General features: G+C 42.9%; 2 protein-coding genes across 2 annotated transcripts; both read left to right on the top strand.

Moving 5' to 3' along the window:
* The first annotated feature begins 22,367 nt into the window (after positions 1-22,367).
* On the top strand, positions 22,368-81,444 carry LOC139532072 (WW domain-containing adapter protein with coiled-coil-like). The gene is made up of 13 exons (XM_071329202.1): positions 22,368-22,589; positions 22,779-22,812; positions 23,665-23,857; positions 32,620-32,714; positions 41,380-41,495; positions 46,737-46,858; positions 52,380-52,622; positions 65,958-66,080; positions 66,238-66,386; positions 73,518-73,645; positions 78,731-78,926; positions 79,139-79,266; positions 79,381-81,444. Exons 1-13 carry the CDS (start codon positions 22,549-22,551, stop codon positions 79,448-79,450), a joined length of 1,638 nt encoding a protein of 545 aa, XP_071185303.1. The 5' UTR covers positions 22,368-22,548; the 3' UTR covers positions 79,451-81,444.
* Positions 81,445-98,533: 17,089 nt separating this feature from the next.
* Positions 98,534-107,027, top strand: LOC139532081 (BMP and activin membrane-bound inhibitor homolog). Its single transcript, XM_071329215.1, has 3 exons — positions 98,534-99,074; positions 100,783-101,061; positions 101,674-107,027. Exons 1-3 carry the CDS (start codon positions 98,999-99,001, stop codon positions 102,090-102,092), a joined length of 774 nt encoding a protein of 257 aa, XP_071185316.1. The 5' UTR covers positions 98,534-98,998; the 3' UTR covers positions 102,093-107,027.
* The last annotated feature ends 37,152 nt before the right edge of the window (positions 107,028-144,179 follow it).

Consider the following 144,179-nt stretch of genomic DNA (forward strand, 5'->3'; position numbering starts at 1 on the left):
GGTGCAGCTCTAGCAGAGTAGAAATTTGATGAACTGACTTGATGGAAAGGTGGCTTCCTATGACGGTGCCACGTTGAAAGTCAATGAGCTCTTCAGTACGGGTCATTCTACTGCCAATGTTTGTCTATGGAGATTGCATTGCTCTGTGCTCGATTTCATACACCTGTCAACAACGAAATAAATAGCCGAAACAGCCGAATCCACTAATTTGAAGGGGTTTCCACAAACTTATGGCCATGTAATGTATATTTAAGCAATAAGACACAAAATAAATGCTTTGTCATACCCGTAGTATGCAGTCTGTTATATCACGGCTGTCAGCCAATCAGCATTCAGGACTCGAACCACGCATTTTAAAATGTACATATAAACTCAGCAAAAAAAGAAACACCCCTTTTTCAGGACCCTGTCTTTCAAAGATAATTCGTAAAAATCCAAATACCTTCACAGATCTTCATTGTAAAGAGTTTTAACACTGTTTCCCATGCTTGTTCAATTAACCATAAACAATGAATGAACATGCACCTGTGGAACGGTCGTTAAGACACTAACAGCTTACAGACGGTAGGCAATTAAGGTCACAGTTATGAAAACTTTTGACACTAAAGAGGCCTTTCTACTGACTGAAAAACACCAAAAGAAATATGCCCAGGGTCCCTGTTCATCTGTGTGAACGTGCCTTGGGCGGCATGAGGACTGCAGATGAGGCCAGGGCAATAAATTGCAATGTCCGTACTGTGAGACGCCTAAGACAGCGCTACAGGGAGACAGGACGGACAGCTGATCGTCCTTGCAGTGGCAGACCACGTGTAACAACACCTGCACAGGATCGGTACATCCGAACATCACACCTGCGGGACAGGTACAGGATGGCAACAACTGCCCGAGTTACACCAGGAAGGCACAATCCCTCCATCAGTGCTCATACTGTCCGCAATAGGCTGAGAAAGGGCTGAGGGGTTGTAAGCCTGTTGTAAGGCAGGTCCTCACCAGACATCACCGGCAACAACGTCGCCTATGGGCACAAACCCACCATCGCTGGACCAGACAGGACTGGCAAAAAGTGCTCTTCACTGACGAGTCACCGTTTTGTCTCACCAGGGGTGATGGTCGGATTCGCGTTTATTGTTGAAGGAATGAGCGTTACACCGAGGCCTGTACTCTGGAGCGGGATCGATTTGGAGGGTCCATCATGGTCTGGGGCGGTGTGTCACAGCATCATCGGACAGAGCTTGTTGTCATTGCAGGCAATCTCAACGCTCTGCGTTACAGGGAAGACATCCTCCTCCCTCATGTGGTACCCTTCCTGCAGGCTCATCCTGACATGACATGGCATGACAATGCCACCAGCCATACTGCTCGTTCTGTGCGTGATTTCCTGCAAGACAGGAATGTCATTGTTCAATCAATGGGATTGAGCATGTCTGGAACCTGTTGGATCGGAGGGTGAGGGCTAGGGCCATTCCCCACAGAAATGTCCTAGAACTTGCAGGTGCCTTGGTGGAAGAGTAGGGTAACATGGGGCGGTAGGCAGCCTAGTGGTTAGATCGTTGGACTTGTAACCGAAAGGTTGCAAGATTGAATCCCTGAGTAGGAGCTGACAAGGTAAAAATCTGTCGTTCTGTCCCTGAACAAGGCAGTTAACCCACTGTTCCTAGGCCGTCATTGAAAATAAGAATTTGTTCTTAACTGACTTGTCTAGTTAAATAAAGATAAAATAAAATAAATAAAAAACATTTCACAGCAAGAACTAGTAAATCTGGTGCAGTCCATGAGGAGGAGATGCACTGCAGTACTTAATGCAGCTGGTGGTCACACCAGATACTGACTGTTACTTTTGATTTTGACACCCCTTTGTTCAGGGACACATTATTCCATTTCTGTTAGTCACATGTCTGTGGAACTTGTTCAGTTTATGTCTCAGTTGTTGAATATTGTTATGTTCATACAAATATTTACACATGTTAAGTTTGCTGAAAATAAACTCAGTTGACAGTGAGACGACGTTTCTTTTTTTGCTGAGTTTATATACGCTACTGTTCAAAAGTTTGGGGTCACATAGAGATGTCCATGTTTTAGAAAGAAAAGCATTTTTTGGTCCATTAAAATAACTTCAAATTGATCAGAAATATAGTGTAGACATTGTTAATGTTGTAAATGACTATTGTAGCTGGAAACGGCAGATTTTTTATGGAATATCTACATAGGCATACAGAGGCCCATTATCAGCAACCATCACCCCTGTGTTCCAATTGTCACGGTTCATGAATCCACTGCCTCCCTCTCTCTTTCTCTTTCTCTTTTTCTCTCTCTCTCTCTCTCTCTCTCTCTCTCTCTCTCCCGTGTTTGTGTGGGCGTGGTTCCCAATCTCGGCCTGATTGTCTGCGCCAGCTGGAATCACTTATCTTCCCTTTATATGTTCTGTAACCAGTGTTTCTTGTTGTCAGATCGTTGTTACTTCCCTGAGGTTGTGTCGTGTGTCAGTGCTCATTCTCTCGCCGCCCTTGTGTGGATTATCTTCTGTGCTCCTTCCTACCCATCCGGACACACTCCCCTGGATTTCTCAGCACGCTATCATCGGAAGATGCGCCCTAGTCCCTGGGTCGGATTCCGTCTGAGTACAGTCTGTCTGTCCTGTTGCTGCTGTAAACTGTATTCATTAAACCATCGTTGCTTGCATCTTGCATCCGCCTCTGTATTGTCACAGAACGATCTGACCAGACCATGGATGCAGCGAGTTCAACGAGTCTGACCGAATTCATTTCCCGCAGTATCACGAGAATGGATCAACAAGAGGAGAACATCTCCAGCACAGGTCGGGCAGTACAAGCCCTTGCGACGCAGGTATCCCAGCTGACCCAACAATTACAACATCTGAGGGGTCTCGCTGCGCCACCTACACCGGCAGTTCAACCCGCCCCGCCAGAGCCGGATTCCCAGCTAGAGCCACGGCTACCGACACCAGAGGGTTATTCAGGTGATCCTGACTATTGCAGAGCTTTTCTTACGAGATGTTCCATGCATTTCTCGTTGCAGCCACGGACCTTCAACCGTGAACAGTCTAAGGTAGCATTCGTACTCACACTGCTATCAGGCAAAGCGGCTCTTTGGGGAACGGCGGTGTGGGCGAACCAGGACCCATGCTGCACCTCTTTCCAGACACTCTCCGAGGAGATGAGAAGGGTCTTCGATCGGGCCGTGGCGGGTAGGGAGGCGGCCAGACTACTCGCTGACCTTCGCCAAGGAGACCGTTCAGTATCGGAATACTCCATCCAATTCTGCACTCTGGCCGCAGAGTGTCAGTGGAACGAGGAGGCGCAGTGGGACATGTTCCTGCATGGGCTGGAGGACCGGATCCAGAAGGAGATTTATGTTCTGGACCTTCCCAGGAGTTTAAATGGACTAGTGGAACTAGCCTTGAGGGTCGACGCTCGTCTGAGTCGTATTGGCCGCCGAGCATGCCCTAACAGACCGTATAACGACCCGGAGGGCTGGCATGCCAGCGGCGGGAACACGGCCAGGTCAGCCTCCGCTCACGAACCCATGCAGCTGGGGAGAGCTCGCCTCTCCCGGGAGGAGAGGGAGAGGCGGAGATCCCAAGGACTCTGTCTCTACTGTGGTAGAGCGGGCCACTTTATCCACTCCTGCCCGGTAAAAGATCAGGCCCGGTAGTAAGTATGAGGCTACTATCGGGTGGTGTCACCACAGAGAAGACCTCATCATCTACTCTCCTCCCGGTAAGACTAAGATGGGCCACCCACACGCACGACACCCAAGCCTTACTGGACTCAGGAGCAGAGGGTAATTTCATGGACTTCAAGCTCGCTCACAAACTCCAGATTCCTATCACCTCACTCACGCACAAGATATCCGTCAACGCTCTCAATGGTCAAGAACTCCCCAACATTTCTCACACCACTGAACCTATCACACTCATCACTTCTGGCAATCACACTGAGACACTATCATTTCTACTCATGGACTCACCCCTTGCACCATTAGTTCTCGGCCACCCTTGGCTCACCCAACACAACCCCAGAGTTGACTGGGGTCATAACTCTATATCCATGTGGAGTAACAAGTGTCTTGAGTCCTGTTTAGTGTCTGCTTGTTCATCTGTGTCTGATTCTGTGTTTCTAGAGGAGGCAGTGGATTTGTCTAACGTGCCCGTTGAATACCTCGACCTGAAGGAGGTGTTCAGTAAGTCCCGTGCTGCTTCTCTTCCTCCGCATCGTCCCTATGACTGTGCAATAGAATTATTGCCAGGTGAGTCTCCGACTAAAGGCAAGTTATATTCACTCTCTGTTCCTGAGAGGGAGGCTATGGAGAGATACATCTCTGATTCTCTGGCATCTGGATTCATTCGTCCTTCCTCTTCTCCAGCGGGGGCGGGGTTCTTCTTTGTGGGGAAGAAGGACGGATCTCTGCGTCCTTGCATTGATTATCGTGGGTTGAATAACATCACAGTGAAGAATACCTATCCCTTACCGTTGATGTCCTCAGCCTTTGAAAGGTTACAGGGAGCATCCGTGTTCACTAAGTTGGATTTACGTAATGCATATCATTTGGTTCGCATAAGGAGGGGGGACGAATGGAAGACCGCGTTTAACACCCCCAGAGGGCACTTCGAATATTTGGTCATGCCTTTTGGGCTATCCAACTCCCCAGCGGTTTTCCAGGCACTCGTCAATGACGTGCTGAGAGATATGATTGATCAGTTCATATATGTTTACCTGGATGACATACTGATTTTTTCTTCGTCTCTCCAGGAACACGTTCAGCACGTCAGACGAGTGCTTCAGAGGTTGTTGGAGAATGGACTTTTTGTCAAGGCGGAGAAATGCATTTTTCATGCACAATCCGTTCCATTCCTAGGTTACATCGTCTCGACTGAAGGTATTCGCATGGATCCTGACAAGGTTAAGGCTGTGGTGGATTGGCCAAGCCCAGATTCCCGTAAGGCCCTACAGAGGTTTCTGGGATTCGCCAATTTCTACCGGCGTTTTGTTCGCAACTTTAGCCAGATAGTCGCTTCTCTTACCGCCTTAACCTCCCCCAGAGTGACGTTCAGGTGGTCCGATACAGCCGAGGCTGCATTCGCCAAACTCAAGAGCCGCTTTGTTTCGGCCCCCATCCTCATAGCTCCCGATCCCTCGCGTCAGTTCGTGGTAGAGGTGGACGCTTCAGAGGTGGGGGTAGGTGCGGTACTTTCCCAACGTTCCTCTTCTGACGACAAGATGCACCCTTGCGCGTTCCTGTCCCATCGGTTATCACCTGCGGAACGCAACTACGACATTGGCAACAGAGAGTTGTTGGCAGTGAAGTTAGCACTGGAGGAGTGGCGCCATTGGTTAGAATGTTCGGGGGTACCTTTTATAGTTTGGACCGATCACAAAAATTTGGAATATATCAGAACCGCCAAGCGACTCAACTCCAGGCAGGCGCGGTGGGCACTCTTTTTCGGACGTTTTGACTTCTCTCTCTCGTATCGCCCGGGTTCCAAGAATGTCAAACCCGATTCCCTTTCTCGCATTTTTGACCATTCCGAACGCCCATCCACTCCCGAGTGCATCCTACCCGGGACCCTAGTGGTCTCCACACTCACATGGGAGGTTGAATCGAGGGTCAAAACGGCCTTAGAAGGGGTAAAGCCTCCGCCCGGTTGCCCGCATAATCGGTTGTTTGTGCCGGAGGGGTGTCGGTCCGATGTTATTCGGTGGGGGCATTGCTCCAACGTAGCGTGTCATCCAGGAGTCAGCCGCACTAGCTTTTTGGTTAAGCAACGCTTTTGGTGGCCACTGATGGCTCGTGACATTCACAGTTTTGTCTTGGCTTGCTCGGTTTGTGCCACTGGGAAGACTTCTAATCGACCCCCAGATGGGTTACTCCAACCGCTGTCGGTCCCTTCGAGACCCTGGTCCCACATCGCGCTAGATTTTGTTACCGCCCTCCCGCCCTCCCAGGGCAAGACGGTTGTTTTGACCGTGGTGGACCGGTTCTCGAAGGCGGCTCATTTTATTCCCTTGCCTAAATTACCATCTGCCAAGGAGACAGCGGTAACTGTCGTGGATCACGTCTTTCGCTTACATGGCCTGCCGATGGACGTAGTTTCTGACAGGGGGCCCCAATTTGTGTCCAAGTTTTGGCAAGAGTTTTGTAGGTTACTGGGAGCGAGTGTCAGTCTGTCTTCAGGGTTTCATCCCCAGAGCAACGGTCAAACGGAGAGGGCCAACCAAGATTTGGAGAGAGTGTTGCGATGTTTGGTTTCTAAGAATCCCTCTTCCTGGAGTCAACAACTCTCTATGGTTGAGTACGCTCACAATTCGTTGCCAGTGGCAGCCACGGGTCTCTCTCCGTTTGAGTGTAGTTTAGGTTACCAGCCACCTATCTTTCCCAGTACGGAGTCCGAGGTCACTGTTCCCTCCGCTCACGCTTTCATCCAGAGGTGCCGTCACGCATGGAGCAGAGCCCGTGAGACTCTTCTCCGGGTGGGGGCGCGCACCAAGGCTAAGGCCGATCGCCGCCGGTCGAAGCCTCCGGTATACGTCGTTGGCCAAAGAGTGTGGCTTTCTACTAAGAACATTCCACTCCGATCCGTTTCGAACAAGCTTGCCCCCAAATTTATCGGCCCGTTCAAAGTCACCAGGATCATTAGTCCGGTGGCGGTCCGGCTCAAGCTTCCTCCGGCGTATAGGAGAATTCATCCTACCTTTCATGTGTCTAAAATAAAACCTGTGTTTCAGGCACGCATTAACCCGCCGGTCCCGGTTCCCCCGCCGCCACGACTTGTTGATGGGGAACCCACCTTTTCTGTCAATCGTATTTTGGACTCTAGAAGGAGGGGACGCGGATTCCAGTACCTGGTGGACTGGGAGGGTTACGGTCCGGAGGAGAGAAGTTGGGTACCTGCTAGGGACATTCTGGATCACTCCCTTATCGATGATTTCAATCGACAGGTAAATTCGCCTGGGAACGCCAAGAGGCGTTCCTAGGGGGGGGGGGGTATTGTCACGGTTCATGAATCCACTGCCTCCCTCTCTCTTTCTCTTTCTCTTTTTCTCTCTCTCTCTCTCTCTCTCTCTCTCTCTCCCGTGTTTGTGTGGGCGTGGTTCCCAATCTCGGCCTGATTGTCTGCGCCAGCTGGAATCACTTATCTTCCCTTTATATGTTCTGTAACCAGTGTTTCTTGTTGTCAGATCGTTGTTACTTCCCTGAGGTTGTGTCGTGTGTCAGTGCTCATTCTCTCGCCGCCCTTGTGTGGATTATCTTCTGTGCTCCTTCCTACCCATCCGGACACACTCCCCTGGATTTCTCAGCACGCTATCATCGGAAGATGCGCCCTAGTCCCTGGGTCGGATTCCGTCTGAGTACAGTCTGTCTGTCCTGTTGCTGCTGTAAACTGTATTCATTAAACCATCGTTGCTTGCATCTTGCATCCGCCTCTGTATTGTCACACCAATGGCATGTTGTGTTAGGTAATCCAAATCATTTTAAAAGTGTAATTGATCATTAGAAAACCCTTTTGCAATTATGTTAGCACAGCTGAAAACTGTTGTTCTGGTTAAAGAAGCAATAAAACTGGCCTTCTTTAGACTAGTTGAGTATCCGTAGCATCAACATTTGTGGGTTCGATTACAGGCTCAAAATGGCCAGAAACAAAGAACTTTCTTCTGAAACTTGTCAGTCTATTCTTGTTCTGAGAAATGAAGGCTATTGCGAGAAATTGCCAAGAAACTGAAGATCTTGTACAACGCTGTGTACTACTCCCCTTCACAGAACAGCGCAAACTGGCACTAACCAGAATAGAAAGAGGAGTGGGAGGCCCCGGTGCACAACTGAGCAAGAGGACGGGTACATTAGTGTCTAGTTTGAGAAACAGGCTCCTCACAAGTTCTCAACTGGCAGCTTCGTTAAATAGTTCCCGCAAAACACCAGTCTTAACGTCAACAGTGAAGAGAAATATATTAAACATAGTGGCTGTTTATTGTTCGGCAGTCTTATGGCTTGGGGGTAGAAGCTTTAAGGAGCCTTTTGATCCTAGAGAGAGAACAGTCTATGACTTAGGTGACTGGAGTTGACAATTTTTGGGCCTTCCTCTGACACCGCCTAGTATATAGGTCCTGGATGTCAGGAAGCTTTGCCCCAGTGATGTACTGGGGCGTAGGCAATACCCTCTGTCGCACCTTATGCCGAGCAGTTGCTATACCAGGTGGTGATTGAACCGGTCAGGATGCTCTTGATGGTGCAGCTTTAGAATTTTAGAGTGTCTAGTTTGAGAAGCAGACACCTCACAAGTCCTCAACTGGCAGCTTCATTAAATAGTACACACAAAACACCAGTCTCAACGTCAACAGTGAAGAGGCGACTCCGGGATGCTGGCCTTCTAGGCAGTTGCAAAGAAAAAGGCATATCTCAGACTGGCCAATAAAAATAAAAGATTAAGATGTGCAAAAGAACACAGACACTGTGTATATCCACAGCCTATTATGGTTACACACATCTTATGTATGGTAAAATCAGCATCCAAAGAAGAGTTTCCCTTTTCTTATTACACATTAACAAGAGCATTTAAAAGCTCACATCTGCGTTTCTTGTACACTTCCAAAGTTACACCACCACATCAATGCCTTTCTTAAAATCAATACACAAGTATATATTTTTAAACCTGCATATTTAGCTAAAAGAAATCCAGGTTAGCAGGCAATATTAACCAGGTGAAATTGTGTCATTTCTCTTGCGTTCATTGCACGCAGAGTCAGGGTATATGCAACAGTTTGGGCCGCCTGGCTCTTTGCGAACTAATTTGCCAGAACTTTACATAATTATGACAACATTGAAGGTTGTGCAATGTAACAGGAATATTTAGACTCATGGATGCCACCCGTTAGATAAAATACGGAACGGAATAAACGTTTTGTTTTCGAGGTGATAGTTTCCTGATTAGTCAAAGGTATATGGTTTAGAGAGAAATAGTCGACGCGTTATAATTCCTGTAATAACTTGCGGCTGAATTTGAAAGGGGTTCCTTCGTTATTTTACCGTTCATGTCTTCCATAGAGAATGTCTTGATCTACTTCAAATAAGGTCTGTGTTTCGTGCAGGCTTAAACCGCCTCGATGTTTTGATACCCGTGTAAATCTCACTAGGATAAGGTAACGTTGTCAACATATTTTCATAAATCCACTCTACAATTTTTTTTATCTTCGCTTATATTTAGCCAATATTGATCAGTTACCTTGTCCTATGGATATCTACACAGTTATAAAATTGGCACGTTGATGTAAGCCTACACGAAACACAGACCTTATTTTAAGTGAATCTAAAAATATCCTATGGAATAAATGAAGGAACCGCTTTTCAGATTTTGCTAGGTGTCATGGGAATTATGACTCGCACTTTGGTTGTCAATTCTTACCATGCCCATTATTAAAATAGGATTTCCTGCATATAGAAATTAAAGTTTTTGTTTTCAACATTCATCACAGGTCACTTAAACTCTATTTTTATTCAAACAGTTGAGAGTATTTGTCTCCTAAGCAGACTCTTCAGTATCATTGTCACTTCAGAGCTGTGTGTGTATTTATGTATTATATTAAGTTAAAATAAAAGTGTTCATTGTTCATTCAGTATTGTTGCAATTGTCATTATTACAAAAATGTGTGTGTGTGTATGATATATATATATATATTTAAAAAAACATTTAAAAAAATAAATAAATCGGCCGATTAATCGGTATCGGCTTTTTTTGTCCTCCAATAATCGGTATCGGTATCGGCATTGAAAAATCATAATCGGTCGACCTCTAGTTCAAAGCCAGCGATAGATAGTTTAGGTTGAGAAAAAAAAATCTATAAGCCTATCTCAAACCTTAACCCTTATCTTAACCATTCAGTGTTAATGCCTAACCTTAAGATTGCGGAGTTAATGCTAAAACTTAACCCTAACCTTAATGCACTACCTTCGACCTCTTCACGCTCTCAATACTAGAAGCGCCGATGCTATCACTAGCGCTTATAGCAGGACCATTATTTTTATTTTTCCTTTTACCTTTCACCACAGATCATCCAGGTCCTTGAGTCTCATCATCCCCACCCATACCATCAGAACTATCATCTATGTATACCACATTCCAGCATTTCCACCTGGCTACCCCTACCCCGGTCAACTGCCCGGCACCCTCCACAGCAACCCACCAAAGCCCCCCCATTTCTCCTTCACCCAAATCCAGATAGCTGATGTTCTGAAAGAGCTGCAAAATCTGGACCCCTACAAATCAGCCGGGCTAGACAATCTGGACCCTCTCTTTCTAAAATGATCTACAGACCTATATCTATCCTACCCTGTCTTTCTAAGGTCTTCGAAAGCCAAGTTAACAAACAGATTACCGACCATTTCGAATCCCACCGTACCTTCTCCGCTATGCAATCTGGTTTCAGAGCTGGTCATGGGTGCACCTCAGCCACGCTCAAAGTCCTAAACGACATCGATAAGAGACATTACTGCGCAGCCGTATTCATCGACCTGGCCAAGGCTTTCGACTCTGTCAATCACCACATTCTTATTGGCAGACTTGACAGCCTTGGTTTCTCGAATGATTGCCTCGCCTGGTTTACCAACTACTTCTCTGATAGAGTTCAGTGTGTCAAATCGGAGGGCCTGTTGTCCGGACCTCTGGCAGTCTCTATGGGGGTGCCAGAGGGTTCAATCCTCGGGCCGACTCTCTTCTCTGTATACATCAATGATGTTGCTCTTACTGCTGGTGATTCTCTGATCCACCTCTAAGCAGACGACACCTTTCTGTATACTTCTGGCCCCTCTTTGGACATTGTTAACTAAATGGACACTGTGTTAACTCTTTGGACACTGTGTTAGCATCACCCGGACGGGCGGCAGGTGCGGGCAGCGATCGGTTGAAGAGCATGCATTTAGTTTTACTTGCATTTAAGAGCAGTTGGAGGCCACGGAAGGAAAGTTGTATGGCATTGAAGCTCGTCTGGAGGTTAGTTAACACAGTGTCCAAAGAAGGGCCAGAAGTATACAGAATGGTGTTGTGGAGCTAGGTGCTGCAGGGCCTGGATTAACCTCTACATTACCAGAGGAACTGAGGAGGAGTAGGAAAAGGGTACGGCTTAAGGCTATAAGAACTGGTCATCTAGTGTGTTCGGAACAGAGAGTAAAAGGAGCAGGTTTCTGGGCGCGGAAGAATAGATTCAAGGCATAATGTACAGACAAAGGTATGGTAGGATGTGAATACAGTGGAGATAAACCTAGGCATTGATGAGAGAGGCTTTGTCTCTAGAGACATCATTTAGACCAGGTGAGGTCACTGCATGTGTGGGAGGTGAAACAAAAGGGCTAGCTAAGGCATATTGAGCAGGGCTGGAGTTTCTACAGTGAAATAAGACAATAATCACTAACCCAAACTGCAATGGACAAGACATATTGACATTAGGGAGAGGCATGCGTAGCCGAGTGATCATAGGGACCAGTTGGAGGCTAGGCGAGCTGGAGACACAGCGATTCAGACAGATAGCGGGCCGGGGAAAGCAAACTATCAGAAGGGCCTTAGGGGGGACTTCGTGACGGAAGAAGTCTGTTGTAGCCCCCTCGGACGGTTATGTCGGCAGTCCAGTCGTGTTGGATTGGCAGGGCTCCGTGTAGGCAGTAAAAGGGTCCAGGCCATTTGGCAAAATATGTATTGTAGCCCAAGGAGTGGCTGATGGACCTCTTCAGCTTGCCGGGGGTGGGCCTAGCACGAGACTAGTTCCAGGCTCACTGGTGCTTGCTTCGGGACAGAGACGTTAGCCAGGGGGTAGCCAGTCGGATAGCAGCTAGCTGGCTGCGATGATTCAGGTGAAAAGGTTCAGAGCTTGCGGTAGGAAACCGGAGATGTGGAGAAAGAGCAGTCCGGTATGTTCTGGGTTGAAACACGCTGTGCAGACTGGCAGAGCTTGACCAGGCTAAGGTTAGCTGATGACCGCTAGCCATGGCTAACTGACTATTAGCTAGTAGCTAGTTAGCTGGCTAACTTCTGTTGGGGTTTCAGTTCTAAAGTATAGAAAATAGCAGATTCATACCACATTGGGTGAGGCGAGTTGCAGAAGAGTATGTTGAAACTGAGGTTAAAATATAAAAAAATATACAAAATATATACGAAGGGAAAAAAAGGTATATACACGGGACACGACAAGACGAAGACAAAGACGTCTGAACTGCTACGTCATCTTGGATTTTGATTATGGTGTTGGAGTCGTGCATGGACATGCAGTTGTGGGTGAACAGGGAATACAGGATGGGACTAAGCACACACCCCTGTGTCGCCCCCGTGTTGAAGGTCAGCGTCGCGGAGGGGATGTTGCCTACCCTCACCTCCTGTGTTCGGCCCGTCAGAAAGTCCAGGATCCAGTTGCAGAGGGAGGTGTTCAGTCACAGGGTCCTGACCTTGGTGACGAGCTTGGAGGGGACAATGGTGCTGAATGCTGAGTCAATATACAGCATTCTCACATAGGTTTTTCTCTTATGTAGGTGGGTGAGGGCAGTGTGGAGTGCAATTGAGATTGCGTCATCTGTGGATCTGTTGGGGTGGTATGCAAATTGGAGTGGGTCTGGGATGATGGAGTTTATGTGTGCCATAACCAGCCTTTCAAAGCACTTCATGATTACAGATGTAAGTGCTACAGGGCGGTAGTCATTGTGGAATGAAGCCTTAGAGTTCTTGGGAACAGGAATGATGTTGGCTATCTTATTAAGGCGTGATTGTGAATATGCCTGCCAGTTGTTCTGCGCATGCTCTGAGAATGCGCCCCGGAAAACCATCCTGCTAGAGTTGACCTGATTAAAGACCTTACTCGTGTCGGTGAGCGATATCACCCAGTCCTCTGTGTCCTCGGTCCAGTTATGCATTTCTGATCCATTGGATGTACATGTTGTATCTTTAAATTCCTGGCTGTAATAAAATGCTCTTGAGGAGTTTATTACATGCCAACATAGGGTGTGGCTCAGGCTCAGTGCAGAAAAGCCCCAACTGATAGGCTACAAGTGTTATTTTCACATGTAGGCATAGTGTGAACCATTGATCTATGGCGCCCCCTGGTGTTCGTTTCAAGCACCATGGAGATTTTGGGATTGTCAGTCATATGCACAGTATGTGAGCTGAGATGAGCAGTCAGAAATACCACTCATCACTCACGGAGCGACTTCCTTTCCCCTCCTCTGCTAATGAACTGAGGTCCACACTCCAGTCCAGTTGAAGGTGGTAATGCACCTTGAAGTTGGTTGATAAGAGCGTCTGCTAAATGACTTAAATGTAAAAATGTAAATGCTAACTGCCATATAAAGTCCAAAGAAGAAGAAGAACCCTGAAGGAGGAGAGATTATTAGAAAAAAAATTGGTTTACCCTTTTATCTGTGTATACATTTTTGGAGTAGAGGACTTTGTGCATTTCAGGTAAATAACAAACCCTAGCTAAATTTCCATGAATGTTAATGCTTTCGACCTGTCCCCAAATGAATATACTTGGTTCAGAGTTCGTTTTGATATTTAAACCTGTGTGTTCTGATCGTGTCTGGTGTGGGTGGACAAAATCAACATGCGTGCGATGGCACGTGTGAGCAGTGTGGTCAGCATGTTCGACTCCTCTTTTTTTAACAATAGCCTGATGCATGGACTCATTTGCTCTGGCGTACCGGACACCCCCACAGCCCCGCCAGTTAGGGGTCCACGAGCTCTGGGGTGCCATGGGCCTGTCATCTACTGTATGTCAATGTTTTTACATTTAATAAATATTTTTTTCAGTAACCCTCTAAAAAGTCATTCATTAACCATTTAATTTCCATATGTACTAGAAAGCTTAGCATTTGTTTCTTGGGTTTCAAGAATGTGACTGATCAAAGTGTCTCTGGCCGTGAAAAATAAATAATGGAACTAATTTAAAATAAGGGTATATCGGCTAACAAATGCCATGGTCAAAAGGCTAAGACGGCGCCAGTGCAAAGTGGAGCTTACTCAAGTGTTCAAGAGCGCATATCAGACCGAGAAGCATTTCGTTCTAGGCTAGAAATGACAGTTACATGGATGGTTAAAAACAGCTTTATTGCCCTAGCATCATCACGTAAACTGGGCAGAAGGGAGTGGTGATTCAAATACAGCAGTTCTGCTACATCTTTAATAGAGCTTCTCCCATCCTCTGAAATTGCGGCCTGAACACTTTATTGAAAGAGATGAGCTGTATATATAGGAATCTCTGGAACAGACCGTTTGGATACTGGACAGCCAATAAATGCGAACAGATCATCTTCAGAGGAATATAGTTCTTTGCTATTTTCTTCATACTGGTGAACCGGTTTTTGAGTTGTGTGTTTGCAATATCAACAGTCCCTTATCTCTGGTATATCTTGACCAGTGGTGTAAAGTACTTTAAGTAGGCTAGTTATTTTGAGTATCTGTACTTTACTTTACTATTTATATTTTTGAGAACTTTTACTTTTACTCCACAACATTCCTAAAGAAAAATAATGTACTTTTTACTCTGTACATTTTCCTTCACACCCAAAAGTACTTGTTACATTTTGAATGCTTAGCAGGACAGGAAAATGGTCCAATTCATGCACTTATCAAGAGAACATCCCTGGTCATCCCTACTGCCTCCGATCTTGTGGACTCACTAAACACAAATGCGTCTTTGTAAATTATGTCTAAGTGTTGGAGTGTGCCCCTCTCTATCTGTAAAAAACAACAAGAAAATCGTGCCTTCTGGTTTGCTTAATATAAGGAATTTGAAATCATTTATACTTTTACTTATACCTAAGTATATTTTAGCAATTATATTTACTTTGGACGTAAAAGTGAAAGTCACCCAGTAAAATACTACTTGAGTAAATGACAATTGGGTACTTTTTCCACCCCTGATCTTGACATACATCATTCAAGACTTCGTTTAAATTGTGTGCAATGCAATGGACATATAGGCTAACGCACAATATCTCTGGACTTCATAAGATCAGGGGTGTCTCTCAAGTTGGATTTAATTGAATTTACCTTGATTGCAGCCCATTTGTGTAGGCTATTAGACAGACAAAACCTGCTGAATTCAACAATAAATAGTGGCTAGATTTATCCTCAAGTCGACGACTGTTTTCATCATTGTTAGGATATTTGATGTGTAATTTGTATGGATATTTTATAAATAGCAACTTAATAACAGCTATAAACATAACATGCAACAATTTCATAGATTTTTCTGAGTTACAGTTCATATGAGTAAATCAGTCAATTGAAATAAATTCCTTAGGCCCTAATCTATGGATTTCACATGACCTGGGAATACAGTTATGCATCTGTTGGTAACAGATACCTTTAAAAAAAAAATGGTCCTCACAGTCTGCCATAATATCTTGACACGCTATTTTTGTGCATTCAAATTGCCATTGATAAAATGAAATTGTTTTCTTTCTCCATAGCTTATACCTGCCCATACCAAAACCCGACTGCCACCGTGGGGCACTCTGTTCACAACATTGACATCAGCAAACCGCTCACCCACACAATCAATCAATCAAATGTATTTATAAAGACCCTTCTTACATCAGCTGATGTCACAAAGTGCTGTACAGAAACCCAGCCTTCAACCCCAAACAGCAAGCAATGCAGGTGTAGAAGCACTGTGGCAAAGAAAAACTCCCTAGAAAGGCCAGAACCTAAGTAGAAACCTAGAGAGGAACCAGGCTATGAGGGTCTCCCTTGATGCTCTTCTGGCTGTGCCAGGTGGAGATTATAACAGAACATGGCCAAAATGTTCAAATGTTCATAGATGACCAGCAGGGTCAAATAATAATAATCACAGTGGTTGTACAGGGTGCAACAGGTCAGCGCCTCAGGATTAAATGTCAGTTGGCTTTTCATAGCCGATCATTCAGAGTATTTCTACCGCTCCTGCTGTCTCTAGAGTTGAAAACAGCAGGCCTGGGACAGGTAGCACCTCCGGTGAACAGGTCAGGGTTCCATAGCCGCAGGCAGAACAGTTGAAACTGGAGCAGCAGCAGCATGACCAGGAGGACTGGGGACAGCAAGGAGTCATCAGGCCAGGTAGTCCTGAGGCATGGTCCTGAGCCAGGTCCTCCAAGAGAGAGAAAGAAAGAAAAAGAGAGAGAATTAGATAGAGCATTCTTAAATTCACACAGGACACCGGATAAGACAGGAGAAATACTCCAGATATAACAGACTGACCTCAGTCCCCCGACACAAACTTTTAGAGCATAATTACTGGAGGCTGAGACAGGAGGGGTCGGGAGAAGCACAGGAAGCAGCTCTTTCAGTAGTTTATTTGGAATAGGGTCCAGTATTCAGCTTGAAGGTTTAGAGGCCATGATTATTTTCAGCAATGTGTCAAGAGATATAATATTAAAAAACTTGAGTGTCTCCCTTGATGCTAGGTGCTGGCAGAGTTGTGCAGACTCAGGACGACTGAGCTTTGGAGGGATACGCAGATTTAAAGAGGAGTCCGTAATTTGCTTTCTAATGATCATGATCTTTTCCTCAAAGAAGTTAATGAATTTATCACTGCTGAAGTGAAAGTCATCCTCTATTGTGGAATGCTGCTTTTTAATTAGCTTTGCGACAGTATCAAAAATATATTTGGGATTGTTATTTTTTTCCTCAATTAAGTTGGAAAAATAGGATGATCGAGTAGCAGTGAGGGCTCTTCGATACTGCACGGTACTGTCTTTCCAAGCTAGTCGGAAGAGTTCCAGTTTGGTGTAGTGCCATTTCTGTTCCAATTTTCTGGAAGCTTGCTTCAGAGCTTGGGTATTTTCTGTATGCCAGGGAGCTAGTTTCTTATGACAAATGTTTTTTGTTTTTAGGGGTGCGACTGCATCTAGGGTATTGCGCAAGGTTAAATTGAGTTCCTCAGTTAGGTGGTTAACACATTTTTGTACTCTGACGTCCTTGGGTAGGTGGAGGGAGTCTGGAAGGGCATCTGGGAATCTTTGGGTTGTCCGAGAATTTATAGCACGGCTTTTGATGATCCTTGGTTGTGGTCTGAGCAGATTATTTGTTGCGATTGCAAACGTAATAAAATGGTGGTCCGATAGTCCAGGATTATGAGGAAAAACATTAAGATCCACAACATTTATTCCACGGGACAAAACTAGGTCCAGAGTATGACTGTGGCAGTGAGTAGGTCCGGAGACATTTGGACAAAACCCACTGAGTCGATGATGGCTCCGAAAGCCTTTTGGAGTGGGTTTGTGGACTTTTTCATGTGAATATTAAAGTCACCAAAAATTTGAATATTATCTGCCATGACTACAAGGTCCGATAGGAATTCAGGGAACTCAGTGAGGAATGCTGTATATGGCCCAGGAGGCCTGTAAACAGTAGCTATAAAAAATGATTGAGTAGGCTGCATAGATTTCATGAATAGAAGCTCAAAAGACAAACGTTTTTTTTTTTTTTGTAAATTGAAATTTGCTAACGTAAATGTTAGCAACACCTCCGCCTTTGCGGGATGCGCGGGGGATATGGTCACTAGTGTAACCAGGAGGTGAGGCCTCATTTAACACAGTAAATTCATCAGGCTTAAGCCATGTTTCCATCAGGCCAATCACATCAAGATTATGATCAGTGATTAGTTCATTGACTGTAACTGAGTGAGGGATCTAACATTAAGTAGCCCTATTTTGAGATATGAGATATCACAATGTCTTTCAATAATGGCAGGAATGGAGGTCTTTATTCCAGTGAGATTGCTAAGGCGAACACCGCCATGTTTAGTTTTGCCCAACCTAGATCGAGGCACAGACACGGTCTCAATGGGAATAGCTGAGCTGACTACACTGACTGTGCTAGTGGCAGGCTCCACTAAGCTGGCAGGCTGGCTAACAACCTGCTGCCTGGCCTGTACCCTATCTCATTGTGGAGCTAGGGGAGTTAGAGCCCTGTCTATGTTCGTAGATAAGATGAGAGCACTCCTCCAGCTAGGAATGAGTCCGTCACTCCTCAACAGGCCAGGCTTGGTCCTGTTTGTGGGTGAGTCACAGAAAGAGGGTCAATTATCTACAAATTCTATCTTTTGGGAGGGGTGATTGAGTTGTGAAACTCTGCTGTAGAGCTCATCACTCCCCATAACTGGGAGGGGGCAAGAGACAATTACTCAATGCCAACACATCTTTCTAGCTGATTTACACGCTGAAGCTATGTTGCGCTTGGTGACCTCTGACTGTTTCATCCTAACATCGTTGGTGCAGACGTGGATAACAGTGTATGTTCGCTGGATGATTCGTTTTAAGTCTAATACTGCGGGTAATGAAGTCGCCAATGACTAGGGTTTTCAATTTGTCAGAGCTAATGGTGGGAGGCTTCAGACCCCGTAACGGGAGGAGTAGAGACCAGAGAAGGCTCGGCCTCTGACTCCAACCGGTTGCTAAATGGGGAGAACAGGTTGAACATTTCTGTTGGCTGAATGAGCGACAATGGTTGAGCATTCCTACAGTATTTCCTTCCAGAAGCCATGAGAAAATTGTCCGGCTGCGGGGACTGTGCGAGGGGATTTAAACTACTCTGTACTTACTGGTGGCACAGACGCTGTTTCATCCTTTCCTACACTAAAATTACCCTTGCCTAACGATTGCGTCTGAAGCTGGGTTTGCAGCACAGCTATCCTCTCCATAAGGCGATCGTTCTCCTGTATATTATGAGTACAGCGACTGCAATTAGAAGGCATCATGTTAATGTTACTACTTAGCTTCGGCTGGAGGGGGTACTGACGAACCACGTACAGATAAAGTGTCCGGGTTGAAAAAGTTTAATGAAAAAAGTTGAGCGAGGGAAAAACTAAAAATATAAACGGTACCTAAAAATAAAAACCGTAAAGTTGGCAGGTAGCAAAGTAAGGTTAGCAACAAACCGCACAGCAGCACGTAAACAAGTCTACAAGTTGTGACCCCCGTTTGCTACTATACCAGCCTCCACTCACAAGGACATATACATGGTCTGCAGTTGTGATACCAGTTGGACATACTGCCAAATTCTCTAAAACAAAGTTGGAGACAGCTTATAGTAGAGAAATTAACATTAAATTATCTGGTAACAGATCTGGTGGGCATTCCTGCAGTCAGAGTACCAATTACATACACCCTCAGAACTTGAGACATCTGTGGCATTGTGTAATGATCATGATGTTTAATCAGCTTCTTGATATGCCACACCTGTCAGGTGAATGGATTATATTGGCAGAAGAGAAATGCTCACTAAGAGGGATGTGAACAAATTTGTGCACAGAATTTCAGAAAAATAAGATTTTTGTGCATTTGGAAAATTTCTGGAATCTTTCATTTCAGCTCATGAAACATGGCACCAACACTTGACATGTTGCATATTTATTTTTGTTCCGTGTAGCTATAGATAGTGATGAAACAATCCATAATAAGCTAGAGTTTTGATGGTGGACTGACTGTATTATTTGGAAATAATAAACTTTCCATCCAAGCTGGGATATGTAGGTTCATGTCTAGGTAAAAAATAAATATATATTTTATTTAAATGACAAAATGACAAACAAATACCAGTTGAAAAAAAATATTGAAGTATACTGCATATGGAGACTGTTTAGTGCCAAAAACAAGGGGTTAATTACTAAAAAATAAGGGGTTAATTAATTTTTTGTAAAAAAGTATTTGGACACCTGCTCATCAAACATCTCATTCCAAAATCATGGGCATTAATATAGAGTTGGTCCCCCGTTTGCTGCCATACAGCATACAATAACATTGTATGCTCTTCCCAGAAGAGCCTCCACTCTTCTGGGAAGGCTTTCCACTAGATGTTGGAACATTGCTGCGGAGAATTGCTTCCATTCAGCCACAAGAGTATTAGTGAGGTTGGGCACTGATGTTGGGCGATTAGGCCTGGCTCGCAGTCGGCGTTCCAATTCATCCCAAAGGTGTTCGATGGGTTTGAGGTCAGGGCTCTGTGCAGGCCAGTCAAGTTCTTCCACACCGATCTCAACAAACCATTTCTGTATGGATCTCGCTTTGTGCATGGGGGCATTATCATGCTGAAACATGAAAGGGCTTTCCCAAACTGTTGCCACAAAGTTGGAAGCACAGAATCAACTAGAATGTAATTGTATGCTGTAGCATTAAGATTTCCCATCACTGGAACGTAGGGGCCTAGCCCGAACCATGAAAAACAGCCACAGACCATTATTCCTCCTCCACCAAACTTTACAGTTTGCACTATGCATTGGAGCAGGTAGCGTTCTCCTGGCATCCGCCAAACCCAGATTCATCTGTCGGACTGCCAAATGGTGAAGCGTGATTCATCATTCCAGAGAACGCGTCCAGTGGCGACAAACTTTACACCCCTCCAGCTGACGCTTTGCATTGCGCATGGTGATCTTAGGCTTGTGTGCAGCTGCTCGCCCATGGAAATCCATTTCATGAAGCTCCCAATTAACAATTCTTGTGCTGACGTTCCTTCCAGAGGCAGTTTGGAACTCGGTAGTAAGTGTTGCAACTGAGGACAGATGATTTTTACGTGCTATGCGCTTGTGTAGCCTACCACTTCACGGCTGTTTAGGAGCCTTTGTTGCTCCTAAACATTTCCACTTCACAATAACAGCATTTACAGTTGACCGGGGCGGCTCTAACAGGGCAGAAATTTGACTAACTGACTTGTTGGAAAGGGGACATCCGGAGAAGAAGGTTGACATTTTACAAGGGCCTAACCAATTGTGTTTTTTTGTTTTTCTTTGGGTTGTTTGTAACTTATTTCAGCTCAGCGTTCAGCAACATAGTGCCCTCAAAGCTCATCACTAAGCTAAGGACCCTGGGACCAAACACCTCCTGCAACTGGATCCTAGACTTCCTGACGGGCCAACCCCGGGTGGTAAGAGTATGTAAAAACACATACGCTACGCTGATCCTCAACACAGGGGCCCCTCAGGGGTGCGTGCTCAGTCCCCTACTGTACTCCCTGTTCACTCATGACTGCATAGCCAGGCACGACTCCAACAACATCATTAAGTTTGACTTTCTTGAAGCCACTCCTGCGTTGGCTTAGCTGTGTGCTTAGGGTCATTGTCCTGTTGGAAGGTGAACCTTCACCTTCATCTGTACAGGTGTTCGAAAGGTGATTTGATAGTTTCTGATCTACCCCCTGGGAAAGACCTCACCTTTAATGATTTTATTTGTTAAGCATCTTGAAATGCATTTGTTGTAAGAAATGTGCCATATAAATAGTTTGATTGATTGGCTGATGACAACATTGGTTCCTACCATTAACAACTACACAATACAATGTTTATTTATTCATGACACAAACATTCTTTAGTTTCTCAATAAACACTTGTAAATCGTCATTAATTTAGCTTTTATCACTCAATTTGTCATAATTTACACACACATGTCACCAAACTAAGTAGCCTATTTATTTGTAGGATGTACAAAGCAATTATAGTTGCCTCTCCTTTTAGGCTTTTCAATTATTAAAGTGTAGCTAATAATGCAACATCATGTTGAATTTGTTTTAACTCCTGTGAAATGTATAACGGTTGTCTTAAAAGGCAATAAAGCATTGCAAGAGTCTACTATCAGCTTGTTTCTGAAATTCACAAAGAGAGCTCCATAATGGGACTTCCTGACCAATAGTGGAAATCCATTGTGCACCAAAGTGCTGATGGACATAGCTTCTTTTGTCCATGGCCAGTCGGCTTTCTTTTTCATTATGACCATGCTCACAATATGTAAATGACCATATCTCCACCAATCTGTTCAGACTAGGATATGTTTATTTCGCAGAAGGTTTACTTTGCAGGCAGCATCAGACAGGTTGCTTGAAGAGTGTGACACTGTGCAGCTCTCTCGTGATGCCTCCTCCCTCCTGTGTCAGCTAGCCAAGTGAGGACGTGGGGCGTATGGATTCACATATGAGCTAAATCTGTATCAGACCTGGGTTTCTTATTGAAATTAGATTTGACAAAGAAGTACAGTACACGACATACAATATAATCAAAATATGTGTTAATGCACTTCCACAAATACCCAGCAGGTAGCACAAGAGATCCATAATAGAACCAGGGAGATTGTTTTGAGTTCATACTCGAACTACTAGATTACCTACCAAGTACTCTGAGAGTGTATTTGTGAAAAAATGTGACAGACATGCTGGTAGGTAATAAACCTATTTTGCTGCATGAAAATGCCACTGAAGTGTGCTGTTCTAAAGTAATCCGTGTTGTTGTTTTTCTGAACAACTTTGCAGCGTCTCAAAAAAAATCGACAACCGGATGATGGCAGCCGAGTTTAGCGCCGCAGTGTCCCGGATGTAGTAGTGGGAGGGGGGACCTGCAGGCTGAGCTTCACCTTTCGGTAGATAGGGGCATAGCTAGTTGGTGTGCGCGCGAGTGGGAGATGGACCGAGAGCGTTCTTCCGATTAGCAACTGAAATACTCAGAACTATTAAAATAATATAACCGGTTGCTGAAACAAAAAGAAAACATAACTTAGTCCATCTTTCACATCCAATCCACACACACTAACACGGCATTGATGGTAATGTATGCAAGGAAACAACCGAGACTCAGCGATGGGTAAACAGCTCTAACGTTACTTCTATTCAGTTTTTTCTCAGTTTTGACAATCCGCCATTTTTATTGCAATAAAAATAAGTAGAAACTTATGGAAGCTATTCAGCTGTTGCAGATTATTGAACAGTTTTTTTTGTTTTTTCATTGATGTTTGAGATCATCTTTACAACCTGTTTCTTCTTAATTTTTTAGGTGCAACGACCGAAGGGATTCACAGCCCTACCAGGTACTTGTTAGCTAGCAACAAATAAGATTAAAATGGATACTCTAGTGCAGGCTTCTTGAGTACTACAGGCCTCGGTGCGGAAAATCGCAAAGTAGCGAATTTCCTTTGGGTTTGAACAAAAAACAATGCCGTATGTTGGTTAACATTACCATTATGTCTGGTAGATTGTATAAATAATTTAAACGTCGAATTTTGCTTTGTGAACACATTTGCTAGCGAGTTTTATTGGAACCCATAGTTAACTATAATTCCGGCCTATTCGTAATGTCAGTTTGCGCGATATAAGATTAAGGAGCAAACTTCAGAAAAATAAATGTAGTTAACTAAATAACCTTCATGTTGGTAACATCCAAATAGTATAATAAATTAGGTTTTCTTTGCGATTTTAAGAATTAACGTTAGTAGCTAGCTATATATGGTCGGCATTAACGCTAACTAATGTTAGCTAACGTTATATGATAAGACAGAAAAACACTTGAATAAGCTGTCTACCACATCTATTGATTTCAAAATGTGGCGTTACACCCCACGTTTAGTTTGAGTCTTACATGCGCAGGGTTTAGGTAATCAATTGTCAATGCCCATCCATGGAGCCAATAGCTTGTGACGTAGCCACAGCTGATCTAGCTAACTACAAGATTAAATCACGACTTTTTAGAATTTGCAAGACATTGTAAACACATTTTCATGGCATGCATATTATTTGGCTGCATAATTTTGGGGCTAACAAGCTTTTGTGCTATGCAACTTGTAATGATATCACAGACACTTAGTCAGACGTCTAGATTCAGCTCGAGCATTTCGAATCGATCGCCGTTCCAGAATCTATTGATGTTTGATTTGTGTTTTCAGACTCTCAAGTACTCATCGAAGAGTCAACCCGGTGGTGATCACCGCCATGACAAGATGCGAGACACCGCAGATGCCACTCCGCCATGTAAAATGCTTCGGCGATCTGACAGTCCTGACAACAAACACATTGACAGCACGGGGCATGGCAGGGCAAAGACAGTCCACGTGCAGCGGGCCAGAGAGAGGGATGGAGGTGAGAAATGTATATAAGATCAACAAAAAAAAACTGTTCAAGTAGCTAACCACCAGTGTCTTACTTAGTTTCTCCCTATGCTAATTTTACTACTGACATGTATTCTGCATTCATTTGTTAAGCTGTATGGTGTAGGCCGAGTCGGAAATATTGCGTTGCTAAGATCAAGCATACATGTAAGTCGCTCTGAGTGTCTGTCTGCTAAATGACAATTTTTTTTATGTAAACAGTACTTTCTCTCAAATTATGTTGCCATTATAGATCTGAAGCACAAGGCAACAGCTCTGTCTAGTAGTGTTTGGTCACATGCCTTAAATCTATCTTTAAAGATGCACTATGCAGAAATGGCTCCACCATATCCTGGTTGCTAAAATTCCATTAGTTTGCCTAATTTCAGTTTGTGACAAAACAAGCAGTCATTGTGTAGAGCATAATTGAACCATCTAAACCGCTGTGAATTATATTTTCCAAAACAAACATTTTTGTATATTCAGCTGTTTGAAGCTTGTGTACAAAACCGAAAGTAAAAGACAAAAATGAAACTTCTGAACGGGAGGCATAGAAATAGCACATAGATGGTTTAATGACACACTTATTGGAAGTGAAAGACTGCACAGTGTCTCATATGTGCTGCTTAGTATACCTATAAGACAGTGACGAAATCAAGTCCAGCATATTAGCCAGGACAACACATGTAATAAATCATGGCAGAGGTGTAAACCATAAGACTGATCATCTAACAAATCAGAAGTGTCTGTCTAAACCCAGAATCATATTCTTATCCTCTCGCTTCTCCTGTTTTCTGAGTTTGGGCTCTGAATGAGGATCATTATCCCTGGTATTTTGATCTTGAATTGAACACTTAAGTTACTCTACCTTCTGCATTGTCAAACAGTAGTCGGATGGCACTCTCTAGGATAGGTAAGACTAGACAATATTCTGAGTGCTGTGGTGAAACTAGACAATTATGTCAGATTCATGAAAAGTAGCTAGCTGGCGGAAGCCAGCTCTGTAAAGTGCATCTCCTTCTTGAACTAGCACTTCATTCCACTGTCTCCACTAGTCAGCCTGCTCATTGTACACTGAGACACTCATATGCTTACCTAAAACTGTGTTTTGAATATGGTTACCAGTTGTGCCTTGTTACAGATTTTATGTGATATCTGTGATATCACACTTTTCATCCGGATGTGAAAATAGTGCCCCCTAGCCTTAAAAAGTTTCATTTAAGATTCAGGTCACAAATTAAACAATATACCACGTTACTTCTTACTAGTAGCACATTTGTTTTAGAAAAATTACTAAGCATGTTCATCTAGTTTTTGTTGGTGCAGTTTTAAGGAAAAAAATCTGTTTTGTTTGGGGGAAAAGATATGAGTGTCTGGTAGATTTTTAAATCTACCTGCCACTGGCTGGTGGACCAAAAATACATTTTTAGGCCCTGATTTCTTGGCTTTGGTCACTATCCAAAATGGCTCTTTTTCCCTGCCCTGACTGGAAATCGGTCGTTGTTTGTCTTGACCCACAATGAGAATGGCATAACCAATCTAACCTAGCCAGACATGTATGAACAGTGAAATACCAGTGTATAGATTTGTTTACTTCAATATCATGCTGAACATCTGTGGCACATACGCTATATGCAAGGGACATCTGGGCCTACATTCATCAAGCGTGTCCGATTAGGAGTGCTGGCCTAGAATCGGGTCTCTCCTGTCCATGTAATTTTCGTCATTACGATCTAAAAGGCAAAACTTATTGTGTATCACTCTTCTGAGATACTTTATACAGGCCCTGAATTAAGCCCCCCTCTAAGTCAGTGCACACTGAGTTCTTGCCTGTACCATACACTGTAAATACTACACAGAAGGAAGCATGCCTAATTACATATGATTAAATGAATGACTGTGGTTGGCTCATCATACACTGAACAAAATTATAAATGCAACATTTTAAATTGTTTGTCCCATGTTTCATGAGCTGAAATAAAAGATCCCAGAAATGTTCCATATGCACAAAAAGCTTATTTCTCAAATTGTGCACATCCCTGTTACATGCTGACCGGACACGTCGCGTGCGCGAGCGTCGCAAAATAAATGTAGAAATCCATGTTATTCAATTATTGCACCCACACTGCTCGCGCACGCCAACGAGCATCTGCGTTGCCAAGGGCTAAAATAGAAGTCATTACTATTTCTGATGCAGATCGCACTGCAAGTCCTGCCTCTCCCATCTCATTGGCTTATAGAAGCAGGTACCCACGTGCCATCTCCTCATTGGTTATACCCACGTGGGTGATTGAAAGATGAACTGTTTTGCCGGTCCTCGTGGTAATACTATGAAAGTTTAGATGCCAATCACCATATAAGTTGAAAAATGAAAAAGCCTGGAAGGAGGAGAGAACTAGAAACGATTCGGTTGACCTTTTTATGTTTTGATTAATTGTCGGAGTAGAGGACCTTGTGCATTTCAGGTAAAATAACAACTATGTTTATATCCCAGGACAAATTAGCTAGCAACAGCAAGCTAGCTAAATAGGACAAATTAGCTAGCATGTGCAAGCTAGCTAGCTATATTGCCATACATGTTTAATGGTTTTCAACCTGTCCCCAAATTAATGTAATTGGTTCAGAGTTTGTTTTGATATTTTAACCTGTGTGTCGTGATCGCGTTTGGTGTGGGGGGACAAAATAAATTTATGCATGCGTGCAGCCGATTTGGGTTCCGTGTCAGTGAGCATTTCTCCTTTGCCAAGATAACCCAGATTTGGCATATCAAGAAGCTGATTAAACAGCATGACCATTACACGGTGCACCTTGTGCTGAGGACAATAAAAGGCCATTCTAAAATGTGCAGTTTTGTCTCTCAATACTGTCCTGTGTGGCTCAGTTGGTAGAACATGGCACTTGCAATGCAAGGCTTGTGGGTTCGATTCCCACGGGTGACCAGTGCAAACAAAAATATGGAAATGTATGCACTCACTACTACTAAGTCACTCTGGATAAGAGCATCTGCTAAATGACTAAAATGTAAATGTAATGCCACAGATGTCTCAAGTTTTGAGTGTGTAATTGGCATGCTGACTGCAAGAATGTCCTCCAGAGTTGTTGCCAGAGGATTGAATGTTAGTTTCTCTACAAACATCGTTTTAGAGAATTTGGCAGTACGTCCAACCGGCCTCACAACCGCTTTCTAGGGTTAAAGTGTGGTGTGGGCAAGCGGTTTACTGATGTCAGCTTTATGAACAGGGTGTCCCATGGTGGGGTTATGGTATGGGCAGGCATAAGCTATGGACAACAAACATGATTGCATTTTATCGATGCACGTTTGAATGCACAAAAACACCGTGATGCGATCCTAAGGCCCATTTTCTTTAAACGTACCCGACCAACAGATGCATATCTGTATTCCCAGTCATGTGAAATCCATAGATAAAGGCCTAATGAATTTATTTCAATTGACTGATTTCCTCATGAACTGTAACTCAAATAAAACAATTTCATTGATTTTACTATGTTCAGTATATTTATTCTAGGTTAAACATGCCTCTGCCATGACATACAAACTCATCCTGTGATATACTCACTTTACTGTTTTTTTTTTTTTAAAGGTGTGAGTAATTCTGACAAGTGCTAGGAAATGGCAGTGAATTTCTGATTTGATCCGCTTAAATTATACATGCATTCTTTCCCCAATCTCACTGTTGGTAGGAGCTAACTAGCGTTCACCCCATACTGTTACCAGGGGCTGCAACCAAAAGTATATTCTTGTAAACTATGGAGCGATATGGGATTGGCAAAGCTTTTCAGCTTGCAGGCAGATGCTGGAATAAGTTTGAGTGACAGTGAGTGCTTTGCATAGGCCCTTTGTTTTTTATTTTTTTTATTTTTTGAAACTAGAAAAAAATGCCTAGAACGTAAAATAACGTTATTAGCCAGTTTCCATTTTTTTTAAATAACGGTTCTGTTCCGGGACAGTATGGATCACTTTCGTTCCGTTTCTGTTCCTTGAAATTTTTTGTTATTGTCCTGTTTGTTGGTTCTGTTCCCTGAACCGGTTCCAACCCCTGATTGGCCCTGTGTGTTGCAGCCTGCCACCCCTTCTATCATTTTCCATCATGCCATATAACAAACAATAGTTGGCCACAGCACCTAGGCCTACAGCATGGGATGAGGAGTTAACTTGTAGGGCTAGGGCTCTATTAGTATGCTTTTAAAATGTAGAAATACTTGAAATCGCTCATCTGACATGACATAATTGTTAAAAACAATGCAATGGCAAGCTTGCTAAAAAACTATTTAGTAATGTCAGTTCAATGATCACTTCAATGAAGTAAAGATGCATGTTAGGAGTATTCGAACCGTGCCAAAGTTGGTAGATCTAGATGTTGACAGCTACTTATTGCCCCATAGTCTCTTTCATGCACAGTGACCATAGTCTCTTTCATGCACAGTGACCACAAACTAAGCCTCAATGTTCTGTTTTTCTTGTCAGCCATGAGGTTTTCAGACTTGTAATGCAGTTTCACCATCTTCAGGGGAGCATAATGAAATCCTTGTCAGTGTAAATAGTCTAGTTCAGCAGTCTTATGGCTTGGGGGTGAAGCTGTTATGGAGCCTTTTGGTCCTAGACTTGGCTCTCCGGTACCGCTTGCTGTGCGGTAGCAGAGAAAACAGTCTATGGCTTCGGTGACTGGAGTCTCTGGCAATTTTTGGGGCTTTCCTCTGACACTGCCTAGTATATAGGTCCTGGATGGCAGGAAGCTTGGCCCCAGTGATGTACTGGGCCGTACGCACAACCCTCTGTGGTGCCTTACGGTCAGATGCCGAGCAGTTGCCATACCAGGTGGGGATGCAACCAGTCAGGATGCTCTCGGTGGTGCAGCTATAGAAACTTTTGAGTATCTGGGCACCCATGCCTAATCTTTTCAGTCTCCAGGGAGGAAAAGGTGTTGTGCCCTCTTCACGACTGACCATGATAGTTCGTTGGTGATGTGGACACCAAGGAACTTGAAACTCTCGACCCTCTCCACTACAGCCCCGTCGATGTTAATGGGGGAATGTTCGGCCCGCCTTTTCCTGTAGTCCACGATCAGCTCCTTTGTGTTGCTCACATTGAGGGAGAGGTTGTAGTCCTGGCACCACACTGCCAGGTCTCTGACCTCCCTATAGGCTGTCTCATCGACGTCGGTGATCAGGCCTACCACTGTTGTCGTCAGCAAACTTAATGTTGTTGGAGTCGTGTTTGGCCACGCAGTCGTGGGGGAACAGGGAGTACAGGAGGGAACTAAGTACACACCCCTGAGGGGCCATATGGTGTTGATTGCTGAGCTGTAGTCAATGAACAGCATTCTCACATAGGTGTTCCTTTTGTCCAGGTGGGAAAGGGCAGTGTAGAGTGCGATTGATATTGCATCATCTGTGGATCTGTTGGGGCGGTATGCGATTTGGAGTGGGTCAGGGAATCTGGGGGGATGCTGTTGATGTCAGCCATGACCAACCTTTCAAAGCACTTCATGGCAACTGATGTGAGTGATAAGTTGTAATCATTTAGGCAGGTTACCTTCGCTTCCTTGGGCACAGGGACTATGGTGGTCTGCTTGAAACATGTAGGTATTACAGATGTCAGGGAGAGGTTGAAAATGTCAGTGAAGACACTTGCCAGTTGGTCCGCGCATGCTTTGAGTACACGTCTTGGTAATCCGTCAGGCCCTGCGGCTTTGTGGATGTTGACCTGTTTAAAGGTCTTGCTCACATTGGCTACCGAGAGCATTATCACACAGTCGTCCAGAACTGATGGTGCTCTCGTGCATGCTTCGGTGTTGCTTGCCTCAAAGCGAGCATAAAAGGCATTTAGCTCGTCTTGTAGGCTTGCATCACTGTGCAGCTCGCGTCTGTGTTTCCCTTTGTAGTCAGTAATAGTTTTCAAGCCCTGTCACATCCAAAGAGTATTAGAGCCAGTGTAGTATAATTCAATCTTAGTCCTGTATTGACACTTTGCTTGTTTGATGGTTCGTCTGAGGGCATAGCAGGATTTATTATAAGCGTCCGGATTAGTGTCCCGCTCCTTGAAAGCGGCAGCTCTAGCCTTTAGCACGATGCGGATGTTGCCTGTAATCCATGGCTTCTGGTTGGGGTATGCACGTACATACAGTCACTGTGGGGATGACAAACTTCTACATGTGGGCTTTGTATTTATTTATTTTTAAAAATATGTTTTTTACTGTTTCCAAATGCTCTGTGTTGCCAACGTGGTTGTTGAAATATACATTCTTACCCGCCAATGACAAAATATACCCGCATTTGGCGGGTGTTAATTTCCAACCTTGAGAATGTTCACATGATGGTTTTGCCTGGACAGAATAAAAAAAACATGCAAAATGTAACTCGAGCCCATGGCAGCAGGATGGTCCGGTTATGGAGCCGAAAGACATCAGAGCTTGTATTCAGAGTGTCTGAAACTAGGAGAGATGATCTAAGATCAGGTCCTCCCTGTCCATCTAATCTTATTCATTATCTAAAAAAAAATCTCCTAAAACCGTACTCTTCCTCTAAGAGCCATAGGGCTCTGGCCAAAAGTAGTGCCCCACATAGGTAATAGGGTGCAATTTTGGACAAAACCATTGACCTTTAGGAGTTATCCCTTCAAGTTAAGCGCTTTTCAGCATCCCCTATTATTCTCACTCTCAAATGTCCACTGTTGATACTGCTGTCAGTACAGAGATGCCACAGCTAATCGGTCCTCTGGGCTGAAGCTTGCCTTTTTGTTTCCATCGATATTGGAGTATTTGTGACATAGCTACTTCCTCCACCTGCTGCGTTTGGTGATGCTATGTCCCTGTCCCAAATGGCTCCCTATTCCCTATATAGTGCACTACCTTTGATCAGAGCCCTATGGTCTCTGGTCAAAAGTAGTGCGCTAAATAGGAATTAGGATACCCTAGGTTCCCTTAGGCTTCTGCTTCTGACTCACACCTGCCGCATGGGACAGGGAGCTCTCTCACTGACACACACACACACACACACACACACACACACACACACACACACACACACACACACACACACACACACACACACACACACACACCAACCTTCCTCCTCCATCTGGGCCTGCAGCCACAAGCAATATGGCCCACTCAGTGTAAACGCACAATTGTATCTGCATCACAAGGAATAAACTTATGAGATACAGCAAACACTATCTATCTGCTTGTGACAAGTCTTTTTTATTTGGCATTGGTTTCCAGTAAAACACTGTTAAACATAAAGTTTAACTTTTGAATTTGTGAATTGGAAATATGTGTATTTCTGGCAAGTCAGTTTTCCTCTAACTGTGTTTTGGATTTGCAAGCCAGTGCTGTGTTTGATAAGCTACATATTAAAGTAGCCTAGTAATTTAAATAGTTTACCTTCACAAATTTTGATTAGCTGAGTGCCTCTGTCAATCTCTGGATGTTAGCCTGTAAACTACTTGACCTCTGCCTCTTTAGTTTCAAACCTATGTCAATACAACTAGGCAATCAGTATTTGTTCTCAAAAGTTTATAAAAATGATCTCAAAAGTTTATAAAAATGGATTTAGTTACATCATTCCAAGACAATTGCAATTCACCACTAAAAAAGGTCAATTTGTAGCCTCACTTAGGGTATAACACAAATGTTCTGTGTAACATTTTTTTATTTCCCTTGTCAAATGTTTAACTGTGACCTTTCCTTGATGCTTATCTGATTTTGGGGATGCCTCTGAGGTCTAGCTGCTAGTCAAAATTCTTCTAGAAATAGATTGCTACACCCACCCGCAGCACGCGCTCCAGCAGGTGTATCTCACTGATCATCCCTAAAGCCAAAACCTCATTTGGACGCCTTTCCTTCCAGTTCTCTGCTGCCTGCGACTGGAACGAATTGCAAAAATCTCTGAAGTTGGAGACTTTTATCTCCCTCAACAACTTTAAAAATCTGCTATCCGAGCAGCTAACCGATCGCTGCAGCTGTACATAGTCCATCTGTAAACTACCCACCCAATTTACCTACCTCACCCCCCATACTGCTTTTATTTATTTACTTTTCTGCTCTTTTGCACACCAGTATCTCTTCTTGCACATGATCATCTGATGATTTATCACTCCAGTGTTAATCTGCTAAATTGTAATTATTCGATTTATTGCCTACCTCATGCCTTTTGCACACATTGTATATAGATTCTCTTTTTTTTCTACCATGTTATTGACTTGTTTATTGTTTACTCCATGTGTAACTCTGTGTTGTCTGTTCACACTGCTATGCTTTATCTTGGCCAGGTCGCAGTTGCAAATGAGAACTTGTTCTCAACTAGCCTACCTGGTTAAATAAAGGTGAAATAAAAAATAAATAAAAAAATTGGCAGATTCAGTTGTGCATTAACAATGTTTCATCAGTAACTTTTTTTTTGAGAAGTGGTTTACTTGTAAGGTGAATCTGCGTAATATTTATACCCCAAAATAAATACTGCAGTGCAGTTTTGATTCCAATTGAGGCACTGGTTTCTTCTTCTGATGGTAGTTGGATGCACTTATCAGTCAGCGATGATACTTATTAGGCCGATGTCTGGCTGACGTATGCTAAGCTTACCAAAAAAGTAAGGCTACCTTGAGACAATGTATTATCTTGAGTTTCTGTTACAGACTGAATTGGACAAATGGAAGGACTTTATTGTTCCAAATCTAGCAATTTGATACTTGCCTGTTGGTTGAATAAAAACCATCTACTTTTTTGTTCTTTCTAGGGACCAGTTATTCTCCACAGGAAAATTCACACAACCACAGCACCCATCATAGCAGCTCCAATTCACATTCGAACCCCAGCAAGACATCAGACGCAGTAAGTATATTACACGCTTACCACCTCTGTGTTGTTTGTTAAAGCATGGTGGACTGGACAATGTCCCAATCTCTCCTTTCCTCTGAAGTGTACACTTGTTCACTTCCCTGCGTGGATTTGAAAGGAAATTATTGGTTTTAAGAAATAAGCAGATGCCTACAATAGTCCAATGATTTGACATTTGTGGGAAGGAGTGTACAAGTGCACACGTTTCCCTTATCATTTGCTGAACATCTTCAATGTGCTAAATGCGTCAGTCTGTCTCTTTTGAGTGGGACTCTACAGCCAGACACTGGACCAGACCAGGGTTCGTATGTATCAAGCATTTTAGACAGGGTCCAACATAAACTATTGTATGCTGGCCTGTGGCCTGGGAATAACATGTTGGGCCAGTGGTTCTTGTCAGTCACTGGCTTGTCCAGGCCAGTAAATTCTCAGCACATTTTGCATTCCAGTTTGACATTTACCTGCTCTGTCACAGTCTGCCATCTGAAAACCATTGAAGACCACATGCTGAAAAGTCATACTATTTGTATTTGAGCAATATGATTGGGTGGTAAAGCACCACTCTCATAACTTCTTGTTCTCAAGCAGTACATTGCCAGGTGATGCGCCCACGAGCTGTGCAGAGCAAAAAGAAGCACTCATCAATACACCCGCTGATCTTATTTTATTTAGGTGAACATACTCGCAATAGGCTGGCTACTATTGATTGTTTGCAAAAAAGTGTATTGATATCTCTTTTGAAATGCAGATGTCTCTTTAAAGGGGCAACGTCTTATTCTTAAAATGTGACTCGTTTCAGGAAACTAGGCATATGTCGCGTGTCACTACTTCACAAGAGAGCCATTTGAGAGTCTATGTTATTAATCAAAATGTGTTTTTGGGCAGAAATGCCTTCTGGAACATGTGAACTTTCATGTGCCTTAACAGACTTGTATGCCATCTGTAAATACGATTGCAATTAAATTACGAGCCTAGTTGGTTTAGCCACAGAAAAAGGCAGCAACCTTCCTGATAGCCATGATTGGTTGAGATAATGAGTGGGCTGGACATGCTGAGAGAGGAGTTCAGATTGGTCTGCCATATAGCACGCTTCTGTCTATTTGAGCTGGTCAGTATATGTAGGTAATCCTGTCTAACGCGGCTTAAAAAAATATATATATGTATCACGTCAGTGTTGCTCTCCACTTTCTGGAGGACCGAGTTTTGAAATCAGTGGAATTCGAGTATGATGGCTAAGGAGATGGCGAAAACACCTGTCTCCGAATTACATCTTCAAACTAAGGGCAACCATGGCATCTGTGACAGGCAGAGGCGTCCATCCATGATAGTCTAGCTAGCGGCATTTTCCGATATTACACGTTTCTAATTTTGACAGTCGTTTTCATTTCAAGTTGGTGTACTGTTAGCTGGCTCTCAAGCTAACGTTACGTGTATGATATTATTTGTATCTCAGAGCTATTTGCTTTGCTAGTTATAGCCTAATGCTAGCTAGCTAACATTGAACCTGGTTGGTTAGCTACCTGCAGATTTATGCAGGGTAGTAACATTATGAGTTGCGATTATGGTTCATTGTTTACCTAGCTAGATACATGTTTCAACAAAAGACTCCAAGTAACCATTTCAATAGAATGTCAATACGTCAACTGTTGCTAGACATAGCCAGAGCAAATTTATCAGCTATCTACTCTGATTTCAGAGCACTCTCGTCTTAGTGTGCCAGAGCGCAGAATAACTGACGAATTTATGAACGGTCAACGCCCGTTGAATATGGCCAGTGTCAGTAAACGTTGGCAAGAAAGCGCAAATTGTTGCCAGCAGCACAGTTGCAATCACCAATGCTCTGGATAACATAAAAACAGCCTAACCAGCACTGCGAGGGCAAGTAAAATGGTCAGTGAACGGTTCTCTCACGTTAGCCAGTTAGCTTGAATTGCTTGACTGTTGTTTGGACAGAACGCTCGGCTCAACCCTTGAAGAGAGATGGTTGGGGCTAAAGCTTAAGAGGATGTGAACGATGCTGAATGGGTGTAGACAAAGAAGGGTTCTCCAGTAGTACTAGTAGTAGTACCAAAACATTCAAAGGGCATTTTCTCAAAAGTGAGGTTACAAGTTTATCAACTTTAAAAGCAGAATTACTTTCCCATTGTTCCTCAAATGCAGTGCATGATATACTATTTTGTAGCTCTGTCTCTGCTTTTATCCAATGTAAAAAACACCACTTCAAATTTTGCTACAAGACCAAATCAAGGCGGTCGGTCGCAAATGACATATTATACAAACAAAAATGAATGCTATTAATACAGTGCAATATTAAAGAATGAATTAATGTCTCAAATTGCTAAATTATATTAAAGGCTTTTTAGTACCTTAAACAAATGTAGCCTATTACTTGCTGAATATAGAGAAAGCATGCAAGCCTATAGGCAATGCATTTATAAACAACCCCATGTCCGGGTGAGTAGAAATTATTTTTGGGCCAGTAGAGTTTTGGCCAACTAGCCTGACCAGGCCATAGGACCACGCAGCCGCCATACCGCTCAGGAAGGAGACGCGTTCTGTCTCCTAGAGATGAACATACTTTGGTGCGAAAAGTGCAAATCAATCCCAGAATAACAGCGAAGGACCTTGTGAAGATGCTGGAGGAAAAAGGGGAGGCTTCCAAGCCGAAGAACACCTTCCCAACCGTGAAGAACGGGGGTGGCAGCATCATGTTGTGGGGGTGCTTTGCTGCAGGGGGGACTGGTGCACTTCAGAAAATAGATGACATCATGAGGATGGAAAATTGTGGATATATTGAAGCAACATCTCAAGACATCAGCCAGGAAGTTAAAGCTTGGTTGCAAATGGGTCTTCTAAATGGATAATGACCCCAAGCATACTTCCAAAGTTGTGGCAAAATGCCGTAAGGACAACAAAGTCAAGGTATTGGAGTGGCCATCACAAAGCCCTGACCTCAATCCTATAGCAAATTTGTGGGCTGAACTGAAAAAGCGTGTGCGAACAAGGAGGCCTACAAACCTGACTCGGTTACACCAGCTCTGTCAGGAGGAATGGGCCAAAATTCATCCAACTTATTGCGGGAAGCTTGTGGAAGGCTAACCAAAACATTTGACCCAAGTTAAACAATTTAAAGGCAATGCTACCAAATACTAATTGAGTGTATGTAAACTTCTGATCCACTGGGAATGTGATGAAAGAAATAAAAGCTGAAATAAATCATGCTCTACTATTCTGACATTTCACATTCTTAAAATAAAGTGGTGATCCTAACTGACCTAAAACAGGGAATTTTTACTTGGATTAAATATCAGGAATTGTGAAAAACTGAGTTTAAATGTATTTGGCTAACGTGTATGTAAACTTCAACTTTGACGACCCCCCTCCCCCCCAGGCACAAACATTGAGGGTTCATTGCAACCAACAGGCAGATTTTAGAAGCTGTGTTACCCATTACCACTGAATTTCTTAACTCTATTTATAGGAGATTACATGCACCGGCTTGTTAAAGCAATCTTGCTTGCAACCAAAAACTCACAAGAATAAACCACCAGGGCCCGGTTTCCATATAGCGATGGAACTTAGGCGTACGAGTTTTTTTTAACAATGCATCGTTCACTACAACTGGATGTTCTGGCGCCGCTCTGGAATGTAAGTTTTTCTTACATTTTGTCATACTATATATTTTTTATTTTCCCAGGAATAAATATGTTAAGAATTGTTCCTACGACGGCCGAAAAACTCCACGCGGAGAACTTTTACGTCGTTAGACCACGTGTCAGGGATGGGATCTATAGAAAAGCGGGGCTTATTAGGTTTACCCAATAACAATGCACTGAATCACAGATTACAAATCAAATATATTGAGGCAAAATTTCAGGCAGTGACTGCCTTTCGGCAAAATGGAACTCAATTGATTTAAATATGATAGGCTACATGGGCCTACATTTTCCAATCTTTTATTAATGCAGTCATCTCAGTTTTCATTTGAAGCATCTTTTTATCCTTCACTTATTCATAACAATTGCAAAGACTCTGTATTTGAAGTTGACTTCGTTCTGAAGTTATTGGCAATGTTTAGCGGAGATCTTTCAATAGTGGCGCAAAAGCATCTAACGACGCACTTAGCTGCTACGAGTGGTCTGACGCAGTCGATAAATAACGAGCGTTTTCAAGTGCAACTTTAGTATCGGTGGTTTTGGGAAACAGCTCAGCGATTTAACGATGTTCCTAAGAAGGTTCTAACGATGAACATGGCTGTAAAATGCTTTTAGGAAACCAGGCCTTGATCAGTTGATCTCTTGTTACTGTGTCAAGCGAGTTTGATACAGACAGCTGCGCGTCTAGGTTCTCCACTACCACCCCCATTGAAATATTGACCTATCAGGGGCATCAGAAACCACAAAGCTGCTCAATGTCAACATACTTATTAGGGTACAGCAATATAGTTGGCCTAAATATTTCGTTAAAATGTTTCACCTTAATGTTGAAACTGCCACGTCTTTTTGGGATATTACAACAACTGATCTAAGCACCTCGCCTCCGTTTCGTCCACAAAACAAGGACAATACATGAAAGTACTGGGGCGGATGGTTGCGCTATTACCCTAAATGCAGATTCCATCTTTAAATGGCAAAATATTATATACTCCGGGGAAAAAAAGGGAACGTCCTCTCTGTCAACTGTTTTATTTTCAGCAAACTTAACATGAGTAAATATTTGTATAAACAGAAGATTCAACAACTGAGACATAAACTGAAAAAGTTCCACAGACATGTGACTAACAGAAATTGAATAATGTGTCCCTGAACAAAGGGGGGTCAAAATCAAAAGTAATGGCCCTAGCCCTCACCCTCCGATCCAACAGGTCCCAGACGTGCTCAATGGGATTGAGGTCCGGGCTCTTCGCTGGCCATGGCTGGTGGCATTGTCATGCTGGAGGGTCATGTCAGGATGAGCCTGCAGGAGAAGAATACCACATGAAGGAGGAGGATGTCTTCCCTGTAACGCAAAGCTTTGAGATTGCCTGCAATGACAACAAGCTCAGTCCGATGATGCTGAGACACACCGCCCCAGACCATGATGGACCCTCCAAATCGATCCCGCTCCAGAGTACAGGCCTCGGTGTAACACTCATTCCTTTGACGATAAACGTGAATCTGACCATCACCCCTGGTGAGACAAAACGGTGACTCGTCAGTGAAGAGCACTTTTTGTCAGTCTTGTCTGGTCCAGCGACAATGGGTTTGTACCCATAGGCGACGCGGTTGCCGGTGATGTCTGGTGAGGACCTGCCTTACAACAGGCCTACAAGCCCTCAGTCCAGCCTCTCTCAGCCTGTTGCGGACAGTCTGAGCACTGATGGAAGGATTTTGCGTTCCTGGTGTAACTCGGGCAGTTGTTGTTGCCGTCCTGTACCTGTCCCGCAGGTGTGATGTTCGGATGTACCGATCCTGTGCGGGTGTCGTTACACATGGTCTGCCACTGCGAGAACGATCAGCTGTCCGTCCTGTCTCCCTGTAGCGCTGTTTTAGTCATCTCACAGTACGGACATTGGAATTTACCAATTTACCCCGGACATTGGAATTGCCCTGGCCACATCTGCGGTCTTCATGCCTCCTTGCAGCATGCCTTAGGCACGTTCACGCAGATGATCAGGGACCCTAGGCATCTTTCTTTTGGTGTTTTTCAGTGTCAGGACACTAAAGAGGCCTTTCTACTAAGTTTTCATAACTGTGACCTTAATTGCCTACCGTCGGTAAGCTGTTAGTGTCTTAATCATTCCACAGGTACATGTTCATTAATTGTTTATGGTTCATTGAACAAGCATTGGAAACGGTGTTTAAAGCCTTTACAATGATCTGTGAAGGTATTTGGATTTTATAGTTTATATGCCATTTGAAATAACTTTATTAGCCTACATTTACATTTGATAAATAAATATAGATTATTTAAATCTGACAATTGACTTGATTTCGTCACACATTTCAAATATGGACAGTCCAGGCATATTTTACCCCCGATCTTGATAAAAATGACCGTTTCAGACAATTATTTTAAAGACTTGTATTTGATTGATTAAATTGGAAACAAATAAAATAAGGGTAGCATTCACCAACATTAGTTTTCCATTCATACGTGTCGGGTAAATTGTCACCGTACATTTGCCTTGGTAAACGAGAAAATATTCTTTCAGTGGTACAGAATGATTGTCAAACGGATAGATAAATTGTCCTTTCGTCTGCTCAAAAAGTAGGACTTTGATAGCAAGCAGGACCAAGGTAACACCGATATCAAGTGAAGACCTACAGGGGGAAACAGTCTTATGCTTCTATCAGCTGCTAGGCTAATTCCTCTCCTACTTCCGTTTTCATTTAAAAGATGTTAAGTGTGTGTCAAGTGGCTGGCCTCTTCAGTCAGTAATGAGCTGTGAAGCTGCTGTCTTGGATGAATTCATTAACATTTCCCCCAAAAAACGGAACTTGAACACGGCCTTGCCTTGCTTTATTGTTGTCCATAGACCCTAGTCCCTAATTATTGGATGACATTGAACATAATTCTTTAGGTTATAATTCTGTTTGTCACTTGTCAAAAATAAAGATTAGCGAAATGCGTTTTATTTAACTTTATTATATTTAGTTGACTGTTACTATGCACACCATTACTCAACAGGCCTGTAAATACAACAGATTTGTATCTGTAGTCCCTGGGCAGGTGGTTTTCTGAATCAGGAAACATTATTGCCATGCTACCAATGTTGCAAGGAATTTGTCTTGGTTTTGTACATGGAAGCATCCACCTCAACATTCACAAAAACACCAATATTTTGAAATCTTGAGAAGCCTTGCTAGTTGTCAGTTGGGTTAGCCAGCATCCGTCCCTCCGTCTCATCTCCCAACCAGCCCTGATATCGGAGCCAAACCTTCATGTCCAGATAGACCCACACATCCTTTACATCTCACATTGCAAGCTCTTGCATCAGACCTAATCCCTCTCTTGTCTCTTGCTGCGGTATATTTTTTCCGCCTCAACTCTTGATGGGATAACATGCATCCTTGTATTTTCTCCTATCCTTACTTAATTGTCCCTTCTCATGCTCTTTCCTTTCCCGAATGTCGTCATCTTCTTGCCAAATGTCCCGTTCTCTCTCTCTCTCCCTTCTTACCGAAGATGTCCTCTTCTCTCCCACTCCCTCTTTACCTAAATGCCCCCTGCACCTCCTTCCTGTTCACTGTTCTCTCTCCCCCTTCTTACCTAAATGTCCTCCTCCCTCTCTACCCTACAGTTCCTTCATAAAGTATTCAAACTCCTTGACTTTTTCCACATTTTGTTACTCTGAATTTAAAATGGATTCCATTGAGACTTTGTCACTGGCCTAAACACAACACCATATGCACACAATTTTTTTTTATATATATGCACAAAAATATTATTTTGCTCAAATTTTGTGCACAGATCTGTTTACTCCCCTGTAAGTGATTATTTATTATTTGCTCAAATAATCCGTCCACCTGATGGGTGTGCCATATCAAGAAGCGTATTAAACAGCATGATCATTGCACAGTTGCACCTTGTGCTGAGGACAATAAAAGTTACTCCACAATACTAACCTAAATGACAGAGTGAAAAGAAGGAAGCCTGTACATAATATAATATTCCAAAACATGCCTGAGTACCACACTCCATATTTTTGGGATATAAAGAAACAGATTAGAGCTAAGCACAGGCAAAATCCTAGAGGAAAATCTGGTTATCTGCTGTCCAACAGACCCTGGGAGACAAATTCACCTTTCAGCAGGACAATAACCTAAAACACAGGGCCAAATATACAATGCTTACCAAGACTATATGCTGAATGTTCTGAGTGGCATCTATGGCAAGAGTTCAATGGCTGTCTAGCGACAACCAACTTGACAGAGCTTGAAGAATTGTTTTAATTCATGTGTAAATATAGTACAATCAAGGTGTGCCAAGCTCTTAGACTTACCCAGAAAGACTCTGCCATATGTGATTAACATTTCTTGACTCTGGTGTGAATACTTATGTGAATCAGATATTACTGTATTTCAATAAATTTGCTAAAACTTATAAAACATGATTTGTCTTTGTCATGGGGTATTGTGTGTAGATGGGTGCGAAATAAATGTTATCCATTTTGAATTCATGCTGTAACATAACAAAGTGGAATAAGTGAAGGGGTATGAATACTTTCTGAAGACATTGTAAATGCCCTCGGTCTGCTTGCTTGCGGCGGCACAATGCACCGAATGATGGCTTGCCATAGCTCTCTGTGGTTCATGACACCTGGTAGGTCCGCTGTTGTGAGACCAGTGTCTCGGCAGATTTTATTTATTTTATTTCACCTTTATTTAACCAGGTAGGCAAGTTGAGAACACGTTCTCATTTACAATTGCGACCTGGCCAAGATAAAGCAAAGCAGTTCGACACATACAATAACACATAGTTACACATGGAGTAAAACAAACATACAGTCAATAATACAGTGAAAAATAAGTCTATATACAATGTGAGCAATGCCAGCAGATGTTGGCATCCTGTGGTATTCCTGTCTCGGGAGGTCCTCAACATAAAATGTTCCCTTCTCCCTCACTAACCTTTTTCCTTTCTCCCTTACATAAATGTCCTCTTCCCTACTCCTCAGCCATATGAAGATAAAGATGACTGGTCAGAGCACATCAGTTCCTCTGGGAAGAAGTACTACTACAACTGCAGGACCGAGGTCTCACAGTGGGAGAAACCCAAAGAGTGGCTGGAGAGGTACGCATTATGCCATTTTCATTAACATAATACCGATTTCACACTACTGAGCCTAGTTGAGCTGACCTGTGCTGGCTGGCCTGGTTTTCTATTCATTTTTAAAATGCTTGTCTCTTCAGTCCTTGATGAGCTGTGAAACTGATGTTTGAATTCATAAACACCGCTTACCAAAAAACTGAGACTAAGATGGCTTTGCTTTGCTCTACCCTTGTCCTGATTTGTTATTGAATTAAATGTAACATAACAAGCCATATTGTTTGTAAGTTACCATATCCCCTTTGTAGGGCCTTAACAAATCCACATTTCGGAGAACGTGGACAGAATCTTGGAATACAGACATTTAAAACTGGTATTCAACAATATTCAAACATGTATTGAACTTAGGTTAGTAGGAAATCAACTACATTTGTTGAAATTATTAGAAAATGCATTCATAAGACATTAACAAAATGCATCAGTTTTTCATATATTTCTGGAACTTTCTGAAACCGCGTGTTGTACGATTAAGGCAGCCCCCCGCACCTCTCTGATTCAAGGGGGTTGGGTTAAATGCGGACGACACATTTCATTTGAATGCATTGTTGTACCACCGACTAGGTATCCACCTTTCCCTTTCTACATTTTGTGTAGCCGTTAGCGATGATGCTAATAATTATAAAAGTTCTGGTAGAGATGAAAAGGCTTTCCAAAAAACCTTCTCCAGTTAAATGTTAACTACAAAGTAGCCTTCTCGCGAACCAGGCTTCCCTGAAACAGGAAGCATGGCGAAGTTCCATGGCAGTAATCCTCTAAAGAGAGTTTGGAAACCTGGTGCATGCGCAGCCACCTCCTGTACTCCTCTTGTTCACCCATGAATGCGTGGCCACGCACGCCTCCAACTCAATCAAGTTTGCAGATGACACAACAGTAGGCTTATTACCAACAATGACGAGACTGCCTACAGGGAGGAGGTGAGGGCTCTGGGAGTGTGGTGCCAGGAAAATATCCTCACTCAACGTCAACAAAACAAGATGATTGTGGACTTCAGGAAACAGCAGAGGGAGCACCCCACCTATCCACATTGACGGGACCGCAGTGGAGAAGGTGGAATCCTTCAAGTTCTTTGGCGTACACATCACTGACAAACTGAAATGGTCCACCCACACAGTGTGGTGAAGAAGGTGCAACAGTGTCTCTTTAACCTCAGGAGGTTGAAGAAATTTGGCTTGGCACCTAAAACCCTAACAAACTTTTACAGATGCACAATTGAGAGCATCCTGTCGGGCTGTATCACCGCCTGGTATGGCAACTGCACCGCCTGCAACCGCAGGGCTCTCCAGAGGGTGGTGTGGTCTGCCCAACGCATCACCGGGGGCAAACTACCTGCCCTCCAGGACACCTACAGCACCCGATGTCACAGGAAGGCCGAAAAGATCAAGGACAACAACCAACCGAGCCACTGCCTGTTCACCCCGCTATCATCCAGAAGGCGAGGTCAGTACAGGTGCATCAAAGCTGGGACCGAGAGACAGAAGCTGTTTTTCAGTCTCAAGGCCATCAGACTGTTAAATAGCCATCACTAGCACGTTAGAGGCTGCTGCCTATATACATAGACTTGAAATTACTGGCCACTTTAATAATGTTTTACATATTTTGTATTTCTCATCTCGTATATACTGTATTCTATTCTACTGCTTATTAGTATATGCCGCTCTGACATTGCTTGTCCATATATTTATATTTTCTTAATTCCATTCCTTTACTTAGATTTGTGTGTATTGGGTATATGTTGTGAAATTGTTAGATATTACTCCACTGTTGGAGCTGGGAACTATCATTTCGCTACACCCGCAATAACAGCTGCTAAACACGTGTATGTGACCAATAACATTTTATTTTTATTTGATCAGTGACGCCTCGCAATCAAATGCATTGCTTTGGCGGAGCTCCAAAGTCGCTCACCAGATTAGTGCCTTAGGAGCAACCGTGCAAAAATTTATCAAATAAAATTAACATCTAATGCTAATCTCCAGGAAGCCTAATTGTCTCCTTATTTTCATGCTGTACTTGCATGACAAGGGTTGGATTTCCGCTAAACAATTTTATGTCCGCACTTACAAGGCATGTACAAACCTGGTATATGGTTTGCCTCATACTGAACATTGTCTACTGGTATCATTTTAAACTGAACATATAACACAACGTGTAAACAGTGTATGAATTTAGCTATTCTCTGCTTCAGATGAGATGCCCATAAGGCCAGTATTGCCATCATACTGTAGGCTTATGGGTGCATTGGCGATGCATGCCTTATGATAAGCTGCAAATAGATTCACATAGCTAATATACTGAGTGTGACAATGAAATAAAACAGATTGGAGTTCTACAACTACACAAAAAGGACATGTTCATTTGGGAATACAACAGACACATTAGACAGAACACCACCCCCTCTTGATTGTGATGTGATTCATCAACATGGACACTAGTTCATTTTTAATAATGGTTTAACACAATGCAAATAGTCCGGGTAGCAATTTGGTTACCTGTTCAGGAGTCTTATGGCTTGGGGTCAAAACTGTTGAGAAGCCTTTTTCTCCTAGACTTGGCACTCCGGTACCGCGTACCATGCGGTTGTAGAGAGAACAGTCTATGACTGGGGTGGCTGGGGTCTTTGACAATGTTTAGGGCCTTCCTCTGACACCGCCTGGTATAGAGGTCCTAGATGGTAGGTAGCTTAGCCCCAGTGATGTACTGGGCCGTACGCACTACCCTCTGTAGTGCCTTGCGGTTGGAGGCTGAGCAATTGCCGTACCAGGCAGTGATGCAACCGGTCAGGATGCTCTCAATGTTGCAGCTGTAGAACCTTTTGAGGATCACAGGACCCATGCCAAATCTTTTTAGTTTCCTGAGGGGGAATAGGCTTTGTTGTGCCCTCTTCACGACTGTTTTGGTGTGTTTGAACCATTCTAGTTTGTTGGTGATGTGGACACCAAGAAACTTGAAGCTCTCAACCGGCTCCACTACAGCCCTGTCGATGAGAATGGGGGAGTGCTCGGTTAGGTGAACAAAAACTCCAGACCAGTGGTGGCCAACCTTGTTCCAATGATCCCTGACCTACAGGGTGAGCATACTTCAATTCCTGCCCAGCAATAGCGCACTTGCCTATCAACTCATAAGGTTGAATCAGGTGTGTTATTGCTTGTCTGAAATAGAAGCCTGCACATCCAGCAGACCTCCAGCATGATTGGCCTGCTCCAATTGTTGTAGATTTTAACTATTTTTGTATACAACATTTGCTGACATAGGTAGGCCTACACATGTAACCCATGCCCTTAGTCTGTTGGGGCCTCTCCATCAGGCGTTGACAGCTTTCCATGTCTGAAGACAGAAAACATCACAGAAATCGGCTTCATAATACTCAAATTAGACAGAACTGAATATTATGTTGCCATTTATCGCTCTGTCCTCAGTTTTCCCATCTAGGTACTGGAACTGGAGAATTTTTTCATAATGTCCTCCCACAAAATGACCTGCCCTATCCAATAGCTAGCCTAGGCAGCCAATAGTGCATGGGCGCTAGATCTGCACAATCTGCTGCCTAGGGTATTAGCCTACACTATCCCTTTAATGACAGCAGCAATTTCACCCTCTTCCATGGCTGTTATTTACGCTTTTGGTGACTATTTTTTTGCTAGCTAATAGGATGTTAGGTGATTACATTTAATTCACTTAGCTAAATAGTGTGGAAAGTTGGCTAGCTAGCAGCTCAGTTGTGTTAGCCTACAAAGTGGCCTACTTGTAGCCAGCCAGCTAGCTAATAATACATGGTTTAATAAAGAAAAACATGTATTTACTTGAGTAGGTTCTCCCATTGCCTCTGCTGTTTGACCAAGGACCCAATCTTAATGTTTTTGGTGGTAGCACAGCCAGTGGCCACGTGGACGAATGGAGACTAGGGAAAAACGTTTTTGTCATCAGAGCGGTAAAGAACGTGCTGTGATGTTTGACTTTTACCAGCGTAATCCACTTTCAATTTCTATAAATAGCAGACTATCGGCCACACTTAAACTAGCATAGGCAACAACTACCCGGACGGAAAACAGTGACGTATATAACACAGCACCCGTTCTATGGGCGTGTGGGTGGAGGGTTCTTGAAATGTAACATCCAATCAAAATCCCAGTCGACCATTCAAAAGGTTTTTGCAATACAAAATTCTCCAGACTTTAAAGGGAGGCGTGACGACGTGATTTGAGGTATGGCAACGTGAGACTAACTACAAAGTAGCCTACCTGACAGAATTATATCATTATTTGCATCAATCCTGTGGCCATTTTGTTTTGCAAACTTTGCAATCACAGGAGCGCTACAGAAACATTGCTAACCAAACAACAGTCTCTGACTGGTACACACTTGAATTAAAGGGTAACTACACCCAAAACCCAGACATTTCTTTAGATTTGTTTTCCCATCATTATAATTTGAACACTGCAAATTGACCACAACTAAGCCCAACAATAGATTGTATTTGAAAATAACATTTCCATACCTTGATTGAGACGCGATCACGTCTTTTATTAGGTAGAACACTAACAGATTTCCTAAATTAATTGCCAATCCATGATTTAGAACATATTTTGTTTTCTATTAAAAGGGTAGGATTTTTGTGAGCAAAAACTGGGAAAAACAAAAACCTGGACTAAAAGGAGAAAATGGAATTTGGTGAGAAACTAAACTCAATGAAATTTATTTATAAAGCCCTTTTTACATCAGCCGATGTCACAAAGTGCTATAAAGAAACCCAGCCTAAAACCCCAAACGGCAAGCAATGCAGATGTAGAAGCACAGTGGCTAGGAAAAACTCCCTAGAAAGGCATGAACCTAGGAAGAAACCATGCTCTGAGGGGTAGCTGGTCCTCTTCTGGCTGTGCTGGGTTGAGATTATAACAGTACATGGCCAAAATGTTCACACGTTCATAGATGATCCGCAGGGTCAAATAATAATAGTGGTTGTAGAGGGGGCAACAGGTCAGCACCTCAGGAGTAAATTTCAGTTGGCTTTTTCATACAGATTAAACTGAATCGGGCAAAAAATTCAAACATATTATATAGGGCTCTACCTTTGCGCAGATCTTCCTCATCTTTGAGTGACAATGTATTTTACTTACCTTAGGGCCCTGGTCAAAAGTAGTGATGGATGGATGATGCCATTTGAGATGCAAACTTGAGCTCTAACTTGACTGTTTGTTTGTATCCCAGAGAGCAGAGGCAGAAGGAGTCCTCCACTAAGTTGACGCCGGTCAACAGTTTCCCCAAAGACAGGGACTACAGACGGGAGGCCATGCAGCAGGCTACATCAGCCACTGGCTTTATTGCTGCTAGTAAGTCTTTAAAAAATGTTACATTTTTCTTTTCTTTTCTACAAGCTCTCCCATTGAGGTACAAAAGTAGGCTTGGGCGGTGTCATGCCTTCATACCGACCCTGTGCCATACTGGGATATTCGGTAATACCTGCACTAAGCACAAGGGACGCTATTTTCTAACAATGCTAACAAGTACATGTAAAATCCCATAGAGAATTCTAAATAAATGGTAACGAGCGCATTGCAAATATTTTATACTGTCTCTGATCTAAACTATTTAAGGACAGACATCCCAGTTCATACAAGTAACTCTAAAATAGTACTCAGTTTGCTGCATGCCCAAAACATATTAGACTGCAAGGCTCTTGATCCAGGAGGGGGTTCTCTGCGACGCTTGATTTTGGTAGAAGCTAACCGCTTAGCTAGATAGCTAACTAGCTACTAAATTAGCAAACCAAATGCACAACTGCAGAGCATTTAGAACATTTTAGACAGTTAACTTAATAGTTAAGATATCTAGCTGGCAAACATTTAGTTGTGAATTCCATACTGTAACTACATCTAGGGTTTTTAAGCCTTGAAATTTTGCTTAAATTCATGAAAAAAGTTGCCTTATAACAGTGAACCTTTTTTTGTTGGATATACATAAGGCAATTCTAGGTCTTGTGGCATATTTTGGTTAAACTATCCCCAATTCAATGGAATTGCAACCCTCTGCATGCACAGTGCATTCTTCCATCACATGTGCCAGTGCACTCTTCCATCACATGTACAGCTGATTCTCAAGATCTTGCACACTAATGAGATGCTATTGAGCCCACACTACTACACTCTGGGCCAAGGACTACATGCTTTCTGGTAAGTTTTGATTACAATAGTGGGTGGGGTGAATATATTTTATGACATACTCTACCGTTTGAAAGTTTGGGGACACTTAGAAATGTCCTTGTTTTTTAAAGAAAAACACATTTTTGTCCATTAAAATAACATCAGATTGATCAGAAATACAGTGTAGACATTGTTCATGTTGTAAATGACTATTGTAGCTGGAAACTGCTTTAAAACAAAAATTTAAAAAAATGAATATCTACATACAGTGGGGAGAACAAGTATTTGATACACTGACAATTTTGCAGGTTTTCCTACTTACAAAGCATGTAGAGGTCTGTAATTTTTATCATACGTACACTTCAACTGTGAGAGAAGGAATCTAAAACAAAAATCCAGAAAATCACATTGTATGATTTTTAATTAATTAATTTGCATTTTATTGCATGACATAAGTATTTGATACATCAGAAAAGCAGAACTGAATATTTGGTACAGAAACCTTAGTTTGCAATTACAGAGATCATACGTTTCCTGTAGTTCTTGACCAGGTTTGCACACACTGCAGCAGGGATTTTGGCCCACTCCTCCATACAGACCTTCTCCAGATCCTTCAGGTTTCGGGGCTGTCGCTGGGCAATACGGACTTTCGGCTCCCTCCAAAGATTTTCTATTGGGTTCAGGTCTGGAGACTGGCTAGGCCACTCCAGGACCTTGAGATGCTTCTTACGGAGCCACTCCTTAGTTGCCCTGGCTGTGTGTTTCGGGTCGTTGTCATGCTGGAAGACCCAGCCACGACCCATCTTCAATGCTCTTACTGAGGGAAGGAGGTTGTTGGTCAAGATCTCGCGATACATGGCCCCATCCATCCTCCCTTCAATACGGTGCAGTCGTCCTGTCCCCTTTGCAGAAAAGCATCCCCAAAGAATGATGTTTCCACCTCCATGCTTCACGGTTGGGATGGTGTTCTTGGGGTTGTACTCATCCTTCTATTCCTCCAAACACGGCGAGTGGAGTTTAGAGCAAAAAGCTCTATTTTTGTCTCATCAGACCACATGATCTTCTCCCATTCCTCCTCTGGATCATCCAGATGGTCATTGGCAAACTTCAGACGGGCCTGGACATGCGCTGGCTTGAGCAGGGGGACCTTGCGTGCGCTGCAGGATTTTAATCCATGACGGCGTAGTGTGTTACTAATGGTTTTCTTTGAGACTGTGGTCCCAGCTCTCTTCAGGTCATTGACCAGGTCCTGCCGTGTAGTTCTGGGCTGATCCCTCACATTCCTCATGATCATTGATGCCCCACGAGGTGAGATCTTGCATGGAGCCCCAGACCGAGGGTGATTGACCGTCATCTTGAACTTCTTCCATTTTCTAATAATTGTGCCAACAGTTGTTGCCTTCTCACCAAGCTGCTTGGCTATTGTCCTGTAGCCCATCCCAGCCTTGTACAGGTCTACAATTTATCCCTGATGTCCTTACACAGCTCTCTGGTCTTGGCCATTGTGGAGAGGTTGGAGTCTGTTTGATTGAGTGTGTGGACAGGTGTCTTTTATACAGGTAACGAGCTCAAACAGGTGCAGTTAATACAGGTAATGAGTGGAGAACAGGAGGGCTTCTTAAAGAAAAACTAACAGGTCTGTGAGAGCCGGAATTCTTACTGGTTGGTAGGTGATCAAATACTTATGTCATGCAATAAAATGCAAATTAATTACTTAAAAATCATACAATGTGATTTTCTGGATTTTTGTTTTAGATTCCGTCTCTCACAGTTGAAGTGTACCTATGATAAAAATGACAGACCTCTACATGCTTTGTAAGTAGGAAAACCTGCAAAATCGGCAGTGTATCAAATACTTGTTCTCCCCACTGTAGGTGTACAGAGGCCCATTATCAGCAACCATCACTCCTGTGTTCCAATGGCACGTTGTGTTAGAAAACCCTTTTGCAATTGTTAGCACAGGTGAAAACTGTAGTGCTGATTTAAAGAAGCAATACAACTGGCCTTCTTTAGACTAGTTGAGTATCTGGAGCGTCAGCATTTGTGGGTTCGATTACAGGCTCAAAATGGACAGAAACAAAACTTTCTTCTGAAACTCGTCAGTCTATTCTTGTTTTGAGAAATGAAGGCTATTCCATGTAATAAATTGCCAAGAAACTGAAGATCTCATACAACGCTGTGTACTACGCTGTGTACTACTCCCTTCACAGAGCAGCGCAAACTGGCTCTAACCAGAATAGAAACAGTGGGAGGCCCCGGTGCACACCTGGGCAAGAGGACAAGTACATTAGAGTTGAGTAACAGACACCTCACAAGAACTCAACTGGCAGCTTCATTAACCTCTCTGGGGTAGGTGGGATGCAATCGTCCCACCTGGCCAATAGCCAGGGAAAATACAGAGCGCCATATTCAAATAAAATGATATAAAAATCAAACTTTCATTAAATCACACATGTAAGATACCAAATTAAAGCTACACTCGTGAATCCAGCCAACATGTCAGATTTCAAAAAGGCTTTTCGGCGAAAGCATAAGATGCTGTTATCTGATGATAGCACAACAGTTAACAAAGAGAGTAGCATATTTCAACACTGCAGGCACAACACAAAACACAGAAATAAAGATATAATTCATGCCTTGGCGAGCTTCTTCTGTTAGCACTCCAATATGTCCCATAAACATCACAAATGGTCCTTTTGTTCGATTAATTCCGTCGATATATATCCAAAATATCAATTTATTTGGCGCGTTTCATCCAGAAAAACACAGCTTCCAACTTGCGCAACGTCACTACAAAATATATCAAAAGTTACATGTAAACTTTACCAAAACATTTTAAACTACTTTTGTAATACAACGTTAGGTATTTTTAAACATTAATAATCGATCAATTTGAAGACGGGATGATCTGTGTTCAATACAAAAAGAAAACAAACTGACCCAACTTTTTGGGTAATGTGCCTCTCTCAAACAATTTACTTCAAGTGACCCTCATTTACGATGGCCGTACTTCTTCATTACACAAAGGAATAACCTCAACCAATTTCCAAAGACTGGTGACATCCAGTGGAAGCGGTAGGAACTGCAAACAAGTCCCTTAGAAATCTGGTGTCCCAATAAACTCATTGAAAAGACAGTGACCTCAAAAAAAGAATTCTGAATGGTTTGTCCTCAGGGTTTTGCCTGCTACATAAGTTCTGTAATACTCACAGACATCATTCAAACTGTTTTAGAAACTTCAGAGTGTTTCCTATCCAAATCTACTAATACTATGCATATTTTATATTCTGGGGAGGAGTAGCAGGCAGTTGAATTTGGGCATGCTATTTATCCAAAAGTGAAAATGCTGCCCCCTACCCCGAAGAAGTTAAATAGTACCCGCAAAACACCAGTCTCAACGTCAACAGTGAAGAGGCGACTCCGACAGCTCCTCTGTCCAGTGTCTGTGTTCTTTTGCCCATCTTAATCTTTTATTTGTATTGGCCAGTCTGAGATATGGCTTTTCTTTGTAACTCTGCCTAGAAGAGAAGGCCAGCATCCCAGAGTCGCCTCTTCACCGTTGACGTTCAAAACCACTCTTATAATTCTCTGGTATTTGTGACTTGGTGTTTTCATCTAATCTATGGCTGTCATTGTCTGAGTGAAAGTGTAATCACTTACTGGAGATACTGCGGGAGTGGTGGTGGCTCGTGTTGGTGAGCGTGTGCCTGTGCTGTACAGCCAGATGGGGAGGACAGTCTAGCAGGGGCTTCTAACCAGACTTCGAAAGCCTGTTGATTTGAGATGGTTTGAATCATTAGAATATTTATCCAAGATAGAACTACTTTGTACAGTGTGGTCCGAAATGAACACCCTTGATAAAGATGAGCAATAATGACTGTGTAAAATAAATTATTCAAATACTGAGCTATATTGTATGCCTAAGAAAATGGGTAAAGTATATTTACAATTTGCTCAAATACATTTCGTGTAACAAGTAATATTAAAAGTTAGGTAGGGGTCAAAATTGACACCCCTAAAGATTATTATAAATAAAGTAGTCGAACGTTTATTTGATCCCGTATTCCTAGCATTCAACATCTCTTGTGACTCTACAAACTTGGATGAATCTATTACCCACAATACCCCATAGTGAGAAAGCAAAAATAGTAATAATTTATTACAAATAAAAACCTGAAATATGACATTTCCATAAGTATTCAGACCCTTTACTCAGTACTTTGTTGAAGCACTTTTTGCAGCGATTACAGCATCAAGTCTTCTTGGGTATGGCGCTACAAGCTTGGCACACCTGTATTTGGGGAGTTTCTCCCATTTTTCTCTGCAGATCCCCTTAAGCTCTGTCAGGTTGGATGGGGAGCGTTGCAGCACAGCTATTTACAGGTCTCTCCAGAGATGTTCAACCGGGTTCAAGTCCGGGCTCTGGCTGGGCCACTCAAGGACATTTGGAGACTTGTCCCAAAGCCACTCCTGCATTGTCTTGGCTGAGTGCTTAGGGTCATTGTTCTGTTTTTATCATGTGTTTTTATTTAACTAGGCAAGTCAGTTAAGAACAAATGTATTTACAATGATGGCCTACCCTGGCCAAACCCTGACGGCGCTGGGCCAATTGTGCGCCACTCTATGGGACTCGCGATCGCAGCCATTTGAGATCTTACAAGGCTGCCTCCCTCACTCCTTCCCCTTCCTCCTCTCCTCCCTCCCTCCACAGAATCGGCCCAGGCGGAGAAGCAGCCAGCATTGGCGTCCTCCTCAGGCTCGGGCCTGAACCCCACATCGGTTACCCCCGGTTCCTCTTCGGCCTCCACCACGGTGCCCGTGTCCCCGGTCCTGCAGTCCCCCGTCCATACCCCCCTGCTCCAGGACCCCTCACTGCTCAGACAGCTTCTCCCAGCACTTCAGACCGCCCTACAGCTTAACAACGCCAGCGTCGACATGGCCAAGATCAACGAGGGTAAGAGAGTCACGTGCGCACACACCATGTCCTCTGACGAGTCTTACATGTGAGGGTTATGGTGGTAAATGCTTTCGCAGCCAGCAAATTATGGGTCAGCGCCATCTGTTTATCTCTTAGACCCAGTATTCTCTTACCCTTCTATCCACAACACTGTAATAGCTCAGACACACACACAATAGAGGGTACTGAATGCTTCTGAAGCAAATTAAGATTGGAGTGTTTGTTTTGGTCATGATGGTGACTCAGACCAGTAGTCTTTCAACCTTTCTTTTACTGCCCTCTGAGGACACTACACAGGTACTAGGCAGGTACAGTTGAAGTCGGAAGTTTACATACACCTTAAACAAATACATTTAAACTCAGTTTTAAAAATTCCCTGTCTTAGGTCAGTTAGGATCACCACTTTATTTTAAGAATGTGAAATGTCAGAATAATAGTAGAGTGATTTATTTCAGCTTTTTCTTTCATCACATTCCCAGTGGGTCAGAAGTTTACATACACAAAATTTGTATTTGGTAGCATTGCCTTTAAATTGTTTAAACTTGGGTCAGCCTTCCACAATAGGTTGGGTGAATTTTGGCCCATTCCTCCTGACAGAGCTGGTGTAACTGAGTCAGGTTTGTAGGCCTCGTTGCTCGCACACGCTTTTTCAGTTCTGCTCACACATTTTCTATGGGATTGAGGTCAGGGCTTTGTGATGGCCACTCCAATACCTTGACTTTGTTGTCCTTAAGCCATTTTGCCACAACTTTGGAAGTATGCTTGGGGTCATTATCCATTTGGAAAACCCATTTGCAACCAAGATTTAACTTGTGACTGATGTCTTGAGATTTTGCTTCAATATATCCACACAATTTTCCATCCTCATGCTGCCATCTATTTTCTGAAGTGCACCTGCAGCAAAGCACCCCACAACATGCGGCCACCCCGTGCTTACGGTTGGGATGGTGTTGTTCGGCTTGCAAGCCTCCCCCTTTTTCCTCCAAACATAACGATGGTCATTATGGCAAAACAGTTCTATTTTTGTTTCATCAGACCAGAGAACATTTCTCCAAAAAGTACGAGCTTTGTCCCTCTATGCAGTTGCAAACCGTAGTCTGGCTTTCTTATGGCGGTTTTGGAGCAGTGGCTTCTTCCTTGCTTAGCGGCTTTTCAGGTTATGTCGATATAGGACTCGTTTGACTGTGGATATAGATACTTTTGTACATGTTTCCTCCAGCATCTTCACAAGGTCTTTTGCTGTTCTGGGATTGATTTGCGCTTTTCGCACCAACGTACGTTCACCTCAAGGAGACAGAACGAGTCTCCTTCCTCAGCAGTATGACGGCTGCGTGGTCCCATGATGTTTATACTTGTTTACTATTGTTTGTACAGATGAACGTGGTACCTTCAGGCGTTTGGTAATTGCTCCCAAGGATGAACCAGACTTGTGGAGGTCTCATTTTTTTTCTTGGCTGATTTCTTTGCTTTTCCCAAGAGGCACTGAGTTTGAAGGTAGGCCTTGAAATACATCCACAGGTACACCTCCAATTGACTCAAATGATGTCGCTTAGCCTATCAGAAGCTTCCAAAGCCATGACATAATTTTCGGGAATTTTCCAAGCTGTTTAAAGGCACAGTCAACTATAAGTGAAATAATCTGTCTGTAAACAATTGTTGGAAAAATGACTTGTTATGCACAAAGTAGATGTCCTAACTGACTTGCCAATACTATAGTTTAACAAGAAATTTGTGGAGTAGTTGAAAAACAAGTTTTAATGACTCCAACCTAAGTGTATGTGAACTTCCGACTTCAACTGTATGTACACTTGACTAAAAGGTTACCTGTGTATGCATACACGCACAGGTTGTCCAACATAGGAGTGAGAGCGGCCTTTTCTGAGGTCTTCCATATTGGTAGTGGTGCCTGACTGTGGTAATGTTGTCATGATACCAGAATTTTGACTTCGATACCAATTTTAGTATCAGGATACTCGATACCAAGGCATATTAGCCAAAGTCACAGAATGGCACTTGATTCTGACAGAAACTCAGCTACTTCTTTCTTCAGTCGTTTGGCGTCTTGAGTTCAATATCATTACATTTGCATTTAAAACAATATATATAATAATCAGTGACAGCTATGTCTGCATTAAAGGAAATGTTCACCCATTTTGAGTGTTATTGTTTTGTGCATCTAATGATCTATTGATTCTCTGGGTCATTTCATGTTTTCACGTGTATCTGAGTTATTGGCGTTCAAGCTGGGTTACATCCGGCCTGTATGACTTAGAACTGTGAAACACCTGTGGTAGACACCTGAAACCTGAAACCCCACCTCTTTAAGGAATACCTAGGATAGGATAAAGTAATCCTTCTAACCCCCCCCTTAAAAGAGTTAGATGCACTATTGTAAAGTGGTTGTTCCACTGGATATCATAAGGTGAATGCACCAATTTGTAAGTCGCTCTGGATAAGAGCGTCTGCTAAATGACTTAAATGTAAATGTATGTAAAGTAGCTCTCACTACACTGGAATTTTAATAGGAATACGACTTTCAGATATCGTACATGTCAGATTTCAATGCTGGCTGATGTCACAACTCCAGGATGTCTGATCTCGATTGAGCCATTGATCATATTTTGCGACATTCCTACCTTGAGGAATGTGTAATTTAACGGAGTCTAGCCCATTTTTCCTATTTGTCTGCCTCTTTAGTCCAGGGTGCATTGCATGGTGTTGTTGCCTGAGATGTTATAGAAAGTAGATGGGAATCCAGTGAATGGAGGAACGTAGAATGTCTCCATCATACCTATGGCGTCATTGCGCAAAATGGTACGCAGAATCATCTGGATATGTGTGCAACAAAAGTTCAACATTCACCTTGTACCATTTCTGTCAAGCTATCTACGCATAGTTTGATGCGTACGTTCGAAAAATACAACGTATACACCCCACAGAACGCACTGCAACTGTCTCTGCTACTCAATGCTGCAAGGAAAATGCTGCGTTCCATTGGAAATGAGTGTAGTTCTGGTGCACCAAAATGCTATGACGCTGTCAGTGTAACGCCCGACCCAGCACTGTCGACCAATCACGTTCACGTTGTCATGCAGCGTCACACAGTTGCTAAGCTACTCGTCACGCAATCCCTTCTCAAAGTCGGTATATTTGTTGAAACGTGCCTATTTTCCTCAATAGTACGTATTGTCAAGATTCCAAAGCTATACAATATTACAGATAGTAAGTTAATTCTCACATCTCTGAAAATATTTGTATTTCTTGTTGAAATTCGTGCTAATGTTGGGTTTTTGAGATAATGCTCAATAGACTCCCATTCACTCAGAATCGCCCAGAATGCACCGTCCGGCCCATTTGAAGTAGCATGGGCAATGTTTCCCATCTCCTCAACGGTGAAAGAGCCGTTCATTTGTCTCCCTGATTTGCATACTGCTTTTTGAGGTCAATGTTTTTCTGCAGATATATAATGCATCATTCTCTAAAGAGGGTGAATACTCACTGCAGAAACAATAAGTATTGGGGAGAGCGTGTCAGTTTGGTCCACACTGATTTTTACAGTGTGCAAGAAATAAGTACATTTTTGCAGACCATCTAAAAATTTGTCAAGGAAATGTTTTATTTGAATGCGCATTCCACGATCTGACACAATCTTTCCCTCTCCGGTATCTTTCCTCTCTCTTGGTGGAGTTTGTATCATGTTTACAAAAGATAGCAGATGCTCTTATCCAGAGCGACTTGCTCAAGGGCTCATCGTCAAATTTTTCTCCGCCGGCTTGGATTCAAAACCGCAACCTTTCGGTTACTGGCCCAATGCTCTTAACCGCTAGGCTACCTGCCGCCCTGTGTTCTAATGCTACTATTAGTCAGGGTCTGGTTGGTTGGAGGCTGACCCTGTCTGGCGTGTCATGCCTGGTGCTTAAGTGGTCCAGAGCAAATGTGCTCAGCGGGGCCCTCTGTCACACAGACCGGGGCTCTGCAGCAGCCCAATCCTGCTTCTATATGCACCGATGACTGGCCATGCAGAAAAGAACATGGCTGGCACTGGCTGTCTGGGGCGAGCGTGTCATCCTGTCTGACTGCTTTATGATCCCTGAGCCTGGCCCAGAATGCAATATCTTTACTTGAAGCCAACATAAGATACTCAAAGCCATCGTAATGCTTTTATTACTTGTCTTCAAGCATGTGTGCCTTCAGGTTTCGAATTGTATTCTGAGCCGTGACCATTTCAGATTTGTTAGAAACATTGCATAACTATGAGATGCTCTTTATGTTTTGAGGAGTACTCTCTAAAAAAAAAAAAAACACGTGAAATCGCATATTGATGTAGTGTTGCACGGTATACTGCAATTTTAGTTCGTTTCTATACTAGGACATGAAACTTTCTGTACTTCTGTCATGTTTCACGTCGTCTACTAATTGAGAGATCGTCTGTCTATCAGCACAGCCGATGTCCCCTTATAGTGCGACTGCACCGTGCCTGCTACACTTACTCATTGCTAGCTCTAGCCTGTCCTGAGGAACCACTTCACTCACTGGGAATCTGGGCTGCATCATGTTATCTCCCCACTCATGCTGCACAGAAGTTAACACACTTGAATAATGCAACACAGGATGTAGAAATGTTGCAACTGTTAATTACTGTTCGCAAAAGAGTCCATTACAGGCTAGAACACAATGCAAGAAGATACCAGTAGCTTCCAGCTTTGTAGGCTAATTTTCCTTGCTAGCTTACAGCTGAAGCTAACATCCATTTACTCCCCTAGTACTTTGTTTGTGATGATATGCAAACCATAATGCAAAATATGCTGATTTTCAATCACTGCCAAAAACGTGATTCGTTCACTTCGTCTCCCTTGCCTCACATCTGTGCTGTTTCTCTGGGGGGGGGGGTGTGAGAATGAGTCATTAGGTCTTAAACAGACAGCACACGCTGTTATAAAAAAAGAGTGCTTCTTCTATGTATGTTAAGTACAATAAAATAAGTCCCAAATGGAAGGCAAATAGATGTAGCCCCATGAAATCAGCCAATACAAGCTCAATAATTCAATGTATGCTCATACTCCACTTGATGGAATCAAGTCTGTATTGTGAATTGGCCTTGGCTACATCTTGATTTACCAAGTTTATCAACAGAGATTTACCATTCAAATAAATTATTACTGTTATGTAGTTTGGTAAAAGCAAATTTATTAATGAATGCATACATAGCATTCTCTGAAAAATTGACAAAACAATTAAAATGTAATGATATTGAACTCAAAAGATCTGTCTGGATCAAGTGCCATTCTGTAACTTTGGCTAATACGCCTTTTTATCCAATGGTATCGTGATACTAAACCTGGTATGGGTATCGGAATCAAAATTATGGTATCGTGACAACAATAGTGAGGTACAAAGGGGGGCTTGTATATGTCTGTGGTCTGTTGTACCAGTAAGCCTCTGAGTCATTGAAGATGGTCTATAGTTAGCCTGGTCCCAGATCAGTTTGCGCGGTCTTGCCTACTCCTCTATGACATGACAACGACCATAGGAGTTAGCACGACCGCACAAACAGATCTGGGACCAGGCTACTGTTGAGTAAAGCCTGTTTGGTTTAGCATGTGTGTTTTGACTTCCTCGGCCTTAGGAGTGATGTACTACTTTTGGTCAGACAGTGTTTTCCTGCTGATGCTCTGCTCTCTTCCAGGGCTGGTTTCACTCACTCGGTGCTACACACCTAAACCTAGAGAAATCTCTTAGTCACTGGTGCTCCACTTAAGGGTCTTAATTAAATCTAAAATTGCTTTTCCGTTAGCAAGCCACTATAAATTGACCTGGAATCTAAACCGAATACTGCTGTTTGTTATAGGGTTGGGTGATTTCCTGTAGGGCTGTCCCCGACTAAAAACAATCTTGGTCCACCGAGAGTCGTCTTGTCTGTCCAGAGCTCATTTAAGGGCTTTAACAGGGTGTCTCTATATGGAAAAATACACATTTGAAATTTTAAGCTGTGTATTTTTCCATAGACACCCCATGTTTGAATAAAATCAACTATATATGCAGTCTACTGAGCTTTTCTGATGCTTTAGGAACTGCCATTTAAAAATGAAGACACAAATTACTAGAGGGTGCCAGAGATCAATATATGCTAACCAGAAAAAACAATTGTTCCTGAGCCCCCCTCTACATAAAGCAAACAAATAAAAACATTGTAGGTAGGAAATATCCTGATTTTAAAATAAATATTCTATAAATCACATTGGCTACGCATGGACTATCTGCAAGGAACTTGAAACGTTGTATCAACTATTAACTTGGTCCTGCCTGAAGCTTTCTCTAGCAAACTTGCAACCATTGTATAAATTATTCTGGGCCCTCAATGAGCTCTGGACAGACAGACCCAGCTGTAGGCTATTTGCACAAGGGATAAGTAATCAGGTAAGCCTGTTTTATGATGTTTCCACCGGATCGGAGCATGCCATTCCCCCCCCCCCACGTTCATGCTTAGTGGTTATTGAAAGGGAGAGCACTGGAAAGATTTTACAAACGGGCTACTTTGACAACAGTTCCTCATTCTCAATGGATGTAAAAACAGACTTTGTTTACTTGCTGTTTGAGGGAGATTTTTTTTTCTCCATTTGAGTAGCTCCACAGTGAGTTAAGACAATCAAATGGGGACATTTATACGCCTACATTTGTGCACAGGCCAGGTAGCCTAGGCCTACTTCTATGTTTAATCAGGTGCATGTCCTTACTCAAGATTGATAGCAGCGCTCCAAACAAAAGACAATGAATAAATTAACAATGTAATGAAATAAACCAAAACATTCTCACAAGTGAAGCCTAGGTTGTGCACTCTGCAAACGTGTCCACTCCTACAAAGACTAGTAATGATAATATATTGAATGCATTAACAGGAATTACCATAACCAAACATTTTTAGATGAGGAATTATGGGAATTTGAGGTAAATGTAATACTAGCGTGCCATCCCTGCGGCCTCCAATGGTTTAGTCCTCTCAGACAGGTGCCATAATTAAAAAAATAATTTATTTTCCACAGCTCGACCTCCAAATTTTTTGGGGCCAACCAACAGCCTATCGACCATGCAACTTAATGGGGTCAGCCCTTATGTCAAATCAAATTGTATTTGTCACATGCGCAGAATTCAACAGGTGTAGACTTTACAGTGAAATTTTTACTTACAAGCCCTTAACCTCACTAGGGTATGTGGGACGCTAGCGTCAACAGCTAGCGTCCCACCTCGTCAACAGCCAGTGAAACAGCAGGGCGCCAAATTCAAAACAACAGAAATCCCATAATTAAAATTCCTCAAATATAAAAGTATTTTACACCATTTTAAAGATACACTTGTTGTAAATCCAGCCACAGTGTCCGATTTCAAAAAGGCTTTACGACGAACGCACACCAAACAATTATGTTAGGTCAGAGCCAACTCACAGAAAAACACAGCCATTTTTCCAGCCAAAGAGAGGAGTCACAAAAAGCTGAAATAAAGTTAATGACTAACCTTTGATGATCTTCATCAGATGACACTCATAGGACTTCATGTTACACAATACATGTATATGTTTTGTTCGGTAAAGTTCATATTTATATCCAAAAATCTGTTTACGTTGGAGCGTTATGTTCAGTAGTTCCAAAACATCCGGTGATTTTGCGGAGAGCCACATCAATTTACAGAAATACTCATAATAAACATTGCTAAAAGATACAACTGTTATGCATGGAATTTTAGATCCACTTCTCCTTAATGCAACCGCTGTGTCAGATTTTCAAAAAAGCTTTACGGAAAAAGCACACCATGCAATAATCTGAGTACAGCGCTCAGACACAAAACCAAGCCATACAGATATCCGCCATGTTGTGGAGTCAACAGAAGCCAGAAATAGCATTATAAATATTCACTTACCTTTGATCTTCATCAGAATGCATTCCCAGGAATCCAAGTTCCACAATAATTGTTTGATTTGTTTGATAAAGTCCATCATTTATGTCCAAATAACTCCTTTTTGTTCGCGTTTAGTTCCAAAATCCAAACTCACGAGGCGCGGGCAAGTCCAGGCAAAAGTTCAGACAAAGTCCTATTACAGTTCGTAGAAACATGTCAAACGAAGTATAGAATCAATCTTTAGGATGTTTTTATCATAAATCTTTAATAATGTTCCAACCGGAGAATTCTTTTGTCTGTAGAAATGCAATGGAGCGCAAGCTAACTCTTATGTGAACGCGCGTGGTCAGCTCATGCCACTCTGGCAGACCTCACTCATTCAGCTCCCATTCCCCCCTTCACAGTAGAAGCATCAAACAAGGTTCTAAAGACTGTTGACATCTAGTGGAAGCCTTAGGAAGTGCAATATGACCCAATAGACACTGTATATTCGATAGGCAATGACTTGAAAAACTACAAACAGATTTCCCACTACCTGGGTGGATTTTTTTCCTCAGGTTTTTGCCTGCCATATGAGTTCTGTTATACTCACAGACATCGTTCAAACAGTTTTAGAAACTTCAGTGTTTTCTATCCAAATCTATTAATAATATGCATATATTAGCAACTGGAACTGAGTAGCAGGCAGTTTACTCTGGGCATGCTTTTCATCCAAATGTGAAAATGCTGCCCCCTATACATAACAAGTTATAATAGGTTTTAATATTCACAGTGGGTACAACATGTCCTATTCAACCAACGGGCCGAACGGACTATCCTCAGAGCCATGTTTCTGTGAAACAGAGTATGTTACATTCCCTGATTACTCTCTGGAAGGAAATCCTTGACCTGAGCTCATAAACTTTATTATCCACAGAAGGAACATTAGCGAGTAATCTACTCGGAAGCGGTGGGTGGTGTGTGCGCCTCCTGAGTCGGACTAAAAGTCAGCCTCTATTCCGCCTGCGGAGTTTTGGAACAGCCTCTGGCATCAGTTCAATTGCCCTGGGGGATTACGAACAAAGGATCCGGTTCGGGGAAGTCGTATTGCTGTTGAGTTACCGCCGCTCTGATTTCCTGGGCAAATAATGTAAATACTGCGAAGTTTCTTAAGAGCTTGAAGCACGGCAGCCCTTTACATTGGCGCCATTATTGCAACAGTGGATGAATCATTACAAAAGATAAGTGCGGGAAAATCCTTTCTAATATTACTTTCTGGTGGAGTTTCAGTATGGAACAGGTGTGTCTGATGGAACCAAGTGACAGTCGGCTAATGAGGAGCGGGCTAAAGCTGGCGTCATGGACAAAAACCTATATCGTAATTGATAAATTACAATCTATTTTTTGGGTTGAGGTGCACAGTTACTCTAGCCTGGCTGACTTGCGCCTCACGTGACTCCACAGCGAGCTGCAATGATGTAAAGGCTGGTGTTAGCAAGACTACAGGTACTCTCCATTAATTCCCTTTTTAGACAATGTCAAATAAATTGCCATATTAGCCTAAGTTACCAGGTGATCCATCATATGATTTATAAGATTAATTTAACGCTGCTACAGAAAGAGCCCTGTATTTTAAACATTCATTTAGTTATGCATTGATTTCTTAATTCTGATTTTTGAATGTAATATTTCGAACCAAGTTCAAGTCTGTCAGTATATTGGTGTTTGGAAAATGCAGCATATTTGCTCCAAATACAATCAAAATGTAGGCCTGTAACTTTTTACCCGATTTTATTTAACTTGATTACAATACATACCGATCGCGTGGGGAAGTCGATGGCCAAAACACAGCAACCTCGTTCATCCATTTCGGTTGGTGGCTTTCACAACGTTTGATGCTTTTCCTTTGGCTGATCCCCAGGCTTCTAACGAGTCTTGCAGCCCCTGGCCTGGGGTATTATCTCCCCAGTGTGGTCGTCTGCAAGCACCGGCTCCAGTTGTTGTCACGAAATAGTACACCGTTTTCAGCTCCAATGTTATTTTGGCATGATATTTCTTGTACATGGCATTTTGTATTTCTTGTCCAGAGTGTGAACCATCTTCTAGAACCCGCCGTTCAATTGTTTAAATTGAGGCCATGTCTTTTGCAATGTGGTACGTTATGGCATCTTAATTCATTCATTCCTTCGGTCAGAATGTGTTCAAATCAAATTATCAATTGTTATTAGTCACATATATTTAGCAGATGTTATTGCGGGTGTAGCTAAATGCATGTGTTGCATAGGGAGGTGTGTGTGTGCAAACGATTCCATAATGGATTGTTGCCTGGGCTTTGCTCTTGTCATGACGCTTGTTGGCCTCTGCCTCATTTTTCTTCGTCATGCATTCGTCATGCTGTATTACATGCCTGTGTTTCAAATGGTAGGTTAAGTTGCTTGTGTTTCCTGGAGTGTGGTTGCTATAGTTTTGCGACAGTACAAGCACACTGCCTCACACTGCTCAATGTCACTAGGTAAGTAGCATCCTTCTTTGGCAGTATTTGTTCTTGGGTTTCCGGGACTGCATTTTCTTCATCGCTTTTCATTTCCCCCCGCTAATGAGCGAAGCTACTTGCAACATCACTTGAGATCTGCCAACAGGTGTGGGAAGCATGGAACAGAACACAGCTCTGGTTGGCTGCTGTAGTCTTAGTTCAAATGAAACGGCATAGATGAGTGTTGAGCTCTGGGAGCGCAAAGATTTTTTTCCCTGTGCCGTTTCGCTTTCAAATATGCCGCGCTGCTCCATAGGCTATTGTTTAATGCATGGAGGAATATTCTGTAATCATCGAAAAATACTGACATATGCAAAATTGCTTCAGTATGACTCAGAAATGTCAGTAATTTTCAGTTTATCGTCCCAGTGAGTTACATTATAAATCATGGGTTGGATAGAAGCAAAGTCTACAGTCTAAAGAACTGGATACTAATTGCTTTGCCTCATCCTCCTCTCTTAATAGGCTATTGTTTGTTCCAGTTCTCATAAAGCTGTGATTGAGAATAGCCTAGGCCTATAGCCTCTGACTTTCAAAAATAACCAGACTGAAAGTGGCAACTTTAGGACAACAGTACCTTCTTCAAGAGCTATTAGGAAAATAGTTTGTCGTAAAGCTTCTATGATAGGCTATATTGGACATTCGGTTTTTAGCCTTGCATGCCTGTTTCATGCAAAGAACGATGAAAGCGTAGTAGCCCAAAGTCAGATTCATATTGAATAAAGCCCTTTTCCCTTTCTTTTTTTTTACCGCTAGACACAATATACAGTGGGGCAAAAAAGTATTTAGTCAGCCACCAATTGTGCAAGTTCTCCCACTTAACAAGATGAGAGAGAGGCCTGTAATTTTCATCATAGGTACACTTCAACTATGACAGACAAAATGAGAGAAAAAATCCAGAGAATCACATTGTAGGATTTTTTATGAATTTATTTGCAAATTATGGTGGAAAATAAGTATTTGGTCAATAACAAAAGTTTATCTCAATACTTTGTTATATACCCTTTTGGCAATGACAGAGGTCAAACGTTTTCTGTAAGTCTTCACAAGGTTTTCACACACTGTTGCTGGTATTTTGGCCCATTCCTCCATGCAAATCTCCTCTAGAGCAGTGATGTTTTGGGGCTGTTGCTGGGCAACACGGACTTTCAACTCCCTCCAAATATTTTCTATGGGGTTGAGATCTGGAGACTGGCTAGGCCACTCCAGGACCTTGAAATGCTTCTTACGAAGCCACTCCTTCGTTGCCCGGGCGGTGTGTTTGGGATCATTGTCATGCTGAAAGACCCAGCCACGTTTCATCTTCAATGCCCTTGCTGATGGAAGGAGGTTTTCACTCAAAATCTCACGATACATGGCCCCATTCATTCTTTCCTTTACACGGATCATTCGTCCTGGTCCCTTTGCAGAAGAACAGCCCCAAAGCATGATGTTTCCACCCCCATGCTTCACAGTAGGTATGGTGTTCTTTGGATGCAACTCAGCATTCTTTGTCCTCCAAACACGACGATTTGAGTTTTTACCAAAAAGTTATATTTTGGTTTCATCTGACCATATGACATTCTCCCAATCTTCTTCTGGATCATCCAAATGCTCTCTAGCAAACTTCAGACGGGCCTGGACATGTACTGGGTTAAGCAGGGGGACACGTCTGGCACTGCAGGATTTGAGTCCCTGGCGGCGTAGTGTGTTACTGATGGTAGGCTTTGTTACTTTGGTCCCAGCTCTCTGCAGGTCATTCACTAGGTCCCCCCCGTGTGGTTCTGGGATTTTTGCTCACCGTTCTTGTGATCATTTTGACACCGGGGTGAGATCTTGCGTGGAGCCCCAGATCGAGGGAGATTATCAGTGGTCTTGTATGTCTTCCATTTCCTAATAATTGCTCCCACAGTTGATTTCTTCAAACCAAGCTGCTTACCTATTGCAGATTCAGTCTTCCCAGCCTGGTGCAGGTCTACAATTTTGTTTCTGGTGTCCTTTGACAGCTCTTTGGTCTTGGCCATAGTGGAGTTTGGAGTGTGACTGTTTAAGGTTGTGGACAGGTGTCTTTTATACTGATAACAAGTTCAAACAGGTGCCATTAATACAGGTAACGAGTGGAGGACAGAGGAGCCTCTTGAAGAAGTTACAGGTCTGTGAGAGCCAGAAATCTTGCTTGTTTGTAGGTGACCAAATACTTATTTTCCACCATAATTTGCAAATAATATTCATTAAAAATCCTACAATGTGATTTTCTGGAGAAAAAAAATCTCATTTTGTCTGTCATAGTTGAAGTGTACCTATGATAAATTACAGGCCTCATCTTTTTAAGTGGGAGAACTTGCACAATTGGTGGCTGACTTTTTTTTTTTATGAATGGTTTTCGGCTATAAAAGCCCATGCATATGACAGAGCGAGGAAAAAGGGAAACAATATTTTCTGACTGGACATTTTGCACTGTCTTGGTGAAATTCACCGCTCTGTCTAGCCTACATTCCTCTCTTGTGTTCTGCTCTATTGAAACCGATTGTACCAAATAGGAATAGGCAGATTACTCAATGTCACTCGGGCACCAGCCGACTCCGTTCTTAGGCCTTCTGCGCGGCGCCAGTCAAGTTCAAATAGGGTAAACCATTGTCTGTCATATCACGATGTCGTCACCATCGTCGATGGCTGTCAATCGTCATCGCTAGACGATACTATCGTAATATTGCCCAATCCTGATTCAGTGTGCTCCTACGTCAAGAGACATTTGTACCAGCTAGAGAGTAGTTAGTCATAGAATTTAATTTCTCCATTGTTTACATTTTGTTTGGTCACGCACTTAGTGGGGCTGATCTGATGGCTCTAAAACAGGGGTGATGTTAGGGATCATGTTATGGTTTTAGATAAATGCCCATATTTCCAAGCTTTCCTCACTCATCTTTATTTTTTCCCCCTTCTCTTTCCAGTCCTCAAAGCTGCTGTCACTCAAGCGTCGTTACAGTCGTTGCTTCATAAGATCCTCACAGCCGGCCCGTCAGCCTTCAACATCACTACTCTGCTCTCCCAAGCAGCCCAGCTCTCCAACCAAGGTAGGCCTTCAGCCACCCTGTTGTTTTATCTGGCTTCCTTGTTTGTTTTTAGATCCACAATGGCAATCTTCCTATTCCAACTTGCCACTGTTGATTTTTAAAGTATCTAAACCAGATAGATGTCTAATCATTCTCCACCCTTTGTTACCCCCAACAGCCCAGCAGTCGAACCAGTCCCCCATGTCGTTGACGTCAGACGCCTCCTCTCCCCGCTCCTACGTGTCTCCCAGGATCAGCACGCCGCAGAACAATGCTGGTCACCACAAAGCCCTGCTCAGCACGCCCCCTGTAGCCTCACAGACCAAGGTACTGTCTACTACTACCACTCTGGTAGGCCATGTCTATTTGGCTGTTTTTAGACATGCAGCCCAATTCTAATATTTTTTTCACTAATTGTTCTTTTGACTAATCGTATCAGCTCTGAAAAGATCTGATGTGATTGGTCAAAAAACCAAGTAGTGGAAAAAAATATCAGAATTGTGTTGCCTGTCTAAATGCAGCCTTGCCAGTCTAATGTAGAGTCATATACTAACTACTGCCTGCCTAGCAGCCTACTTCCTGCCTGGGACCTCTGTGTCTAAAGTAGGCAAAGCAATGTCTACCTCACTCTGCCTGCAGAGCAACTCTGTTCAATCCATCTGTCGCATTACAAGTATTGGCTGTCTTGTTCTGTATGTAATGTAAATGAGTGAAGGGGATGGTAGTATTTGTGTTGGCTTTATAACCTAGCTGGTCTGGGCCTATGAGTATTTTCTGTTGGTGTTTCACAGCATCACACACTGGCCTAAATCATACCCAGGTTCAGTGTTTAAGTGATGTAGTGTTGTCACAATACCAGAATTTGGACTTCCATACCAGGTTTAGTATTACGATACTCAATACCAAAACAATACCATGGCAAAAAAAGATGTATTAGCCAAGGTCAGAGAATGGCAATTGATCTAGACAGAAACTCTGCTACTGCTCTGTACAATCATTGGGGATATTTTGAGTTATATCATTATATTTGAACATTTTGATGTCCATTTTCTGAGACAGCCATGTCAAATCAAATTTTGGCACGTGCCAAATACAACCGATGTGGACCTTAACATGAAATGCTTATTTACAAGCGCTTAACCAACTATGCAGTTTGATTAAAAAATATATATATACAGTTGAAGTCGTAAGTTTACATACACTTAGGTTGGCGTCATTAAACCTGGTTTTTGAACCACTCCACATATTTCTTGTTAACAAACTATGGTTTTGGCAAGTCGGTTAGGACATCTACTTTGTGCATGACACAGGTAATTGTTCCAACAATTGCTTACAGACAGATTATTTCACTTATAATTCCAGTATCACAATTCCAGTGGGTCAGAAGTTTACATACACGAAGTTGACTGTGCTTGGAAAATTCCAGAAAATTATGTCATGGCTTTAGAAGCTTCTGATAGGCTAAGTGACAGCATTTGAGTCAATTGGCGGTGTACCTGTGGATGTATTTCAAGGTCTACCTTCAAACAGTGCCTCTTTGCTTGACATCATGGGAAAAGAAATCATCCAAGACCTCAGAAAAAGGATGAACCAGACCTCTGATTCATCCTTGGACCGCAATTTCCAAACGCCTGAAGGTACCACGCTCATCTGTACAAACAATAGTATGCAAGTATAAACACCATGGGACCACGCATCCGTCATACTGCTCAGGAAGGAGATTCGTTCTGTCTCCTGGAGATGAATGTACGTTGGTGTGAAAAGTGCAAATCAATCCCAGAACAACAACAAAGGACCTTGTGAAGATGCTGGAGGAAACGGGTACAAAAGTATCTATATCCACAGTAAAACGAGTCCAATATCGACATAACCTGAGAGGCCGCTCAGTGGTAGCATGAGACGGAGTCTACAACCCACACAAGTGGCTCAGGTAGTGCAGCTCATCCAGGATGGCACATCAATGCGAGCTTTTGTGGCCTGCTGGAGGTCATTTTGCAGGGCTCTGGCAGTGCTCCACCTGCTCCTCCTTGCACAAAGGCGGAGGTAGCGGTCCTGCTGCTGGGTTGTTGCCCTCCTACGGCCTCCTCCACGTCTCCTGATGTACTGGCCTGTCTCCTGGTAGCGCCTCCATGCTCTGGACACTACGCTGACAGACACAGCAAACCTTCTTGCCACAGCTCGCATTGATGTGCCATCCTGGATGAGCTGCACTACCAGAGCCACTTGTGTGGGTTGTAGACTCCGTCTCATGCTACCACTAGAGTGAAAGCACCGCCAGCATTCAAAAGTGACCAAAACATCAGCCAGGAAGCATAGGAACTGAGAAGTGGTCTGTGGTCACCACCTGCAGAACCACTCCTTTATTGGGGGTGTCTTGCTAATTGCCTATAATTTCCACGGTCGGGTGCCGAGTAGTTGCCATACCAGGCGGTGATGAAACCGGTCAGGATGCTCTTGGGTGCAGCTGCCAAACTTTTTGAAGATCTGGGGACCCATGACAAATCTTGTCAGTCTCCTGCGGGGGAAAAGGCGTTGGTATGCCCTCTTCATAACTTTCTTGGTGTGTTTGGACCATGATAGTTTGTTGTCAAGGAACTTGAAACTCTCAACCCGCTCCACTACAGCCCCGTCAATGTGAATTGGAGCGTGTTTGGCACTACTTTTCCTGTAGTCCTGTAGTTGTCTTGCTCATGTTGTGGGAGAGGTTCTCCTGGCACTGCCAGGTCTCTGACCTCCATAGAGGCTCTCTCATCGTTGTTTGTAATCAGGCCGTCAGCCAACTTAAAGATGGTGTTGGAGTTTTGCTTGGGAGTGCAGGAGGGGACTAAGCACGCACCTCTGAGGTACCCCCGTGTTGAGGATCAGCGTGGCAGATGTGGTGTTGCCTACCCTTACCACCTGGTGGTGGCCTGTCAGGAAGTCCAGGATCCAGTTGCAGAGGGAGGTGTTTAATCCCAGGGTCCTTAGCTTAGTGTTGAGCTTCGTGGGCACTATGGTGTTGAACACTGATTTGTAGTCAATGAACAGCATTCTCACATAGGTGTTCCTTTTGTCCAGGTGGGAAAGGGCAGTGTGGAGTTTAATAGAGATTGCATCGTCTGGATCTGTTGGGGCGGTACGTGAATTGGAGTGGGTCTAGGGTTTCCGGGATGATGTTGTGACCAGCCATTCAAAGCATTTCATGGCTACCGACATGAGTGCTATGGGGCAGTAGTCATTTAGGCAGGTAATCTTTGCTTTCTTGGGAACAGGGACTATGGTGGTCTGCTTGAAACATGTAGGTATTGCTGACTTGGTCGGGGAGAGGTTGAAAATGTCAATGAAGACACTTGCCAGTTGGTCCGCGCATGCTTTGAGTACACGTCCTGGTAATCCATCTGGCCCCGTGAATGTTGACCTGTTTAACGGTCTTGCTCATTTTCGACAAATTTTAAAAAATTGTCCGATCCTTAACCTCTGGGATATGTGGGACGCTAGTGTTCCAACTGGCCAACATCCAGTGAAAATGCAGAGCTCCAAATTCAAATAAATTACTATAAAAATTTAACTTTGATGAAATCACACATTCAATATACCAAATTAAAGCTACACTTGAATCCAGCCAACGAGTCAGATTTCAAAAATTATTTACGGCGAAAGCAAACGATGCTATTATCTGAGGATCGCACCAAAGCAAACACAGACCATCATAATTCAACCCTCCAGGTGCGACACAAAACACAGAAATAAAGATATAATTCATGCCTTTGACGAGCTTCTTCTGTTGGCACTCCAATATGTCCCATAAACATCACAAATGGTCCTTTTGTTCGATTAATTCCGTCGATATATATCCAAAATGTCCATTTATTTGGCGCGTTTGATCCAGAAAAACACCGGTTCCAACTTGCGCAACGTGACTACAAAATATCTCAAAAGTTACCTGTAAGCTTTGTCCAAACATTTCAAACTACTGTTGTAATACAACTTTGGGTATTTTTTAACGTAATTAATCGATAAAATTGAAGACGGGATATACTGTGTTCAATACTGGAGGAAAACAAAGTGTAGCTAGCTTTCAGGTCACGTGCCTCTAACAAACAGTACACTTCCCTCTACCCTCATTCTGAACAGTGTTACTTCTTCATTTCTCAAAGGAAAAACCTCAACCAATTTCTAAAGACTCTTGACATCCAGTGGAAGCGATAGGAACTGCAGGAAGGTCCCTTAGAAATCTCGATTCCCAATGAAAACCCATTGAAAAGAGTGACCTCAAAAAAAACAAAAAATGAATGGTTTGTCCTCGGGGTTTCGCCTGCCAAATAAGTTCTGTTAAACTCACAGACATGATTCAAACAGTTTTAGAAACTTCAGTGTTTTCTATCCAAATCTACTAATAATATGCATATCTTAGTTTCTGGACCTGAGTAGCAGGCGGTTTACATTGGACACGCTTTTCATCCGGATGTGGAAAAACTGCCACCTATCCCAGAGAAGTTAACTTCTCGCTAGCGTCCCACCTAACCATCAGCCAGTGAAATTGCAGGGCGCCAAATTCAAAACAGAAATCTCATAATTAATATTCCTCAAACATACAAGTATTATACACCATTTTACAGATAAACTTCTCGTTAATCCAGCCACAGTGTCTGATTTCAAAAAGGCTTTACGGCGAAAGCACACCTTGCGGTTATGTTAGGTCAGCGCCAAGTCACAGAAAAACATACAGCCATTTTCCAAAGAAGGAGAGGTGTCACAACTCAGAAATAGCGTTATAAATATTCACTTAACTTTGATCTTCATCGGAATGCTCTCCCAGGAATCCCAGTTCCACAATAAATGTTTGTTTTGTTCGATAAAGTCTGTCCAAATACCTCCTTTTTGTTCGCGCGTTTAGCCCAGTAATCCAAATGCACAGTACGCGAGCAGTTAGTTCAGACAAAGTCAAAAAAGTTATTACAGTTCGTCGAAACATGTCAAACGATGTATAGAATCAATTTTTAGGATGTTTTTATCATCTTCCTTTTTCTTTTTTTTTTATCGTCCCGGACAATTCCTTTGTCTTTAGAAATGAAAAGGAACAGAGCTCGCTCTCACGGCCGAGTGCCTGACTTAGCTCATGGCATTCTGCCAGACCTCTTAGTCAAACAGCTCTTATTCTCTCCCCCTTCACAGTAGAAGCCTGAAACAAGGTTCTAAAGACTTGACATCTAGTGGAAGCCATAGGAAGTGCAATGTGACCCCATAGACACTGTGTATTGGATAGGCAAAGACTTGAAAACTACAAACCTCAGATTTCCCACTTCCTGGTTGAATTTTTTCTCGGGTTTTTGCCTGCCATATGAGTTCTGTTATACTCACAGACATCATTCAAACAGTTTTTGAAATTTCAGAGTGTTTTCTATCCAAATATACTAATTATATGCATATTCTAGCTTTTGGGCCTGAGTAGCAGGCAGTTTACTCTGGGCACCATATTCATCCAAGCTACTCAATACTGCTCCCGTTCCCAAAGAAGTTAAGAGGCTAATGGTCTTGCTCACATCTGCTACGGAGAGCGTGATCACACTGGCGTCTGGGAACAGCTTGTGCTCACATTCATGTTTCAGTGTTGCTTGCCTCGAAGCAAGCATAGAAGGCATTTAGCCCGTCTGGTCGGCTCGCGTCACTGGGCAGCTTGTGGCTGGGTTTCCCTTTTGTAGTCCATAATAATTTGCGAGCCCTGCCACATCCAACGAGCGTCAGAGCCGGTGTAGTAGGATTCCTTCTTAGTCCTGTTTTAAACGCTTTGCCTGTTTGATGGTTCGTCTGAGGTCATAGTGGGTTTTCTTATAAGCTTCCGGGTTAGAGTCCCGCTCCTTAAAAGCAACAGCTCAAGGCTTTGTCTCGGTGCGGATGTTGCCTATAATCCTAGGCTTCTGGTTGGGATATGTACGTATGGTTGCTGTGGGGAACGGCGTCATCGACGCACTTATTGATGAAGCCAGTGACTGAGATGGAATACTCCTCATTGCCGTTGGATGAATCCCGGAACATATTCCAGTCTTTGCTAGCAAAACAGTCCTGCATCCGTGTCATCTGACAACTTTTGTATATATTGATATAACTATTATATCGAAGTAAACTTGGCGTCTTTCAAATGAGTTATTGATCAAGATGAATTCATATCCCAGTGACTGGTAGAAAGCAGACTGAACCAGGTTTTCTTTCAGGATTTTGTCTGCTTAGCTCAATTCTGCTTTTTTATCCTGAAAATCTCCCCAGTCCTTAATGATTACAAGCATACCCATAACATAATGCAGCCACCTCTATGTTTGGGGCAAATCCATTACTACACTTTATATTCTGGACAAAAAGTAAATTACTTTGCCATATTTTTTGCAGTATTACTTTAGTGCATTGTTGCAAACAGGCTGTTTTGGAATGTTTTTTAATTCTGTACAGGCTCCTTACATTTCACTGTCAATTAGGTTATTATTGTGGAGTAACTACAACGTTGTTGATCCATCCTTTGTTTTCTCCTATCACAGCCATTAAACTCGATCTGTTTTTAAGTCACCATTGGCATCATGGTGAATTCCCTAAGCGGTTTCCTTCCTCTCCGTCAACTGAGCTAGGAAGAACGCCTGTATATTTGTAGTGGCTGGGTGTATTAATACACTGTCCAACACTGTCCAAAGTGTAATAACTTCGCCATGATCAAAGGGATATTCACCGTCTGCTTTTTTTATTTTACCCATCTACCAATAGCTGCCCGTCTTTGCGAGTCATTGGAAAACCTCCCTGGTCTTTGTTGTTGAATCTGTTTGAAATTCACTTCTCGACAGAGACCTTACAGATAATTGTATGTGTGGGGTACGGAGATGAGGTAGTCATTCTAGTCATGTAAAACGCTATTATTACACACAGTCATGCAACTTATGAGACTTGCACATTTTTACTCCTGAACTTATTTAGGCTTCCCATGACAAAGGGGTTGAATACTTACTGACTCATGACATTTCAGCTTTTAATTTTTTTTACTAATTTGTAAAAACATAATTCCACTTCGACATTATGGGGTTTTGTATGTTGGCCAGTTTAATCAATTTTAAATTCGGGCTGTAACATAACAAAATGTGGAAAAAGTCAAGGCGTGTGAATACTTTCTGAAGGCACTATAATGACCTTCACAGTGTGACGAAAATGCACGGTGATGAGCTTGATGGGTCTTTTGTATGATATTTTAGAATATTTGCATAAATCTGTCGCTAATTGGATGGAAACTATAGCTACTGTCATTTTTATCCTATAACATCCCATCCCCTTGTGTTTGTGTCAAGAGTCAATCAACAGCAAGTGAATTTCAGTAAAATTATGGTCTGTGCCAGTCTAATCTGGGATTTAAACCTTCCTCCCTGTCTTTGTGTGGTTGTGGTGAACCTCAAGGGTTCTGGTGTGTTTCCTCTCTAACCCTTCTCCGCTCTCTGTCTGGTCCAGGTGAGCAACACGCCGGTTGTGAAGCAGCAAGGATCAGCCCCTCAGCCCTCCCCCCAGCAGCCCCATCCCAACGACAAACAGCACGGACACGACATCGCAGCCCTCCCAAGGACTCTCCAGCGTCAAGGGTGAGCTTTTCATTTACATTTTTAGTAATTTAGCAGACACTTTATTCATTTATGGGCTGGAGCACTGTACAGTACATTCGGAAAGTATTCCCTTTTTTCCACATTTTGTTAAGTTACAGCCTTATTCCAAAATGGATTAAATGATTTTTTCCCTTCAATCTACACACAATACTCCATAATGACAAAGCAAAAACAGGTTTTTAGACATTTTTCCAAATGTATTAAAAATAAAACGGATACCTTATTTACATAAATGTTCAGACCCTTTGCTATGAGACTCGAAATTGATCTCCGGTGCATCCTGTTTCCATTGATCATCCTTGAAGTTTCTACGACTTGATTGGAGTCCATGTGGTAAATTCAATTGATTGGACATGATTTGTAAAGGCACACACCTGTCTATACAGATGAAGTCGGAAGTTTACATACAACTTAGCCAAAGACATTTAAACTCTTCTATACTTTTTCACAATTCCTGACATTTAATCCATGTAAAATTTTCCTGTCTTAGGTTGGTTAGGATCACCACTTTTATTTTAAGAATGTGAAATGTCAGAATAATAGTAGAGAATAATTTATTTCAGCTTTTATTTCTTTCATCATATTCCCAGTGGGTCAGAAGTTTACATACACTCAATTAGTATTTGGTAGCATTGCCTTTTTAAATTGTTTAACCTCTCTAGGGTACGTGAGACGGTAGCGTCCCACCTCTTCAATAGCCAGTGAAACTGCAGGGCGCCAAATTCAAATACAGAAATACTCATTATAAAAATTCAGAAAATAAAACATATTTTACATAGGTTTAAAGATGAACTTCTTGTGAATCCAACCACTGTGTCAGATTTAAAAAATGCTTTACGGCGAAAGCATACCTTATGATTATTTGAGAACATAGCCCAGCAGACAAATCATTACAAACAGTAACCAGCCAAGTAGAAGAGTTACACAAGTCAGAAATAGAGATAAAATGTATCCCTTTGATGATCTTCATATGGTTGCACTCAGCAGACATTCATTTACTCAATAAATGTTCCTTTTGTTCGATAAAGTCTCTTTATATCCAAAAACCCAAGTTTTGTTCGCATTTTCTTCAGTAATCCACAGGCTCAAACGCAGTCAAAACAGGCAGACACAAAATCCAAATTTTATCTGTAAAGTTCATAGAAACATGTCAAACGATGTTTATATTCAATCCTCAGGTTGTTTTTAGCCTAAATAATCGATAATATTTCAACCAGACAATAACGTGGTCAATATAAAAGGTAAACAAGAAAGGCACTCTCGGTCGTGCGAATGAAAAAGCTCTGTAACACGGCAGGGTCCACTCATTCATACTGCTCTTACTCCCTAATTTTTCAGAATACAAGCCTGAAACAATTTCTAAAAACTGTTGACATCTAGTGGAAGGCATAGGCACTGCAATTTGAGTCCTAAGTCAATGGATACTGTAATGGCATTGAATAGAAAACTACAAAACCAAAAAAGAAACTACTTCCTGGTTGGGTTTTTCTCAGGTTTTCGCCTGCCAGATCAGTTCTGTTATACTCACAGACACTATTTTAACAGTTTTGGAATCTTTAGAGTGTTTTCTATCCAAATCTACCAGGTATATGCATATCATATCTTCTGGGCCCGAGTAGCAGGCAGTTTAATTTGGGCATGTTTTTCATCCTAAATTTCAAATGCTGCCCCCTACCCTAGTGAAGTTAACTTATGTCAAACGTTTCGGGTGTCTTCCACAAGATTCCCACAATAAGTTGGGTGAATTTTGGCCCATTCCTCCTGACAGAGCCAGTGTAACGGAGTCAGGTTTGTAGGCCTCCTTGCTCGCACGTGCTTTTTCAGTTCTGCCCACAAATTGTCTATGGGATTGAGGTCAGGGTTTGGGATGGCCACTCCAATACCAATACATTGACTTTGTTGTCCAGAGTCAATCAACAGCAAGTGAATTTCAGTAAAATTATAATCTGTGCCAGTCTAATCTGGGCTTTTAACCTTCCTCCCTGTCTCTGTGTGGTTGTGGTGAACCTCAAGGGTTCTGGTGTGTTTCCTCTCTTCTTAGCTCTCTGTCTGTGGTCCCGACCATTTTGCCACAACTTTGGAAGTATGCTGGGGGTCATTGTCCATTTGCGACCAAGCTTTAACTTCCTGGTTGATGTCTTGATGTTGCTTCAATATATCCACATAATTTCCATCCTCATGATGTCATCTATTTTGTGAAGTGCACCAGTCCCTCCTGCAGAAAAGCATCCCCACAACATGATGCTGCCACCCCCGTATTCCCAGTTGGGATGGTGTTCTTCGGCTTGTAAGCCTCCCTTTTTCCTCCAAACATAACGATGGTCATTATGACCAAACAGTTCTATTTTTGTTTCATCAGACCAGAGGACATTTCACCAAAAATTACAATCTTTGTCCCCATGTGCAGTTGCAAACCGTAGTCTGGCTTTTTTATGGCAGTTTTGGAGCAGTGACTTCTTCCTTGCTGAGCGGCCTTTCAGGTTATGTCGACATAGGACTCGTTTTACTATGGATATAGATACTTTTGTACCTGTTCCCTCCAGCATCTTCACAAGGTCCTTTGCTGTTGTTCTGGGATTGATTTGCGCTTTTCGCACCAACGTATGTTCATCTCTAGGAGACAGAACACGTCTCCTTCCTGAGCGCTATGGTGGCTGCGTGGTCCCATGGTGTTTATACTTGGTTACTATTGTTTGTACCGATGAACGTGGTACCTTCAGGCGTTTGGAAATTGCTCCTAAGGATGAACCAGACTTGTGGAGGTCTACAACTTTTTTTCTGCGGTCTTGGATGATTTATTTTGCTTTTCCCATGATGTCAAGCACTGTTTGAAGGTAGGCCTTGAAATACATCCACAGGTACACCTCCAATTGACTCAAATGATGTCAGTTAGCCTATCAGAAGCTTCCAAAGCCATGGCATAATTTTCGGGAATTTTCCAAGCTGTTTAAAGGCACAGTCAACTATGTATGTAAACTTCTGACCCACTGGAATTGTGATACAGTGAATTATAAGTGAAATCTGTCGGTAAACAATTGTTGAGAAAATGACTTGCCATGCACAAAATAGATGTCCTAACTTACTACTTGCCAAAACTAGTTTGTTAACAAGACATGTGTGGAGTGGTTGAAAAACAAGTTTTAATGACTCCAACCTAAGTGTATGTAAACTTCCGACTTCAACTGTATGTGGTCCCCACAGTTGGCGGCGCATGTCAGAGCAGAAACTAAGCCTTGAGGTCGAAGGAATTGTCCGTAGAGCTCAGACTGGATTGTGTCGAGGCACATATCTGGGGAAGGGTTCCAAACAATTTTAGCAGCATTGAAGATCCCCAAGAACACAATGGCCTCCATTATTTTGAACCACTCAGACTCTTCCTAGAGCTGGCCGCCCGGCCATGCTGATCTATCGCAGGAGAAGGATCTTGGTCAAGGAGGTGACCGTTCTTCTGTGGAGATAGGAGAACCTTCCAGAAAGACAACCATCTCTGCAGAACTCCAATCCGGCCTTTATGGTAGTGCTCAGATGGAATCCACTCCTCAGTAAACGGCACCTGACGACTCTGACCTTGAGAAACAAAATTCTCTGGTCTGATGAAACCAAGATTGAACTCTTTGGCCTGAATGACCTCAAGCCTCACGTCTGGAGGAAACCTGGCCCTACTGTGAAGGATGGTTGTGGCAACATCATGCTGTGTGGATGTTTTTCAGCTGCAGGGACTGGAAGACTAGTCAGGATCGAGGGAAAGCTGAACGGAGCAAAGAACAGAGATCCTTGATGAAAACCAGAGTGCTCAGGACCTCAGACTAGAGCAAAGGTTCACCTTCCAAAAAGACAACAAGCCTAAGCTCACAACCTAGACAACGCAGGAGTGGCTTCAGGACAAGTCTCAATGTCCTTGAGTGGCTCAGCCAGATCCCGGACTTGAACCCGATCTAACATCTCTGAAGAGACATGAAAATATCTGTGCAGCGACTCTCCCCATCCAATCTGACACAGCTTGAGGATATGCAGAGAAGAATGGGAGAAACTCCCCACATAGATGTGCCAAACTTGTAGCGTCATACCCTAGAAGACTCAGGTGCTTCAGCAAAGTACTGAGTAAAGGGTCTGAATACTTGTGTAAATGTAAAATTTCAGTTTATTTATACTTTGCAAAAGAAATCTTAAAGCAAAACGTTTTTGCTTTGTCATTATTGGGTATTGTGTAGATTGAAGAAACTAATACATTTGAATAACATTGTGTGGCATTGAATGTGTCCATTGTGTGTGTCATGTTAATTTGTGTTTTTAGTGTGAAAATCTATTTTTTTAAATCGTAACAGAGCAGACGCTCCTATCTATAGAAGACAAAACAACCACTTATTGCTAGTAAGATTCTTCAAGCAACTCTGTTGGTCTGGCTGATGTGAAGCAAAAACAGAACAATGCCATCCATGATCCTGCCTTGTAGGAGACAGTTTAATTTGTCAATATGTCATTTTGTGGCACCACCTGCTGGCGGTTTATAGAACAACACGTTTTTCATAAGTCATTGCATTGTATCGCTACACACAAAGATAATGGATGCACCATTGTTTATCCAAAGAAATCAAGACGACATCAAGTTAAACACATCTGATATGTATTGGAATTGTTAAGTGGATTTAACCAAATATCACGATTCACAAGCCACTGAGTGAATACAGTATTGCAAAAATAAGTATTACAATGTAGATTACCCCACCCTGACTGTAGTCAGACACTGGACTTCATGGATGTTTTGAGCTTAAGATAATATGCAGAATGTGTCAGTCTTGTCTGATGTGGAGCCTTTTCTCTGGTTGTATTTGGTCAGCAGAATCTCACATAATATGCACAATTGTTTAGTTATATTTGATTTCTAAGAACCTTAATTGTTGATATTATGCTGTGTTGGTCTGTTTTGTCTGATATTGGTTTGACCCTCCTGTCTCCTCTGTTACAACAACAAAGTTGGTGATAGTGTTATTACAGCAGAATATCATTGACATATAATATGCATAATTAGTCTGACCCTCTCGTTGCGCCTCTGTCATTCCACAGCAGTCAGAGGAGTCCATCCCCAGGTCCCAACTACGTCCCCCCCAGCAGCAGCAGTGCCACCACCTCCACCCCCTCCAACTCCTCTTCCTCCACCCGACCAGCCTCCTGCTCCTTCACCCCCACCCTAGCAGCACACTTCAATGAGAATCTCATCAAGCATGTCCAGGGCTGGCCCGCCGACCACGCAGAGAAACAGGTAGGATACGCATCTAAGTAATTGTATGCATTGTTTGTTATTATTTCACCAGTAAAGAGCATAGAGATTGTATAGATTTTAGCAGTATTGGGTAACCTATTCATTTCATTATTTTTATGTGAACCTAGATTCATTATGCATTGATCAGTGTCATTGCTGCTGTTTTTTATTTTCTTTGATTATTTGAAACTTTTTTTTTTCTCCCCCCCCAGGCTTCCAGACTACGTGAGGAGGCCCACACCATGGGAAGCATCTACATGTCTGAAAATTGCACGGAGCTCAAAAATCTCAGATCCTTAGTTCGAGTCAGTGAAATTCAAGCGACATTGCGCGAGCAGAGGTAAGAGTCCAGACCCTAATTGCCTGCGATATGCATGTTAACATCCATGTGTTCTATTATTACAAATATTTTAGCATGAAAACTAATACATATTTTTTTTCTACTCTTGTCTAGGATATTATTTTTGAGACAACAAATTAAAGAACTTGAAAAGTTGAAGAATCAGAATTCCTTCATGGTCTGAGAACTTGAGTTGAAGAGTGGAGAGGATAGGGTGGAGAGACCCATTGCACATGGTTGTAAGAGAGCCTTTGGTTGGGAGAACTGTTCTTGTTCTGTGCCCAGTCTTAACACAAGCTGCAGTTGGATTGGCTTTGGACCGTTGGGTATGGAGAGTGCTGGGCTTGTGGGAGAGGGTCTGAGTGGTTGGTTGGTTGGTTGGTTGGGGAAGAGGGGAGAAAAAAGGTTGATACAAGACATGGCTTGTGTCCCAAATGGCACCCTATTGCCTTTATAGTACACTATGTAGTGGATAGGGTGCCATTTGGAATGCACCCATGGTTGGTTTTGTATGTGCCCTGGAGATGTAGATTTCTTGTAGATGTTATTCATGTTGTAAATATGTTTTGTAGATTATTGAGACCATGGAAAGCCATGCTTATCAAAGCTTTTGACATCCAAACTAATCAACGTTATGCCGAGGAAGTAACGGCTTAATTTCATAGCCTCCTTCATATTAAACTCGTCTGTCAGTGGTTATGTCCCAAATGCCACAATATTTCCTCTAGTGCACTACTTTTAACCAGAACCCTATGGGCCCTAGTCAAAAGTAGTGCACTATATAGGGAATATGATGGCATTTGGGACGGCACTGTCAGTCTGCAGACTTGAAGCTTTTGTTTTAGATGGGTGAACCATTGCCTTGAGCACATCTATGACCTGCATGGAAATGGTGGAGTATAGTGTTATACAGTCAATAATAACTGAAACATTAATAATACCTTAGTGTAAAACAAGCAAGCAAGGTAAAACAAACTCACTGGTTTTTCTCTGCTCTTGAATAATAATAATGCTCAATGGATTAAAGTTATTTTCCTTATTATCCCCCTTTGGTTGAAGTATAATGGTTACACACACACAGGATGTGTCCCAAATGGCACACTATTTCCTATGTGTATTGAACTACTTTTGGTTAAAATGTGTGCACTATATAGGGAGTAGGGTGATATTTGGGAGACGGCAGCACACAGCTACCCATCCCCACCTTCCTCCTGCTGAAAGGTACATAATGTCTGGTCGCAATGGTTCAGATCTGTTTGTTCACAGCTCCCAGTGGCCCTGTCCTGCATTGCATTTCCTAAAACGAAAAACAAACAAACCAGTGCCTGGTGGTGTGATGGGGGGGGGAGAAAGAAGGTGCCACAATTGTGTGCTGCTTTGAGATCAAGGACCATTCCCACTGCTAGCACCCCGTAACTCCCACCCTGGTCATACATGTTACACGCAGGAGCACAACCCCGTGGTCTAGCTCCTCCTATAATGTAGATGAGCCGGGAAGAGTAAAAACCCTCCTGGGTTTTTTTCTCAAACTTTCCAGCAAGTTTTGGGGGGGGGGGGGGTGTTACTTTTATTAAAAGCGAGGGCACCGTCTTGGTTCATCCGAGAGTTCATTCCTATGTACAGTTGATAAAGTAATAATGAAGTTTAAGAAGTAAAGGAAAAAGGCTTTATTAAAAAGTTGCAGTGCTACTAGTATATCAGAATATGTTATTAATAAATTATTGCTACACTTTTCTTTGCACACTGTTTCGAATGAGTGCTACTGGGAGCTATTAAAGCAGCTGAAATGGCACCGTATTCCTGATTTGGTACATTACCTTTGACCAAGGCCCGTAGTCAAAAAGACTAAAAAGGAGAAGATGTCATAATTCTCAAGATTTTTCAGGAAGTGCAATGGGAGGCAAATGGAACTCAGTGAATTGACCTGAATGACACAATTAGAACTACTGGCTCCCATTTGTACTTCTTGCTCTGTCATTCCACAGCAGTCGCTTCTCCTTTTTAGTCTTCTTTCCCAAAGGGCCTGGTCAAAAGTGGTGCACTATATAGGGAACAGGGTACCATTTGGGATGTAGACATGGAGTTGCTGGTCACTAACCCCACACACCAGGGTCAGAGGTTGAGCAGAGCAATGACATATGTGATATGTGCGTATTGTAATAAACATGCTAAACTCAAGTGAGCACTGGTTATTATTTTATTGGAGTTCTGTTAGTGTTTTGTTTATTACTATTAATGCTAGTGCCTTGTTGAAAGTCTTAAGTCACACAACCTCTGACATGGAAATAAATATACCATGTTTTTTTTCTATTTGATCCAGTAACAAAAAGATATTCAACAAGCGTTTGTCATGCATCGATCTATAGGGTTGTTTTTGGCACTCCCGTCCATACTTGCATCTTTGTATTCCCCCCCTGTTCACTCCGAGTCAGTACAGAAACTGGCTTTGTCCCAAATGGTGCCCAATGTATAACAATAGTGCTCTATATAGGGAATGGGGGTGCGATTTGAGAAGTAAACGGTGTCCTGAGCTGTGACTACCTGATTTTTCTCCACCGTTCTAATCTTCTATTCAGTCTGATTTGAGATGCACCAACACATTCAGTAAAGCTGACCACATCATTGCTTTGTATATTGTTTTCCTCTGAAGTATATTGAAAAAATAAATAAAATATGCCTCTACAGAACCAAGTTCTCTGTTTTGACCTTGTCAGTTCAGTACTTTGTTTATTAATGTTATTTGTTCAAAACTAGCCTGAGTGCCAGTGTATGCTGTCATGTTTACTCATTGTCATGTCCAACATGTTTGGTTTGACGATGACGCAATGGAGTAGACGAGCTCAAACAGATCTGGGACCAGGGTAGTTTGTTCCAATGTTCCCACAATGAACATGTTGAATGTTTCCAATATGTCAATGCGTTCAGTATGTCTAGGGTAACCAAAATAAGTTAACACAGAAGAACGACAGTTGTTGAACCCTTGCAACATTTAACCATTTGTGTTCTTGTCATTGTGACAGTTCAAGTTAGTCCTTTATGTTGACTGAATATACAGTGCATTCGGAAAGTATTCAGACCCCTTGACTTTTTCCACATTTTGTTACAAAGCCTTAACCTAAAATGGATTATAGTAATTTTTCCCTCATCAGTATACACAATACCAAAGCCAAATTGTATAAAAATAATTGAAAATGTCTTGTTTATATAAGTATTCAGACTAAGATACTTGAAATTGAGCTCCAGTGCATCCTGTTTCCATTGATCATCCTTGATGTTTCTACAACATCATTTGAGTCCTCCTGTGGTAAGTTTAATTGATCTGACATGATTTAGAAAGCACACACCTGTCTATATAAGGTCCCACAGTTGACATTGCATCTCAGAGCAAAAACCAAGCCATGAGGTTGAAGGAATTGTCTGTAGAGCTCAGAGACAGAACTGTGTCGAGGCACAGATCTGGGGACTGGTACCAAAATATTTCTGCAGCCTTGAAGGTCCCCAAGAACACAGTGGTCTCCATTCTTAAATGGAAGAAGTTTGGAACCACCAAGACTCTTCCTAGAGCTGGCTGCCCGGCCAAACTGAGCAATCGGGGGAGAAGGGCCTTCCTTAGGGAGGTGACCAAGGTTCTGATGGTCACTGACAGAGCTGCAGAGAACCTTCTAGAAGGACAACCATCTCTGCAGCACTCCACCAATCAGGCTTTTATGGCCAGATGGAAGCCATTCCTCAGTAAAAGGCACGTGACAGCCCGCTTGGAGTTTGCCAACAGGCACCTAAGGACTCTCAAACCATGAGAAACAAGAATCTCTTATCTGATGAAACCAAGATTGAAGTCTTTGGCCTGAACCTGGCACCATCCCTATTATGGTGAAGCAATTTAGTGGCAGCATCATACTGTGGGGATGGTTTTCAGTGGCAGGGACTGGGAGACTAGTCATGATCGAAGGAAAGATGAACGGAGCAAAGTACAGAGAGATCCTTGATGCAAACCTGCTCATGACCTCAGACTGGGTGAAGGTTCACTTTCCAACAGGACAACGACAGGAGAAACTCAGGAGAGTGGAGAATTTCCCAGAATACAGGTGTGCTAAGAAGAATCCCAAGAAGAATCGAGACTGTAATTGCTGCTAATGGTGCTTCAACAAAGTACTGAGTGTAGGGTCTGAATACTTTTGTAAATGTGATATAAAAAATATTTTAAAAATAATACATTTGCAAAAATGTCTAAAAACCTGTTTATGCTTTGTAATTATGTGTGTATTGTGTGTAGATTGATGAGAAAAAAACAATTTAATCAATTTTAGAATAAGGCTATAATGTAACAAAATGTAGAAAAATCAAGGGGTCTGAATATTTTCTGAATGCACTGTAAGTGGACTGCTGCCGTTAGGTATCTGGCGATGCTTGCCAGTCCTCACTTTCGTCTTTCTCCCCTCATGTCTCCGAGTTGTCACTCTTTCCTCTACCCAATGATTCTTTATTTAAGATTCCTGTTTTCCTTCCCTTTTTCCAGTTGCTACTTTAGATGTCTTTCTCATATGCAGAACAGAGAAACCCCCATGAAAATCAGTAGGTCTACTAAGAAGGGCTCTGAATGCCATGGATGAATAAATATGCAGACCCCAACAACATTGTTGACCGGAGGTAACAAGGTAGATTTGACATTGAACAGAAGTACATAAATGAAATCCAACGAATGTCAAGAAGTGTTGAACCTTGAGTGAGTCTGGCTACTGCAGCGTCACAGATTCCACTCATCACTAGATGGCACTGTTGTCTTTCCAGTTGAATTGCACCTACATACAGTGCATTTGGAAAGTATTCATGACAGAAATATCACATTTACATAAGTATTCAGACCCTTTTCTCAGTACTTTGTTGAAGCACCTTTGGCAGTGAATACAGCCTTGAGTCTTCTTGGATATGATGCTACAAGCTTGGCACATCTAATAATGTGGGATGGCATTAAAAACTGTAATATACACTGCTCAAAAAAATTAAGGGAACACTTAAACAACACAATGTAACTCCAAGTCAATCACACTTCTGTGAAATCAAACTGTCCACTTAGGAAGCAACACTGATTGACAATAAATTTCACATGCTGTTGTGCAAATGGAATAGACAAAAGGTGGAAATTATAGGCAATTAGCAAGACACCCCCAATAAAGGAGTTGTTCTGCAGGTGGTGACCACAGACCACTTCTCAGTTCCTATGCTTCCTGGCTGATGTTTTGGTCACTTTTGAATGCTGGCGGTGCTTTCACTCTAGTGGTAGCATGAGACGGAGTCTACAACCCACACAAGTGGCTCAGGTAGTGCAGCTCATCCAGGATGGCACATCAATGCGAGCTGTGGCAAGAAGGTTTGCTGTGTCTGTCAGCGTAGTGTCCAGAGCATGGAGGCGCTACCAGGAGACAGGCCAGTACATCAAGAGACGTGGAGGAGGCCGTAGGAGGGCAACAACCCAGCAGCAGGACCGCTACCTCCGCCTTTGTGCAAGGAGGAGCACTGCCAGAGCCCTGCAAAATGACCTCCAGCAGGCCACAAATGTTCATGTGTCTGCTCAAACGGTCAGAAACAGACTCCATGAGGGTGGTATGAGGGCCCGACGTCCACAGGTGGGGGTTGTGCTTACAGCCCAACACCGTGCAGGACGTTTGGAATTTGCCAGAGAACACCAAGATTGGCAAATTCGCCACTGGCGCCCTGTGCTCTTCACAGATGAAAGCAGGTTCACACTGAGCACGTGACAGACGTGACGCCGTGGAGAACGTTCTGCTGCCTGCAACATCCTCCAGCATGACCGGTTTGGCGGTGGGTCAGTCATGGTGTGGGGTGGCATTTCTTTGGGGGCCGCACAGCCCTCCATGTGCTCGCCAGAGGTAGCCTGACTGCCATTAGGTACCGAGATAAGATCCTCAGACCCCTTGTGAGACCATATGCTGGTACGGTTGGCCCTGGGTTCCTCCTAATGCAAGACAATGCTAGACCTCATGTGGCTGGAGTGTGTCAGCAGTTCCTGCAAGAGGAAGGCATTGATGCTATGGACTGGCCCGCCCGTTCCCCAGACCTGAATCCAATTGAGCACATCTGGGACATCATGCCTCGCTCCATCCACCAATGCCACGTTGCACCACAGACTTTCCAGGAGTTGGCGGATGCTTTAGTCCAGGTCTGGGAGGAAACCATCCGCCACCTCATCAGGAGCATGCCCAGGCGTTGTAGGGAGGTCATACAGGCACGTGGAGGCCACACACACTACTGAGCATCATTTTGACTTGTTTTAAGGACATTACATCAAAGTTGGATCAGCCTGTAGTGTGGTTTTCCACTTTAATTTTGAGTGTGACTCCAAAACGAGACCTCCATGGGTTGATAAATTTGATTTCCATTGATAATTTTTGTGTGATTTTGTTGTCAGCATATTCAACTATGTAAAGAAAAAAGTATTTAATAAGAATATTTCATTCATTCAGATCTAGGATGTGTTATTTTAGTGTTCCCTTTATTTTTTTGAGCAGGCTATTATGTTTCACTGAGTTGTGGCTGAACGTCAACACAGATAATATAGAACTGGTTGGGTTTACTGTGTATCGGCAGGACAGAAGCTACGTCTGGTAAGGCGGGGGGGGGTGTCTATTTGTCAATAACAGCTGGTGCGCGATGTCTAATATTAAAGAAGTCTCGAGGTATTGCTCGCCTGAGGTAGAGTACCTCATGATAAGCTGTAGACCACGCTATCTACCAGGAGAGTTCTCATCTATTGTAGAAAAGGCCCATGGAGTTGGTGGAATAATCCTTTAATTCATGGCCACTTACTCAGCTGGGCCAGGGGCGCTTTAATTAGGTCAGGTGGAAATGACCGACAGATCTCATCCCCATAAAAGGAGGAAATCGCCATCGCCCGATCTCACTGCTTTCTCTCCCTTAACTCCATCTATTCTAGAAGTTCTGTGCATTCATGAATCCACACAAGTCCACCGACTCTTACCTTTCATCTGAACTATCTGTTGCGATCGGGAGAGTGGGCCATCAGTTATTGTTTATAGTTATTACCGCGGAGCGCGGCTTGGAGCGCACGCTTCAAACATATTGTGTAATGTGAATGGTCAATGATCACGGCCCTACGGATCATCAAAGGCCAATTATGCAATCGATATGGTTAATATGTAATGAAATTAATTACATGTACACATGAAGACACTTGAAAGGGTGAACTGAGAAACGTCATTGTTTGCTGAACTGATCAATTCTGATATCAAACTAATGGGGATTATAGATTGAATAACCGATCACTGTTTGTATTATTCTTCTCCTGATTATGATAAATAGTTACGAGCATAAATGACTCAAGGATGATTCCTATTGACTTCTTAATGACCTGGATTGTTGAATTCCCTAATTATGTTAATCATGAATCATGATCTTTTCCAAGATGGCGTAGCAGTCAGACGTGTGTTTGTCTTGTCCCGTCTTGTCCCGCGTAAATAGTCCTCGTATTTTTCGTATACATTTCGTATATATTTTAATTTCACTTTCCATCTAGGAACTGAATATACATTCCTGCAACCCGCCTCACCCAATGTGGTACGGATCTGCTATTTTTTATACTTTAGAACCGTAACCCCAATCAGAAGCTAGCCAGATAACTAGCTACTAGCTAGTAGTCAGTTAGCCACTGCTGCGGTCTTCACCCTTAACTCGGACACCAGCCAGCTTCAGCTCGGGCCAATACCGGCCAGTCTGCAGGCGCAATATCAACCCAGAGCATATAGGACTGCTTTTTCTCTACTACATCACCGGATTCCTGACGCAAGCTCTGGACAATTACACCGGATCATCGCAGCTAGCTAGCTGCAACCGAGTGGCTACTACTGGCTAACACCTCTGTCCCGAAGCAAGCACCAGTTAGCCTTGAGCTAGCCTTGAGCTAGGCCCATCTGCCGGCTAGCCGAAGAGGTCTACCAGCGAATTCTTGGGCTACAATACCTCTTTTGCCAATTGGACTGGACCCTTTATTGCCGACACGGAGTCCCGCCGATCCATCACGACTGGTCTGCCAACGTAATTGTCCGAGGTGGTTTCAACAGGCTTTTCCGTTGCGATGTTTCCGAAGACCCATCTGCTAATCATTAGCTGTCTTATCGGCTGCTATCTGAATAAGTATATCGGACAATTTTTTTTTCCTGGGTCACTATACCTATTTTGCCAATTGGATCGATCCCCTCTACCACACGGAATCCCACTAATCTACCGACGGAAACGCACGAGGTGACTAAAAATAGACCTCCATCCTATGTTATCTTGCTACCGATAGCCAGCTACCCGGCCAGCTGTCTGGATCGCCGTGACCCCAACCAACCTCTACTCACTGGACCCTTATGATCACTCGATTAAGCATGCCTCTCCTTAATGTAAATATGCCTTGTCCATTGCTGTTCTGGTTAGTGTTTATTGGCTTATTTCACTGTAGAGCCTCTAGCCCTGCTCACTATACCATATCCAATCTTTCAGTTCCACCACCCACATATGCGATGACATCAACTGGTTTCAATGATGTTTCTAGAGACAATATCTCTCTCATCATCACTCAATACCTAGGTTTACCTCCACTGTATTCACATCCTACCATACCTTTGTCTGTACATTATTCCTTGAAGCTATTTTATCGCCCCCAGAAACTTCCTTTTACTCTCTGTTCTAGACGTTCTAGACGACCAATTCTCATAGCTTTTAGCCGTACCCTTATCCTACTCTTCCTCTGTTCCTCTGGTGATGTAGAGGTGAATCCAGGCCCTGCAGTACCTAGCTCCACTCCTATTCCCCAGGCGCTCTCTTTTGATGACTTCTGTAACCGTAATAGCCTTGGTTTCATGCATGTTAACATTAGAAGCCTCCTCCCTAAGTTTGTTTTGTTCACTGCTTTAGCACACTCTGCCAACCCAGATGTTTTAGCCGTGTCTGAATCCTGGCTTAGGAAGACCACCAAAAATTCTGAAATCTCCATTCCTAACTACAAGATTTTCAGACAAGATAGAATGGCCAAAGGGGGCGGTGTTGCAATCTACTGCAAAGATTGCCTGCAGAGTTCTGTTTTACTATCCAGGTCTATTCCCAAACAATTTGAACTTCTAATTTTAAAAATCCACCTCTCTAAAAACAAGTCTCTCACCGTTGCCGCCTGCTATAGACCACCCTCTGCCCCCAGCTGTGCTCTGGACACCATATGTGAACTGATTGCCCCCCATCTATCTTCAGAGCTCGTGCTGCTAGGCGACCTAAATTGGAATATGCTTAACACCCCAGCCATCCTACAATCTAAGCTTGATGCCCTCAATCTCACACAAATTATCAATGAACCTACCAGGTACCACCCCAATTCCGTAAACACGGGTACCCTCATAGATATCATCCTAACCAACTTGCCCTCCAAATACACCTCTGCTGTTTTCAACCAAGATCTCAGCGATCACTGCCTCATTGCCTGCATCCGTAATGGGTCAGCGGTCAAACGACCTCCACTCATCACAGTCAAACGCTCCCTGAAACACTTCAGCGAGCAGGCCTTTCTAATCGACCTGGCCGAGGTATCCTGGAAGGATATTGATCTCATCCCGTCAGTAGAGGATGCCTGGATATTTTTTTTAAATGCCTTCCTCACCATCTTGAATAAGCATGCCCCATTCAAGAAATTTAGAACCAGGAACAGATATAGCCCTTGGTTCTCTCCTGACCTGACTGCCCTTAACCAACAGAAAAACATCCTATGGCGTTCTGCATTAGCATCGAACAGCCCCCGTGATATGCAACTTTTCAGGGAAGCTAGAAACCAATATACACAGGCAGTTAGAAAAGCCAAGATTAGCTTTTTCAAGCAGAAATTTGCTTCCTGCAACACAAACTCAAAAAAGTTCTGGGACACTGTAAAGTCCATGGAGAATAAGAACACCTCCACCCAGCTTCCAACTGCACTGAAGATAGGAAACACTGTCACCACCGACAAATCCACTATAATTGAGAATTTCAATAAGCATTTTTCTACGGCTGGCCATGCTTTCCACCTGGCTACCCCTACCCCGGTCAACAGCACTGCCCTCCCCTCTGCTACTCGCCCACGCCTTCCCCATTTCTCTTTCTCCCAAATACAGTCAGCTGATGTTCTGAAAGAGCTGCAAAATCTGGACCCTTACAAATCAGCCGGGCTAGATAATCTGGACCCTTTCTTTCTAAAACTATCTGCTGAAATTGTTGCCACCCCTATTACCAGCCTTTTCAACCTCTCTTTCGTGTCGTCTGAGATTCCCAAAGATTGGAAAGCAGCTGCGGTTATCCCCCTCTTCAAAGGGGGGGACACTCTTGACCCAAACAGCTACAGACCTATATCTATCCTACCCTGCCTTTCTAAGGTCTTCGAAAGCCAAGTCAACAAACAGATTACCGACCATTTCGAATCACACCATACCTTCTCCGCTATGCAATCTGGTTTCAGAGCTGGTCATGGGTGCACCTCAGCCACGCTCAAGGTAATAAACGATATCTTAACCGCCATCGATAGGAAACAATACTGTGCAGCCATATTCATTGACCTGGCCAAGGCTTTTGACTCTGTCAATCACCACATCCTCATCGGCAGACTCGACAGCCTTGGTTTCTCTAATGATTGCCTCGCCTGGTTCACCAACTACTTCTCTGATCGAGTTCAGTGTGTCAAATCGGAGGGTCTGTTGTCCGGACCTCTGGCAGTCTCTATGGGGGTGCCACAGGGTTCAATTCTTGGACCGACTCTCTTCTCTGTATACATCAATGATGTCGCTCTTGCTGCTGGTGAGTCTCTGATCCACCTCTACGCAGACGACACTATTCTGTATACTTCTGGCCCTTCTTTTGACACTGTGTTAACAACCCTCCAGGCGAGCTTCAATGCCATACAACTCTCCTTCCGTGGCCTCCAATTGCTCTTAAATAAGTAAGTAAAACTAAAAATGCATGCTCTTCAACCGATCGCTGCCTGCACCTGCCCGCCTGTCCAACATCACTACTCTGGACGGCTCTGACTTAGAATATGTGGACAACTACAAATACCTAGGTGTCTGGTTAGACTGTAAACTCTCCTTCCAGACTCACATCAAACATCTCCAATCCAAAGTTAAATCTAGAATTGGCTTCCTATTCCGCAACAAAGCATCCTTCACTCATGCTGCCAAACATACCCTTGTAAAACTGACCATCCTACCAATCCTCGACTTCGGTGATGTCATTTACAAAATAGCCTCCAAAACCCTACTCAATAAATTGGATGCAGTCTATCACAGTGCCATCCGTTTTGTCACCAAAGCCCCATATACTACCCACCACTGCGACCTGTATGTACACTCTCGTTGGCTGGCCCTCGCTTCATACTCGTCGCCAAACCCACTGGCTCCAGGTCATCTACAAAACCCTGCTAGGTAAAGTCCCCCCTTATCTCAGCTCGCTGGTCACCATAGCAGCACCTACCTGTAGCACGCGCTCCAGCAGGTATATCTCTCTGGTCACCCCCAAAACCAATTCTTCCTTTGGCCGCCTCTCCTTCCAGTTCTCTGCTGCCAATGACTGGAACGAACTACAAAAATCTCTGAAACTGGAAACACTTATCTCCCTCACTAGCTTTAAGCACCAGCTGTCAGAGCAGCTCATAGATTACTGCACCTGTACATAGCCCATCTATAATTTAGCCCAAACAACTACCTCTTTACCTACTGTATTTATTTATTTTGCTCCTTTGCACCCCTTTATTTCTATCTCTACTTTGCACCTTCTTCCACTGCAAACCAACCATTCCAGTGTTTTTTTTTTAAAACTTGCTATATTGTATTTACTTCGCCACCATGGCCTTTTTTTATATTTTTATTTATATATATATTTTATTTGCCTTCACCTCCCTTATCTCACCTCACTTGCTCACATTGTATATAGACTTATTTTTCACTGTATTATTGACTGTATGTTTGTTTTACTCCATGTGTAACTATGTGTTGTTGTATGTGTCGAACTGCTTTGCTTTATCTTGGCCAGGTCGCAATTGTAAATGAGAACGTGTTCTCAATTTGCCTACCTGGTTAAATAAAGGTGAAATTTAAAAAAAATTAAATTAAAAATGAATGATTGTTATGATTTGATCTTTGTGATTATGAATTTGATTGGATACCTGTTATTCTGTTTCCTTTGTTATGCAACACAGACTACTCAGTAAATATACCACTTTATGGTTAAAGGAATTCCTGCCTCAGTCTCATCCATTCCTCTGTCACCTGACACGTGACCACCTGTTCACCTTCACTGTCAGTCATCCTACCTGTCCAGCTACCCACACAGATTCCACTAATCTTTCATCTATATCATTCGTGGCCGTCTATTTACCACCAAAAACCGATGCTGGCACTAAGACCGCACTCAACGAGCTGTGTAATGCCATAAGCAAACAAGAAAATGCTCATCCAGAAGCAGCGCTCCTAGTGGCTGGGGACTTTAATGCAGGAAAACTTAAATCTGTTTTACCTAATTTCTACCAGCATGTTACATGTGCAACCAGAGGGAAAAAAAACTCTAGACCACCTTTACTCCACACACAGAGACACATACAAAGCTCTCCCTCACCCTCCATTTGGCAAATCTGACCATAAATCTACCCTCTTGATTCCTGCTTACAAGCAAAAACTAAAGCAGGAAGTACCAGTGACTCGCTCAATAAGTAAGTGGTCAGATGACGTGGATGCTACGCTACAGGACTCTTTTGCTAGCACAGACTGGAATATGTTCAGGAATTCCTCCAATGGCATTGAGGAGGTTACCACCTCAGTCACCGGCTTCATCAATAAATGCATCGACGCCGTCATCCCCACAGTGACCGTACGTACATATCCCAACCAGAAGCCATGGATTACACTCAACATCCGCATCGAGCTAAAGGCTAGAGCTGCCACTTTCAAGGAGCGGGATACTAATCCGGACGCTTATAAGAAATCCCACTATGACCTCAGACAAACCATCAAATAGGCAAAGCGTCAATACAGGATAATGATTGAATCCTACTACACCGGCTCTGACTGGATAATGGACTTCGTGACGGGCCACCCCCAGGTGTTAATGCAACAACTCATTTGCCACACTGATCCTCTACACTGGGGCCCCTCATGTGTGCGTGCTTAGTTCCCTCCTGTACTCCCTGTTCACCCACGACTGCATGGCCAAACACGACTCCAACACCATCATTAAGTTTGCTGATGACACAACAGCAGCAGGCCTGACAACAATGAGACAGCCTATAGCGAGGAGGTCAGAGACCTGGCAGTGTGGTGCCAGGACAACAACCTCTCCCTCAATGTGAGCAAGACAAAGGAGCTGATCGTGGACTACAGGAAAGGTGTGCCGAACAGGCCTCCATTAACATTGACGGGGGTGTAGTGGAGCAAGTCGAGAGTTTCAAGTTCCTTGGTGGCCACATCCCCAACAAACTATCATGTTCCAAACACACCAAGACAGTCGTGGTGAGGGCACAACAACACCTTTCCCCCTCAGGAGACTGAAAAGATTAGGCATGGGTCCTCAGATCCTCAAAAGTACTACAGCTGCACCATCGAGAGCATCCTGACCGGTTCTATCACCACCTGGTATGGCAACTGCTCGGCATCTAACCGTAAGGCGCGACAGAGGGTAGTGGGTACGGCCCAGTACATCACTGGGACCAAGCTTCCTGCCATCCAGGACCTATATACTAGGCGGTGTCAGAGGAAGGCCCAAAAATTGTCAACTCCAGTCACCTAAGTCATAGACTGTTCACTTTCTAGTGAACAGTCTATGACTTAAAGCTTCTACCCCCAAGCCATAAGACTGCCGAACAATAAACAGCCACTATGTTTAATATATTTATCTTCACTGTTGACGTTGAGACTAGCGTTTTGCGGGAACTATTTAATGAAGCTGCCAGTTGAGGACTAGACACTCTAATGTACTTGTCTTCTTGCTCAGTTGTGCACCGGGGCTTCCCACTCCTCTTTCTATTCTGGTTAGAGCCAGTTTGTGCTGTTCTGTGAAGGGAGTAGTACACAGCGTTGTACAAGATTTTCAGTTTCTTGGCAATTTCTCGCATGGAATAGCCTTAATTTCTCAGAACAAGAATAGACTGACGAGTTTCAGAAGAAAGTCCTTTGTTTCTGGCCATTTTGAGCCTGTAACCGAACCCACAAGTGCTGATGCTCCAGACACTCAACTAGTCTAAAGAAGGCCAGTTTTATTAGTTTTTTAATCAGCACTACATTTTTCAGCTGTGCTAACATAATTGCAAAAGGGTTTTCTAATGATCAATTAGCCTTTTAAAATGATAAACTTGGATTAGCTAACACAACGTGCCATTGGAACACAGGAGTGATGGTTGCTGATAATGGGCCTCTGTACGCCTATGTAGATATTCCATAAAAAATCTGCCGTTTCCAACTACAATAGTAATTTACAACATTAACAATGTCTACACTATATTTCTGATAAATTAATTTGATGTTATTTTAATGGACAATTTTTTTTATTTTCTTTCAAAAACAAGGATATTTCTATGTGACCCCAAACTTTTGAACTGTAGTATATATATATAAATATATATATATATAATGGTGTGTATAAACCATACGGACAGGATATTAATAGAAGGATATTAATAGAAAATAGAAAAGTCTCTCAGTCCCAGCTTTGATGCTCCTGTACTGTCTCCGCCTTGCAGATGGTTGCGGGGTGAACAGGCCCGCACACAAAAAACACACATTGTTTTGTTTTCTTAACCATTCTCTTTTGTGTAATCTATTCTACCCCATAATGTGGAAATGAATGACCATTATAGGCCAGATGCATAGCATAGTTTGTCTTGTCCATTCTCAATGTCCTCCCTTGCACCAACTGCTTGAAACTAAACAGCCTGTCATATTAAAATCAAATGTTATTTGTCACATGCGCCAAGTACAACAGGTGTAGTAGGCCTTACAGTGAAATGCTTATCTACAAGCACTTAACCGACAACGCAGTTTAAAGAAAAATACTTTAAAATAAAAGTAACAAATAGTTAAAGAGCAGCAGTAAAATAACAATAGCGAGGCTATATACAGGGGGTACCGGTATAGAGTCAATGTGCGGGGGCACCGGTTAGTCAAGGTAATTGAGATTATTCAGGTATTAAAATGACTGAACAGTGATTTGAGTTAATTGATTGTTTTGAGATCATTTGAGTTAAGCTTATTGCTTGATTAATTGATTGATTCATTCAACAGGAAATGTTTCATGCAAGAGAGAAAAAAGTCTATCCGTGACTACCATCCACAGTTTGTAGGGGACAGTTCACTCTGAGCCAGTAGATGGCATTATTCAACCATACAACTGAGGTCAACCTAGTATCACAGATTATTGTGAAATAGACACAAATTGCTTATGGGAAATTTGTGGCAGGCACACAAAAAAGTGTATTTTTTATTGTGCAGTGCACGAGTTTGTATACAGTGCATTTCAATCACAGATAACGACAGTAGGTTACTTAAGACAGATATGGCCATATAATACGAATGTCTAGCAACCCAAAGGTTGTGTGTTTGAATCTCATCATGGATAACTTTAGCATTTTCTCTAATTAGCTACTTTGCAACTACTTACTACTTTTGAGATACTTTGCAACTACTTAGCATGCTAGCTAACCTTTCCCCTAACCTTAACCCTTTAACCTAACTCCTAAACCTAACCCTTTAACTACTTAGCTAGCATGTTAACTATCCCTAACCTTATCCCCTAACCCTGACCTTAACCCCTAGCCTAGCTAACGTTAGCCACAACACATTGGAATTAGTGTAATGTACACTAATGCATTATTAAGAAAGAAAATCACTTAATGCACACAAAATGCATTGTGATGAAAAAGTGGACTTTTTTGTGTGCCTGTCACGAGTTTCGAATAAGTAATTTGTGTCCATTTCACAATAAGATGTGATAGTGTGTTGCCTGAGATACAGACAAAAGGCCTACCTTTCATGCAGGGAACATGCCATTCATTCTGGTTCATTCATAGAGCACCTCAAGGCCTTTTGGATATTATTACCATGTCTGATTATATATCGCACCCTCTATTTAATTTCGGAAGTTTATTAGAATTTCATCTATTCTCGAGGAAAGGGTTGCATAGGCTATTATGTTACAGTTCTTAGTGACAGTTACCTGAAACGGATATAAAAAGTTCATTTACCAGACAGAGAGCATAATTTTGGAGCACAGGAGTGTCATGTTTGTTATAAAGATTAGCAATATAAGTAGAGTGTGAAAACAGTTGCAAGGATAAGAGTAGGCCTATATCGGACATTTCTAAAATGGTGTAACTACTTGTCATTTCTAGAGGCAGATCAACAAGTTTAGGTTTAGCCTAGTTTGTTCAACAGATTTGGGTGGATGATGCAAAGCAGGTGTAGGTCTGGCGTCTCTCAGGAAAGCTTTACTCTTTGACATTGTGTCTATTTTATTTATATTTTTTATTTTACCGTTATTTTACCAGGTAAGTTGACTGAGAACACGTTCTCATTTGCAGCAACGACCTGGGGAATAGTTACAGGGGAGAGGAGGGGGATGAATGAGCCAATTGTAAACTGGGGATTATTAGGTGACCGTGATGGTTGAGGGCCAGATTGGGAATTTAGCCAGGACACCGGGGTTAACACCCCTACTCTTACGATAAGTGCCATGGGATCTTTAATGACCTCAGAGAGTCAGGACACCCGTTTAACGTCCCATCCGAAAGACGGCACCCTACACAGAGCAGTGTCCCCAATCACTGCCCTGGGGCATTGGGATCTTTGTTTAGACCAGAGGAAAGAGTGCCTCCTACTGGCCCTCCAACACCACTTCCAGCAGCACCTGGTCTCCCATCCAGGGACTGACCAGGACCAACCCTGCTTAGCTTCAGAAGCAAGCCAGCAGTGGTATGCAGGGTGGTATGCTGCTGGCTATGACCGTCTGTTGGGCAAAAATGTGTCTCAATTCAATTCAAAGGGCTTTATGGGCATGGGAAACATATGTTTACATTGCCAAAGCAAGTGAAATAGATAAGCTAATAAACAAAAGTGAAATAAACAATCAGAAGTTAGGTGTAAACATTGCACTCACAAAAGTTTCAAAAGAGTAGAAACATTTAAAATGTTAGGCCTATATTATGGCTATGGCTATGTAATAGCGAGAGACAGAGAGATGTCTCTCGCTATTCTTCGTAGGCTGTAGAATTTATTTTCCATTTAGGCCCAGGCCTAGCATTTTCTTTTGGTATGAATATTTTTCATATATGGCTTAGGCTACTAGTTGGCTTGACATTTTCACAGAATATGTGACGATATGTCATGAGAATGTTGCCATTGTTTCCTTTTCTGGAAATTCCGCCTGAAGGTGTTAATTAACGGATAGAGACAGACGAAAACTACTGCTGCATAGTTTACCACGAGAATGTTTGATGCTATCAGTATAAATGCTTACCTAGCTAACATTCCATGTAGCCTATAATCCTGTTCGTTCATGGAATTCTGAAATAAACAAATTCTCATGTTGAACACTTTAGCCTAAAATAGGTATTCAATATCCTAATATTCCTAACCCATGTAGGCCTATAGCCCACAAACCAGACATGGGATGGCTGGCTGCTGAGGCTGCTACATAGTAGGCATATGACATTGGTGAATAACACTTAACCTTTTTCCTGAATAATGTAATTTATGATTGTTTGGTTGTAATTCTTTCTTGTCAATCAACCTTTAAAAATAAAAAAAACATTATTTGTTATTTTTTTTATCCAAACTTCAAACTGTCTTGGACTACAGTTTCCAAAGTAATCAGAATCAACAGATAGGCTAGTGGCGGTTTGATTTGGGCTGGTTGGTTTTGATATCGATCGGAGACGAGTGCTGCTGTGTGTTTTGCATGGGATTGTTTCGAGAGTAATTGAGTGTCAGTGTCTGTCTGTGTCGTCTCAGTGGCGCCAAGTGTCTTTTTGGATTGCTAATTTCTCTAACCGCCTATTAACCACCCATAACATCCATTTACACAGGTAGCAGCAATCTATACTGAACACAAATATAAACACATCATGCAACAATTTCAATGATTTTACTGAGTTACTGTTCATATAAGGAAATCAGTCAATTGAAATAAATCAATTAGGCTCTAATCTATGTATTTCATGACTAGGCAGAGGCACAGCCATTGTTGGGCCTGGGAGGGCATAGGCCCACCCACTGGGGAGCCAGGCCAAGCCAATCAGAATATTTTTTTACCCACAAAATGGCTTTATTACAGACAGAAATACTCCTCAGTTTCATCATCTGTCTGGTCTCAGACGATCCCGCAGGTGAAGAAGTCGGATGTGGAGGTCCTGGGCTGGTGTGGTTACACGTTGTAAAGCCGGCTGGACGTACTGCCAAATGTTGGAGGTGGCTTATGGTAGAGAAATTAACATGAAATTATCTGGCAACAGCTCTGGTGGAAATTCCTGCAGTCAGCATGCCAATTGCACACTCCCTCAAAATCTGTGGCCTTTAATTGTCCACAGCACATGGTGCACCTGTGTAATGATCATGCTGTTTAATCAGCTTCTTGATATGCCACACCTGTCAGGTGGATGGATTATCTTGGCAAAGGAGAAATGCTCACTAACAGGGATGTAAACAAATTTGTGCACAACATTTGAGAGAAATAAGCTTCTTGTGCTCATGGAAATTTTCCAGGATGTTTTATTTCAGCTCATGAACACGGGACCAACACTTTACATGTTGCGTAATAGATCTCTCTGGGCTGGCATAGGCTGGGGAACCTGCTCTTGGTGGCGTCAGCCTAACAAGGCAATTTGGATAGCCTAACTTATAAATAGACTAGACTATGTTTTCATTATTAGGTTATTCAGGTAGAATATAAACTAAGGCATGTATAGGCCTATTTTATGCTACTTTTTATTAAAACAATGTAGCCAACACTCACGGCTACATTGATTGACCCAAACTGTAACACTGTTACATTGCATTGACTAGTCAGTATAAGAGAGTGTATGGCACTTACAGTAGGAGGAATGTTAAATTGTGTGAATGCAATGGAAATCAATGCAAATCTAAAGTTTATAAAGTATGCAAATTGGGCTAGGGATGACCCAATGAGCACTCAGGGGGCGGACTTAGGTTACGTATCGAAGTCTGGCTCAGATATTTCTTCAACTCAAGAGCCTCTACCCGAAGTCTACTAGTGAAGTGTTGATGCGAGAGTGAGCAACCGTTTATTCACATTTCGTTGGTTTCGGATTATAAATGTTATGCACAACTATCATCGCGGATGTGTGTGAAGTCGGAGTGGACAAGTAGTTACAATATTTATCACTTTTTCTACTCATGGAATGTATTTTTTCCCCTTATTTTCAGCAGCTATAAACATTCCGTTTTTTCCTGCAGGGCTATCCAAGTAAGGTAAACAAGTCGGATTTTAGGGATATTTCTCATGTAACCTAGTTTTCTCGATGCAGGGACAAGCCATTCGTTTTTTTTGTAATTTTTTTACGTCTTCCAAACGAGTGTGATTTTGGCAACATTTGTTCGCAGTCCAACGCTCATTTCTGTAGCGTTCATGTAACCTTGTCTTCGAGCTCAGCCCTACGGGTTTTGCTACTGGGATAAGGGAACTAAAAAGTTACTTGTCATAAATGGATCGCCATTCCAGTTTCATTTGCATTTGGCTACAACTGGAACTGTGTGCCATGGCTGTTCTTCTTACTAAAGGTAAACCTTGATCCCTAAAAACGTGCTTTTATGTTAGCCTTTTTGGATATATGTTTCTAAATGTCTCTCAATCAACAATACGTTTTATAATTCTGCCAGATATTCCAACACGAGAGGTGTCTTAATTGTTATAACTAAGAAAACGCAGCTTTCTATACAGTAGGTGTTCTGTGTGTGTCCCATGAGTTCATATAGCAAGGCCTTTCCATTATGGTAAAATTGGCACAAAACAGACTGAATGACTCAAATGGTTATCATAGTTCTCGCGTTTGTGCACACGCACTATTTGATATTATGTGATATTATGTAGCCTATAGGCTATAGCGGTTAATGTAAAGAAATAAACTCAATCAACTTGAGTATCCAAATAACTTAAAATCAAAGCTCAGTAGCTAGGCCTAGGCTACTATAGTATACTGGTGATTGTCTGGTATATACAGCATTTGGCATTTATAAGACAGTAATGTGTTAGTGTATTAGAGCGCCATAATGCTTTTATAATGTGTTGTTTAGGGCCCAATGTAGTGCAGGTCCCTGTCAATGGTCAGCTCATGATGTTTTAATAAAATGACAGCATGTAACTGAGACTCTGAAAGTAGCCTACACACAAACAGCTTGTAACAACATACAAAGGCCCGTATTTACTTGGGTGCATCTCTGTGTTTTTATGTTTGTTGCTGTCTTGTGACAGTGTTAATACAGATAAGGATTTCTATTGAAAAGTATAACAACTCGATACAAATAGCCTGTGCCATATTTAACAGTTTTAAAACCACAGCCTAAGAGTATCCTAAAACATCTGATTATAAGTGAAACGCTACTCATAACATTTGCAACGCGTTTTTATCACTCTTTTTATTTCTATAAAGAAAAGGTGCAAAAAATAATAATGATAAGATTGTTTGGTGGAAGCTTTTGAGATGAGAAGCCAGGGGAACACCCAGCCCATCCTGACCACACTAAAGCTTGCGTGCAATCTGAAAAGGGAGTCTCCTGCACCACTCTCACCCCCCTTTACAAGTTTCCATTTGGGTTGATTAAAAAAAAAAACTTTGGCACACAAACCACTAATTATAAGCTACACAGTTCCTGTTTCATAATACGGACTAAAAGGACCATTTTGCACGGAAAGCTCTTAAACTCGGCTTATTTGCTGTAATTTAAACAGAGAAATACTTCTCAAAGTATTTCAGGGTTTACCTTGTCATTTACATGTATTTTGACAATGTTGCCAATGTCACTTCAGTCCTAATTTGGGAGTCTTAAAAAGACAAGTAGTCTGGTTTCTGGGTCTTGAAATAGCGAGGTGACATTATAATTTGATTTGAAAAGCAAAGTAGGTAGACTATAGGCAAGGCTATTGACCTTATTTTATTCTGGGATATTACAGCGCTGTGTGTGACTAAGTCATATAGCCTACGTCCAGCTGACAAGTTTATAACATTTCACTTATTTTACTATGAAACACAAGATTTCTCCCCTGTCGGAATGCGTTTGATTTCCCAAACTGCTAACGTTACCCTGTTAGAAAACATAGGCATAGTCTGTGCATACATTTCAAATCTGTGAATTAAGACGTTATTATTACTAGATAATAATATGTAGAATGTGTGGTCTGACATGTTGGTGGTGGGTAGGCTATAGCCTAATATTTAGCCTACAAGACTTCATAAACAAAGACTTAAATGCATTTCCATTTTTTTTTTAGGAGAAATACGGTGTTACTGTGATGCCCCCCACTGCGTGGCCACAGGCTACATGTGCAAATCTGAACTAAACGCTTGTTTCACCAAGGTGTTGGACCCTATGAACACGAACTCGCCTCTCACGCACGGCTGTCTAGATCCCATAGCAAACGCTGCCGACGTGTGCAGCGCTAAGAACACAGATGCCCTGAGTGGGGGCTTGTACACACTAGAATGTTGTCACGACGACATGTGTAACTACAGAGGACTACACGACCTGGCGCACACCAGAGAATCTACAGGTAAGGAAGGGGAGAGAATGGAAACGTTCAATTGCTCTACTGTGGCTCTGTAAACTGTACGGATACTGAAGTTATTCTATTATTTTCTATTCTACTCTTTTGATAAGGTTCATAATGTGTGATAGACAGAGCAACCAAAGTGACGATTTGTAGTGTAGTCTACTGTTTACATCTGTCATAGTCCTATGTTGTAACTCTATCGACAACAGCGGTTCTTAAATGGCCTACTGTAAGGACATGCTGTCCATACACTTTTTTCTTTAACAATTCCGTCTTTAACAAAACTTCAGATTGACTTTTAATCGGCAGCAGCAGGGCCTTGTAGAATATCCCTTCTCAGACTGTATGTAGCGGTGCCTAAATACTAGCTTCATTGAGTTATGGAAAGGTGCATACAGCCTTACAGAGAGGAAGGGAGAGCTCTCAAGTAGGGATTTCTGTTATGACAGTCAAGGGAGTTTAGCTCGTTTAGTAGCTGAATAATTTTTTGGGTGGCTCTTATTTTAGAAAGACGACTCATTGCATTCACCTTCTGAAAGCAGAAGACAAGTTTCCATTGGACACCAATGTACATTGCACAATAAAATAATCGTATTTTCCCTCCACCTCCAGACCACGGCAGGTACCAGCCTGAGAGCAACAACCATAACCTGGTCACGCGGGTACAGGAGCTGGCCTCTGCCAAAGAGGTGTGGTTCAGGGCGGCAGTGATTGCGGTGCCTATCGCGGGAGGCCTCATCCTGGTTCTTCTCATCATGCTGGCGTTAAGGATGCTCCGCAGCGAGAACAAGCGGCTGCAGGACCAGAGGCAGCAGATGTTGTCACGGCTCCACTACAGCTTCCATGGCCACCACACTAAGAAGGGCCACGTGGCAAAGCTAGACTTGGAGTGTATGGTGCCCGTGACGGGCCACGAGAACTGCTGCCTCACCTGTGACAAGATGAGACAGGCAGACCTGGGAAATGACAAGATACTGTCACTGGTACACTGGGGGATGTACAGTGGGCACGGGAAGCTGGAGTTTGTATAACTTACTTTTCTAAGATCGTTTGACTTCACTTTATGTCCCACCACACCCTACCCCACCCGCCCCCAAAAAACAGCCAAGACTGCCTCCTCCACTCGTTGGGGTTTCTCTTTTAACTTAAAAAATGAATCCCCTTTTTTGTCCATTGTACTTATCTGTTTTCTTCAATGGAAGAAAAAGAGGACTGAATTGAACGCAAGCCTTGTGGTTTTTGCTAAAGGAGCACTTTACTTGAAAATGAAAGGCAAACCAATGAGGAGCTGAGCGGGCAGGACTGAGCTGACGGACTGAAAGAGCTCTGTCAAGACTCTGTCTGCCTGTGCATCCTGGACTTTACACAGACCGCTGAAGGATTCCAAATCTGTCTTATTTGCACATTTGTAAAAACAAAAAACGTTGTTTTGCTTAAAAAAAAGCTAAATAGGAGAAGAATTTAACTGACACCAGGGTACAAAAAATTACTTTTTGAGGAGTATAGGTGACTGTAGGTGTGTACACTCCTCTGTATGTTTCTTAATCCTAGCTTATTGTAAAGATTTAAAATATATATATTTTTGTCTGAAAGAAAGACCCTGTTCTGTGTGTTCTTCCCTGCTATGTGTGTGTGAGAGAGCGAGAAAGAGAGATGAGAGCTGTGGCTCATGTCAGAGAGGGCTTTTTTCTAGCTGTTTCTTTCTGGGGTGTGTGTCAGTACAGTAGTATGTGAGAGGATGTGTGGCGAGAGAGGAACATGCTGCCTCGGTGATGTATGTTGGTCCAGGCAGAGTGTGTCTGTGTGTGTGTGTGTTGGGCTGACTTCATAGTGAGGCCATGTTTCACAGTAGTGCTCCACATGACTCAGTCATTCTTGAACTTCCTCCAAAGGTTAGGATCTCAGCTTCCAACAAATGTTTTTTTTTTCATTGCACATGCTGGATTTCTCCTGGAAGTAGTGTGGATATTTATTTTATATTCAGTCTAAGGCCAGTATAAGCCCTCCCCATTCAGCTTCTCTGGATGTGTTTCAGCCGACACACTAACCCTCCTGTTTCCAACCTCGTGTTGATGAAGAGGGCTTTTTCCCCTGCCAAGCAACTAGGCTAGCGATTATACCAAATTTACCACTCTTATTACACCACTTAGAAATAGATCTCAAGTATGATGGTGGGGTTTGTTTTATTAAGAGAGTTATTGATGAGCTATTAAGATAGTTAATATGGAACCTACAGAGTTATGGGTTTAATAATGTGAAGCCTGTATTTTTTATTGTTGTTGTGTTGAAAACCCCATCACTTCTTTTCCCAGTATGTGTTCCTCTCCCATCGATTTGGCCTTCTACTTTATTACATAGTAATACTTCCCTGATGATGTCTGAGAGGGGAGGGATGAACATGCAGGAGCACATAAACACACACAGTATACACACACAGTATGCACTCACCCACGCATGCAAGCTCACACACACACACACACTCACTCACTCACTCAGGGAGACTAGTAGAGCCTCTTCATGCCACATACAGACCGGATGCACCGTCACACTGGCTCTACAATAAAAGTATTCTCCAGGCCCATTAGGATAGGCTACCATTTTGCTGAGAGGCTGGCGGTCATGCTGTTTGTATTGACATGCACACGTAATGAGGTGGTCGACTGGCTTCCTTCAAAAGCCCAATTTGTTTTGAAGTGACTTCAAACTCCTCCCTTTCTAACTTGCCAGTGAATTTTTATTAATGTACAGTACCAGTCAAAAGTTGACACACCTATTCATTCAAAGGTTTTTCTTTATTTTCTACATTGTAGAATAATAGTGAAGACATAACAACTATGAAATAGCACATGTAGAATCATGTAGTAACCAAAAAAGTGTTAAACAAATCAAAATACATTTTAGATTCTTCAAAGTAGCCATCTTTTGCCTTGATGACAGCTTTGCACACTCTTGGCATTCTCTCAACCAGCTTCACCTGGAATGCTTTTCCAACAGTCTGGTAGGAGTTCACACTTGTTGGCTGCTTTTCCTTCACTCTGGTCCAACTCATCCCATACCATCTCAATTGGGTTGAGGTCAGGTGATTGTGGAGGCTAGGTCATCTGATGCAGCACTCCATCACTCTCCTTCTTGGTCAAATAGCCCTTACACAGCCTGGAGGTGTGTTGGGTCATTGTCCTGTTGTAAAAAAAATGATAGTCCCACTAAGTGCAATCCAGATGGGATGGCTATGCTGGTTAAGTGTGCCTTGAATTCTAAATAAATCACTGACAGTGTCATCAGCAAAGCACCCGACACCATCACACCTCCTCCTCCATGCTTCACGGTGGGAACTACACATGTGGAGATCATCTGTTCACCTGCACTGCGTCTCACAAAAACATGGCGGTTGGAATCAAAAATTTTGACTTTCCACCAGTCTAATGTCCATTGCTCGTGTTTCTTGGCCCAAAAAAGTATTTTCTTCTTATTGGTCAACTTTAGTAGTGGTTTCTTTGCAGCAATTTGACCATGAAGGCCTGATTCACGCAGTCTACTCTGAACAGTTGATGTTGAGATGTGTCTGTTCCTTGAACTCTGTGAAGCATTTATTTGGGCTGAAATGTCTGAGGCTGGTAACTAATTAACTTCTGCGGGAGCGGTAACTCTGGGTCTTCCTTTCCTGTGGCGGTCCTCATGAGAGCCAGTTTCATCATAGCGATTGATGGTTTTTGCGACTGCGCTTGAAGGAAACTTAAAAGTTCTTGAAATGTTCCATATTGACTGACCTTCATGTCTTATTTGAGCTGTTCTTGCCATAATATGGACTTGGTCTTTTACCAAATAGGGCTATTTTCTGTATACCACCCATACGTTGTCACAACACAACTGATTGGCTCAAACGCATTAAGAAGGAAATAAATTCCCCAAATTAACTTTTAACAAAGGCACACCTGTTGAATTGAAATGCATTCCAGGTGACTACCTCATGAAGCTGGTTGAGATAATGCCAAGAGTGTGCACCGCTGTCATCAAGGCAAAGGGTGGCAAAGGATGTCCAAACTTTTGACTGGTGCTGTATATTCTGGTTGCGTTGGATCCTGGTTAAAAGTTGTGCACTTTATAGGGAATAGGGTGCTATTTGGGGTGGCACTCTCTCTCGCGTAGACTTGTCAAGAATCATAGGCTCATCTACTCCAGTCTCATGTTTTACAACTAGCAGCTATGAGGGTGAGATATTCAGCTTTTATTGGTATGTGACATTTTTCAACCTCTTAGCGGGGAAGGTTAACTACCGTGGTTTAAATCAGAGGTGTTTTTATTTTTTTCTCCCCGCCTCAATGACGATCAACATTCATGCAGTCGGTGCTGGGTGTGTGTGTATGTAAAGGGCTCTCATGGACTATGCTGTGGCCGAGTTAAACAATATACTGTATGAAGTGAAAACACACATAGAACCTGTTAACACCTGCACATGGTAGTGGATGCACACATACTGTTACACAGCTTTTTATAACCTTCTATATTATTCTTGTTTTTTCCTCTTCAGCAGACTCTATAGCAGGGATCATCAACTAGATTCAGCCGTGGGACGATTTTTTTTTCTTGAGCGGATGGTCAGGGTGCCGGAACATAGTTACATATAATTTGTAGACTGCAAATTGACCACAAGAAGCCCAAACAGATATACTATTTGACTAAAACATAATAATTTAAATCCTTGCTTACATTTGTATACGATCACATACACTACATGCCCAAAGGTATGTGGACACCTGCTCGTCGAACATTCCAAAATCATGGGCAATAATATGGAGTTGATCCGACTTTCCTGCTATTAACAGCCTCCACTCTTTATTTTTTATTTTAAGTTAATCTTTATTTAATTAGGCAAGTCAGTTAAGAACAAATTCTTATTTACAATGGCGTCCTACACCGGCCAAACCCGGACGATGCTGGGCCAATTGTGCGACCGCCCTATGGGACTCCCAATTACGGCCGGTTGTGATACAGCCTGGAATCTAACCAGGGTGTCTGTAGTGACGCCTCTAGCCCTGAGGTGCAGTGCCTTAGACCGCTGCGCCACTTGGGAGCCCAAGGTAAGCCTTCTTTTCGGAAGGCTTTCCATTAGATGTTGGAACATTGCTGCAGGGACTAGCTTTCATTCAGCCACATGCATTAGTGAGGCCGGGCATTGATCTTGGGCGTAAGGCCTGGCTCGCAGTCAGCGTTCCAATTAATCCCAAAGGTGTTCGATGGGGTTGAGGTCAGGGCTCTGTGCAGGCCAGTCAAGTTCTTCCACACCGATCTCGACAAACCATTTCTGTATGGACCCCGCTTTGTGCGCGAGGGAATTGTAATGCTGAAACAGCAAAGGGCCTTCCCCAAACTGTTGCCATAAAGTTGGAAGCACAGAATCGTCTAGAATGTCATTCATTGTATGCTGTAGTGTTAAGATTTCCCTTCACTGGAACTAAGGGGCCTAGCCCGAACCATGAAAAACATCCTCCAGACCATTATTCCTCCTGCACAAAACTGTACAGTTGGCGCTATGCATTGGGGCAGATAACATTCTCCTGGCATCCGCCAAACCCAGATTCGTCCGCCGTACTGCCAGATGGTGAAGCGTTGTTGCTCCTAGACATTTCCACTTCACAATAACAGCACTTGCAGTTGACCGGGGCAGCTCTAGCAGGGCAGAAATTTGACAAACTGACTTGTTGGAAAGGTGGCATCCTATGACGGTGTCACGTTGAAAGTCCCTGAGCTCTTCAGTAAAGCCATTCTACTGCCAATGTTTTTCTATGGAGATTGATTGGCTGTGTGCTCGATTTTATACACCTGTCAGCAACAGGTGTGACTGAAATAGCCGATTCCACTAATTTGAAGGGGTGTCCTCATACTTTTGTGTATATAGTGTATATCTCTCTATTATGCATGGGAATACTTTGCAACAGATTTCGAAAATTAAAATCACTTGGAGTTGATTTGTTGGTGTTTTTACAGTCTTTTATGTACAACAACAAAAAATGTGGTCAGAAAACTGCGGTCTGCTCTATAGAGAACCCTGCTCTATAGAGATGTAAGGTTATCCATGTTAACTATTGATCATGAGTGGTTTATTACTCAGGATTTATCCTTAGTGAAGGTTACAGGTTATTATGTATCTTCACTCAGCATTGACTACAAAGGTGCATTACTCTTAATGCACATACATTTATAACATATTCAAACAAGTCTACACACTATAAACGGTTTCCCAAACGAACTCTTGAACCTTTTACCGTCTCTGAAATAGTTCTTGTCACTCCCCAGGCCTTTCTTGAAAACATACTGTATAAACGTCTCACTGAAGATGATTTACTTGTTATCCATTAAAATAAAAACAGAATAAAATCATACATTCTGAAAAAACTAACAATTCATCATTTTAGAAAACAACAATTTACAAGTCAAAGAAAGGAGGATGTACATTAGTGTCATTCTGCCCTGTGAGGAATGGACATTCTTTAAAATAAGACATGGAATAAATATTTATTCCACACAAAGCAAATTCATTTCCTTTGAATGGATAAAAATATGTGTTGGTCCCTGTCCTAATTTACCCATCTAAATATTTATCCCTGCGTGTTGTTAACATTTAGATATAAATCTGCCTCAAGAAAAAAATTATTTGGTTGGGAATGTTTACGAGATCTGACTGGGACTCTTGAAGCTTAATGTCACCGTCTGTAAATAGATGTCTTGTTATTTTTTTAAAAGAGGGCTTTTCAGTTGCATTTCAACCACGGTTAAATCAGCACAATATCTCTCCAAATGAAAGATAATTCATTAAAAGACGGAGACAGAGATGATAATGATTAAATTACATTAAATTTCAAGTTCCAAATAGATATTCCAATGTCTGACTTTGTATATCAGTGTAGCTAACAACCCGTGCTGCTAGTCAAGAGTCCTGCTGGTTCGTTTTGTGTCACTGAGGCAAGGCTGAGAGAAGTCGTGCTCGTGAGGAGAAGGAGGAGGAGAGGAGGAGGTGGGAGACAAGAGGAAGGAAGAGGGGTCTGGAAGCGGCCAAGCCAGTCCTCATGAGATGTGTTGAGACTCTGGCTAATAACTTACTGACATTCAGGATCCAGACTAGGCCCAGTAGTGACCTGTCCCCACCAGACCTTAACTGAACTGAGATGAACACAGCCCTGGGCCTCTGGGACTGTGCCCCTCAGACAGACTCTTTTCTCCATTCAGCACTCTGTGGACGTGACACCCTCATCATCCGTGCTACTATAAGGGCACTTATGGGCCCTTCTCTGTCAGTTGGAGATCAGGTCCTAAAGACAGATGGCAGAACAATGTTTAACTCTCCTGAGAGACTGACATTTCTTACTCTCTGAGTCCCACCTCCTACAACCACTCATCTCTCCAGTCATGGATGACAGAGATAGGCTCATATGGCATAACAATTTTTTTGTGGTTAAAAACTCTCTTTTGTAGTTACGATGTTATACAAGTCAGATGGGCCTAGTCATAGATGTAGGCATACGGAAGGGACATGTTTATAGTGGCACAGCACAATGTGCACCAGTTTGATTGCTTTTCATCTTGCTAGAGGACCACCTCCCACCTTTATGCCACATCCTGCTGTTAATGTAATCCCTGTACATCCATACAGACTTCTCTAGTAGAGGAGAGATTAAGTACATTATCAGGTGCCAACCGTGAGCACATTTAATGAACACAGAGTGTGACAATGGAGGCAGAACCTGAACAGAACTGTTAAATAAGCCCCCCCCCCACACACACACAAGAAAAAAAAGAGTGAGAAAAGCTAAAAGGTTGCGTGCATACTAAGGACTAATAATAATGGCTTTCACAAAGCTTATTGGCAGCTGGCCAGAACCAGGCTTCTCTCTTCAAGAGTACAGAGCAGGGACGGTGAGCAGCGGCAGCACCTTGAGTTGGCAGCCATAGCCCGTGTGTGTGTGTGTGTGTGTGTGTGTGTGTGTGTGTGTGTGTGTGTGTGTGTGTGTGTGTGTGTGTGTGTGTGTGTGTGTGTGTGTGTGTGTGTGTGTGTGTGTGTGTGTGTGTGTGTGTGTGTGTGTGTGTGTGTGTGTGTGTGTGTGTGTGTGTGTGTGTGTGTGTGTGTGTGTGTGTTAGTTGGCAGCCATAGCCCCAGGTGGGACACTGCTCTGTGCAGGGAAGTTATACTGTGTGTGCATTGTGAGTCCTACATCCTAGGGATTACCTGATTGAAAGGAGAGATGACTGTGTTTCAGTGCATCTCCCTGACACTATTCCCTACTATATGGAACATTTAAAAGGATGGCAGGCAGTGATATGCCCACAGGATCTAGCCCCACAGTAACAGGTAAGACTGTGGAACTGCCTCCCAAAGGGCAATCTATTCCCTGTATAGTGCACCAGCCAACAAAACAAAAACATAACAATGGCCATGGGGCGGAGAGTGGCGCTGTTTCCCCTACTGCAGATTTAATCTTTAAGACCACGTCAGAGCAGATGCTATCTGGTTCACTAAGTCTCTGGGAGATTTGATAACATGAGCAGCACTGGTGTTAAGAAAGCTATTTTTATTTTTCTCTCCGGTGGATGGATGTGTGCAGCCTGGATCAAAATCAAATTGTTCAGTTTCAGTTTGGGTGAGTGGCCATTGTCAAGCAACACCCAAAAACATGCTACGGAAAAATGTGTCCAATGTATTTCACAGTAAGAGGGAGCCTACTAAGTCAACTACAGACAGACAACTGAAAGAAGGAGTCCATAAGTGATAAAACTTAGTGGAGCGATAAAACCGCTCCTGACAAAATGGATTTATCTATTTGTTTCTGTTTGAGAAATCACTAACTGACACAGCGAGCACATGTTGGAGGACTACACTGCTGCAGGGCAAAGTATGCCATTTAGACTGCTATGTTCCAAAACACTGGGGTAAACGCTGGGTAATTATTCTCTCTCTGAGAGCTTTACGACACTTTCTGGGGAACGTTCAAACGGCAGGGTTTGTTTGGGGAAAGTGTCCTATTAACCATTTAAAATAAAGGTTGATGCACCCCAAATGGCACACTATACCCGATATAGAGCACTACTTTTGACCAGGGCTTGGGCCTTGGTCAAAAGTAGTGCACTATATAAAGGATAGTATAAAGGATAGGGTGCCATTTGGGATGCAATCAGGGACAGACATGCAAAGACGTTAGGTGTAAATATGTTTTTTTTATACAGTACATACACACATGGAAAATCATGTTTGGCATATAGGCCTACATGTGATTCTTGTTACACATTTCACAAACATGATATTTATTTGGAGTATAAAATTATTGGTTGAGATTTGTACATACTGTAATGGCAGGAGTCAGCATTCCTGTATGCTGATAGACTACAGTATATAGTAGATCCTCAGAGCTCTACCACCCCTCTCCTCTCCATTACATTTGGACATTTTGGACATTTAGCAGACACTCTTATCCAAAATGACTTAAAGTCAGTGCATTCAACTTAGTTAGGTAGGACAACCACACAGTCATGAAACCTCCTCTCCCTGACCTCCTCTCCACCTCTCTCTACCTCTTCCCTCTCTCCACTCCCCCTCTTCCCCCTTTCCTCTCCACCTCTTTGCAGATACTCTAGAACTTCCCCTCCCCTGTCCATCTCTCTCTAGCGGGAGACAGGCCACTTTTACTTGGGTAATGGCTGGATCCTTAATGCCCAGTGATCCAGCACATGAGGTCATTAACCTGTCCTCTGCCTCCCTGAACCCCCTGTCCCCCATCCAACCCACCCAGACACCTAGAGGCCACCACTCCCTGCTTCCTCTAGCCCCCTCCACTACATCCTACATTAAGTGCATATTCACGAGGGCCATTTACCAGTCACAGGCTGCGTACTAAATGGCACCCCCACACATTGACATTGACATTGACTCTGTGCCGGTGACCCCCCTGTGTAGCCCCACTGTTGTTATTTCCTGCTGCTCTTTAATTATTTTTCATTCTTATCTCTTTTTTTAGGTATTTTCTTAAAACTGCATTGTTGGTTTAGGGCTTGTAAGTAAGCATTTCACTGTAAGGTCTACACCTATTGTATTCGGCGCATGTGACAAATACAATTTGATTTGATTTGATTCCCTATATCCTTCAAACTCAACTCTGGACCTAGAATCCAGTTCCACTTATTTTTTTCATTGTTCCCCTCTAGTCAGGGACTGATTTAAACCTTGGACACCAGGTGTGTGCAATTAATTATCAGGTAGAACAGAAAACCAGCAGGCTCCGGACCTCATAGTGTAAGAGATGAATACCCCTGCCCTATAACTAACTCTGGTCAAAAGTAGTGCACAACATAGGGAATAGGGTGCCATTTAGGACGAAGCCACAGTCCCTCTGAGTCCCCATAGCTCAGTCCCGGAGAGTTTAGTTTGTTGTAAACATGATTCACTGCCCTCCAGACCTCTCAGTCCTAATGTCTGTTTGGAAACTCTAGAGTGCAGGAGTAAACAGTGCTTCACTTTGCCAGACCAGACAGGCTGCCTTTCCCTCCCTGGTGTCCTGGTGCATCCGGTGGAATGGTGAAGCCGCCTGCCGCCTGACTAAAGCACACGGCTCATAGCCATGCCCATAGCCAGGTCTGAGTTGACCTGAGTATTGCGGTTATTGGGAAGGGTGTCTCTGTTTCCGAGGTGTGGTGTGTTTTTAAAGCAAGGTCCGGTGTGGTGAGCAGGTAGGTCTCAAACTGTGGCGGTCGGTGCCGTTTAAGATGAGGATGGCTTTATTTTTACACAGCATACTGTCATTCATATTTATTTCGAGGCACACTTAACCAGCATGGCTACCACAGCATTCTGCAGCGTTACCCATCCCATCTGGTTTGCGCTTAGTGGGACTATCATTTGTGTTTCAACAGGACAATGACCCAACACACCTCCAGGCTGTGTAAGGGCTATTTGACCAAGAAGGAAAGTGATGGAGTGCTACATCAGATGACTTGGACTCCACAATCACCCGACCTCAACCCAATTGAGATTGTTTGGGATGAGTTGGACTGCAGAGTGAAGGAAAAGCAGCCAACAAGTGCTCAGCATATATGGGAACTCCTTCAAGACTGTTGGAAAATCATTCCAGGTAAAGCTGGTTGAGAGAATGCCAAGAGTGTGCAAAGCTGTCACCAAGGCATCGGGTGGATACTTTGAAGAATCTAGAATATAAAATCTATTTTGATTTATTTAACACTTGTTTGGTTACTACATGATTCCATATGTGTTATTTCATAGTTTTGATGTCTTCACTATTATTCTACAATGTAGAAAATAGTAAAAAATATGAAAAACCCTGGAATGAGTAGGTGTGTCCAAACCTTTGACTGGTACTGTATGTGACCTGGCGAAAAAACCTTTCCAAGCCAAACCATATCATAACCGCTACACACAGTCTACATTGTTGTCACCATATTAGCTAAAGTAATGTCATAGTCAACATAGCTAATATAACTAACGTGTTAGTAAACCCGCTGAAATCAGTAAGTAGTTTAGCAGTTACACCGTCGGACCCCGTGGCAATTAAATTAGTAAAATCAAAAGCTCACCTTGACTTGGAAGAGTTCCAGTGTTGTGTTGGATAGCAATAGCTAGCTAGCTAACATAGCATCCTTCTGTTTGAGCCGAGTGTTTGAGTAGGCTAAACTAGCTAGCTGCATTTGCTAGCTAATTAAGTGAAAGTGAGTAAGTGAAAGTGAAAAAAATCTCTCTCTCGCTTCTACATTTTTGAAGAAATTAATTTGTTCCAAACTGTTGAACTATTGTCTTTCTCTTTGAGTCAACTACTTACCACATTTTATGCACTGTAGTGCTAGCTAGCTGTGGCTTATGCTTCCAGTACTAGATGAATTCTCTGATCCTTTGATTGGGTGGACAACATGTCATTTCATGCTGCAAGAGCTCTGATAGGTTGGGGGATGTCCTATTAGGTTGGGGAAGTTGTCATATTTACCCTGTAAGTCTATGGAAGAGGGTTAGAACCATAAGCCTCCTAGGTTTTGTATTGAAGTCATTTTATCCAGAGGAGGATGGAAGCTAGCTGTCCTCCAGCTACACTATGGTGCTGCCCTACAGAGTGCTGTTGAGGCTACTGTAGAACTTCATTGCAGAATAGTGTTTTATTCAATTATTTGGTGACGTGAAAATATTTAGTATAATTTTATCTAAAGGATAACTTTTTAAATGTTTCATTATTTAAAAAAGAAAATTAAATTCACAAAGGAAGATGATCCTCCCCTTCCTCCTCTGAGGAGCCTCCAGTCATCTCACACTACTTATGGTGATTTTCCATCTAAGACTTACCCAGTCCAGGTAGTTACTATTGTGAGTCTGAGGCTCCATATTGAATTCACTGCCTCTCAATCTCATAAATCGTCCAAGTTTGGGAAAAAATACCAAATAGTTATCCATGTGGTCTGGTCTGGCTCCGCACTGCTAGGAGGATGAGGCTCTTGAGAAGAAGAGTGAAGTTCACTTCCAAACATAAATATGTTTAAATGTAGGACAGTCCCCTTGGGTCACTGAGAGCAGGGCAATGGAAAATAAACAAGACAAGAGGCTTCCTCTGCTCTGCGCCTAGTGTTTTAGCCTGAGTCCCAAATGGCACCTTATTCCCTACATAGTGCACTACTTTTGACCGGTGCACTATGTAGGGAATAGGGTGCCATTTGGGATGTGGATTTCTGTGGAGACGGACAAGGGGGACGAGGGGTGAGGAGGTTCCCCCATCCAGGGTTCTGTAATCCTATACTCCATTAATTAGAAGTGTAGAGGGAGAGGTGGGGCATGGGGGAACAGGAGCTAGAGCTACAGTAATCGCAGTTTACCAATGTGCTGACCTGGTTTGATGGTCAAATAGTAAAAGAGAGAGATGGTGGGAGAAGAGGAGGTGGGCGGGTATGTGAGATGGAGAAATAGAGAGAGTGATGGAGAGAGAGTTAATTACTTATTTTTCTTTATTCCAGAGGACCAGCTAACAACAAACATTCGTACTACTTTAAAGAACATTCCACTGAGAGTCTCATTAGGTCATTACCTAATGTTTTCATAGGAATGTTCCAGTGATGTGCAAGAACTGTTTCCAAGAGACCATTCCCTTCATGTTAAACAGAACTTACTCAGAACGTGGTTAACATGTTCTCAGAATATTCAATATTAATGTTCTAGGCATGTTTCATTGGAACGTTGCAAGAGCATTCATGTGTCCAGTTTTCTGAGGGATAGGAGAATAGTCCATCAACATCACAACAAATGTACACAGAACATGGTTGCCATGGTCTCAGAGTTGCAAAAACATTCCTGTGTTCAATGACATCATGTGTCTGTTAGGTGTTATGTTGATTGAATGTTCTTCCAAGCCTCAGAAAACTAGAAACATGAATGTTCTTGCAACGCTCCCATGAAACATGTCATGAACATTAATATATTTTATTTTGGGAACATGGAAACCATGTTCTGTGTATGTTTGGTGTGACGTTGATGGAATATTCTCCTAAACCTCTGGACACATGAATGTTCTTGCAATGTTCTTCCTTTCTGTTTTCTGTTTCCTCCTGCTCTACCCAACTCCTAGCTCAGCTAATCATCACAGTGGGTAAAGCCTGTTTACTACTGGGGTCAAGGTCCCAGGCACATATTTACTGCTGCTCTCATAAGAGCCATTGTTGTTCAACTTCACCCAGTACATGCTATGGCCACATTAAGATCCTAACAGCCCCCTGCCTCTGTTTGTTTGTTGGTTTGCTCCCTCTCTCTTTCTCTCGCTAATTAATGTTCCTCAAAATCAATCATGCTTTATTAAAATTCATACATTACTTCCCTTCTGAATGCTTCATGAATTACAGATACATTACGCTGGAATAATATGCCTCAAGCAGAGGTTTCTTATTTCTCCATTTGAGTGTGGGAGGTTATGTGGCCTCTTTGTTCTTGTATTTTTTTTAAAGAGATATTTGCAATAATTCCCTGCTTTTCCCCTCTCCTTTGATTCCCCTGTGGGGCTTATAGGGAAACACATTTACAGCACTCCTCTCCTCTCCTCTTCTTCCCCCTCTCCCCTCGTCCTGTGTGGTTTAGGCAGTGATGGCAGCCCTCATCTGTACAACATTAAGAGTTAAGAGTGAACATTGGGCAGACCACTGAAGTCTGAGAGGGGGCGAAGGGGGGACAAAGGTAGGGGGTAAGGGGGACAGGGGGGTGGTATGGAGGGGGACAGACAGGCATAATTCAGACCAGAGGTCTGTGGAGTGGTGGAACCTAAAAGGGCCTGCAGTCAGACAGGAAGCGCTGTGTTAACTCCTGTCCCATTTAGGATCTGACATTGGGAATGAGACTGAGGCTGGGGCTGGTCTGCATTTGGCCAACCCTGCCTCAACCCAACCCAGCGCAGTGCAGCCAAGGCTCCAAATAGGACAGGATTTAATTCTAGTGAAAGTTAATTACATTGTATCCATTACTGATGTGTAATTAATGTTTAATAATACAGATGTGTTTAGTTTGTAAATGATTCATTCTAATGCACAATAATTGTACAGTTGTGTAAAACATCTTTTAGATGTTGTCTGATTAAAAACCCTGTCTGTCTCACTAAGTGATCGACACAAGCGTTTATGTTGTTATTAATACGAGTATAAACATTTGGGGCTGGATGACAAACAGATTGGAGCTGTGTTGAAGACTTGGGCCTAGGACAGTGGAAAACATGTTCTCCACTATTGAGCCTGTAGTGTGTGTCCGCGTGTGTGTGTGTGCTTGAGTGTGTGCATGTATGCGTGCGTGTGTGTTCCTCCACTATTTAAAAAAGTCATTTTTGGCGTGATGAAACATTGAATTTGACCTTACTGCTATTAGCCCATAGAAACACATTTAATAACACATTTGTACATGGCAAAACAGATTGTCCCCCCCAAAAACCTAAGGGATGTATGGTTTGAGGTCTCTGAAATGCATCTGCGAGATAGAAAAGCATCAGGACCTGAAAAAACAAGCAATAAAAAGGGTTACATGTGTAACCCTGGTCCTAAAAAAGCCTATTAGTTTTCATACATTTTTTACCGGTCGGTACTGGGTTACCTTGAGATGAGTCCCGTGAAGCTTGTGGGTGTCGTAGAGCAAAACGGAGAACACATGTGTTTGTGAGCTTTATAGAACAGGGTAGTTTCTAGAAGTAGTCCAAACCGTTCGGACGATACAGACGTTGTCGTGAGAAGACCAATTTTCAGGAAGTCTCCTGGTCTGACAAACATCGCTGTAGCTCTGCCACCTTCCACCGCAGATGAGGAAGGCCGACATCGATGGATGTGGTGAATTAAGATGCAGTCTTTAGCTTAAACAGAAGGACTTCAATGGCACATGTTTGATTATGCTAATTAGATTGTGTTCTTTTGCCCATCTTAATCTTTTATTTTTATTGGCCAGTCTGAGATGTGTATTTGTCTTTGCAACTCTGCCTAAGTGACCCTAAACTTTTGAACAGCAGTGTATATTTAATTTTAATCTGTCCGTCTGAATATTTCAAGACTGTAACGATCGTCTGTTGAATGAGGTGTGGACCAAAGCGCAGCGTGGTAAGTGTTCATGTTATTTTTTATTTAAACAGAATACTAAACAAAATAACAAAGAGAATCAACGAAAACGAAACAGTCCTGTCAGGTGCAGCAACACAAAACAGAAAACAACTACCCACAAAACACAGGTGGGAAAAGGCTACCTAAGTATGATAGACAGCTGCCTCTGATTGAGAACCACACCCGGCCAAACACACAGAAATAGAAAACATAGAACACAAAACATAGAATGCCCACCCCAACTCACGCCCTGACCAAACCAAAATAGAGACATAAAAAGGATCTCTAAGGTCAGGGCGTGACAAAGACATGGCATATGAGAGTGCAGTGACGATACTTTTGTTGTCATTCATCTTCAAAAAACTTATGCTTATAAACTGGAAATCAACCAAACCTCCATCGTTAATACAATGGAAAGGTTTAAAGCCATGTGGCGGAGAGTGGTGCGGGAGCTGGAGATGTGGGTGTGAGCAGGTGGGTCTGGGTAGTGGTGATGTCGTTAATGTTTGTGTGCGTCTGTATGCTGTCGTTTGTATGTCTATGTTTTCTATTTAAAAAGATTGCAATTATAATAATTAAAAAAAGAAATCAACTGTAGCAGTAAGTCTGGGGTTATTGCCCTGTATCTGGGGGTTTCTAAATGTCAAAACGGTTTGAATCCCAAATGGCACCCTGTTCCCTTTGTAGTGTACTACTTTATAACAGGGTCTAAAGAGCGACGGTCAAAAATAGTGCACTATGTAGTGAACAGAGTGCTATTTGGGACAGACCCATAGTCTTCTAAATGTCTCCTGTGTCTCAGAAAGGAAAGTGTGGTCCATTCTCACATTGGTTAGCTGTATGTGTGTAGTTTTAGTGCAGGATTCTAAGTGTGTTTGACTTGATGTATTTTAAACCACTTTGTATATTTCCTATTGACATGAGAGAGTGTAGTCTTACTCTTTCCTTCCAAAGCCTCAGCCTTTTGCAGATATGGCCTGGCCTTGATCACTAACAGGTTATCATGTAACACAGTAGCCAGGCATGCACGCACGCACGCACCCACCCACCCACGCACGCACGCACGCACGCACGCACGCACGCACGCACGCACGCACCACGCACGCACGCACACACACACACACACACTGTCAGTTGCCTCAGCCTTCCACACAAAATAACACTCCCACAATTTCCACTCCTTGGCAGAAATCAAACATAGGTCACCACGATGACCAAAAGCGACATCCGTAAAGCCCAAAAATGCATCAATTTCCCCCAAACAGAATGTGTGTGTGTGTGTGTGTGTGTGTGTGTGTGTGTGTGTGTGTGTGTGTGTGTGTGTGTGTGTGTGTGTGTGTGTGTGTGTGTGTGTGTGTGTGTGTGTGTGTGTGTGTGTGTGTGTGTGTGTGTGTGTGTGTGTGTGTGTGTGTGTGTGTGTGTGTGTGTGTGTGTGAGAGAGAGAGAGAGACACAGCACATCCGTTGTTTGAAGGACCTTTCCGTTCTCACAACAGTGTCCAGGAATTCTTCATCGTCCATTTCACTGTTTTTGTAGCCTGGGTTTGTAATGTCATCCACTCACCCCCGAACACAATCCCAGCAAAGGGCACGCTGCTCTCTTAGCAGAGTGTTGAAGCCCAAACTCTGTATATGTGGGTGGGGGAATAAGGCATAATAGCAGCATGTAGTAGTAGGTTATTGGTTGCTCGCAGTCCTATACTGAATTGTACGGCAATACAATCATAGATTGTATATAAAGTGTGTGGCCTTTTCTTTCTTACTGTAATCATCACTTCTCTCTGACTCCCTGTGGTTCTGATACTCCTTATCCTCCATCCTCCTTTAACTCTGGCCAGGGCTTCTCTTATCCCCCTTCTCCACTTACCACCTAGGAACAAGCAGCTTAACTTATCTTTCTATCTCCACTATCTCCACTATACCCCAGTCTTCTCCTCTCTCCAGAGGAGTGTTCAGTGGCCTTCAAGCCATTCCTGTTACTGGGATTCCTGTTACTGGGATCAGCTCTCATTTAGTTGAGTGTGTGTGTGTTCGAGGGCTGTACCTATGTTTGTGTATGTGTTTGTGTGTCTACTTCCATCTATCTGGTGTGTGCGCGTCTGTGTACGCAGCCATCTGGATGTGGGGCCAGTGGGGCCGGCCCCGTAAAACTGCAAACAGGAAACACATGAAATCTGATTAGCGTTGTCGAGGCGATGACAGGCAGCCTGCCTCTGTAGTAGAAGTGCTTCCAAGGTTCTGAGGGGAAACTAACGTTTCACTCAGACAGTCTTAGCTTAGACTTCCTTATTCGTTTCTATGGAGAGCATCATCACGATGACTGTCATTCACAAAGTGGGAGAAATGGTGATGGTGATAAGAGTCATGATGACTATGGTCCAAATGATAAAGCAATCTAGGGATAGAACATGGGGAAATGGGTTTGTCCTAAATGGCACCCTATTCCCTATATAAAGTGCACTACTTTCGACCAGGGCTCATAAACGTGTGAGGGTTTGCATAGGGGAAACACTGCAGCACATAGGAAGTTGTTTAAAGTTCAAGTTATGGTTAGAAGAAGAAGAGAAGTATTGTACCTGGTGCTCTGAAGTCAACCCCACTCTCATAGACCAAGCATTTCCAACCAAATCCCCCTACCAAATCCTCTACCATTCCCCTACCACCAGAACATTCAACTCGTGGAGTTTTCCATGGCATTATTGTAGTAGAGACTGAACTCTTTATTGAGGAGTGCAGAAGTCTCACACTATGGAGAATAGAGATGTACTCTCAACAGGCTACGTCCCAAATGGCACCCTATTCCCTATATAGTGCAGAACCAAATGGGCCCTGGTCAAAAGTAGTGCACTATAAAACGGATAGAGTGCCATTTGGATGCAGGCTTAGTCTCAACACAGTTTGCTTCAGGCAGTACAGACATAGAGAGCTCCCTCTGAACTGGACTCTAATTAATTAGATTCGAGAGGGAGACACCAACACTGCCTGGGTTTAATGGTTCCCACCAACTGAGGGGAAGACGGACAGAAGTGTCCTACAACACAAATTCACATTCACATTTACAGTACAAAGCAGAATTGTCATAGTACCGTCAATACCTTCATTGAAATCATACTTCATGCTAGTTCTTGTTCAGAATGAACACTGCCAATATTTGCTCATGGGGCCTTTAACGCACCTGAATCACAACTACTGTATTCAACACTGCTAAGACTGTGAATGACAGGTGCTGGGTCTCCACGGTAGCTGCAGATACTCCAGCACAGCTATCTGCTTGAGAACGCACACACACTCACTCACTCACACACACGTTACACTGCCAATCAGCTGGCACCTGCTTCTCATAAAGGGGAGAAACACACCCACCCACCCGACATTGCTAGAGTTACAGAGGATGAGGGAAGCATGCCGCCATGTTGACATGTAACTACTGGGTGGGCCTCAGGCACATGCTATTGCTAACCACAAAGAACACAATGGCGGATAAAAGAGTTCCTTTATTTGTCATGTTGTTCTGCTCCAAGTCGGTTCATTCGCTGTATGTGTGAGGAGAGAGAGAGAGAACGTTGAGCTGCTTGTTTCAGATGTAGGCTCCTCCAGGCTGTAACAGGATATCATAATAAGGCCTGTCTCCCGCTGGGCATTTCTCTCTAGTCTACTCTACACTACACCGCTCTGACTGGGAATGAATTACCTGAGGTCAGGGTTCTCTCTCTCTTTTTGACTCCCTCCCTCCCTCCTGGCTTTTTATTGTGCTGGATGATCATGCGTCATTGCTGTCGCCCTACCTTTTTATTTCCTTGCAGTTAGTCCCAATTACACACACACACACACGCACACGCACACACACACACACAGAGAGCGAGAGAGGAAAGGAGAGAGAGAGAGAGGGTAAGATATATAGAGAGAGTAAGATAGAGAGAGGAAAGGAGAGAGAGGGTAAGATATAGAAAAGGAGAGAGAGAGAAAGAAGGAGAGAGAGAAAGAAGGAGAGAGAGAAAATGAGAGAGAGAAAGAGAGAATAGTAGTTATTAGTTAGTAGTTACTGGATTTCTGACTGCTATTCTTTTTTTTTGCAACACGAAATCACTATCAGTTAGCATGTGCAACATTCAGGGCCTAAACTCATCAACCTTTGGACTGAAGAGTTTAGCACTGGAGTTCAACAAAATCTTAAAGATGTTGACGTCATCATTCTGCAGGATGTAAGGCAGACATTGTCACTCACTGTCCCACAGGCTACAAAGAGGTAATTGTGCCATCACAGAAAGACAGCTCTGTCAATAGAAGCAGAGACTCTGGAGGACTGATCATTTGGTACAAATCCGAACTACAACATCTAATTGATCCCCTCAAAATTGGTAAATATCACATTTGGTTAAAACTGAAAAAAGAACTTGTACTGACAGAAAAAATATGTGTTCCTTTGCGCAATATACACCCCCCCCCCCCCCCCCCAGAATCACCATATTACCAGTGGCGTGCCGTGGGCCTGGGGCCTAGGCCTTCAGTGAGGTACTACACAGTCCCACCCGAATTAATCCACCTCTTATTACCATCATTATGCCATGGCTCCAGACACTATACATTTAGACAGAAACGCAGGCGTTGCGTCACCTTGAAATTGACAAATTGACATTTTTGGGTAAACAGTGTTTAACAGACAACTCAAGTTTGCAAAGCCAGTGTGGCTCCAAACACCAAATCGATCACTTGCAAATAATAGGCATTCCCAGCAGTACAGTTTGCAGTGCTTCTCGGAGCCATAGCGCTCGTAGTTGAAACTTTGAAAGTGGCGAGCGAACGAACCCCTTTCCCGCCTGTGACAGGCTTTGTGGCGTCGGGCGACCTCTCCTTACAATGTCTAACTTTTCTTGAAAAGTTCGTCTTGAGAATGGCGTTATAATTATATCCTCGACCAAATCGATATCTTCTCCTCCTTCCGCCATTGTGGGTTGAAAAAACAGCTTAGTAGAACGCGAATTAATTCATTTATCAAATTCAGTTTCCTAGATCTGCATAGACCTGCCCATAGGACCTGCCTCTCAATATTGGTAATCCAATCAAAAGACGTGGACGCACTACGCCTGCTAGCTGGCTCCTGTGTAACACTGGAGCCAGCCAGCAGGCGTACAATAGCCAACTCTAAAGCTGATTGGTTGACACAAAATTTTAATTTCCATTCACTTTAAGCTACAAGCGCCCGCACTGTTGATTCTGAAGGCCCGAGGGCAGATTTTAGACCCCTGGCAACACATGATGGCTGAATATGATTGGATAAAAGATCTAACATAAAGACCAGCCCTCCAAATCTCAACCTGGGGCTGGAAGCAGTGCAACCAAGAGGAAAGCTATGAAATGAAGAGTATAACTCTTACTCTGGGGAATAATTTAATACATATTTGTGGGAAAATATATTTAAAAAAAAAATTATATTCTGATGATGTTTAGGCCAGCAGAGAAGGCCTTGCAGGCCCTGACGGCCCACCACTGCATATTACTCAGAGGAGATCTTCCCCACCCTTGAGGAAGAGACGTGCCATTTCCAGGCCCAGGGAAATGTGCTCATCTGTGGGGACACAAATGCGCTCACAGGAACACTACCTGATCTAACGACCACACAAGGGGACAGCTTTATTACAGGCCATACTGTTTGTAATTGCCTTAATCTCCCCATAGAAACAACAGTGACAGCACCGTCAACAAAAACGGAAGGGATCTGTTGCAGCACTGTAGAAGCCTGGGTCTGTACTTTGTCAATGGTAGGTTATGGGGGGACTCTTTGGGGAGTTTCACCTACTGCTCACCTCTTGGCCACAGCACAGTAGACTATAAGATTACAGACATTGACCCTTTCTCTCTCAGCTCATTCACAGTTAAGCCACTAACACCTCTGTCTGATCACAGCCAAATTACGTTGTTCCTCAAAATAACAGACATGGAAACAACCACACATTCACAGCCCAGTAAGTTATACAACATCAAAAATTCATACAGATGGGCCCAAAACAGCACAGAAGAATACCAGAAAGCAACCTGTAACCAAAATATCCAAACACTCTCAGATAACTTTCTGGATACCACATTCACTCACAGTAAAGAAGACATCAATCTAGCAGTAAAAAACATCCACTATATATTCAGGCAAACGGCAAAAGAAGCACAACTGAAATTGATAAAAAAAATGAAACAAAAATGACAACAGATGACACCTGGTTTGCTGCAGATTGTAGAATTATAAGGTAAAAACTTAGAACACTATCCAACCAAAAGCACAGAGATCCAAATAATGGTTAATTACGCCTTCATTACTGTGAGACTTTAAAACTCTATAAACGTACACTCAGAACTAAAAAAGCACAGTACAACAGCAAGCAGCTGACGCTAATTGAGGAGTTCATAAACACAAACAACTTCTGTCAAAATTGGAAAAAACGTAAAAAATCTAAACAAGAGGAATTAGCGATACAAAATGGTGATATATGGACAACCCATTTTAAAACACTCTACAACACCGTTCAAATTGACACAAACGCAGAACAATGCCAAATTCATGTTGAATGGATTAGAAAAAGCTATAAAGCACAATACAAATCAATTGGACTCCCCAATTACTGACCAGGAGCTCTATAAGAAACTTCAGGCCCTCAAATTTAAAAAATCATGCGGACCTGATGGCATCCTAAATGAGATGCTCAAACTCACTAGTGAACATTTTTAATTGACTATATTAAAACTGTTTAATTTGATCCTGAGTGTAGGTTATTTCCCTGACATCTGGAATCAAGGACTCATAACCCCAATCTTTAAGAACGGAGACAAATTTGACCCTATCAATTACAGAGGCATTTGTGTGAACAGTAACCTGGGGAAGGTTTTCTGTAGTATTATAAATGTAAGAGTTCTAAACTTCCTTAATAAGCACAATGTCTTGAGTAAAAGCCGAATTGGATTTATACCAAAACATTGCATGACTGATCATATTTACACCCTACACACCCTTATAGATAAACATGTCCACCAAAATAATACCAAAATATGCTTGCTTTATCGACTTCCAAAAAGCATTTAATTCTATTTGGCATACAGGACTGTTCTACAAAGTTATTGAAAGTGATGTATGGGGTAAAACATATGACATAATTAAATCAATGTATACTGGCAATACGTGCATCATTAAAATTGTCAAGAAAATAACAGAATCCTTTAACCAGGGGCGGGGCCTTCACCAGGTTTGCAATCTGAGCCCTGCACTCTTCAATATTTACATCAACGAATTGGCCACTATTATAGAAAAATCCTCATCCCCTGGTGTTAGTCTCCACAATTCAGAGGTTAAATGCCTACTCTTCGCAGATGACCTATGCCTGCTGTCACCCACAGCACATGGCCTACAGCAGAGCCTGGACCTGCTAGAGCAGCACTGCCAGACCTGGGCCCTGGCAGTAAACCCCAAAAAGACTAAAATTATAATTTTCCAGAGAAGATCCAGATCTCAGGGAATTAAACCAAAGTTCTCAATTGGTACAAAATATATAGAGTACTGCACACACTACAATTACTTAGGTTTAAAAATAAGCTCAACTGGACACCTTAACTTGACGCTAGGGGGCAGTATTTTGATGGTTGGATAAAAAACGTTCCCAAAGTAAACTGCCTATTTCTCAGGACCAGAAGATAGAATATGCATATAAGTGGCAGATTAGGATAGAAAACACTCTAAAGTTTCCAAAACTGTAAAAATATTGTCTGTATATAACAGAACTGATATTGCAGGCGAAAACCTGAGGAAAATCCAACCAGGAAGTGCTGTTTTTCTGAAACTACTTTGTTCCATTGCAAGCCTATCCTCCATTTAAAGGGATATCAACCATATTCCTTTCCCTATGGCTTCCACTATGTCTTTAGACATAGTTTCAAGCTTTTATTCTGAAAAATGAGCGAGAATGATCACATCGCGTCAGTGGCTTCCCTATGGCTTCCCCTATGTCTTTAGACATAGTTTCAAGCTTTTATTCTGAAAAATGAGCGAGAATGATCACATCGCGTCAGTGGATAGCCAGATGTCCTTAGATTTGTTCATGCGCGCGCCACTGGTAGCGAGACATTTTCTTTCTCTCTTGTATTGAAAAGTTAAGTTGAAATATTATCGATTATTTATTGTAAAAACAACCTAAGGATTGATTATAAAAAACGTTTGACATGTTTCTACAAACTTTACGGATACTATTTGGAATTTTCGTCTGCCCGTCGTGACCTGCAAGAGCCTGTGGATTACTCAATAAAACGCGCCAACCAAATGGAGGTTTGTGGATATAAAAATAATCTTTATCGAACAAAACAAACATTTATTGTGTAACTGGGAGTCTCGTGAGTGCAAACATCCGAAGATCATCAAAGGTAAGCGATTCATTTTATTGCTTTTCTGACTTTCGTGACCAATCTACTTTGCTGCTAGCTGTTTGTAATGTTTTGTCTACTGAGAGCTGTCCTCACATAATCGCATGATTTGCTTCCGCACAACCCAAGGGGGGGCGCCAACCCAGACAGGAAGACCACGTCAGCGACTCAACCCACTCAAGTGACGCACCCCTCCTAGGAACGGCATGGAAGAGCACCAGTAAGCCAGTGACTCAGCCCCTGTAATAGGGTTAGAGGCAGAGAATCCCAATGGAGAGAGGGGAACCGGCCAGGCAGAGACAGCAAGGGCAGTTCGTTGCTCCAGAGCCTTTCCGTTCACCTTCACACTCCTGGGCCAGACTACACTCAATCATAGGACCTACTGAAGAGATGAGTCTTCAATAAAGACTTAAAGGTTGAGACCGAGTCTGCATCTCTCACATGGGTAGGCAGCCCATTCTATAAAAATTGAGCTCTGTAGGAGAAAGCCCTGCCTCCAGCTCTTTGCTTAGAAATTCTAGGGACAATTAGAAGGCCTGCGTCTTGTGACCGTCGCGTATGTGTAGGTATGTACGGCAGGACCAAATCGGAAAGATAGGTAGGAGCAAGCCCATGTAATGCTTTGTAGGTTAGCAGTAAAACCTTGAAATCAGCCCATGCCTTAACAGGAAGCCAGTTAGCACTGGCTAGCACTGGAGTAATATGATCACATTTTTTGGTTCTAGTCAGGATTCTAGCAGCCGTATTTAGCACTTACTGATATATATATATATACACAGTATAACCTAGGAATCAAATCAAATCAAATCAAATTTTATTTGTCACATACACATGGTTAGCAGATGTTAATGCGAGTGTAGCGAAATGCTTGTGCTTCTAGTTCCGACAATGCAGTAATAACCAACAAGTAATCTAACCTAACAATTCCACAACTACTACCTTATACACACAAGTGTAAAGGGATAAAGAATATGTACATAAAGATATATGAATGAGTGATGGTACAGAACGGCATAGGCAAGATGCAGTAGATGGTATAGTGTACAGTCTATACATATGAGATGAGTAATGTAGGGTATGTAAACATAAAGTGGCATAGTTTAAAGTGGCTAGTGATACATGTATTACATAAAGATGGCAAGATGCAGTGGATGATATACAGTACAGTATATACATATGAGATGAGTAATGTAGGGTATGTAAACATTATATTAAGTAGCATTGTTTAACTTCTTCAGGCTGCAGGGCAGTATTGAGTAACCTGGAAAAAGGTGCCCATTTCAAACGGCCTCGTACTCAATTCTTGCTCGTACAATATGAATATTATTATTACTATTGGATAGAAAACACTCTCTAGTTTCTAAAACCGTTTGAATTATTTCTCTAAGTGAAACAGAACTCCTTCTGCAGCCCACTTCCTATCCGGAAGTGAGATTTCTGAAAGCGAGGTCTCTGTTCAAGAGCTTGCCTATAAATGGGCATGTCACTTAGGACTATACATACACGTCATACACCTTCCCCTGGATGTCAAAAGGAAGTGAGAGCAGAAATGAGTTGATTATCTTGTTCTGAGGTGGAATACATCATCTTGGAATGAGGGGTCCGCCATTTTTTTTTCTTTTCGAAAGCGCGAAGTTGGACCTGGAATCACCTTCTGGAAAGCTGTCGTTATGGGCGAATACAATCTCCGGCTTAGATTTTATTTGATACATGTCACAATATCATCCTAAAGTATTTTTTTTTTCAATATAGTTTTATTATATTATTGAAATTTATTTGGGACTTTAGGCGTGTTGCGTTGTATGACTTTGTTCACGAAGTAGAGGTTAGCGCCGCATGGCCAGTGTGCTTGCTAATTCAAGAGGGAAAGAGTTCGTTCTGAATCCAAACAAAGACGGTTCTGGACAAAGGACCCCTTGTACAACATTCTGATGGAAGATCAACAAAGGTAGGACCCAATTTGTGATGCTATTTCATATATCTGTCGAACTGTGCTATCGCTACCGATTACCTGGAATCAATGCTGTTGTGTGATAGCTATTGTAGTAAGCTAATATAACGCTATATTGTGTTTTCGCTGTAAAACACTTAACAAATCGGAAATATTGGCTCTATTCACAAGATCTTTGTCTTTCATTTGCTATACACCATATATTTTTCTGAAATGTTTTATGATGAGTAATTAGGTATTTGACGTTGGTGTCTGTATTTACTCTGGCTACTCCCGTGCTATTTCTGACTGTAGCTGTGATGGTAGCAGTAATGTAAAACTGATTTATAGCTCAAATATGCACATTTTTCGAACAAAACATAGATTTATTGTGTAACATGTTATAGGACTGTCATCTGAGGAAGTTGTTTCTAGGTTAGTTTGGTTGGTTCTAGGTTAGTTAGGTTGGCTTTGTGCATGCTACCTGCATGCTACCTGTGCTGTGAAAAATGTCTGTCCTTTTTTGTATTTGGTGGTGAACTAACATAAATATACGTGGTGTTTTCGCTGTAAAACATTTTAGAAATCGGACATGTTGGCTGGATTCACAAGATGTTTATCTTTCAAATGCTGTATTGGACTTGTTAATGTGTGAAAGTTAAATATTTAAAAAATATATATTTTGAATTTCGCGCCCTGCACTTGAGCTGGATGTCATAAGTGTACCGGTGTCGGGCTTGCAGTCTGAAGAAGTGGCTAGTGATACATCTTTACATAATTTCCATCAATTCCCATTATTAAAGTGGCTGGAGTTGAGTCAGTATGTTGGCAGCGGCCACTAAATGTTAGCGGTGGCTGTTTAACAGGCTGATCGCCTTGAGATAGAAGCTGTTTTTCAGTCTCTCGGTCCCTGCTTTGATGCACCTGTACTGACCTCGCCTTCTGGATGATAGCGGGGTGAACAGGCAGTGGCTCGGGTGGTTGTTGTCCTTGATGATCTTTATGGCCTTCCTGTGACATCGGGTGGTGTAGGTGTCCTGGAGGGCAGGTAGTTTGCCCCCGGTGATGCGTTGTGCAGACCTCACTACCCTCTGGAGAGCCTTACGGTTGTGGGCGGAGCAGTTGCCGTACCAGGCGGTGATACAGCCCGACAGGATGCTCTCGATTGTGCATCTGTAGAAGTTTGTGAGTGCTTTTGGTGACAAGCCGAATTTCTTCAGCCTCCTGAGGTTGAAGAGGCGCTGCTGCGCCTTCTTCACAACGCTGTCTGTGTGGGTTGACCAATTCAGTTTGTCCGTGATGTGTACACCGAGGAACTTAAAACTTTCCACCTTCTCCACTACTGTCCCGTCGATGTGGATAGGGGGGTGCTCCCTCTGCTGTTTCCTGAAGTCCACAATCATCTCCTTTGTTTTGTTGACGTTGAGTGTGAGGTTATTTTCCTAACACCACACTCCAAGGGCCCTCACCTCCTCCCTGTAGGCCGTCTCGTCGTTGTTGGTAATCAAGCCTACCACTGTAGTGTCGTCCGCAAACTTGATGATTGAGTTGGAGGCGTGCATGGCCACGCAGTCGTGGGTGAACAGGGAGTACAGGAGAGGGCTCAGAACGCACCCTTGTGGGGCCCCAGTGTTGAGGATCAGCGGGGTGGAGATGTTGTTACCTACCCTCACCACCTGGGGGCGGCCCGTCAGGAAGTCCAGGACCCAGTTGCACAGGGCGGGGTCGAGACCCAGGGTCTCGAGCTTGATGACGAGTTTGGAGGGTACTATGGTGTTAAATGCTGAGCTGTAGTCGATGAACAGCATTCTCACATAGGTATTCCTCTTGTCCAGATGGGTTAGGGCAGTGTGCAGTGTGGTTGCGATTGCGTCGTCTGTGGACCTATTGGGTCGGTAAGCAAATTGGAGTGGGTCTAGGGTGTCAGGTAGGGTGGAGGTGATATGGTCCTTGACTAGTCTCTCAAAGCACTTCATGACGGAAGTGAGTGCTACGGGGCGGTAGTCGTTTAGCTCAGTTACCTTAGCTTTCTTGGGAACAGGAACAATGGTGGCCCTCTTGAAGCATGTGGGAACAGCAGACTGGGATAAGGATTGATTGAATATGTCCGTAAACACACCAGCCAGCTGGTCTGCGTATGCTCTGAGAACGCGGCTGGGAATGCCGTTTGGGCCTGCAGCCTTGCGAGGGTTAACACGTTTAAATGTTTTACTCACCTCGGCTGCCGTGAAGGAGAGCCCGCAGGTTTTGGTAGCGGGCCGTGTCAGTGGCACTGTATTGTCCTCAAAGCGAGCAAAAAAGTTATTTAGTCTGTCTGGGAGCAAGGACACCCCCTAGTCAAGCCCTGACCTACTACACCATAGAGAACCAAGGGCTCTCTATGGTCAGGGCGTGACAGTACCTCCCCCAAAGGTGTGGACTCTGGCCGCAAAACCTGAAACCAAATGGGGAGGGTAGGGGGGGGGTGATTAGTGTCGGTGGCGGCTCCGGTGCAGGTCGTAGCCCCCGCCCAGACCACGGATCCGGCCATGGCGCCGGGCTGAACGCCGTGCCTGGACTGGGCATCGGCGCAAAGGAGGGCTCCGGCCATGGAGCTGGGCTGAACGCCGTGCCTGGACTGGGCACCGGCGCAGAGGGCTCCGGCCCTGGAGCTGAGTTGGACGCCGTGTCTGGACTGAGCATCGGCGCAGAAGAAGGCTCCGGCCATGGAGCTGGGCTGGATGCCGTGCCTGGACTGGCCACCGGCGCAGAGGAAGGCTCCTGCCCTGGAGCTGGACTGGACGCCTTGCCTGGAAGCTTCGGACCGTTGACACTCGCTGGAGGTTCCGGACCATTGACCGCCGCTGGAGGTTCCGGACCGTGGACCGTCGCAGGAGGTTCCGGACTGTGAACCGTGGCCGGAAGCTCCAGACTGTGGACCGTCACCGGAAGCTCCAGACTGGGGACTGTCGCCGGAAGCTCTGGACTGTGAACCGTCACCGGAAGCTCTGGACTGTGAATGCGCACTGGACGGTCCACCTAGTGCGTGGAGCCGGTACAGGTGGCACTGGACTGGTGACACGCACTTCAGGGCGAGTGCGGGGAGCAGGCACAGGACCTACCGGACTGGGGAGGCACACTGGAGGCCTAATGCGTGGAGCCGGCACAGGTGGCACCGGACTGGTGACACGCACTTCAGGGCGAGTGCGGGGAGCAGGCACAGGACGTACCGGACTGGTGTCACGCTCTTCAGCACCGCTGTGCTGCAGCATTCTCATCGCTACCACCTCTCTCCGGAATCTTTCATCAAATTCCTCCTACGACTCCCAAACAGGCTCTGGCACTCTCCGCTGCTCGACCGCCAGCTCCATGTGCCCCCCCAAAAAATCTTTAGGTTTCTGTGGCCGTGGTCGTCGCTGTCCTTCCATGCTCCTTGGCGACTCCCGCCAAGGAATGGTCTCGTGTCCTCTCATGTCCTCCCATGTCCAAAACTTCCTTACCTCATTTTCACGCTGCTTGGTCCTTTGTTGGTGGGATATTCTGTCACGATCGTATGCAGAGACGGACCAAGGCGCAGCGTGATTGGAGTTCCACATCTTCAAACAATGACCGTGCAGTAGTGAGGTGCAACATGCACTCACTCAAAAACAATATCCCACAAAGCAGGGAACCCTTAACTTCTTGTCAATAGGGGGGCGCTGTTTTCACTTTGGAAAAAATCGTGCCCAAATTAAACGGCCTCGTCCTCTGTTCTAGATCATACAATATGCATATTATTATTACTATTGGATAGAAAACACTCAGAAGTTTCTAAAACTGTTTGAATTATATCTGTGATTAAAACAGAACTCATTTGGCAGCAAACCTCCATACAGGAAGTGAAAAATCTGAAAACGAGGCTCTGTTTCAAGGCCTGCCTATTCAACTGGCTTTTATTTATCGATATGTATGCACTTCATACGCCTTCCACTAGATGTCAACAGGCAGTGGAAGGTTGAATGGGGTGTCTAGCTTGATCTGAGGCCGAATAAGAGCTTTTGGAGTGACAGGTCCGGTATTTTCTTTGTCTTCGACGGCGCGCGGGGGAGCTCGACATTGTCTTCTGAAAAACGTTCGGTATACACGGTGAATATCTCCGGCTCTGATTTTATTTGATACATATGAGAAAAACATCATAAAGTAGGTTTTTTCAACCGAGTTTTATCAGTTTATTCAACGTTTAATGGGACTTTTGGAATTTTCCGTTCTTTGCGCCAAGAGAGGATGGGAATGTTCGCGCCACAATGCTAGCCAAGGTTGCTAATTCGACAGAAGAAATGGACATTCTAAAACCAAACAACGATTTATTCTGGAAATAGGACTCCTTGTACAACATTCTGATGGAAGCTCAGCAAAAGTAAGAAAACATTTATAATGTTATTTCGTATTTCTGTGTAATATGTTGATGCCTATTCTCCGCCGTGTTGGTGAGCGCTGTCTCACAATAACCCAAGCTGTATGTTGTGGTAAAGTTATTTTTAAAAATCTAACACAGCGGTTGCATTAAGAACCAGTGTATCTTTCATTTGCCATACAACAAGTATTTTTATGTAAAGTTTATGATGAGTTCTTTGGTCAGATTAGGTGAGTGTCCAAAATATCTCCGGACATTCTGGGGAAATGTTGCTACGTATTCACAATGTATAACCATGATTTGCAGCTCTAAATATGCACATTTTCGAACAAAACATAAATGTATTGTATAACATGATGTTATAAGACTGTCATCTGATGAAGTTGTCCAAAGGTTAGTGATTCATTTTATATCTATTGCTGGTTTTTGCGAAAGCTACCTTTGCGGGGAATAAATGCCTTTGTGTGTTTAGCTATTGTGGTAAGCTAATATAATTCTATATTGTGTTTCCGCTGTAAAACACTTAAAAAATCGGAAATATTGGCTGGATTCACAAGATGTTTATCTTTCATTTGCTGTACACCATGTATTTTTCATAAATGTTTTATGATGAGTATTTATATATTTCACGTTGCTCTCTGTAATTATTCTGGCTGCTTTGGTGCTATTTTTGATAGTGGCTGCAATGTAAAACTATGATTTATACCTCAAATATGCACATTTTCGAACAAAACATAAATTTATTGTATAACATGTTATAAGACTGTCATCTGATGAAGTTGTTCAAGGTTAGTGATTAATTTTATCTCTATTTTGTCGGTTTTGTGAAAGCTACCTATGCGGTGGAAACATGGTGAAAATATGCGGTTGTGTGTTTGGCTATTGTGGTTAGCTAATAGAAATACATATTGTGTTTTCGCTGTAAAACATTTTAAAAATCGGAAATGATGGCTGGATTCACAAGATGTTTATCTTTCATTTTCTGTATTGGACTTGTGATTTCATGAAAATTATATTATATGATATCCCTGTCCCGTTAGGCTAGGCTATGCTAGTCAGCTTTTTTGATGAGGAGGATCCCGGATCCGGGAGGGTGATGAAGTAGAGGTTTTTAAGTATGATCCCCAATTAGAGACAACGAACATCAGCTGCCTCTAATTGTGGACCATACCAAGAGCACCAACATAGAAATATATAACCTAGAACACCCCCTAGTCACGCCCTGACCTACTACACCATAGAGAACCAAGGGCTCTCTATGGTCAGGGCGTGACAAGTCGACAGTACACCGTGACTAACTATTTGACCATGGTTACTGATCAAAACCTTAGAATAATCTTGACAAAGTACAGGCTCAGTGAGCACAGCATTGAGAAGGGTAGACACAGGAAAACCTGGCTTCCTGTAGAGGAAAGGCTGTGCAACCACTGCACCACAGTAGAACCTGAGACGGAGCTGCATTTCCTGACAAAATGTCAAAAATATAAAACAATTAGAGAGTGTCATTTCCCCAAATTTGAAACTCTTTTATTCAAGGTTTCAAAGACCTCTCTGATGAGAGTAGGCTACCCGTCCTATTGGGGGAGGACACAGAGAGCTGTGGGTTGGCAGCGCACTACATTGCTGCCTGCCATAAGATGAGGGACAGTGTCTGACAGACCAATCAACCTCCACATGTCCTCTACCGTATGCTTATTGTTATTGTTCAATGTATGGTTATTTTGACCTTTGGTTATTGTTGTTACTGTTGTCCCATTGACAATTTTGAATCTTATTATTTTCATATTGTAAATATCCAAAGTAAGCTTTGGCAATATGTACATTGTTACGTCATGCCAATAAAGCAAATTTAATTGAATTGAAAATTGAGAGAGAGAGAGAGAGAGGAGAGAGAGGAGAGAGAGAGAGAGAGAGAGAGAGAGAGAGAGGAGAGAGAGTGTAAGATGGAGGGAGAGAGAGAGTAAAAGAGGGAGTGAGAGAGAGAGAGTAAAAGCGAGAGGAAATGAGAGACAGAGAGAGGGTAAGATATAGAGAGAGAGTACGATAGAGAGAGGAAAGAAGAGAGAGAGAGAGGGTAAGATATATAGAGAGAGTAAGATAGAGAGAGGAAAGGAGAGAGAGAGAGTAAGATAAAGAGAGAGGGTAAGATATAGAGAGAGAGTACGATAGAGAGAGGAAAGGAGAGAGAGAGAGAGGGTAAGACATATAGAGAGAGTAAGATAGAGAGAGGAAAGGAGAGAGAGAGTAAGATAAAGAGAGAGGGTAAGATAGAGGAAAGGAGAGAGAGAGAGAGAGAGAGAGAGAGAGAGAGAGAGAGAGAGAGAGAGAGAGAGAGAGAGAGAGAGAGAGAGAGAGAGAGAGAGAGAGAGAGAGAGAGAGAGAGAGAGAGAGAGAGAGAGAGAGAGAGAGAGAGAGAGAGAGAGAGAGAGAGAGAGAGAGAGAGAGAGAGAGAGAGAGAGAGAGAGAGAGAGAGAGAGAGAGAGAAAGATAAAGAGAGGGTAAGATAGAGGAAAGGAGCGAGAGAGAGGGTGAGAGAGAGAGTAAGATGAAGAGAGAGAGTAAGAGAGCGAGAGTGTAAAAGAGCGAGAGGAAATGAGAGAGCAAGAGAGAGATAGAGGTTAAGATAGATAGATAGAGGGTAAGAGAGAGAGAGACGGTAAGATAGATAGAGAGAGAGAGAGTAAGATAGAGAGAGGAAAGGAGAGAGAGGGTAAGATAGATAGAGAGTAAGAAGGAGAGAGAGAGAGAGTCAGAAGGAGAGAGGGTAAGATAGATAGAGAGAGAGGGTATGATAGAGAAGGAAAGGAGAGAGAGAAGGAGAGAGAGTGAGAGGGTACGATAGAGAGTGAGAGAGAGAGGGGAAGAGACAGAGAGAAAGAGAGAGAAGGAAAGGAGGGAGAGGGTAAGATAGAGAGAGAGTGAGACAGAGAGAGGAAAGGAGAGAGAGCAGGGTAAGGTAGAGAGAGAGTAAGATGGAGAGAGAGAGATGGTAAGATAGATAGAAGAAAGGAGAGAGAGAGGGTAAGAGAGCAAGATATAGAGAGAGAGACAGTAAGATGGAGAGAGAGCGAGATAGAGAGAGAGGGGGTAAGATCGAGAGTGAGGGAAGGAGAACGGGTAAGACAGAGAAAAGGAGAGAGAGAAGGAGAAAGAGAGTGTATGATAGAGAGAGAGAGGGTGAGAGAGGAAATGAGAGCGAGATAGAGAGAGAGAGAGAGAGGGTAAGACAGAGAGAAGGAGAGAGAGAGAGAGAGAAGGAGAGAGCGAGGGTACAATAGAGAGAGAGAGGGTAAGATAGAGTAAGATAGAGGAAAGGAGAGAGAGAGTAAGATAGAGATTGGAAAGGAGAGAGAGGAGAGAGAGAGGGTAAAATGAGAGAGAGAGAGAGTGAGATAGAGGAAAGAAGAGAGAGAAAGCATGATAAGGAGAGAGAGAGAGAGAGAGAGAGAGAGGGTAAGATAGAGAGTAAGATTGAGAGAAGAAAAGAGAGAGAGAGCGAGAGGGTAAGAAAGCGAGAGAGGGATTTAAAGTAGAGAGAGAAAGAGAGAGAGGAAAGGAGAGAGCGAGGGTAAGAGAAAGAGAGAGGAGAGAGAGGAAAGGAGAGAGAGAGAAAGAGAGAGAGGGTAAGAGAGAGAACGAGAGAGAGAGAAGGAGAGAGAGAGGGTACTATAGAGAGAGGGAAAGGGAGAGAGGGTAAGCGAGTGAGAGAGTGAGAGAGAGAATTAAAGGAGAGAGGTTTACTTACTGCTCAGCTCTTGGGACAAGTGTAGTCAATTTTGTCATCACTGACATTGACCCCTCCTCCATTAGTGCATTCACTCTCAGACCACAGACACCATTGTCAGATCACAGTCAGATCAACGTGTTTCTGAAGAAATTAACTGGCAAATTTAATTTTTAAAAACAGCCCAATAAATTCTACAACATAAACCAATGGTACAGAAGGGGTCAAAACAGTGCAGAGAGATTCATTGAAACATTGAACTCAAATTAAATGATGAACTCTATACAGTTCCTCAATAACTCACAATACCAAAACAATATTCTAAATAGCAGCATCGAAAGCAAATTTGAGAAAACCAAAGACATGCAACATCAGAAACAAAAAACTAAATGTTTCTGAAAAATGGTTTGATAACGAATGTAAAACAATTAGGAAACAACTAAGACAAATGTCAAATGAAAAACATAAGCAGCAAAACAACCCAGAGCTACGCTATGAATAGTTTGAAACTATGAAACAGTATAAACATACACTGAAACGCAAGAAATTGAATTATACCAGCAATACACTTGATGAAATTGAAAATGCAATTGACCAAAATCAGTTCTGTGACATGTGGAACAATTTAAGCACGACAAAGCCACAAGAATTAGCCATACAAGATTAAGGAATTTGGAAAACTTATTTTGATAATATATACAAAAACATCCCACAAAAAGACTTAGAACAGAACCAATTTGAAATTCAAGAAAATTGAACATCCTTGAATCAGTCATTAAAAACAACCAAAATCCATTAGATTACCCAATAACCCAACAAGAACTAAATTAAAAGCTAAAATCTATAAAATCAAAGAAGGCTTGTGGTCTAGATAACATCAGAAATGAAATGCTGAAAAACAGCACACCTGAGTTGCAAAATGCTGTGCTTAAATTGTTCAACATGGTTTTAACTTCTGGCTGCTTCCCTGATGTCTGGAACCAGAGGCTCATGTCCCCTATACACAAAAGTGGAGACAAATCAGATCCCAATAATTACAGGGGAATTTGCATAAACAGCAACTTGGGAAAGGTTTTCTGTAGCATTTTGAATTCAAGAATCCAAAAAATGTAATAAGTAAATGTCAAATTGGCTTTCTCCCCAACCATCGCACTACCGACCATATATACATCTTACACACACTAATTAATAAACACGTCCACCAAAAAAAGAGGGCAAAATCTTTGCTTGCTTTATTGACTTTAAAAAGGCATTTGATTCTATTTGGCACGAAGGGCTATTCTACAAAATTCTCCAAAGTGGGCTTGGTGGTAAGGTGTATGACTTAATAAAATGTATGTACACAGAAATCAAGTGTGCAATAAAAATCTAAAACCAAAGAACAGAATTATTTTCACAATGTCGAGGTGTGAGACAAGGCTGCAGTATGAGTCCAAATCTTTTATATATACATTTATATTAATGAATTAGCAGACATGTTGGACCATTCTCCAGCCCCAGGACTCACACTATTTGACACAGAGGTAAAATACCTGCTAAATGCTGATGATGTGGTACTTCTATCACCAACCAAAGAAGATCTTCAACAGAACCTTAACATTCTAGAGCAATATTGCCATAAATGGGCCCTGGCACTAAATATATATATTTTTAAAATCATGATTTCCCCCCCAAAAAACATGTCAGAATGTCACGTTCCTGACCTGTTTTCTTTTGTCTTGTATTTATTTAGTTGGTCAGGGCGTGAGTTGGGTGGGTTTGTCTATGTGTGATTTTCTATGTTGGGATTTTGTGTTCGGCCTGGTATGATTCTCAATCAGAGGCAGCTGTCAATCGTTGTCCCTGATTGAGAATCATACTAAGGCAGCCGGGGTTTCACGTGTGTTTTGTGGGTGTTTGTTTCCGTGTTTGTATTCGTGCCACACGGGACTGTTGTCGGTTGTACTCATTTTTGTTATTTTGTTTCGTGTTAGTGTTCAGTTTCGTTTTAATAAATGATCATGAGCACTACCCACTCTGCGTGTTGGTCCGATCCATGCTCCTCCTCGTCTGAGGAGGAGAACGACTATGACGACCGTTACACAGAAACACAAATATATATTCACCCTGAACAACATCATAATTGAACACACAAAAAATTACACATACCTTGGTCTGACCATATCTGTATGGGAATACTTTAATATGGATGTGAATGTACTCAAAGAAAAAGCCCGCAGAGCATTGTATACAATAAAAATACAATTATTCAATATGAACATCCCAATTAGAATTCGGGTCAAAATATTTGACTGTGTAATCCTACCAAAAGCTCTTTATGAAAGTGAGGTTTGGGGGCCAATCAATTAACTGGACTTTGATATGTGGGATAAACATCCAATTGAAGCCCTACATGCAGAATTCTGTTGTAAAATTCTACAAGTCCAGAGAAATACACCAACTAATGCATGTAGGGCAGAATTGGGCCGCTTTCCAGTGGTAATGAAAATATAGAAAAGATGCCAAAAATGTTGGCTACATCTAAATTCAAGTCCAAATTCATGTCTGCAATTTAAAGCACTTCAAACTCAAGAGCTGAGCCAAGAAATTAGTCCTCTCAGTCAGCTGGTGTTGGACCTAACCAACCAAGCTGACACTAGCACTGCTTCAAAAGAAAGAATTCCAATAAACAAAATCATGAACCAATCAAAGGACTCATATTTACAACATTGGAAAAATTAAACAAAATCCGAAAGCTGGCTAAATTGCTATCTGACCCTAAACAGAGAATATGAATTTGCTAAGTATCTCTACTCTGTCAGAGATACGAAGCAGAGACAGACCCTTACCAAGTACAGGCTGAGTGAACACCAATTGGCAATAGAAACCGGCAGACATAAAAAGACATGGCTACCCAAAGAGGATGTGGTCACTGCACGACAGTGTTGTGTATCATGTTGTGTATCATTCCAAATTGTAGTGGTATGGGTAGTAGGGTGATGGTAGTGATAGCAGGTTAATGATGGTGGTGGTAGTAGTAGTAATGATGTGATGTGATGGTGAAGATGACAGTCATTTAGTTATAAGTTAGTTATAGTTTTTTTCTCCATGTTTAGCTTTTTATATTTATTTCATTTCTAATATATTGTTATTGATGTTATTTTTGTATTTAATTTTGTATTATTATTTACTTCCATTTTATATGATCATTTGTTATTGTTTATAATTGTATTACCAATGTATATTGTATACATTGTTGATTTGGCAATATTGACACAATGTTTTCATGTCAATAAAGCAGCTTGAATTTGAATTTGAATTTGAGAGAGAGAGAAGGAGAAAGAGAGAGGAAAGAAGAGAGACAGTGTAAGATAGACAGGAAAGGAGAGAGAAAGAGAGCGAGAGAGAGAGAGGGTAAGATTGAGAGAGACAGGAAGGGGGAGAGAGAGAGAGAAAGAGAGAGAGGAAATGAGAAAGAGAGAGAGAGAGAGAGGAAAGGAGAGAGAGAGAGAGGAAAGGGGAGATGGAGAGAGGAAAGGAGAGAGAGAGAGAGAGGGCGTAAAAGAGAGAGAGAGAGAGGGTAAGATAGAGAGAGAAAGGGGTAAGATAGAGAGAGAAAGAGGGTAAGATAGAGTGAAGAAAGGAGAGAGAGAGAGAGAGAGAGAGAGAGAGAGAGTAAGAGAGAGGGAGAGAGAGAGAGGGAGAGAGAGAGAGAGAGAGAGGGAGAGAGAGAGAGAGAGAGAGAGAGAGAGAGAGAGAGAGAGAGAGAGAGAGGGTAAGATAGAAGGAGAAAGAGAGAGAGAGAGATAGATAGATAGAGATGGTAAGATAGAGGGAGAGAGAGAGGGTAAGATAGAGGGAGAGAGAGAGGGTAAGATAGAGGGAGAGAGAGAGGGTAATATAGAGGGAGAGATTGAGAGAGAGAGAGAGAGAGAGAGCGAGAGCGAGAGCGAGAGCGAGAGCGAGAGCGAGAGCGAGAGCGAGAGCGAGAGCGAGAGCGAGAGCGAGAGAGAGAGAGAGAGAGAGAGAGAGAGAGAGAGAGAGAGAGAGAGAGAGAGAGAGAGAGAGAGAGAGAGAGCGAGAGCGAGAGCGAGAGCGAGAGAGAGAGAGAGAGGGTAAGATAGAGGGAGAGAGAGAGAGAGAGAGAGAGGGTAAGATAGAGGGAGAGAGAGAGAGAGAGAGAGAGGGTAAGATAGAGGGAGAGAGAGAGAGAGAGAGAGAGAGAGAGAGAGAGAGAGAGAGAGAGAGAGAGAGAGAGAGAGAGAGAGAGAGAGAGAGGGTAAGATAGAGGGAGAGAGAGAGAGGGTAAGATAGAGGGAGAGAGAGAGTTCCGGAGTTCCAAATTAAGCAGCAACAGCTGAAAAGATGAGCTCCTAAAAATATTGAATTTTACATGGTTTTTAGAGGAAAGTATATCGAAAAAAAGCAAAAGAAAACTGCAAGACTGATTAGGAGACCAAACAAGCAGCAAACAAAGAAGAAAGGCCTTCGAAAAAAGTAAAATTATACAATTTTCTTAGCTAGCTAAGTTGTTTACCTGTTGCTAGGCAGTTGCTAGGGACTCTCCTGAAAGAAGCTAGCTAGCTAACAAGGAGAGAGAGAGAGAGAGAGGTCATGATCAGATGATCAGATGAGCTCCTGCATTTTTCAGCATTTTCTTTAAAAAAGATAGATTTAGAGTTAGTTAAACTTGGATTTTTTGTGGAACTGAGAGAGATACAGCTTCAACTGTATTCAACTGTAACTGACTTGATACAGCTTCAACTAGCACTGACGTGTCAAGTGAGAGGTGTCAAAGACCATTAGCCCAACAATGGCAGGAGAGTCGAATAGTCTACCCCAACCAAATGGAGAGGCCTTAGAAGCTCCCTCCTGCTGTTCAGAGGTAATTAAAATACAGTACCCTGTGAGTGTAAAGAATGATAAGGCAAGAAAAGAGCACAAAATGAAGCTCCTTATGGAAAATCAAGAGACACTTTTTGCTGACTATTACAAAAATGGGAACATCAGCAACCTTATCTTCCACACAAACCATCCCCTGGCATGGCACAGTGCTATATTAGCACACTACCCCTCTGTTAAGAGAGGGGGGGTTAACGAGGGGTGGAAACTCAGGATACTTGACAACGAGGACTCTGAGTCAGCTAACATAAATCTATATAAGTCTGGAACAGTATTGGTACAGGGCAACCCCAAACAGTTTCAGCTGGACTTTCACCTAATCAAAGAATTAGCCCAGCAGGAGAAGCTCTCCCTTGATAAAGATACCCCCACCCCAAGCGGGTCAGACCAGACCTCTTCATCATATAACCCCACAGACGAGCAACCCTCAGCAGACAGTCAACCTCCCAGTACAGAGCACTTCTCCCTCATTGAAATGAAGGATAAATTCACCCAGCTGGAGGTAAGGCAGGTGGAGCTGGAACAGCAGGTGATTACACTCCAGTCAGCACAGACCCAGACAACAGTCCAGCACAACAACCCCTTAACCAGACCAGGAGAGCTGGAGGTGGAGAGAGACATATCTGCACTCTGGACAGTGGTGAGACAACTTCAACAGGAGAAAGAGCAGAAGCAGGAGCAGAACAAAGCACTAGAGGAGAGGATCAGACTGCTGGAGGAGAGGGAGAGGGGGATGGAGGAGAGGATCAGACTGCTGGAGGAGAGGTTGAGGGGGATGGCATGTGACAGAGAACAACCCACTAGGGAGGTGGCCATCCCCACAGAGACGCCAGCAGAACAGCCCACCTCAGCACCGGACAAAAGTCTCGACACCACAGCAGAACAGTCCACACCAGACCCTGACCATAGAGTCAACATCACAGCAGAACAGACAAAAGAAAAAACCCAAGCCCAGCAGCTCTCACCCCCCCTGAGCACCCCCCCTGTCAGCCACCCTGATAGCCCTCCTGACAACCCCCCCACACCCACTGAGAACAAACACAAGACACAGATTGTTCTCCTTATGGACTCAAATGGGAAATATATAGAAGAAAAAAAACTTTTTCCCAAACACAGTGTGTCTAAACTCTGGTGTCCAAACACCCAGCGCGCCCTAGACCTTCTGTCTGAGGACAAACTAGGCTCACCTAGCCACATAATAATACACACAGGCACAAACGACCTGAGAGCAAAGCAGGAAAGGGTGGCCACAGCACTGAAGGGAGTGATTGAAAAAGCTTCTTCTACTTTCCCCAATGCACAAGTGGTTATCTCCACCCTGCTACCACGAAAAGACTTCCACCCTGCTACAATACAGCGGGTAAACGCAAGCATTTCCCGTGACTGTGCCTCAAAACCAAATGTTTTCCTGGCCCACCACTCCACCCTGGACTTGAACAGCCTCTATGACCAGGTCCACCTCTATAAGGCAGCAGTGCCCACCTTTGTCCGGACTCTAAAGGACATCGCTCTCAAACGCAGCCCCAACACTTCACACAGGAGCAACAGATCAATAGACACCCCAACCAGACCAGCGAGACACCCTCCAAGACCTGCAGGACCCCCCCGTGGACCTACACATAGAGGACCCACGCCAAGAGGACTTACATCCAGACCACAGCACCCCCAGACACATCCACACCCCCACCCCAATCAATCAACACCCCCCCACATCAACCATGCCCACACCCCATTTAGGCCCCCTCAGGACAGACCTATGCCACTCCTGCCCACCCCATGCACCCCACCCCCGCAAAGAGAGCATCAACATGGAAGTCACACATACGCCCAGGTAGTGAGCGGGCAAACAGGCCCAACCCCCACTCTTACACTCGCCCAAGCCAACGGCATGTACCAGATGCTCAGCAGGCTCTGCTCACACTTACTGGCCTGAGGCCAAACCACACGGCCAACAACATTGGACACTTTATGGAACAAAAAGCCTTCACTATATCATCCTGGAATATCCAAGGCCTGAGGTCATCTGCCTTTGGCCTAAAGAGCAGGAACACGGACTTCACCAAAGAAATCGGTAATGCAGACATTGTCATCCTGCAAGAAACATGGTATAGCGGAGACGGACCCACTGGTTGCCCTCTAGGTTACAGAGAGCTGGTAGTCCCATCCACCAAACTACCAGGTGTGAAACAGGGAAGGGACTCAGGGGGAATGCTAATTTGGTATAGAGCAGACCTAACTCACTCCATTAAATTAATCAAAACAGGAACATTTTACATTTGGCTAGAAATTCAAAAGGAAATTATCTTAACAGAGAAAAATGTCCTCCTGTGTGCTACCTATATCCCCCCACTAGAATCCCCATACTTTAATAAAGACAGCTTCTCCATCCTGGAGGGGGAAATCAATCATTTCCAGGCCCAGGGACATGTATTAGTCTGTGGCGACCTAAATGCCAGAACTGGACAAGAACCTGACACCCTCAGCACACAGGGGGACAAACACCTGCCTGCAGGTGACAGCATTCCCTCCCCCATATGCCCCCCTAGGCACAACTATGACAACATAACCAACAAAAACGGGTCACAACTCCTGCAGCTCTGTCGCACGCTGGGTATGTACATAGTCAATGGTAGGCTTCGAGGGGACTCCTATGGTAGGTTCACCTATAGCTCATCTCTTGGCAGTAGCACTGTAGACTACTTTATCACTGACCTCAACCCAGAGTCTCTCAGAGCGTTCACAGTCAGCCCACTGACACCCCTATCAGACCACAGCAAAATCACAGTCTACTTGAACAGAGCAATACTCAATCATGAGGCATCAAAGCCAAAGGAACTGAGTAACATTAAGAAATGCTATAGATGGAAGGAATGCAGTTTGGAAACCTACCAAAAAACAATTAGGCAACAGCAAATTCAATCCCTTTTAGACAACTTCCTGGGTAAAATGTTCCACTGCAATAGTGAAGGTGTAAACTTGGCAGTAGAAAATCTTAACAGTATATTTGACCTCTCAGCTTCCCTATCAAATCTAAAAATCTCAAATAGAAAACCGAAGAAAATGAACAACAATGACAAATGGTTTGATAAAGAATGCAAAAATCTAAGAAAGTAAATTGAGGAACCTGTCCAACCAAAAACATAGAGACCCGGAAAACCTGAGTCTACGCCTTCACTATGGCGAATCACTAAAACAATACAGAACATACACTACGGAACAAAGAAGGAACAGCACGTCAGAAATCAGCTCAATGTAATTGAAGACTCCATAGACTCTAACCAATTCTGGGAAAATTGGAATAACACTAAACAAACAACAACACGAAGAATTATCTATCCAAAATGGAGATGTATGGGTAAACCACTTCTGCCAATCTTTTTGGCTCTATAACAAAGAATAAAGAACAAAAACATATACATGATCAAATTACAAATCCTAGAATCAACTAGTTAAAGACTACCAGAACCCATGTGGATTCTCCAATTACCGTTGAATGAGTTACAGGACAAAATAAACAACCCTCAAACCCAAAAAGGCCTGTGGTGTTGATGGTATCCTTAAATGAAATGATCAAATATACAGACAACAAATTCCAATTGGCTATACTAAAACTCTTTAACATCGTCCTTAGCTGCTGGCATCTTCCCCAATATTTGGAACCAAGGACTGATCACCCCAATCCACAAAAGTGGAGACAAATTTGACCCCAATAACTACCGTGGAATATGCGTCAACAGTAACCTTGGGAAAATACTCTGCATTATCATTAACAGCAGACTACGTACATTTCCTCAATGAAAACAATGTACTGAGCAAATGTCAAATTGGCTTTTTACCAAATTACCGTACAACAGACCATGTATTCACCCTACACACCCTAATTGACAACCAAACAAACCAAAACAAAGGCAAAGTCTTCTCATGCTTTGTTGATTTCAAAAAAGCCTTCGACTCAATTTGGCATGAGGGTCTGCTATACAAATTGATGGAAAGTGGTGTTGGGGGTAAAACATACGACATTATAAAATCCATGTACACAAACAACAAGTGTGCGGTTAAAATTGGCAAAAAACACACACATTTCTTCACACAGGGTCGTGGGGTGAGACAGGGATGCAGCTTAAGCCCCACCCTCTTCAACATACAGTGGGGAGAACAAGTATTTGATACACTGCCGATTTTGCAGGTTTTCCTACTTACAAAGCATGTAGAGGTCTGTAATTT

This window comes from Salvelinus alpinus, chromosome 10 (assembly GCF_045679555.1).
Source record: "Salvelinus alpinus chromosome 10, SLU_Salpinus.1, whole genome shotgun sequence".
In the NCBI taxonomy this organism is placed as follows: domain Eukaryota; kingdom Metazoa; phylum Chordata; class Actinopteri; order Salmoniformes; family Salmonidae; genus Salvelinus; species Salvelinus alpinus.

What these genes read in the sequence shown, in the direction of transcription:
- LOC139532081 (XM_071329215.1), top strand. Translation starts at nt 98,999, where the DNA reads ATGGATCGCCATTCCAGTTTCATTTGCATTTGGCTACAACTGGAACTG. An exon ending in GGCTGTTCTTCTTACTAAAG is followed by an intron (nt 99,075 to 100,782) that starts GTAAACCTTGAT and finishes TTTTTTTTTTAG; the next exon opens with GAGAAATACGGTGTTACTGT. An exon ending in GCACACCAGAGAATCTACAG is followed by an intron (nt 101,062 to 101,673) that starts GTAAGGAAGGGG and finishes CTCCACCTCCAG; the next exon opens with ACCACGGCAGGTACCAGCCT.
- LOC139532072 (XM_071329202.1), top strand. Translation starts at nt 22,549, where the DNA reads ATGGTAATGTATGCAAGGAAACAACCGAGACTCAGCGATGG. An exon ending in GGGATTCACAGCCCTACCAG is followed by an intron (nt 22,813 to 23,664) that starts GTACTTGTTAGC and finishes TTGTGTTTTCAG; the next exon opens with ACTCTCAAGTACTCATCGAA. An exon ending in CCAGCAAGACATCAGACGCA is followed by an intron (nt 32,715 to 41,379) that starts GTAAGTATATTA and finishes CCTACTCCTCAG; the next exon opens with CCATATGAAGATAAAGATGA.